Source organism: Spea bombifrons, chromosome 4 (genome assembly GCF_027358695.1).
Source record: "Spea bombifrons isolate aSpeBom1 chromosome 4, aSpeBom1.2.pri, whole genome shotgun sequence".
Classification (NCBI taxonomy): Eukaryota; Metazoa; Chordata; class Amphibia; order Anura; family Pelobatidae; genus Spea; species Spea bombifrons.
The window spans coordinates 85,492,426-85,636,604 of NC_071090.1; the positions used below are offsets into that span (position 1 = coordinate 85,492,426).

Genomic DNA, 144,179 nt, shown 5'->3' on the forward strand with positions numbered 1-144,179 from the left:
GGTGATTATTATTTTTACAATGAAATTTTGATATTAGGCAGCTGCCTAGCAATAGGGATTCATAAACAAGTGACAAAGCAGAGACACCGTGTGGCTAGAATCTGAATTTCCACTTCAGCTGCTACTAGATTCTATTAGACTTCCCATAACGCTGCAAATCCAAACAAGTTATTTATAGGACAGAGTTTTCATTAAAATACAACCAGAATGGATTTCTTTATCTTACAAATGTGATAATTATGAGTCCACGCAGATAAGTACAGTGAATAATAAAAGAATGGTTTCAGTTTGTCAGAGCATCTTCCTTTATACACACTAACTACTATAATTATACGATTATCTCCTGTGTTTTTTTTCCTTTGCTGTATTAGATGCTGGAGACCCAATGAAAGAAGAGCTTCACCCAGAGACTCCCTTTCAAACCCTGATAGTTCCTAGGTATGCACATCGCCACTGGGCTGTCTAGAATAACATTGACATTAGGCAGCATTTACACAATGGAGGGAGTCATTCTGTACTCCTATTATTGGTTTGTCATGTGTTTTAGATAAGGTTATTTATATTGAGCTTTGTATCTGTTGGGTTATATTGTGTACCTGGGGCTGGACTTGCCGTGTTGCCAGCCCTCTCCTGGTTAGGTGACCTATGTGCTGCTGTGCAATAGACTGGGAAATGATTCTCAGGTAAGAGTTAAGACTTTCCCCATATGCCAAGTTGCAGCACAAAGCAGAAATATTCCCCAAATACTTAAGAGTGTGTCATTGAAAGGCAGTGTCCCACACCTTCAGCCCAGAATCTAGTTATGAGTTGTGGTGACATATAATAATGTTGCTGCATTATTGTCAAGGGAACTAGACTTTGGGCTCTCTCACATCATCTTACCAAGGTATGTCTCTTTGGACATTTATTAAGATTACTTAGAGCTTCCACAGATTCACGACTGTTCAGAAAATTCCTCCCACATCTGTATGTGCTATCTGGTTCAAGTGATAGCACTTCTTCAGTGTCTGCCTTCAGGTACCCTAAGGAGTGTAGACGATCTCCTTAGATGAGCAGAGGTGTATTGACCACGGTCTTACAGACCCGCCAAAATTAAAGGACAACCTGACACAGGTGAGAAAAACCAAGAAACTCTGAATTAAGTACCACATGGCTGGAGTTATAAAATTGGAATGTAAACTACTACTAGCATATGCTTAGCTAATTGTAAATTGTTTAATAGTATTTAAAAAACGAATGTATTAGCATTAGTAGTATACAACAGTCTTCATGCATGTGATGGACACTAGCTCTGACTTTCAGGCCTCCCAGGTGGTGAGAGAGTTAATCTCGATCAAAATATTTATTTTATAACACACTTGTAATACGTGCCTCCACTTTCCCTCCCTTATATACTTTAGCCTGTTTCACCTTATCGCTAATAATGCTTGTCTGCTCCTACTTTTGCAGTTTATTTTTAGAATTCTTCTTGGAAAATTGTCGTGGAAAATACCCAAGCGTGCCAAGTTTCCACAAGATTTCAATGGAAGGTCAACTCCTGGCTGGACACAAAAATATTCCCATAATCTCAACATGTCTTGTATGACTTTTTGTTTGTTTTCCCCTCTTTCATAAAAGCTCACATGAATGGCCATATAATTTCATATATTGTTTTTAACAAGGTACATTTTTATATCTTTAATAATGAGACTGAGAATATTTGAATGTTTTCAGTAAACATGGGGAACACATTTCCTTTTGCACTAGCTCTAAAGAGCACTTCCTGTCACACACAGGAAAGGGTGTGGTACAGTGGGAAACTGTATTGTAACATCATTTGAGGTCCCACCTAGGTCTGACCAGCTGTGCTTTTATATTTGTGTTTGTTGCATAATCGCAGGGGAAAAACACAACACAAATATTTTTTATTGCTCAGATCTCACACAACATAACACAGATTTCTGGGATATTGTGTGCTCTTCTGTTCTATTTCTGCCTTGTTGTGGAAACAATCACTAGTGGCTGGCATAAGCAAGGCATAAAATATCTTTCCAGAAGTGTGTCGGACAAAATAAGTAATACTTCTAAATATATTATATATAGTTGTCAACATCTGAAAAAAAATTTGCAGCACAGCTATCAATTACTTACTTGAAGATTAACCACACCCACTGGTCCAAAGCTCCGCCCACTCGGCCCAACCTGCATAATATGCATAATTTAGCTCCTTATTATGGTGCAGATTATATCACACAAATATACTAAGATATTCAAACTAACAGAACCAGACAAAAGAATAAATAACAAGGTTATAATTAAAGACAGCAAGAAGTGGTTGAAATAAAAGCGGTGGAACACAGTTGGTCCTTTTGTCCTTGTTAAAATATCGGAAGAGTCACAGGTATAATTTATCTTTATTATGTCATAAGCAGTGGCAGTTGTAGAAATTCTGCTTTTGCTATGCAGGTCATGGTAAAGAGATCATTACCTGGAAGCGACTGCAGGTGGCATGAGAAACACACGAGAGTTATTAGTAGTTAAGAGTGAATGCTGTGCCACCAGGGCCCTTTAAGTTTACCTACAATGCGGTAAACATCTGGCTACTGATTAAAGCAATAAATACGGACAGCTAAATCCTCAAAGATGTCAATGCTAACCTAATAATTATCACTTAGAAGCTGCAATACATTTGCTTAGTGTACACTTGCAATCCATTTTCATTATTAGTTTTTTACCAACTGACAGCAACCCTGAGTAGTTGTACAGATAATGAGGTGAACTTAATGCTCCTGACTAAATTTTCTGTGCTCCAGAAATACCGATTATTCGTTCTTTCGTTAGGTCTGCACTGATTTATTGCTATGTTGTGTAACATATAACCTATTGGTTATTATTATTTTAGCAGCAACCCAGGAATCTGATTGTGTGTCGATTTATGCTCTTTAGGCTGTGCTCTATAAGAGGCCACTTAATGGACAGGTCAGTTCTCAAAATAAGTCTGGGAATTTAGCCAAATCAGATTAGAAACTTGTGTCTCTTCTAATGTATGTTTATTGAAGTCTATTATTCACAGTGTGTTTTATAGTTTCTTGTATATTGTCTACATTTGCATTAGTTATTACGACCGTTATTGCAAATTTCACTTTAGTAACATCATTGAATCGACAGACATGAACAGCTTAGAATGATTGGAAGGTCCGTTCAAAAACAAATCCGTTTTATATAGGAATTAATTAAACAGAGAAAACTAATGTCACTCAATAGAAATATGTAAGAAATGAAGTAAAACTGTAGTACATACATAAACCTAATATTAGAATGTTATTTAGTAAGTTCCAGGTCAACTTATTTAACAAAATTACAATTTTTTAAAAAAATAAAACAACAAAGTGTCCCTATGAAACAAATCCCTTGTTCATTCTCTAATCTATCTGGGTAAAAAAAAATAATCTGCTATCAACTAAGACATTGACAAAAGAAACTTTCATTTGGATTCAGTGGATTCCTTCTGTAGATCCGACATTGCCCAGTTCCTAATCACATATGCATACCTCCGAAGTGTCCCTCTTTAGACCCTAAATCCGCACTGTCCCTCTTTCCTATTATCTGTCACGAACCGAGGACACAGATAGATAAGGAGCCCAGGTGCAGGGGATACGAGGAGCTCTGTCTGTACCCCACGATGCATGACGGCCGGGGGTTGTTACAGACAGGCGCAGGAATGAACCACAGACAGAAGATCAGGTTTAAGAGCTGTATTGCATGTGATGGTACAACAATAATTGAACAAGGAATGTCACTTGGCAGGAAGCCCACTTGCGGGGCACACGGCAGATAAGCCCTCTTGCGGGGCACACGGCAGATAAGCCCTCTTGCGGGGCACACGGCAGATAAGCCCTCTTGCGGGGCACACGGCAGATAAGCCCTCTTGCGGGGCACACGGCAGATAAGCCCTCTTGCGGGGCACACGGCAGATAAGCCCTCTTGCGGGGCACACGGCAGATAAGCCCTCTTGCGGGGCACACGGCAGATAAGCCCTCTTGCGGGGCACACGGCAGATAAGCCCTCTTGCGGGGCACACGGCAGATAAGCCCTCTTGCGGGGCACACGGCAGATAAGCCCACTTGCGGGGCACACGGCAGATAAGCCCACTTGCGGGGGCACACGGCAGATAAGCCCACTTGCGGGGGCACACGGCAGATAAGCCCACTTGCGGGGCACACGGCAGATAAGCCCACTTGCGGGGCACACGGCAGATAAGCCCACTTGCGGGGCACACGGCAGATAAGCCCACTTGCGGAGCACACGGCAGATAAGCCCACTTGCGGGGCACACACGGCAGGAAGCCCTCTTGCAGGGCACACGGCACGACTAGAAGCCCTCTTGCGGGGCACACACGGCAGGAAGCCCTTTTGCAGGGCACACGGCACGACTAGAAGCCCTCTTGCGGGACACATGACTAGAAGCCCTCTTCCAGGGCACACGGCACGGCTAGAAGCCCTCTTCCAGGGCACACGGCAGGTTGCCCACTTGCAGGGCACACGGCAGGTTGCCCACTTGCAGGGCACTCAACCAGGGTAGTCCGCTAGTGGGCAGTCATCCTGGGAGTCGCGATGCAGGGCACTCCTCTTGGGAGTCCACTTAGTGGGGGCGCAGGCCGCAACTCAGGAACATGGCAGGTTGCCCACTTGCAGGGCACACGGCAGGTTGCCCACTTACAGGGTACTCGACTTTGGAGTCCACTTACTGGGGCGCTGGCCGCAACTCAGGAACACGGCAGGTACTGGAGCAAGGCAGGTACTGGAGCAAGGCAGGTACTGGAACACGGCAGGTACTGGAACACGGCAAGGTACTGGAACACGGCAAGGTACTGGAACACGGCAAGGTACTGGAACACGGCAAGGTACTGGAACACGGCAAGGTACTGGAACACGGCAAGGTACTGGAACACGGCAAGGTACTGGAACACGGCAAGGTACTGGAACACGGCAAGGTACTGGAGCAAGGCAGGGTACTGGAGCAAGGCAGGGTACTGGAGCAAGGCAGGGTACTGGAGCAAGGCAGGGTACTGGAGCAAGGCAGGGTACTGGAGCAAGGCAGGGTACTGGAGCAAGGCAGGGTACTGGAGCAAGGCAGGGTACTGGAGCACGGCAGGGTACTGGAACACGGCAGGGTACTGGAACACGGCAGGGTACTGGAACACGGCAGGGTACTGGAACAAATCAGGAACCAAACAGGTAGTCCTCAAACATTACAATGTCAAGGCCCAGACTGCAGGGCTGGGCAGGTTATAAAGGCTGACTTGATTAGGTAAGCAACTGCAGCTGGACCTGGTAATTGGCCTGAGTGGCAAGGGCGGCCACTAGTGGCTGGAAACATGAAAATGAATGGCAAGGTTTTGGATAAGTCCAGCTAGCGCATGGCGAAACGTGACATACCCCCACCGCAAGGAGCAGCCTCCGGATGCTTACGGACCTGTGGTCTCTTTGTGTCTGGGTCTTCGTGTTCACCACTAATTCCAGTACTGCAGGCATCCCCGCGGACTCCTTGTATTGGCCTTGACATTCTGTCACGAACCGAGGACACAGATAGATAAGGCAGCCAGTTGCAGTTACAATTTCTCTATACACTACAAAGGGCCACAAGCTCTCAGAGCTGAATAATAAGTAAGAATGTGCGGTCAGCATTATGACCAATGTCGTCCTGTCTTCTGAACCCTATACAAGCTAAATATCTATACCCAAACGAAACAGCAGGGGGAGAATGAGTTTTAGTGGATACTGTAAAAGTCCATATAGTGCATAGGTATGTGCAAAAACATGAACCCAATATATGATAGATAGATATATATATAAATATATATATATTATTATTTATTGTTTTATATAGTGTAATCATATTCCATACCACTGTACATAAAATAAGTTAATAAAATTGCCAGATAAGTATATTTTGTATAAAAATAATTGTTCTGGTATTATTTTACCGGCTCCCCTGCTGTTGAGGGTACACACAAATCAATTAGGTTAGTAAAAACCAGTGATGTCATGCCAGCTGGCTACTTTGTAAAATTTCCTGAATCGCATCTCAATTCCCTTCACTACTTTATGATCAAACACAAAAAATAACAATCTAGTTAGTTTTGGTTTAGTATTGTATGTGTGTATATTTACATAAATACAGTACTGTGCAAATGCTTAGGCAGGTGTAAAAACTGTAAAGTAAGAATACTTTCAAAGATAGACACGTTAATAGTTTGTTTTTATTATTTAACAAAATGCAAGGTAAGTTAGCAGAAGAACAATCTAAATCAAATCAATATTTGGTGTGCCTTTCCCTTCAAAACAGCATAATTTCTTCTAGGTACATTTGCACACAGTTTTTTAAGGAACCATAAAAGGTTCCAAACATCTTTGAACTAAGCACAGTCCTGTGTATTTAGGCAGCCTTGGTTGCTTCTCTCTCTTCATGTAACCCCAGACAGACTCAACGATGTTGAGATAAGGGCTCTGTGGAGGTCACACCATCACTTCCACCTTGTTCTTCTTTACGCCAAAGATGGTTCTTAATGACTTTGGCTGTGCTTTTGGGGTGGTTGTCATGCTGCAGAATAAATTTGGGGCCAATTAGATGCCTCCCTAATTGTATTGTATGATGGATAAGTATCTGCCTGAGCTTCTAAACCATGAGCTCCATTTGGAGAAATCCAGCCCCAAATTTGCAAGGAACCTCCACCATGCTTCACTGTTGCCTGCAAACACTCATTCTTATATCGTTCTCCATTCCTTCGATGAACAAACTGCCTTCTGTTACAGCCAAATATTAAAAATGTTGCCTAATCAGTCCAGAGCACCTGCTGCCATTTTTTTGCACCCCAGTTCCTGTGTTTTTGGGCGCAAGTAGACCACTTCTGACCAGTTGATCAGTGTACCCAGGTCCCACTGTTTTTTTGCCAGTGTGGAGCAAAAGGTACTGTTGGAGATCTTCAGATTGCAATGAGAATTAAGCATGATGTGTCTTTCATCTGCGGCACTAAGTTTCCTTGGCTGACCACAGCATCTATGGTCCTCAACATTGCCCGTTTCTCTGTGCTTCTTTCAAAGAGTTGGGACAGAACATCTGGAAACCCCCATCTGCATTGCAATTCCTGCCTGAGATAGACCTTACTGATACAGTATAACTACTTTGTGTCTTGTTGTTGTGCACTTAACTATATGGTTACAAAATCCCTTCGTGCCAATGTACCTAGAAGAATTGATGCTATTTTGAAGGCAAAGGGTGGTCACGTCAAATATTGATTTGATTTTTCTACTGATTACTCACTTTGCATTTTGTTAAATGATGAAAAATAACCATCAAATATTAGGAAATATGTATTTTAAGCAATGTATGCATTTAACCATTTGCTTTACGTTATTCTTATCTGTTTAAGAGATTTTAACGCAGTATTATCTGGCACTTGTGTTGTTGCCTGACAACCAGTGTGTGTTTCCTGTATCCGAGCTATACGTTGTGAATTCATTTACTGACAGGGGCCTGTGGATATTATTATTTAATCATTTTTTCCTTTATGTTCCAAAATAATAAAACATTAGAAGTTCCGGCCAAGATGAGCTTGACAGCACGTATGACATAATTTTTCTTTAAAAAAACACTCCCTCATAGTGAACATTTTAAAAAGAAACAATTTGACCAACCCTCACCCCACCCCAGAATTGATATGAAGACCTATGAAAGATTGTGAAATAGCTTCATGGCTAAGGGCACAAAAGAATACCTCTTTAATGACTCACTGAATTTCAACACTGACATTCTCCTCATGATACTCTAATCCTTCGCAAAGCCTCTGTATTTGTAATATGCTCGGTATGGTGCCAACAAAATAAACATAATCATAGGCTGCTTGGGTAGAGTAGTGGATTAATGGACTGGGATCCAAGCAGAGGTGTGAGAGTCTGGCATAGGAATTAGAAACATAGGAATCAATATCTGCGACATTTCCCTATCCACCATAGGATATTATATTTGTTTCTTTATTCGTGATAGCCTTATTCATTTAAAAAAGCATTCACAATTGTTCTAGCCTTTAGCTAGAAGGTTACTCCATGTGCTGCTGATATGGAGAAGGAGTTCTGTAACAAATGTTTGTATATTAAGTGGTTTTGGCTGAGTGATCACTTCTGATCTGTGGCTGGGCCCATGACTGCATTGTGAGAATATAAAGAAAGCAATTAAATATTGGGGCTACCATACCTACCAAGTGTCCTACTTTTCATGAGCCAATCCTGCAGGAAGTGGGGATCTTGGGCCAGTTGGAGAGATCATCTTGTCCTCTCTTGACTGGCCAGTGAGCTGTGAAAATCAATAGAGGTCTGTTGTGTCACAGACTTTTATTTGCCACGTGGCCTTATTGTGATGGTCTTATCTAGGGAGACCTACAGGCAGTGGTGTATTTAAAGAACATGCTCCCCTAGATCCGACCTAAGGCAGTACCCCACAGTGTTACCTTGCAGGCAGGGGGATCCTCCAAGGCCGTCCAACTGTATCTTTATTCTAACCTGTGTAGCGCTGGGATATGAAGTATTTACTCCTCCATCCTGTACCACCATGATGCCAACTTCCACATGTTGGTGGAGGGCTCAGAGTACACGTTCAACAGCAAAGGGTGGTATCTACAACCTCTAGATTGTAAACTTGCCAGCCGGGCCCTCTTTGCCTAATTTACCGGTTTGTCTTAGTCTGTTTACTCTAGTCATTAATATATGTATTGTAAGAAACACAGTGTCAGTTGTTGGCGCTATACAAATAATAATAATTATTAATAATAATAATAAAATAATCAACATGGAATGGAGGTACTAAGCACCAGCTGTACTGACAATAGTCCTGGTACATTAAATTTTATTTACCATGCCTTCATTTCTTTCTTAGATTAGTTATGCTTTAGCCCAGTGCAAGCACAGTTTCTTGTGCAAGTGAATGAATAATGAGTGTTAACGACTGGAAAGGTCTATTAGGTGCTGGTGTAAAGGTACTGTATGGCGGAGTATGTTTGTGTCTCAGATTCCTTGCTTATAGACGGTTACCTGTAGAACTATGCCAAGGAATGCCGCCAGCATCCTATGCATGAATGCCTCTAAAGTATCGCTGCAAATCACTCTGCAATTGAAAGTCACTGGACAAATAAAATTGTTATTATTACATTCTACGTTTGGCAGCATTACTGATAATGTCAGGTAATTCAATTAAACATTGTGCAGGAAGCAATGGAAATTGCCTACGTTGTTTAATAAATGACATTAAATTGGAGAGGCAGGACTATTCTTTTAATCTATGACAAAATCTCCTGGTAACTTTCAAAAGTTTCAGATTACATTACTCACGTAACTGTTATCAATTCTGGACAGTGGAAACTACCCAGAGTTTATACAATGTTATTTTTAGAAATACTGGCTTTTGTTCGTCATCACGGCCAGTTTTACTGCCAGGCGAGTCATGCAGCTGAAGACACCCCAGAAAATGCCCCCAATGTGTACAAGTAGGTCTGGTACAGGCAGATGTGCAATGGAAGCCGCCAATGTGTGGGTGATGTGCGGTATATCTACACCTACGTCGTCATTCTAAAAGTAAAAGACATGGAGCGTGCATGGGGAGTGTAAATGGGGCTTCTTGTCTGTGATGCCACTTGGTCAAGCCCTGGTTCTTGTGTATTAAGCTACCTATTTTTCAAAGGTTTGTGGGTCTTAAAAGTTTAGGGTCACTTAGTCATTTTCGTGGAAATCAATAGAATTTCTAGATGTAACATAATTGCAAAAGGGTTTTCTAATAATCAATTAGCCTTCTAAACTTTGATTAGCGAGCACAATGTGCCATTGGAACACAATTGAGTGATGCGAGTGATAAAGGGCCTCTGTGCACCTATGATGATATTCCATTAAAACGTTTCCAGCTACATTAATCATTTACAACATTAACAGTGTCTACACTGTATTTTTGATCCATTTTATGTTATTTTAATGGACAAAACCAGCGATTATTTCAAAAACAGGGAAATTTCCAAGTGACCCCAAACTTTTGAATGGTGGTGTACGTGTAAACCAGGTGGGGTCCTAGGCTCATCTGTAATTCAAAAATTGAAAAGATTAATTATTCTCATCCATCTCCAAGGGTGGCCCATAGACTACTTAATCTATTTATATGATAGCACCACCTCTGATGTGACCCACACCCTAATACAATATATCACACATCCATTTGGTGTAAAGGAAACAGCCTAATTTATTAACTTAATGTTGTTTATAATTATAATTTAATAACATTTCATAAAATCATCAACTTCCCCCTTTGCCCATGATTACATCACCTGAATAAAGGCAACCCAACTATATCATAAAGGTTCACCCATTTTGTAGAAGGCAACGGAAATTTCTTTCAGCATACCTTGCACAAAATACACGTGTACAACTCAGGTGGTGGTACATTCACGTATGTCTCATTGGGAGGCATTTTCATATTACTTTGTGTTGCTTTCACTTGCTACCAAGAAAAACAAGCATTAAGTTTTACTTAATTTACAGGTGGTTGTGGTCTCTGACCACAAAACTACATTGACCTCTCAATGGACTTCATATGCAGTAAAAAAGCACACACACAACCCTTACCATCAAACATCTCCTGCTTCCTTCGCGCTGATCTTAGGGGGAACCCCGTGGACACTGGGACACTACCCATTTGATCAAATAACGCTAAGACCAGGCCTTCTTCAGAATATCTGCATGTATATGCACTAGGAATGCACTTCCAATACAGTCTATCCTACACTATATGACCAAAAGTATGTGGACACCTGACCTTTACACCTGTATGAGCTTGCTGGACATCCCATTCCACCTCTTCCTTTGCAGCTAGAACCGTCTCCACTCTTAGGGAAGACTTTCCACAAGATTTCGGAGTGTTTCTGTGGGAATTGGTGCCCATTCAGCCAAAAGAGCGTTTGTGAGGTCTATTACAGAGGCTTTTATTATACCATTCGCTAACCCTTGTGGTAAGGCATAGTACTCTGTACATTGTAAACACATTTGTAGATTACAAGTCTTTTCTGTAAGTGCAATCATTTAAATAGTGCCATTTGTTGTTTTCACAGGTGCCATGTCTCATGCGCAGGGTCATCTTTCTTTGTGTACCCTAGCTGCAGGATTTCACGTTCTTTTGGCCACACTTTATTCTTTGTTTTACTGAATAAATCGAAGGGCCAGATGCACTGAAGCAGAGCCGGCCTTAGGCGTTGTGGCGCCCTGTGCGGACTACTCCTCTGGCGCCCCCCCTCACTACCCCCCCTCTCTGCCCCTTCAAACTACCCGCCCTCTCTGCCCCTTTAAACTACCCCCCCCTCAAACTACCCCTCCCCTCTACCCCTTCAAACTACCCCTCCCCTCTGCCCCTTCAAACTACCCCCCCCCTCTGCCCCTTCAAACTACCCCCCCCTCTGCCCCTTCAAACTACCCCCCCTCTGCCCCTTCAAAAAGAAAGGACAAGCCATGAGCATGGAGGCAGAGCTGTTGTCTGCTTGGCTGTGGTGCAAGCACCAATAAACTGAGCACCTCGAGGCATGTTTGAGGAGTTTATATAGTTTGTTAATTGGCAGGAAAATGAAGTAATTGGTTCCAGGTGTGAAGTATGAATGGGGATAATGTCAGCCTAATAAGCCTGAGGCTGTTAGACAGTTCAGCTAGGCCACTCACCTAAAGGTATAGCAGCCATTATCAGAATATGGACAGAGTGAGATCTGAGTCATGGGTGAACACGACACCTAGTCTAAATAACAGACATATTGGATATGCATAAAGATTGGTGGCTACACTCTCAAAAGGTGAGGGACTGAAGAAGATTTTCCAGTAGTACTCTGCAATATGTCTGTTTGCTCTCTTTTCTACATTGGTACCCTATTTGACCAAGAGTATGTAGACACCGGACCATTACACCTATATGAGCTTGTTGTACATCCCTTTCCAAAACCATGGCCATTATGTTTATAGTGATCTTCAGCTTGTGTGTGGTGGCTTGGTCATGGAAACCCATTTCATGAAGCTCCCGGCGCACAGCACTTGCTTCGAGCAGCAGTTCAGATCTCTGAAGTGAGTAATGCTACAGAGAACAGGGGATTTTTGCTTCAGCACTCGATGGCCCTGCTCTGTGATTGTGTACGTGGCCAGGGCCGGCCGAAGACTTAACGCCGCCTGGGGCGAAGTTTAAGTTTCGCCGACGCCATAATCTACGATCCCCCCCGGTACTTACCTTTAAACAGTCCTGCGGCGAGTCTCCCTGCTCTGCCACGGTGCCGGCTTGTAATGCTGAGCGCCGGAAATTGACGTCACTTCCGGCGCTCTGCATCACAAGCCGGCACCGGGACCGAACAGGGAGACTCGCCGCAGAGGAGAGAGAGAGAGGGGCGCCGAGCGGGTAAGCGAAAACCACTCGGTGCCCCTCTCTCTCTCCTCCGCTTCAAAAAAAAAACAAAAAAAAAGCGCTTGGGGCGGCAAAGTGCCGCCCCTTCTAAAGTGCCGCCTGGGGCAATTGCCCCAGTCTGCCCTATTATAGGGCCGGCCCTGTACGTGGCCTACCGCTTCCTTGCTGAGCTGCTATTACTCCTAGACTATTACACTTCAGGGCACAAATTTCACAATCTGACTTGTGGCAAAGTTGTCATCCTATGACTGTGGCACAATTTAAGTCACTGAGCTCTTCAGTACGACCCATCCTACTGCTAATTTTTCTTTATGGAGGTGGCTGTCTATGTGCTGGATAGCAATAGGTGTGGCTGAAACACCTAAATTAAATAATTAGGAGGGGTGGCCTTACTTTTAGTAATATTTTGTATTTGCATTTTCCTACCAATAAAATAAGTGTGGAAAAATAATAAGAAGTTATTTTTCACTGTGAAAATATTCTTGTGCAAGATATTCATTTATTCCTGCTTTTGCTTTGTGTTCATACGAAGCTCTACTCATATTAAATGCCACAATTACTCCTGTAAGTCAGAGGAAGCCCAGGCTTCTGGCCATGCCTTTATCCACATTCCCTGTTGGGAGGTATTAACCAGTATGTCTGTGATGTCCAAAATCCCCCTCCGCATACCAAGACATTTTGGACAAAGCCTTCTCAGAAGAGTGGAGGCTGTTAGAGCTACAAATTTGCCCATATGGTTTATATTTCTTTTGATCCCTTTATGCTTCTATTTTCTCTCAAACAGAAGCAACGTTAATGTGATAATTTTTTCTTGACTTTGTTCTATAGCTACAAATGCAACAGAGAGAAGACACCTACTGACAGGAGCAGAACTTGCAAAGGTGTTGATAGTTTTGCAGAACAGACGGGTGTGATAGTGGAAACAATAGCTCATCTACATGGTACAGAGAGATTTCACGCAACTTGAATGAAAGGAATTACTCTTTACAAGCAGAACGAAAATAAGAACATGAGCCAAAGAAATTCACTGCCAGGAAAGAAACATGTTTTACAGTCAGATAACGAAGGCAAAAAAATAAAGCAAAATCTCAATTAACAAATACCAGGCCTCCTGTGTACTATATGCCAGAAACTAATTTTGGCAGGAGGCTTAGAAAGGGTAAGCTTTGGCGAAGGTCTCCAGAAAGAAGTCAGATTTTAAAATGAAACATCTCATGGCATGACTTGTACAGGTGTATACAGACGGGCGAAGGCCGCTCATCAATATCATTAAAGGAGCAGAAGCAGGATCTCAGCCAGAGGTAAGGGAGAACTGAAAGAACGGAATGTCCTGTACGGAAAGAAGAATCTGAAAAAGGTCTAATAGAGATATGTAAATATGTGGCTGCTAGAATCATATGCAAAAAATCATTGTCCTGAATTCAATCTGCAATCCATAATTTGTGGGCTTGCCTACAGGTTGTCCACCATTCCTTCGGAAGGAGGGAACTCACCAATATTGAACTAACGCCATGATATCTGACCCCATTAGCTACTTCCTTGTGGCCTCATACTCAGTAGCCAACTATCTTTTATGACAATATGAGAGCCATCAATGCTGGAAATATGTACTGGGATAAGCATAGATCTCATGCTGTCTCATTGTAAGAGGATGGGCAAACATTAGTCTCATAGATCTCCCCGGGTCATACATGGCTTGTGATGGCATCCTTTAAGCAAATGCCTCCCTTTTAAAAGAAGTGTACATACTTAGAAGAGAAGGAAGGGGAAATCTGATTTATTTCTATATAAATAAACCCCACACCCCAGCACCTGCATTGTGATTCAATATTATTTTTTAACATCTTTTGCAGAAGGAGGATTTGGTGTAGCCATAAATCACCAACATTCTTACCATGAGTCAGCCTGGATGATGGATGTACCTGAGATTCAAGCTTCTTACAGTTATCTGCAATTAGTGTTGGCTTTAACATGCTGAGACAAAAACTTTACAAGATCCATCATCCAACCGACTGACCAGGTTCGCTGCCTTGGTGTCACACTTGATGGCTCTCTCCCTCATCCCTCACATCCAGCCCCTTACCAAATCCTGCTGCCTTCACCTGAAAAACATCTCCCGAATTCAGCCATTCCTCACACAAGAAACAACTAAATATGACTTCAATCCCTTGTGATCCCACCTGGATTATTTCAACTCCTTAGTAACTGGTCTCTCCTGCCTTTCACTGCTCCAATCCATTCTTAACACTGCAGTAAGAATAATCTTTCTCTGTCACCAATCACTCCATCAGGTTCCGTACACATCAGGGTTAAACTTGAACTTCTGACCCTGAACTACAGAACTCTTGACAACTTTGTACTAGAGCCCTGCACGGGACTGCTTTTTTAATCCCGCTCCCGCCCGTTCCCGCTGATTTTTTTGCCCAATCCTGGCCAGTCCCGCAATGTGGGTGTTCCACTCCCGTCCGCTCCCTCCACATTTGTAGCCAATCACGCCCACCTCCTTAGCTGAACTGCAGATTTCCCGCGCAGTCCCGCAAGGCTGCCCTCAAGTTGCTCCCTCACAGCGTCTCTTCTCTTGCTCCGCCCAGGAACAAGGCGGAGTCACGGGAAGTGACATCACATCACGTGACTCCGCTTTGTTCCTGGGCAAAGCAAAAGAAGAGACACTGTAAGGGAGCAGCGAGAAGGCAGCCTTGCGGGACTGCGCGGGATTACCGGGACCCGCAGGTACAGTGCCTGACCGCCCGCTACCGCCCGCTACCCCAGCAAGAATGCCCGCGCCTGCAAGTTTTTTGGCGGGACCCGCCTCCCAATGCAGTCCTCTACTCTGTACCCCCTTACACCTCTTCCCACCTATCCAAATACACCCCTAACCGCTGTCTCCGTTCCTCTTATGACTCGCATCTCTTCTACTGTCATTTATTCTTCTCACTCCCATATTCATGATTTCACCCTTCTCTGGATTCCCTTCCTTGTTCTATCATCCTTTCTCCCTCGTATATGACTTTCAAAAACTCCCCGAAATCACCTTTTTCAAGAAGCGTACAACCTTTCTTCCTAACACTCTCAGCCATCATCTTAATCAAACCATCTGAGGGACCAACAGCCTCTGCAGATCATCCTGACTTGACCAACTCATTCCTTTACAAGCAGTCCTCTCTCCACTCAACCACAGTGGTGGGATACAGAGCCGGCCTTAGGCGTTGTGGCGCCCTGTGCGGACTACTCCTCTGGCGCCCCCCCTCACTACCCCCCCTCTCTGCGCCCCCTCACTACCCCCCTTCTCTGCCCCTTCAAACTACCCGCCCTCTCTGCCCCTTTAAACTACCCCCCCTCAAACTACCCCTCCCCTCTACCCCTTCAAACTACCCCCCCCTCTGCCCCTTCAAACAACCCCCCCCTTTGCCCCTTCAAACTACCCCCCCCCTGCCTCTTCAAACTACCCCCCCTCTGCCCCTTCAAACTACCCCCCCCCCTCTGCCTCTTCAAACTACCCCCCCCCCCACTTACCTTGTTGCCGGAGTCCTGCGGTAAGAGCGGGAGGCATCCGTCTTCTCGCTCTGCCGGCATTTCATGTTGAGCGCCGGTATAGTCCGGCGCTCAACATGAGATGCTGGCACCGCGACGGAGTCACGGAGAGTAAGGGGCGCCGAGCGGTTGCCGAGAACTTCACGAGCAACCGCTCGGCGCCCCTGACCGAGACTTAGATTAAAGCATCGTTTTTTTTTTTTTAAACTTTATTTAACATCAATGATGTTAAATAAAGTTTTAAAAAAAACAAAAAAAAAACGATGCTTTAATCTAAGTCCTGGTCAGGCGCCCCTGGAACCATGGCGCCCTGTGCGGTCGCACAGGTCGCACACCCCTAAGGCCGGCCCTGGTGGGATATAAATAAATGTAATGTAATGTGTGATTTCATTATATTCTTGATTCTGGAGAGAGTTCAGAGGACGGCTACTAAAATGGCAAATGGTTTACAGGACAAATAATATCAGGTAGGGATCTCAATATGTACAGCTTGGAGGAAAGGTAAGGGTAGATGTAATAGAAATGCTAGAACAAGACGTCAAAATCTAAAACCAGAGGGTCAGAGGTTTAGACGTAATGCAAGGAAGTTTTACTTTACAGAGGATAGTAGATAAGTGGAACAGCCTCCCATCAGAAGTGGTAGAAGCTAATACAGTGAGGGAATGTAAACATGCATGAGGCCAGCATTAAGCTATCCTGAATCTAAGATAAGGAATAATTAAAGTCTGACTCTTTACATCAGCATGTAAAACTTCCTTAAACTGCACTAGAAGAGAATAACTTTAGTAACTTGCTATATTATTCCTGGTAATCAGAAGTCTCTTGGTGTGTATTGTAGAAATATATTGGCCAATATATGGCCCCTACATAGAGTGTGTTATAAAATATGCTCGGAAATTTCTGGTTCTACAAAAAGTTTCCTGGTATATAAATCCCAGTACCGTGGATTAACGCTGTTTCTGTGTACAGCACCCAGTATACTGTGGTCGGTCCCCTGGCAGGTATGAACTAGTCCCAATAGTAGCTACACCCATGGTGATTGCAAACAGGAAGCTAAGTGCACATGTACACAGGCAGCGATCCCATGTACACAGGCAGCGATCCCATGTACACAGCAATCATATGTACGCAGACAGGGATCGCATGTACACAGTGAGACATCACACGCCGTGCCGGTGTCATGCAGCATGAGGCAGCCCCGCGCCTCCTCCCTGCAACACTTGAAGACACCTCACGAAGGCGAGTGGATCAGACACGGGGTGTGGGAGGGCAGAGCCTCATTCCGTACATCTGGAATGTGACATCCGTGGAACCATCGCTGTGTTAAACTCCGGAGAAGCGTGCAGTGGGCAGGGAGGAACTGGAAGGCATGGGATAGAGGATGCCCACATCCTGATCACACTCACCCCTGTCCTCTGAGTGCATGACCATGGCTGTGCCAGCACCGACGCTTAATGCAGAACACGGATCGGTGGGGCACACTCTCCGTGGATTAATCACCTGTGGATCTTAAAGCCTTTGCGGATCTCCCCTTCTACTCCTGCCGGGTTCTCACAGATCTCACAGGCTCGCTGCTTGCTTCAATTTAACCTTTGCTCTGCCACGAGGGAGGAGGATGCTTCCTAGCTTCAGGTGAGTTGTGTGCAATACAGAAATATCCGCATCTATTATTTTATTTCAATCATGATTCCTCCACATGTTAAATATTCTCAGATTTCAGTTCCCAACATTTTTACAAATTACTCCATACCCCAGAAGTATACACCTGGAAAGTGTATTTTAACTGGGAATAATTGAAATATGATTTAGTTATTTTTGAAATACAAGATAACTATATATTGTTGCAGTTTGAATAAATATTTTTATTTATGAGGCCAAAAATGATGATACATCACGGATTGGTATTAGGACTGAGAAAGTAAAATGTGATGTGCGGGGTACATGTAGTTTTTTAAATTCCTGCAGAGATTGAGGCTTAACTTTTGAACCGCTTGCTACCCTTAACTGGCAACCACAGTTGAGCTACCTCAACCTCTTGTGATCTAGATGGCCACCCATGAATTAGACAATATGTAGGTTCATAATGCTTGTCCAGAAGAAACAGGTAAATGCACAGCCCTGACCTTTACTGCCAAGCAAGAACACCTGCAAGACCTTCCATGTACTCTGTACAGGTGAGTCCATAAAGTTATGCTCACCACCTGTGCCTCGATGAAATATGTGACCTCAAATCTATCTCTGGATCTTTCATTATAAAATTTGCTACAATGATTTCCTTTTTAGTGCCATATACATAAAAAACATATAAAATTTTGTAGAAATGGTGAAAGACGCTTTCAAAAGTATTTCCTAAATAGTTGAGACGCACTCGTTTGTTTTTGCAGAAGAGTCAGGAAGGTACCTGTGTCTATTAACTTCATGATCAGGTCTAGTAAGCTAAGGTCATGTAAGGATGCTTCTCTGCATGAAGCAATTACACGTTATCTGGGATGACAACCTGGTGACTTTTAGGGTCAACGTTTAAGAGAATCAGCCTTGCCATTCTCCTCCCAATGGAGAGCAGTCTTGTATGTTCTGCACATAGTTATTCTGAACACGGCACATTGGGAATGAATGAGAGATGTGACAGCTGCTCTTCTCTGTTCACTAGATGTCACGTGCCCTATCCTAGATATTTGCGGAGATTACTGGGTGTAGGGTGTCATTGCAAACGATGTAACGAGGCTGTTTGCCTGAAATGCTTAGCGACCATCCAAGTGGGCCATTGGTGAACACTCCACATGCCAAGCTGGAAACCTGCGTCAGAGAAAAAAGGAGATCAAACACCAAGGACAGGGCCACTTACATCTGGAGAGTACTTGGAGCGCTCTAGGTGCTAATGCAAGCACAGCAAAAACAATAGTGTGTACTTTCCAGCCTGTGTATGTCTGTTTCAATAAAAATGAAATGGCACTTAGATTACGCAAAATGACTTTGTTTATTCAGCAGCAATCTGGAGTATTTATGGGATTATTCGCATAATACAGGGGTCATGTAAGGAGTCCATCTGCAGTAGTATATGTTGATGTGGTTATTGTTCTTGTATTACCTTGATATGGAACATTATCAGGAAATAATTGGTACAGAGAACTCAGGTCACATTTAGTTAGATGGGACCTAGAAGAACTGTCTTAACCCCTTAATGGCAAATCCCATACATGTACAGGCTCAAAATGCATTGTTGGGTTTAGGGACTGCCCATTGTCATTAAGGGGTTAAAGGAATGGTGAATGGTGCGATGTAAGTCTTGTGCTTTGATAATTTAAGTGCAAAATCAATTTTCTTTCATTCATTCATTTCTTGTCCAACAATTTGCTCCTTTGGCTTAGAAATTGTATTGTTATTAGTACTACTACTAATAATATATAATATTGAATCTACGCATAATTAGCTTCCTTTGTGTGATCTGTGTTCCATATTCACGTTGGCACAAAAACCTCCTTTTGTTAAGACGCAATCACTCATAGGACTGGTGATGACTGATGTCAGTGCCTTTAGTACATGTTCTTTCCTTACCTAAAACTAATTTGTAACTAATGAAGTGAGACTTTGGAAATGTTTGCCTGCATTATGCTGGGGTTTGTGTCCAACTGGTATAACCAAAGCCAAGTTAATGAAAGGGTTGAAGCTGAGTTGACTGATGATCTCCATTCTTTTGCTCAACTTTAAGATTAATATTGCTAATGACTGAAATTTTTGTACTGACATTCAATTTGTACTGAGTAACCTAAACAAAATATTTATTATAACCACCCCACAGGAGGACTTCTAAACTTAGGAAACAGACCTAAAAGCATATGTGAAATCTGTGCTTCATGTATGTAAACTACATTGAGTCGTTAGGCTCTGGCTTTTGGGTATTTGGTTAACTTTTTCTTCTAAAGTTGCCTTTGCTCTAGCATTTTAGTTGTACCCATTAATGAGCCAACACCAGGCTGAACAAAATGTTGTCATATAAAGTAAACCTTGAAGACCTCAGATAACCTTTGCTTAGATGGAGAATGTCTAAAAAGCTTTTATGACTCTCTGCCCTTAGGCTGCAGCAAGCTGGGCTCCAGCCCCAGGATGTTTTGGTGCCTTTTAGGCACAGTAAAAGGGCATTAGTATCTTTCTGTGCCCTCATAAAGGGCAGCTAGTTACCTCCTTGATGACTATTGTCTCTGCATCTCTGAATGAAGTGGAGCTCTAAGGTATGATTATATGCCAACACTCAATGCAGAGATCATGACCATGACCATGAAGGAGATAGGGACAGTATATAGATTTCACTTGGAATCCTATCCCTTTTTTAGCGCAGAGGCGGTGTAGGGGATGGGTCGCCCAAACTTAAATAGTAGGGTCACCTAGGAGTGGCAATTCCTAAGACTTCTGGAGTACCATCAGGTCCTAAGCAGCGATCACTCCATGTCTGGACCCTTTACATGCCCTATTTGTGGCTTCTCTATGACTCTTTTTGCATTGCATGTTTAGCATAGGACTGCATATATTGAGGGTTGTGCGACACTTTGTATACTTGTGCCTCATCCTAACGATTCCAACCTATTTCTTTATTGGAGAACAAAAAAAGCAAAACAAAGTAGATGTGTTTAGCAAGAGGTGTTGTGTTATCTAGTATCATTATACCATCAGGAATATAAGATTGATTGGCTTCTTTATAAGACCACTTTTCAAACATTTCATGGTCAACTTGAATACACAGCACAAAGAATTTCCAGGTGAGCATTGGAACATAAAAACCAAAATACACAAGTTAACACAATCAAAAGCTATATATATATATATATTTATTTATTTATTTTAAATTATTATTATTATTATTTAAGTTTTTCCTTTTTTTTCCTCAGTTGTCATTGGAAATTTTAGGAAACCCGATTCTTTATTTGCCATTTATCTAGTTACCACCTGCTTGGAATGTAGACACTTAAGGATTCTTTGCCTTTTTCTCTTTGTTTACATAGCTTCATTAGGTGAAAGAACCTTCTCATAAGGAGGAGCGAGTGATTGATCTGTCTACAAAAAAATCTACTCTGGCATGTGTAATAGTTCTACAAATAAACCTCCCGTATAACATTCAAAATAGCAACTTTAATATTTGCTTAGTAAGCAGTACAAACAAGTGAAACATTATTTTAATTGAATATAACTGTTCGTTATGTAATGAGATTTGCTGAGCACAGAAAGAGAAATCCAACTACAAGAGATATTGTAGTAGTATAACATATAGTTAAATCAAGGAGATTTTTCCAGTGTCCTCACACTTTCAACTATGCATTACACAGGGCCAGCTCAGCCCTTCTTGTTGGGGAAACCTGCTAGTGTTGGCCCTTCATAATGAAGAATAAAATGAGGGTGTTGAAACCGCTCGTATTATTCCCTTTAGTGGATAAACCCAAAAGCAATATTGTGGGTTTCATAAGTAACGTGTTCACCTACTATAAGAGGATCTGAGTTTACTGTTTGGTGGGTGGTTTGGTGGGTAAGGTAGCGAGATAGCTGCCTTTCATTGAGGAGAAATCTGGACTTTTATTGTCCATATTGCTCCTGGATACTGCATCAGTGTTTTTTTTTGTGTTTTTTTTTTTTTTTACAATTACATGCGTTTAATTTCCATTTCATTATTAGTGTTACTCAGATATGTTAAACCCCTTATTTTCCATTGTTATTCACGTTGTGTTTCCATCCCCAGGTTGATATATCAGTGTGTGGCTACTGTGTGTGTCATCTTCTTCCTCCTGATTGTCCCATCTTTCAGCCAGGTACATTGACCTATTCCAGGATTTATTTATTTTTTTACCCACATGTTGGTTGTCCTCCTAAACATCCCCAATAATATATGAATTCTTCTTATTTACTATGTGATTTAACACAAAAATATTTAGCAAAACACCAAAAAATAAAAAAGTTGGAAGTCACATCCATATTTTTAATGATCGTTGTATTAAGGCATTCATATATCGACCTTCATGTGGCAGTGGCATAGTCTTCTGAACCGCACAGAACATTCTCTCCATGATTTCTAGGCACATAAAACCTCTTGCCCAAAAGGAAGATTCTAAGTTTAAGACACCTCTCCGATTATCACAGATGTTAAATATCTTAAATATGTTTCCTGTCTTTTTGTTGTGTGTGGTGATAATATTGCTTGTAATGCGGTGTACAAATCGTAGGATGGCTGTTATCATTTGGAACCCTGTGTATACAAAAACTTTACAAACAAAGCAGGGTCTGGTTTATTTCGAAGACACAGCTCCACCGGCTTCTTCCTATCAAACCGTGGACTCTGCGACTAATCCTGGTTTGTACTTTGAGAAGACTGGCGATGAACTATTTTGAAATCTGTGTCATGCTGAAAATAGCCTTCCATAGTTTTTTTTATATGCTGTGTTTATCATTCTTTAAATACCACGTGCGGATGATGCAAATGCTCTTTATCTTTAACTGCTCTGCCCTCATTCATTAGAGTAGAGTTTATGGAGGAGTTCAAAGTTCAGGGTTATTTCAATCTTCTCAAAGTCCACCATGCCCGGTGTACTGGAGCTAGGTGACTAAGGCGTAATTTCTGTGCGGTTTATGGGAGTGAAACTAACACCTAGTTGAGATTCCACCTTTTTCTATGTCGGCCCAAGGTATCAACTTAAACAAAATGCACCATTTTCTCTTGGGCTAATATATATATATATATATATATATACGGTGTATATATATATATATATATATACACAAACACGTGAACACCATTATCATCTATATTGTTTCTGTTTATAGGTTCCACATATTTCTCAGAAATAAAAACATACCAATAAACATGTTACACAGAATGACAAAATAAAGGAAAATTTGCAAATGAGCAAAGAGTAGTTAGGGGCATTTAAATTCTCCAGCTCCTATGAATTTATCAATAAAAATTAAAAAAAATCCCTCAGTCCTGCCTGTGACTTGAGATCTAGAGAGCAGGCTACGGTGCTGATGTGGAGGTCCTGGCTTATTACAGGAACCGGGCCTGAGTGCACACGCATATCCAGAGGCCTGACGTCGAACCCCCCCCCCCCAATAAAATACTATTAATAGAGGGAAAAGTTCATTAGACAATTGTTTACATAGTTTCAATAGCCATGAACGTAATTGACTTTTGTTGCATGGTTCACATAATGCAGCCGTCAAAAACCACCTTGGCATGTTATTGTTACCGGTATTCTATTCATGCAGTCCATGTTTTTTTGAGCTTTGCAAACAAGACACAGAGATATTTGTTATTTTACTTGGTAAAAGGCCATCTCTTTTCAGGTTGGCTGTCTTATGAAAATGTGATTTTTGAGTCAATATTCCAAGCTTATTTTGAAGACTCTGATTCTTTTACCAAACAATTCTGTCCACGTCCATCCGTGCCCTCGGGGCTAGATGCCCCACATATATTGTCATGAAAACAAAGCAAGTTAAACTGACCAGGAGCCAGATAAAAATCCTGTTTTCGTTGCCTATTGTCAGAATTCTGCATATTTTCCATTGCCTAAAGAAGCTGGTCTCCAGCTTTAAAACAACACATTGAGCAGCTACAGTTGCATGTTAACACAGCTCCGTTTTGTGCCTTTATTAGGTTCAGAGGAGTCCGTATTACAGAGGAGAGGTCAGCCTCTTTGGCCCTGAGCACAGTCCACCTCTGAGGTCCAGCAATGAGTGGAGTTCATGGCAAAGCTGGTCACCATGTTCCCGAACCTGTGCCGGGGGAGTAGCAGTACGCACCAGACATTGTCTCGTCAGGTAAAAGTATGGCATTCCTCCCATCTTCACAGATGTCCGGTCCTTTACAAGTAAAGGGAGCTGTTCTGAAAACTGAGGATAAGGAGCCGTGCAGATTATTGATTTACCTAAATATTTGTACAGTAATGCAATAAAATGTTTCCATAGGAATATGCATTTTTAATACTAATTTACTTCATGACAACCTCTAGGTCTATCTCTTTCAATCGAGATTGCCGTAGAGTAAGGTTGTTCTAAGGTTGTTCAATGATCTATACAGGTATGCATGGAGATGTATTTAGTGCAGATACAATGAATTGTGCAAAGGTCTTCTGTTTTTTGTACCAGTAATTCATTCAAAAGAGCTTCTGGCCCATGATCGGTCATTGTGGTATACTAGGACAACCTATAGTCCCTGTAATGCACATCAGGTACACTGTCACACCCATGTCAGCATCAGGGTGACCAGTCCAATAAAATAAGCAGCCAGTGCAGATATTTAGAGGTAACCCATGGAAGGAGCACAGAAACATTCCAGAGACACGAGAAATGATATCTTCCTACGTATGCGCTTAAAACCAGTTTCAAAGCACCCTGAGGCAACATCTGACACTTTATATAATACACTGAATCTGTGCTCTCCAAACTGGCCATAGCATTCAAATTGCCCTCAGTATCATAGAGACTAGGTTAGGATTCCATCATATCTGGAGCATATTGATGCAGCAGTCTAATTCGGGGCCACAACCCAATTGCAGTGATTATAATTTTATGGATACCATGCAGTTTTGTTACTTCACACATATTACACTTTGACATACAAATTAAGTATTCCCTAATAGACACATACTTGCTAAACACATTATTTATCATTTATTGATCTCCATATTGCCATATCACCCGACCTATGTGACCATGTGAAATACTATATGATTCGCAGTTTAGAAATTAATTAAATCTGCCAAATGTAAGCTTTGAAGCTTACTTTCAGCGTAAAATCTTTACTAAAGATTTACTTCTTGTAGGCATGTCTTCTCCTGTAGAAATTCTCTAAAAAGAATTTAAAAGTATGTAAAAAAAGGCTGTTGAAAATGTGTACTTTTTTTAAAGGAGTGATTTGGAATTATAATGTATGTGCAGTTTTAACATCTTTTTCATATTTGTCTGCATAGATCACACTCATGTCATTTACTTTTCTCGACCCTACAGGGATCCAACGAGCTTGCCCTGTCATGGGGACCAAAGACAATACCAAGTGTGTAACACAAAGGTAAGGATACCATCTAATGCCAAACTAGTGCTAAATCTATGCACAGTGGATCTGGGCTGAATATAAGAAGTTCAGATTAAAACGTATCTCATGAATATATTTATTTAATAAATGAACCGCTTCTTTCACAGGTCTGCCCCACAGAAGTGACCGACTTCAGGCATTTTCAGTGCTCTGCTTACAACCACAAGCCTTTAATGGGAAACTACTACAGATGGGTCCCCTTTCATTCAGGTAAACAGAACATCTTGCTTTGGCCCTTTTTGTAATGTCTTCTAGAATGACCAGCAAAACATTGCATACCATATACCTGGTCTATTAACTTTTCTAACATGTCTTGAAGTTGGTCATCTTGAAGTTTCTTGAAGCTTGGCGTCTAATTTGGGAGATTCAGCATCTACCAAATACAGTTGATAAACCATATTCCAATTTCTCCCTACCAGTATGATCCTACCCTTACCTTAGTCTTTAATCAGTGACACTGCTGGCACAGAGCTAGCCTACCTCACCATAAACTGTCCTCTCGTACTGTTCCTCCTTGACATGGTATATCCTTCATCCATATCGTATAACAAGCAACTCATTTCCCAACTTTTAAAACCCTCAAAAACATCACGTTCTCTTACAGTTCAGCAACTGTTTCCAACCACAATTTGACTTTGTTGAGTTATTATCTGATACACGATTCAATAGCTATTCCTGTGTGCACTATTCTAACTGGACCTCAAATATTTAAAGGTTCTCTAAAAACAAACAAAAATCTAGGCATGATTTACCACAGTGTTGCTAACAGTTAGACCGTATCATAAGCAAGTGATGAGTGTCCCATTTGATATGTTTTTTTTTTTGAAAGCCCAGTAGATGTATAAATATCCTCAAAATAGACCAGCACGTCACCTGCAAATGTACTGCTTACGAGCCAAATTGCCTCCAGAGATGTAATGTGCATCGCTTAACTTGTAACCCTTTAATATGATCCAGTATCTATGTTCCTCAAGGAGAAAAAGCTATGGCTTCTCCTCTTCATTCCATAAAAATGGGTTAGGCTTGTCATGTCCCAATTAACAAACAACATGGTGTATGTATTCTAGAATAAGCTTTATTCTAAAGGTTTAAAGTTACCAGACATCGTGTACTACAGTTTTAAAAACATATATTTGCTTAAGTGGAAAATTTGCTTAAATCTGAAAATACCACCGTTGTCAATCTCCTCCTCTGCCCCTTAATTGTGGTTACAACAACCAAGAAATGGTCATTTCAGTTCCCTGACTTGATGGTGAAAAACCAAGGGCGAACCACAGCAAGTTTCAAATGTGGAAGAGTTCGTCACTGGGCCTTCATGATTCACCAAGAAGGAGTTGAAGTTGCAGCTCTCCTGCAAACGTTGGCTTTATCAGATAAATCCCAATGACTTTGTGTGTGAGAAAAAGATCTGTATGCCATGTTTTTATATCAATGTCTGCACATTTTTGTTTCCTAATAAGGACAAAGCGACTGTGAGCTCAGCTGCTTGGCACAAGGGCAAAATTTCTATTATAATTTTGGCCGGGTTTTGGATGGAACATCGTGCAGAGAAGAACATGATGGCATCTGCATTAATGGCCAGTGCCTGGTAAGTGTGCCCACCCACGGTTGATGTGAAGAGAAAAACACTTTTATCTATTTAAAATCATCGGTATCATTGCATGTGAAAAAACGGAATGATTTATTTTTGAGTCCAGCATATGAATTTATTTAAATGTGTATTATCTTAAACCTATACACCTGTGATACCTGCTATATACAGCTAGAACTTACACAAGGGAGTCCAGGACGCCAGCCTACAAACATCATTGAGGCAAAAATAAAACATTCCATACAAAACATTACCATCCCTGGCTGGTCCTGTTGAAGGAAAACGTAAAAGGAATACGATCAGTCTTAAAATATTTTTTTTTCAAAAACTCATTGTTTGTAGTTCTGGTGACCTCTCCGTGTCATCTCTTCATCTCATGCGATACTTGTGTTGATGGATTTTCATTCCCAACAGAAAGTTGGCTGTGACCACATCTTAGGATCAGAAGAGAAGGCGGACATCTGTGGTGTTTGTGGAGGAAAAAACGTATCGTGCAGACATCACCACAATATCTACACTACAAAGTATCCCGCCTCTGGTAATCATCTTTGAATAGCTCATCAACTTACCATCTATGGGACGGGCTTTTGTTTTCTCTTATCCTTCCTCCTACTTTATTTCACAGAAAATCGGCCCTTACAAGCAATATTAGACAGACACAAACATTGATTTTGATGATTATCATCTAGAACCACTGGAAAAGAAGATGAGTAGGAACACAACTCATATGGTGGTTTATACTAGGAACTGTTTTCACTGTAGACTGTTTAAAATGTTCTAATACAAAACAATTTTATATTCACAAAAGCATGTGGACCTGCAGCTATAGTTTAGAATAGTCATCCCACTAGATGAGGACAACTCAATACAGTTTAAAATTGCAGGTATTATGAGTTTGCTCCAAAACAATTGAGGGCCACCAGTTGTGACCACTGCTGTTCAGCAGGAGAGAGAACCAGAAAATCGTTATGCTCAGTATATAGCCAGCTGAGGTTTTATCCAAGGATTATATTAATTAATATTGAGACAATTGTAGCTCTTATTCTCCAGGCTGTGAATTCGGACCTTATCAGCTTTGAACAGCTATGCCAGTGAATATACGGCTCACACAGATCGCTTCCTTTGGTGTTAAAGGACATTGCATGCTACATTTTCCCTGTGTTCAGTAACCCTCTGGATCAAAAGTCTTATCATTATGTGTAACCCAGCTGCAATCTGTAAAATATTTGTTGAACACATAGGTTAAGTATCAAATGACACATAATCCACTGATATCTCTTATTAACTGCTATTAATAGCATCATGCAGTAAGCTTGGGGTGAATACAACATTAAAAAATAAGACTGTTTCAAAGTCCAGTAGCGATCAATAGGGTAGTTTCTCTGGAAAGTGGTAATTGCAGCATAGATCAGAAGCAGGAGTAAATACAGGAGTGTGTGGGAGAGAGTGCTGGTTTCATCTCTGTCCCTTGTATTCCTCCCACTTGTGGACGTATGTCCCCTGCTTTCCATACAGTGATGAGAGTCCCAGTGACTAGGGCTTCTAGGGTAAGAACATCCGTTTTACAATCCCCTTACGTTATGTCAATGTGTTTCATAGAAAACCATTCTTATCTTCCTTTTTATGATGCAAAAACTCAAACCTTAACCAGTCCCTGGTCTCATTGTAGATTCAGGATAGCTTGGCCACCATGAAATCTACTACTTCTGCTGGGAGGCAGTGTGTGGGTGATGCCCTGGTTAGCCATGAATGTACTCCAGCGCATGGCTCCATGTCTACCTGTCTCTTCTCACATTCCAATTTCTGTTATTATGATGAACACTCCCTGCGAGGAACACACTGTGGTTTAATGTGTCAGCTTTCGAGTTACTTGTAAAGCCAGGGATTATAGTTATTATTCTAGTATGCCTGTGTTGATGGATGTCAAACACTTTTATATTTAGAGAGGAGGTGGTAGTCACGAAAAGGAACAGATGTAAAACTGAATATGGCTCATAGTTTCAATAAAAATGGCTTCTAGAAAATCGTTCATATTTTTCTGGAGGGGGTCGCTGTATTTGTATTATAACAACATATTCAGTGGGTAGCTGCTAAACATTTTATTATCTTTCCATGACAGTTTGAACCTCTGGTCGTAATCGTCTCAATTTGTCTTTGTGGGAAAACATTTTCTATGTCAAAATAAACCCATGCAAAGTGTAGTGGACGCAGTGCTCGTTATTGGAAACTGGGTTATACATTCATAGTCCGGGGTGTATACATGTATCATTGGCCAAGGATAGCACTGTCACAAGGTTTTTTAAAGTAACAATCATGCCATTTGTTGACAGGACTGTTCCTTTAATTGAACGATACAAACTTGAGAACAGGATATTTTACTTGGCCTGGCAGGCAGACGCAGGCAGGGCTCGGTCCAAGGGGAGAACGTCAGCACACACTCACCCCAATTACTTTGCATGCAGGAGCAGTTGTCCTTTCTATTTGAACAAAATGGGCTTCTCTGACCCTTTGAGTGTGCCATATTTATTCACACTAAAAACTATGAGCAAAGATTGTTCCCAGGACATACTCTAAAGTGAAAGAATTTGCCGGAAACATCCAGACATATGATTTAACAAATTACAGCATGGACTTATATTTCAAAGCAATAAAATAGAAGGACATTTAAGCCTTCCAGAAGATACACACCTCCGAATCTCAGATACAGCTATGCTATTTAGAGAAGTGTCTTATGGAATTCTCATTCATTTTTGGTTACTCTACAATCCATTTTCAGGGCTCTTTGGATACAACGAAGTGACCATGATCCCTGCAGGTGCTACACACATCAAAGTGACCGATAAGAGTAACAATTACCTGGGTAAGTAGAGGCCACTTGAAAGACCTGATTTCCAAGGGTATTTGCTCTAAGTTCACATTTCTCCAAATGCCACAAGCAATGTTTGGTGTTTATAAAAGCAAAACTGGTGCTTTCTGGGGTATAGTCCCATAGAACCCAATGAAATGCTTCTCCTAGCTATAAATTAAGCATTTTGTCCAAAACTCCACCTTCATTTCCTTAATTAACAAAGCTCCATTAACACGTAATATAATAATAATACATGGCAAGAGCCTTCTTTCAGAACTTTAACGTTAATATAATTCTGAGCTTTACCGGAACAATATGTTAGATTCTGAGAAGACACAGCAGGTACCCCACTCTAGGGGTTACAATGGAACCCCATACGGACTGCGTGCTGCATTAATTGCCACTTTAGGTTTAAATTTATAGTAGAATGAAAACATGTATTTTTGCAAGAACAGCGTGTTTGAAATCTCATGTTTCAAAAAATGAGCTGAGAGCTTTTGTGGTCTATGTCATGGAAAATAATTACCATAAAGCTCCTAGTAATCGGCATGATCTTGCGTATGTTCTGAGCTGTCTCATTAGTAGGGTATTTTTAAGCCCTCTGGCTTTTTCTAAACATATTCTTATCTGTCTATTGGACTCCGCATAAAGGCAGGTAATGTCTTGCCCAGGAATAAGAAACACAGACAAAAAACTACACCTTTGCCTCTACCCCTGTCAGCTCACCTCTTGGGAATGACATCCGACTTTATGGATTTCTAGGCGTTGAATGCAATGCATAGAAATGGGAGTGTTTTTAGACCATGGGTAACCTCAAGTGTCACTCATTAGGCATAAATCTCAGTCATTGCCTCATCATTGGCTCCACTCTGTACTGAAATGTTTCCATTAACACTGGGTTTTTATTCCATTCAAATGCATGGTTGCCAAGGGAGGGATAAAGAAGACTGGTTATGATGTAGACATGGTCCTTGAGACAATAGGTGTAGTGTTTATGAGGAGGCAACAATTAATGCTTAATAAGCAGAACACAGAATGACCATATACAATACTTCAACAAATGTATGCTAAAGTAAAAAAGGAGTTGAAGCTGAGTTGGATCATTTGGTTGACATTTCTTTGGGTTTTATTTGTTGGAGAATTGGATCAGCATGTGCACCGATACAGAACAATATATTTTTGTTTATCTCCCACACTCAGAGAACAGTGTTGCAACTTAAAATATCTTAAGAACACTTAAGGAATTTGTAACATTTGTCGGCGCTTTCTTGATGTTCTGTAAAAAAATGCAGCTTTCATTTGTTGTGTGAAAAGAAATCCAGTAGAGGAGCAATTGTTCTAGCAACCTTCAAACGAAATACTCGAAAAGAATGGATCAGCTGCTGACCGCGAATAAGCCAAAAACTAAAAAGTCCAAGAATAAATTGATGTTCCTCTGCTGTTTATGCAACTTCATTCTGGCTGATTAAAAATATAACTCCTTTGATGGTCCTTTACAGGGTATTTCATTATTATAAAGGCATCCTGTTGACGCCAGAATAAGGAAATAGACAGTTTTTGTAAAACAAGTTTCTGCAGAGGAACGAATACAGAATTTGGCACATTAGATTATTGTGAGGGAGGCTGTAAAAATCTAATGTATTCCTGTTATTACTTAGTGCTAATAAATAACCAAATAAATGCAATGACTGTAATCGTTTCTGATTAGCAACATTTGGCAACAGAAATTTTTAATGTGTTTTTATCTTTATAGTTCTATTGTTTTTCATTATGTCATCCACTATAGTGCAAAAGACTATTTACTACTGGGAAGGTAGCCTGAAATATATAATTATGTTTTTTTAAAAAAAACAAACTTGTCCACAAAAAAGTCTTCCTGGTTTTACTGACACATCATCCCCAAAAAATAAAGGTCTCCTGTGTAAATTCAGTATTACTCTGATGACCCTTTGGTTCTGGATATTGAGACGTATGGTGACATGGCCATACTGCTCTAGCGGGAGTGGGATAGTTTTCCAATCAAGTGACCTTAAATTTTTATGTTCTGTTTTACAGCTCTGAGAAACAGAAATTATCACTACATGATCAATGGAAATTGGGCCATTACCCATCCCGGAGATTACAATGTAGCTGGGACCAAGATTCAATACCGGCGGTCTGCTGACAACCAAGAAAGCTTTGAGGCAACAGGGCCTACAGATGAGGATCTGCATGTTATGGTTAGTATTTATTCTGCTAGCCTAATTATATATGTACACACACACACACATAGAAGTTGTGTGATAACGCAATGGTTAGTTATAAAGTATTTGTTGGGGATGTAGTGCATTGCGATATTACATGTGTTGTCAGCAAATATACCTTAGCAGACCTGTGACTTTATTATTTTCTTGAAGAAACTTTTTGGGATTACTTGCTTTATTGTATTATATGACATTTAAGTGTTTCTTGCAAAAATATGAATGAGGAAAATACCACATGGTTCAGGAATTATATTATTATTATTGTATATCCAATGAAAAGTACTTGGAATGCAGTTACTGATTCTACACTCACTTCTAAGTGTTAAATACAAAAAAATGCAGAAAAAATATGCATCTATGATATAAATGTTTTCTATTCCAGGTCCTTTTTACCGAGCAGAATTTGGGCATAGAATATGAATACTGGCTTCCTAAAGATTACTATATTCAACACCAAAGGGACCGAAGCTCGCTACAAGACCAGGTGGAAGTGTCTCTGTCACCTGTTCTGCCAATTACCACCCGGCCACCAACAACTACAAAACCAAGTGGTGAGTGAAAATATGATATTCCTAGATCTATGGGGCTTCAACTTCCACAAAGCAGTATTCCATTGGGAATGGTCTTCAAAAACATAAAGAGTGAAAAAAGGGAGCTCAGGAACCATAAGTGAACAGTCACTCGGCATCTGAGCAAAACTACATGGCAGGGATCTGCAGAGTTAAGATGCTCTTTTACTAACTGCTGTAATACCTCCAAAATTTAAAGGCCCAGGTATGGGTATACGAAAAAAAAATAATAATAAAATATATATATAAATTAAGGGTTAGATATATATATCTTTGGGTCATATGGTTTACAGTAAAAAACTGAAGTTTAATCAACAGACATGATTATCCATTGAGTCAAAGTGTGGAGGGTTGAAGATACGCTGCATGCTATAAACTTAGTGTCTGCAAGAACTTAATTGGATGGAAGGATTAGCAGGCTCTCCGTAAGAAACCCTTTTGAATTTACTGGCTTGTTTCCATGGACAAACTCCACTTTTGTAAACACTTACCTTTTGAGCCCCGAATGGCAGGATTATTTTATGGGCAGAATTCTCCCACACGCAGAATAATTGCCTCGGACTGTTTAAAATGTCCCTGCTGTCCCTGACTCGCTATCTTTTACATTGTATAAACATACGTACACTCCCACGGCGAGATGTAATTAAGGAGAACAGAAGACAGAACCCTGACACAAACAAAATGTTACCGTCTCTTTGAGCTCAGGGGTTAAAAGTCACTAATATTTACGTTTCTGTTTCCTGAAATGTGTTAGGGCATCATATCCTTTTATCAGTCGGCATGCTGCATGAGTGAAGGTTTTTTCCAACCCCTTTGAAGCTTAGAAATAGTGCATTTTTTACAAAAAAAGGATTTAACGTAAATCAGTCACATGAAATAAAAGGACAACAAAACCTTAAATTAATGAAAATGGGAATACAAAAAGCTATTTTTCTGAAAGAGGGTGAAATAACGTAAGGAAATCGATGGGATGAAACGGAGGAGATGAGAATACAGGATGAAAAAGCTTAGTTAATTTTGTCTGACCGGCCTTGGCCATGCATGTCTGGAACACTGGGCTCCTCAGTCATGGAATCATTTGGTAATTAGATTTTAGACTATTGTTTAAATTTACTCTTTTGTTTTGAAGGTATGGAATTGTATTTGCATACATGCGTGTAGCTTAGTACTATAGTGAGAGAAACAATGCTGTTATTTGGTTAATGCAGTGAGGGAATTTAAACAGGCATGCGAAATAAAGTTTGAGGTTTATACAAAAATTGGGCAGACTAGATGGGCCAAATGGCTCTTATGTGTTGTCAAGTTCTATGAAAATTATAGAATCGTTGGGTTGCAATAAAACCACGTAGTTGCATACAATAAATTAGAGTATTTTTAAACTCTAAGAAGTAATAAAATCTTATACACAGATACTTCGTGATAATAAACACCTTGATCGGAATAAGGCAGACTAAAAATGTGCTCTTTTATTACTCAAATATTAATATATTATTAATCACATTTGAAAATGGAAGTCTTTTGAGGATATGCTTGAATGTTGAACTCACGGTTAAATTACATTTTTCCTTTATAGCACAAAGACCAACAACACTGGCAAAACGTCCACATCAGGCCCGCCTCGAAAGGGAGAACATGGAGTCCAACCTCATTAAAGAATCAACAGCAGACAGTGAGCAAAATGACTTTTCTTTTAGGGGAAAATGATTGCCCTTGAACATTTACCAAAATATATAAAAATATTTGGTTACCATTAGAAAAGAGGGTTTTTCTATGTAGTTGATCAAACGTCTTGTTAAATGCTTGCTTGCTTACCCCAAGCCTTGGGATAGACAAAATAATCATATTTGGTTGGAATGAGGGAATAGGTTGTGGAAAAGGAATCCAGCACTAGTGCCCTTGGCCGGAAAAATGAAGAGAAGCTCTTGTTTCTGATGTATTATTTTTTGTTTTCACTATTACGTGAGACGTGTCTCCGAATGATACAGAGAAATCTGTCTCTCTGACCCCAAGATTTTGGCGTCTTCCCCGTACCCATAAATGTGCAGCAGCAGCAAAAATATCTGTGAAATGTCACCACTGCATTCCTTCTTTTAAAAAGTTTCTTCAAACCACTGGATTAATGATTAAACAAGTGGTCTTCGGTAAAGTTTGTGCAATGTGCAAATATCTTTATATGTATAATGAATAGAGCCAGATTTCCCATAAGGCAGGCTACTCTTTTAGGAAAAGCCACCTGCTTCAGAGCGTTGAAAGGTGGCCACTAGGGTGACCACATCGGCCATGTTTTCCAGTACTCATATAATCTTTACATATTGGTAACCAGCCCAGATAAAATGCTTATCGAAGGGAACCAATTAGTCAGATATACATCCCTCAAACTGCAGGGCAGCATTTTATCTGGGCTGGTCAGCAATCTGTAAAATGATATGTGTCCTGGAAAACATGGCCGATGTGGTCAGCCTAGACTGGCAACGTGGAAGCTACAATGGAGATCGGTGCTGTTGAATTGAATTTACAGCTTTTTGGATCAGTCCACAAAAGCAGGACAGTGGGGCTTCTACCCGTGATAGAAACTGGAGATCTGAACTCTCGGGGGAATGCTACTTTATAAGTGATTATGTGTAGCAGCAGCTTGAGTGACCAAATGATATTTCTAGTCTAATTTATTTCTACTATGCAGGCATTATCTGTCACCATATATAACGGACAACAAAATAGGCAAAAAGTACTGTTTGTAGCCCATCCCAGTTCTCCATTGATTTTGCACTATTCCGCATTCCTCTCCTTAAGTGAACTCCAAATCATACGTTCGCATCACATTGGGATGGGCTTTGAAGAGCGCTTCAGTTTGTACATTTTGATTACTTCTTTGGAGTGTCTGATCTTGCAGCTAACTATTTTTGGAGAATATTTTGTTCCACCTTAAACCAGTTTGGCTTTAAATAAGACAATCTACTGCCCCATACAGCCTCATCTACAATAAATGTTTTTCATATAAAATGTACTTGCCTTGTTAAAATGCTGCAATGCATCGCCCTCTCCATGATTCCCACCATGCTTAAAGCATGTGTATGTGTGAGACCTACAGGTAATCTCACGTGTGCCAGCACTGCGCTGACTGGAATATCCTCACGTGCACACTGATCAGCAGAAGATGCACATGATGGAACCCATCTCCTCCAAGACAAGAAGGTGCGGTGGGAAAGAAGACCAAATTCTGATAAGTTCATCCATGCATTTGGATGGAAAAATGGATGAAAAGTGACACCCCAGAACTATTAGAAATATGGCGTTTCCTTATTTCAGTCTTATTATTTTACAGAGATATGTGATTTACTTATAATCTATCAGTGCAATGGGGTGTAAAAGCAGTACCCGGTGTCCATAGTAGACATAGTAGGGCCTATGGAGCAAATATTTGAGGACTATTGTGGTACAGGAGGCTTGGTCGGCACAGCCCAGTTGCAATATGTTGCAGTACAGCATAATGTACATGACTGGATCTTAAAGAAAATGCTGAGAAATACCAGCTTGGCTGCTGCTCTATTTTAAGTAAAATAAAGGATGTGAAATATACTCTGCGGTAACTTTATCTGCCATACGTAGAAAATAAATATCTAATAATAAAAAAATAAAAAACTGAACCGTCTCCCTTCGCATACTCTTTTCATAGGAATGATTTAGTGCTAGACTCCATTTTTCTTTCATATTTTCTGCTTGAATGAGTGAAAATGTTACCTTTGATCTGTTAGCAGGATATCATTTCAGGAGTGGCAAAGCGAAGACGCGGAAAATTATCTGGAAAAAAAAGTCAGGATGTCAGTTATTTGGCAAAAACAGCCTGGCATTGAGCCAAGTGCAGACTTCAACAATTCGGTTCTGTGGTAGAGAGGAATTGGGTGTGTGTGATTCTTTGGACCTTGTTATTTGTTCAGATGGTATTGACGCAGACTGATACACAGGCTCAACATGTGGGATATAACAGATATATCAGTGTCACATTCTCTGGATGCACTTATGTTGGCTGCACAAAGCTTTTATGTTCACGAGATAATATCTCCCTCTGCCTTCCTTGTTTATTACATTGGAAGAATTTGTGGAGCCATTTGTGGAGTGAACAAGACACCACATTTTAACCAATATCTGCCCCTTGATTTGTCCTGTAAGGATACACCACATCATAGGGGCTTCTTGTGGTTGGCTTTCAAATCTCATTACTGAAGTACTGAGCTTCAAAAGTTCAAAGCAAAACCCTGAATTTTAGAACTTGCGTAAGGTGCCTGAAACTTATACAATCTGGGATCATCTCTGCTTGTTCCAGCAGGGCTGACATTAGGATTTCAAATACTCTACATGAACTATGCCTCCAGCAACCATTTCTACATGAACTTGCTTTCTAATGTAGGGAGGAACCCATGGCAGCGCCTCTACCAGCTAAGCTTCCTGGGCAGTCACCTGTCTAATGAGCACTCCGGTCCTGTTTTCATTTTAAATGCATATTGGAGTCCATTTCGGACACCAGAGCATTCTACTGAAAACAAATACAAGCAGGCATTCCTTAGTTATTGGGTTTCTTCTGTATCTAAACTCCTTCCCAGCTGCTTCTGCTGTGCATTAAGAAAATATAATTATCATTGTAGAGACCAGGCCTTCAAGACCTGAAGTGGGGATTTGGTTCAGGAGCACATGGAGGATTGGTCATCAAAGTTAGTAGGTTTCATTCAAGTAGAGGAACTCTAGTGTGGTGTTAATGTATTTCAGATCCAGTTCATGGTGGACACTCGGCACCTAGCTCGCCTCTCAGGCTGGCCTAGGGAAAAAGTGAATAAACGTATTAGGTCAACTGAGGCTTTGTGAATAATAAATAGTTTGGCTTATACGGCCTCACAATTCTCAGATCCCTGTATTATTTTAAACTGATAATTTAAATGTTGTAAGAAGTAAGACCAATCTTAAGGTGCTATTGGACAATATATTCCAGCGTATACGTATGCTGTGATTGTGGCTAACATTTTAAAATTAGTCATACTCCTACTATTAATACTAATATCAGATTACTGACATTTCTTAAGATGAGTCTTGAGTTACCATGCAGGTTGTAAGCTGTAGCACCTTTTTGAAATGAAATAAAACACATAATGAAACACATAAAACACAAAATTTCATTTTCTGTAGCTGCTTTGGAGATAGTGAAGCAGAACATCAAAGATGGCCATGATGCAGCTGTTCCATGGAATCATTCATGGAGGTTCAATGGAACACAGTTGTTGGGCTGAGTGTCCACTCATGCAACAGGCCCAGTATAAACCAGTATGAGAGTACCTAAAGGCATTCTTAATCCTCGTCTTAATATGGCAGCACCAAAATGGAACATCATGCCCAACATTTAGACTACCTATTCAGTAGTGTTTTAAATGGAATGTATGGCCAGTATTTATGTCTTACTTGTATTATTGGGCTCGAGATTCCTTTGGTTGAATTCTTATTTTACCATGCTTTTAAGTCTTGACTGTGATGTGTAGTTATTTTGGTCTTTGAAGAATGCCTTAGATTTCAGAAAATTCACAAGTTTTTTTACTGATGTCCAAAAATTGGCAATTATTAAGTATTTTCAATATATAGCGCAAGATGGAATCTGTCTTGAAAAACAAGATTGATAGGATATGTCCTTTTGAAGACATCTCGTTTCCTGTTCCTTATGAAAGATCCATGCAATTAGAGACTCTGATCTGACTCGCAGATAGCGTTAAGAATTCCGTATCCTATTGATGTCTATCTGGTATTTGAAGATAGCAGTTTTGTTTTTTAAATAAGTGTTGTCTCTATACATAAATTGTGTTGTCATGTGAACCTGAGTAAAAAAATGATTTATGGTGGTAACATGCAACAAATTAAAAATTTTAAACACAGCTGCATTTATGGATTATTTCAAACACTTGAAATGCAAATATCGTATACATTTTTTGCCATGCTATCATATCTATTTTTCCTGTCTGTTAACAAAACTATATTTAGTTGTAGAGTGAAAATGCATTCTGTTTCATTCATTTGAACTAAAAAAAGGAAACCTTTACAAATTGTTAATCTACCTAACCTTAGCAGAAAATTGGCGTTTAAAGGTACAGGAATGGCCGTTTCCCCCAGGCATTAAGGAGGTTGTGTTTGCCTCACCAATAGCTTTATTTACTTATACTACCCTTAAAAACACCACCTGTTTAATCCCCAGTGCCTTTGCCCCTAGTGACCGGGTAAAAGAACTCTGCCAGCTTTCATTTGGCATAATGGGCGCTTAGTCCAGTGGCATATTCAGGTTTAGGCCTACAGGTCCAGGGAGGAGACCACAAAACAAGGAGCCGGATTGCTCCCTGTATAAGGCTCCCTGTATCGCCACTACTCAAAGGGTCAGTTAAATAGGAAATTGCTGATCTCCCTAACTGGCCCGTTAACACGATGGAGTGCTGTGCTGAGTTAAAACAGTCTAAGCTCCAGTGTTACTTCATGCTTTGTCCATTTTACATAGCATGTAACATCCTGCTAATATTATGGTCAAGCCATGTGCCAAACACCTCTTCACTGTGAAATAGAAATTGCATGTTCTCGTTAAATCAGCGTAAGACTGTTGGAACATTGGTCTACCAAGAGGACCACTGTTTTGACTATCCTGACCAAATCAGACAGTTGGCAGCAATGCTTTTACCATCCATTGTGTTCAGAGGTTGGGTCACTTTTTCATAACTACGGCTCTGCTAATCTTTCTTAGATAGCTGATCCTTTATTAACATTGTTTTCCAGCGGTTCACCTTAGCAACCTCCAAAACAAACCCTTTTTCCAGGGTAGTCATTTTTTTCTGTTTTGACTGTAAAAGAATAAAGCTTGCAAGATATTTCCACTTGATAACAAAACACAATAAAAAAAGGATCAAGCATGTGAGCAATCACCAAATTCCATTTTTCTAATTGCAGATAAATGTGGAAAGTGCAGAAAAGTCAAAGGACGGCAAAACAAAATCAAGCAGTATTGTCAGAAGGACTTTGGTAAGTAATTCTGATTTCTCTTTTTTGCTCTGCCAGCAGAAGACCAAACAGTGTCTGGCTGCAGCATTAAAAGGCAGAATGTCCTAGAAACACCTGACATTTTCTGTGGCTTATTTTTTATTTGATTTCGTTTCATAGTTTTCCGAGGAAGAGTTTTGAACAAAAGGATTGTCGGAAGGGAAACATGTTACGATATCCAAGTGATAATGACATACAAGAACAATTTCCCTATCCTGAGCCGGGAGTACATCTGGGTCCCCAACACTTGTGATTGTCCAAATCTTCTGGAGAAAAGGGAATACATAATAATGGCGAGGAGGCATGTTAATTACGAACAGACACTAAACAGGATATTGCTGGAGACACATAGTTTTGTACGGCCTTACAGACCAAAGGAACACAAGCTGTTAAGGGATCTTGATCAAGAATGTGCCAAGTATGGATACCAAATAAATTCAAAGCAGAACCTCTAAGTCTTTCTAAGGGAGATGGTTGCATAAGGACGCCATAAATAACACTTTGCTTAACTACCTACTGTCTGCCCCACTTGGAACAGTTTGGTAAAGGAATGTGCCAGTGATGGTTCCAGGGATTAACCCTGCTAATGCCAGGTGAAATCATTCTTTGTTGACCAAGGCACCGGTTGCCCAATTGACAATAAGAGTTTCAGGATCACATTTTATTACAGAAGCGCAAAGAACCCTGAACTCTCTGAGAAGGCTCGTTCTTTAGAGGCACTGTCCCCTCTAACATTGTTACAATAACCAGTAGAGCGTTAAAACAGCCTACGCGTTTTAGTATTTTTTTTTAAATAGTTCAGCAGTTTTCCAAATGGTTATAAACACAGGTTCGCAATAACTTCTCCTGGCATTTCCCAGCATATACCTGACCCCCTCTTCCTAACTGTATCCTGATTTGTAACAGATGCTGGAATCATGAAAGCGGAGGGGGGGGTAAATAAGTGCCAAAATATAATTAGCGGCAATGGTATTTTGTTTTCTTAAACATATTTTATTAAGACTATCTTAAAAACTGCTGAATGGTTTAAAAATGTTGATGAAACAGAGAGGCTGTTTCTCATCCACTGATTGCCATGTTCTGGTTGATAGATAGAAGTATGATTGTTCTATAGAACACTGGTGCTTTCACTATTTCACCTCCTTAGTGAATAAAACCCCCATTGCTATTCTGCCTCTGCTCTCTCATCTCTTCACAGTATGTTTCATGGCTAGAATGGTTATTTTTTTTAAGCATTTGTATAAAATATATCAATCTATATTTATATTTAACAATGAAATCACAGAGGTACCTATACTGTGTGCATAATTTATTTTCACCAGCTTGCAAAATGAACTCTAAATTTATTACAAGAGTCACGCACAGGTGTGCAAGAGTTTCTATATTTATACAGGGTGGTATGTACATAAGGCGTGTAAGTTTTGGTATTTGTGCGAATGTCGATGTACAGATAATGTTTATGGAGCATTTAATAAAACATGTCAACAAACGAACGTGAAGATCTGTTCAATATATCCGAGTCATGGAAAAAAAAAATCCTGTTTTTCCTTTTTTTTTACCCTTTCTGAGGATTACTCATTGTGTGAAATGTTTCTGAAATGCTAATGTTACTTTTATTACACATCTGACTTTTAGTAGATAAAAACAGTTACAAGAAGTCTAGTCGCACTTGGCCAACGGCTTTGTGTAAGCCAGGATATTAAGAATAATTTGTAGTTGTTAATGTTTTGCAGACACGTTCTTTAATAAATTACGACAGAAATGCAAAATATCCATTATAACAAAAAGTGTAACATTATGTTCACAGACAAGACATGGGAATTAAGCTATAATGACCTTAAAGGACTGGTAGCGTAGGTTATGACAGCGTCAGGTGTCTTGCAGCCATGTGGATGGGGTAATAGCTCTACCATGTTTAGAACAACTAGATGAATATGGTTACATATTAATACCGTAGTTATTGTGCTAGACATGCAAAGATAACACTAAAGATCACTTTCAGGTCTCCCTGTCTGCCTTCAAAAGAAATGAAGCCAACTATATGTGCTTAAAAACTAGATTAAAATATTTTTGCCTTTTAGGGACATTTACATAGAAGAGTCCCTGCAGAGAAGTTTCCACTTGCAAAAAGTTAAATTAATTGAACAAAGGGATTAACCACAGTTGGAACATTATGAAATTAGCTACTGCATCAAGTGTTAGGTGAAATACATTTTATTTTGAGGGGGAAGCCCTTGCCATCGCGATTAACTGTATTGAATGTAACTATTTTGAAATCAATAGCATCCTTTTTTTTTGTGATATATTTTTTGCTATATTTTTAAGACTTACCTCGTTGCGTATGGTTGTGACACAAGATGTGGCTTTTGTCAGTGTACTCTGCCCCTCTACAGTGTAATAACAGCTGTATGATCTGTCCCAAAGTTTCAGGCTTTCATAATGAATGTGAAGATAATATTAGAGTTCGGAAGCTATACAAGGAACCTTTGTACACATCAGCAGCTCTCCTATACGGCTGAGATGTAAATATATATATTTGAGGCTACATGGTAATATTTAAATGCTTTCACACTGTTGGCAGCAGCCGGCTGGCACCCTGTCACTAGACACTAGTAATTTGCACTAATGATATGTTAAAAAGTTGCATGTGGTCGCCACTGCCTCACATAGTTATTATGATACAAAGCCTAGTGCACTGACAATCTAAGGGAAGGATTACGTAGTATCCCATATCCCCCTTATTTGCACTGCCAACCATCCCTCAAATTGGACATTCTCTCCCCTGTACTATGAAGAATGAGTTGGAGTAATTTTAATTTGGATCTAGCCTGACCTTGCCAGTCAAGGTAAATCCTTCGAAGGATTTACGCTTAAGGCTTTTGTGGGACACTTCAGGTAGCTTCATTGCAGTAATCTCATTATGTATAGACGAACGCAGAGGTATGCAGACTGCACAGCTTGGATGCAAAATTCTATTGTGTTGCCCGCAGGGCTTAGTCCCAAAATATGTTCTCTATAAAAGCTGTTTGGTATTTAGGGCTGCTAAAACAAAGCATTGGAAACACTAAAATAGTTAATAGTTGACACCATTCACAGTAATCTACGCTTAACAAGTACACAGGGCAGTCTTATACAAAATAACCTTTTGTAAGGAAGTGTCATTCAGTCCTGGGGGATTGACTGGCTTTTCCAAGGGTCAGCATAGGAATGTCAGTTCATTAGAGATTTTTTCTTAGCGCTGGCTTTCTGATGCTTAACCCGCCGAGCTTTGCAGTGGCCAGGAACACTGTGATCAGTAACGGTCCTTTCTGCACCAGCAGCTCCATATTGCACTGTTCACAGAGCTGGGTGTACTTTCGGGAACAATGACGGAATCAAAAGTAGTCCTTTGTAATGGTTGCTATAACTTCTTTCGCATCCTGGTAGTCCCTATTCCTGTAGACAAAAATCGTACGTAATAGTAATGTCCTTAGGGAACAGAGCCTCATGACAATGACCCTCTATAGCGTGTGCCTAAGTGGACTTACTGTAAACGTTCACTTCTACAAAATATATCAATCTGATGTAATGCTATTACACACACGTTAGTGCTATATGTATTTGATACTCTGCAGGCAGCCAGAACCAGCAGGAGATGTATTTAGAAGTACGTAGAGTCATCTATTGCAAAATGTCTCCCAAAGTGTGTATGCATCTTGCAACAACATTTCTGAATATGTAGCACCTCAATGTGCCATCAAAGTCTATTCAACATGGGGAGCACCACTGCCCCACCGCTTCATTTTCACCCGACAATTTTCTAAGCCAGTTCATGATAAAGTTATGGTTTTTACTGTTCCCAGTTCTTGCTCACGATTCTCTGGCAGTATTTCACTCCTAAACATTGTTGCCAGAGTGGAAGCTTATGGTAATGACATGTTACAGTCCGTGTGTTCGAGAAAATGCCATCACTTTGAAACAGTCACTCTTCTGAAAGCTCTTTTTCGCAGGATATGTTTTGGTGGACCGTTCCTGGGTGTCTGACTTGATCCAGCAAAACAAGCGGGTGCCAAAAGTATCCACAAATAAAGCAGGACGCAGGTCCAGCAAGATGCCACCTTAATATAGAATGTCGGCCAACTGCCATGGGTGAAGATTGTCTCCAGTGATGCATCTTCATAGCTTTAAAAGAACAGAAAATACAATGTGACACAAACATTACTTATAGTGATCCTTCAATATTACATATTTCATTTCCCAGCGCTCTTGTGTAAATTAACTACAAGGAGTGTACCCAAACAACAACAGGAAGCCTATGGCCATCTAAATGTTTCACATTTTGGTGTCTGAGGGGGTTATTTGATTCTACCTGGTGCTTTGAATGCATTAATAAGTATAGATTTGCTCATACTTGCTGAAATGTGCATAGCAAGTAAAAGACAGGTGAGAAAAGCGAATCCACCCTCCAGATAAATAATTAAACTGGGAGACAGCCAACTCATTTCACGCACTGTATTCTCCCTTTCATGCTGTGCTCTCAGGCAACTTTCAGTAGGTACAAGCTGCTTACGTGAGATACCTGTCCCTGCTCCACCTTAGGGAGGTAGAGAAAAAGTATTCTATCCAATATACATTTAGCTTACAGGAAACAAAACACTTATTAAAGTGAAAACCCGTCCTCTCGCTAAAGGGAGAGTTGTAGTTTAAACATTGGTGACCTTCATTTTCAATCCTTGGCTTCCGTATGCATTGTGAGAGCCCTATAGCAATTAAATCAATGAGAGTCCATTAAATTATGCATTGTGTGCTGCCTACCAATGCCCCTTCACAGTCACAACTCTCCAATCTGATCTCTGTAAGACTTATCTTGCAGCATCAGGGAAAAGCTTGATATCCGCACCCGTCCACGGCTAACAATGTCTAACTTGTTTTAGCAAAGGCTCCCTATTTTATGTCTATGCTTTATCCACAATGGTGTTTTTTACAGGACATAGAGCACCCCAGGCCACGTGTAGTCAAATAGGTCTGTTAAGTTTCTTCTGATTACCACTTCAATACACATTTTGACAGATGTGACATTTCTGAGTGACAAACTGCTTGTGTTGAATAACAGAAATAATATTTACTTGTCGTAAGGTCAGATCGCCGACCACCCTAGTCATGGTTAATAGAATAGCTTGTTTTGGTTAGTGTCTGCGCTAAGGGGGGGCATTACTGCTGCTTTTAACATTTTAATTCACTAGAAGCCACACACATTTTTGTATCACAGTTATGCTGTTACCACTAACAGGGCTGAAGCAAGTCATACGTAAGGAATGTTTCCTGGTAATTATACATAACAAAGAATTTAATACACCTAGAACACAGATATGTGTACAGACCTGATGCGTAAAATGGGACCACCAGGAGGCAAACGATTTCTCGCTGCTAGTGAATCATCTGGAACTCAATGGTTTAGTAATAGTATCTTTAAAGTGCACACATAATGCACCATAATGGTTCTGCTACCACCCTGAAAGCTGCCTCTACCCACATATCCTAGCCAAAAATATCTAGTATGATATAAAATATATCACTCCTGGTGACCTTCCAAACTAATGCACACATTCTTTTATACAACGGCGGTTATGCTGAAAACGTGATTCTGCCGCTATTGCCCCTTCTTTGTATCTGGCAAACATGTGTTTGCGTTTATTGTAATTTTTTTATTCTCACTCATTGTAATGCTGGTGCTCCACAAATAAAATATAATAATAATAATTACAGGGTTTCAGATGAGTTATACCACGGATATCCAAGGACACACTACTATGACTATGTGTGTATATGCACAGTGCATATATTCTGTTTATTATATGGATTACTGTGCCTTTAAAATTCCTGACATGACTAGAATTACATAAGCCCTAACAGCATGGCCATTACATACAAAGGGTGCGTTATTAACTATGCTAAACAAGAGTAGAGGGAGGCTCCTAGATTCTGGGTAGGGGTATTGTAAATCATAGGCGCTTATTAGTAAACAGAGCCCTAGCGCTGCAGAGAATACACATTAAGCACCTGGGAATGTTCAGAATGCGCACCTGAACCAGTTGGTGAGCGTCATCATCACGTAGAGCGAGGCGAGGACAAAAACAAAGTGGAAGAAGGAGTAGCTGTAAATAACACGCTCGTGCTCATCGTGGATCACAGTCTGCCCACCGCTGTTATCCTCATTTTCATCACAGCTCCGTTCCCCTGCCAGATCCGGTACAAACAGTGGTTAGCAGGTGTGCTTAGCTCCATTATCACCATGGGTTTTATAATAAACAAGACTTCCTAAAATTATATGATATTTCTGAAGAAAATCACATACCGGCATAGAGAATCAATGAACAAAAGTTCTTAGCTAATCTAAGCTAACATTACTTGGCCTGAAAACAGCTATTCTGATATATTCCACAAGCATGCTCAAAGATGTTGTTCATGAATTGCACTCTGGAGTTGAGGAGTGCATCGGGATGCGGGTACTGCGGGACCTGTCAAAAAACTTGCCGGTGCGGGCGTTTTTTGGGGAGTTGTGGGCGGGAGCGGGCAGTCAAATAATGTACCTGCGGGTCACAGTAATCCCGCGCACTCGTTGTATGAACGAGTATGCGTGATTAAGGGAATGAATGAGTATCTGTGAATGATTAGTATCTGTGAATGAGGGAATGAATGAGCATCTGTGAATGAGGGAATTCAATTCTTCACTATCTCTAAGCTGTTACAGAATGTTCGCCGGGAGTGGGCGGATTGGACACATATGTTGCGGGAGTGGAACACACGTTGCGGGAGCTGGCGGTAATGGTCAGAAAATCAGCGGCAGCGGGCGGGAGATACTCTTTTCTAGATCTGTCAATGTATTCATTACTCTGAATGTGTAATCACAGAAAAAAAAATGAACAAGCTTTTTTAATTACTATAGCAACGATCTATTAGTTCATGTGTCACATGACAAGCATTCCCTACAAAATGTATAAATGAGGTAACCTTTTAAATGATAAAATATTTATTTCTGGAAAGTGTCTGGGCCTTTGACGGTATTATAAATGGTGTGTCTAATGCTATACTCGATTATACATTTGTTAAACTAAGCAGAACAGAACATCGTTAAGCTCTCACCACATATATGAGATGGTCATTTATTACCATACATAATAACTAAAAACAAATCTAACTATTATGAATTATGTGTCTATGTGAGTAACACGGATATTTACATGATAGTCTCTCTTTAAATAGATACATCCTTATAGTTTCTCATAGGGTAGAGTAAGGACCAACCAGCTAGAACATCCGTTTTAAAGGCAGCTCCATTACATTACATATACTTAGAGTGCCGGCGGATTCCGTAACACTATTACAGTGGGGGGACACTAAAGATTAACAACAACATTAAAACTGACAATATGCAATTACACAATCGTTCTTAACGCAAACGCATGATCCCTCACCTCCTTCCTCGTCCTCTTCTGGACAACAGAAACAACAGGATGCTTTCTGTGATTAAAACAAATAATTATTGTTTTTCATGTTTTGCAACAAAAATGACTGACATTATGTAGGGTGAAGGACTGAAGCCAACTCTTGTCTCAACTGTCCTGAAGATAGGTCCTTGAGTAAAAAGACAAAAAATCCCAAGAGCTGCTTACAGTATTTCTGCACCACCCACACATACAACCAGGGGCGCTATCAGAAATCTGTGGCCCCCGGGTCCATACATACAGTGATTTTTCCAGACCAAATGAGATATCTACTCCATTAACATCCTGAGACACTCCTGCCTCATCACTCTGTGTACTTATACAGTTCATGGACATTATACTGAACAGACCACGCTGTATATGTAAAAGTACATAAATTACATTGGATATTAGAGACAGGCAGGTATCTGCTGTGCCTGTGGAGGGGGAAGGATGGGTCAAACAAAGTTTATTCTAAAATGCAATACAGTTATAGGTATTTCGGGTTGAGTTCTTCTCTATCTCAATACTGTATTTCAGGCTGATCTGAACTTCCCATGAACTTTAAAATATAAGTTATTGAGCGCATCTAATGCTCCTCTACCAGGAAGGAAATGCAGGCAAGGTAATTCTGCTTAAAAACTTTGTTGCATAAACTGTCCAAATCAGAATTATAACCAACAAGACGGACGGTAATTGTAGAAAGAAATGTTATATTCCACCGACCTGGAACTCATAGGTGTAGACCTTAATCATCCACATTGGACCAAACATTTCTGCAAGATAGGAGGCTTCATTACTGCAAAATAAATAAGTAAAAGCTCATTTTAGTCTTGTTTAGAAATGCACTAGAAATTTATGGCATAATCATTTTTTCAGCTAGATATCTTTCTCATGTTGTAAAATTCCTTTTTTTAATGGGCATTCAAACTGTGTGATTGGACATCTGCCCAAAGACCTGATCAACATCTGGTTGTAATAAAGCTATTTCCAGAGTAGAATAATTTTACGCCATCAGTTATTCCCACAACGTATATGACTTGCTTTCATTCTGTTACACATTATTGCTGACAGGCTTCGAGATGAACACAATGCTTCATTCCTTGTTTAATTCTTCATATATTTATGTGTACTGCAATTGTTTCTTCACGAAAAACACAGAATTAATACATTATAAGAATATTTTATATTTTATAAGAATATTTTAAGCTACTTATCTACTTAACTGGGAACACTTTCTTCTTAAAGAAGACAGAGGAATTGGTGTCATAAAAAGTGAAACTTGGGAAGTATAATATGACATCATAATTTCCTTATGCTAAGTCCGCTTGTGACTATATACAAATATTATACTCGTCTCCATTTCCTTGCTAGTAAAGTATAAAACGCAATTATAATTTACACCCTAAGCTAAAGGGAAATTGAAGTTTCCCAAAATAAGATAATATGGGGGCATTAAACTAGAGATTTTATGTATAATGTCTTAATTTTAGTGTGGAATGAGAAGCCTTATAATCTGATCTTCCTTTCTACAAGTTTCCAGTAAGTTGTACTACACTGACCGAAAAAACAATTATGAAATAACAGCTCGCTGTGGAATTTAAGAGGAGTAGATTAGATTTGAACCGGTTATAAATTTGGGAGTTGGCAGTGTAATGATTGCTGGCTTGAATATTTCTTATCTGGACAAGAGACCACTGAGGTCCTAAAAGTTTATGTTACACTACATCTATTTTTCTATGATTTGGGAGCAGGCAGGAGACGTCTTGGGGTGAACCCGATCCCCTTTTTAGCTGGCTACAGTAAATGGTTTGGTTGCATAACAATTTACAAATATTTACAGCGTGTAGACTTAGCACACGGCCATAAGTGGAAGGGCGGTGAAGAATAGAATGAGAGAGGGCAGCTGCCACTGGCCTCTGTGCTTTGAACGTCTAAATCTTTGGCTTAATTAAGACAAATACTTAGCATAGTCAGAGACTCAGCCATTCCACTAGCTTTCCATGCTGCTGTGTTTATGACCTTTTACTTCTTTCCACTCCAGGCTTAGTAGGATTTCATAACACTATGATTTGCAACAGCTGGCAAACAATGCTGTGGTGAATGAGATAATCGTACATATTTTTCATGCGTTCTCCGTGTTTAGGTTCCGTATTCCAAAACACAAAATCAATGCAATACTGAAGATCATACATTGGTTGCATTACAGAGATAATATAGGTCACCCATTTATAGGTTTCCCCATTTCATTTTCCGAGGGGGCACCAGCAGCTGCTTTATCTGTTTATATAGTAGTGTCAGCCCTGGTCTAAACATAGAATATTTTTGTAAACTTTTAGCAATAGTTATGCTGTGGTTCTATTGGCATGCATAACTAGAGAAAAAATAACTCTGCTATTAACCCCCCCCCTAGGATGTAGTAGTGCCATATACACACCTTACAACTCAAGCCTCCATATATCATAACATTTTATACCGCTAGATGCATTAGTTATGTTTCAGCTGGATAAGCTTCACCGTGTTCTGAGCACCTGATCACCGCTGTGGTTCAAGTCACCATAAAATATACCATAAGGGTTAGGCATAAAATGCAATATTATTGCAAAGAATGAAAATGGGTCTTATTATATCACCAACCAATGCAATGTTCTTGATAACTGGGCCACTCCATTGGTTGCTATGTTTAGATCACATTTCAAACTATATATCAGAATCACATTTTAAAAAAAACATTATTATAATCATCATACCCTATAAATGAGTTGCACATTTTTACAAAATTAAACAATTAAAAACAAGACTCTGTAATGGAGTGTGTGCTCATACGAGGGTACATCTACCTACCATGCGAACAAGACACACGCATACATAATGGCTGCTCCCATAATGGCTATAGATGCGTCTTCTGTTTGCAGTCCGTCTCGGCTGATGCTCGGATAGCAGACTATGAGATTTTCCCCTTTGTACTGTACTGCACCAAAAACCAAAAAAAAACAGAGCTGTCATAAATGCCCAGGTTGGCCAACAATAAGAAACAACAAATAAGAAACAACAAATAAGATGCAATAAAAGTATCAATGAGAAGGAAACTGGAAAATGTAGGGGAATTATTTAATAGGGTTAATTTCAGACTTCAAAAGTCATTAAAAGGACACTGTATCTGCGACATAAAATAATGTGTTTGGCCCATTATAGTGTGTAGTCGATATAAACTATAGTAAACTATAACTACAAGCTATAATGGGAAACCATTTCACCAGAAAGACTTGGTGAACATTTCCACTATAAAAATGCATAGGAAAGGTACATAGGAGGCTAGCAGTGGATCTGATCTCATTATTAAGAGGCATTTTCCTGTTCCCACATGCGAAGGTTGATGTGAGGACACAAAAAGGGAAACCTAAATAAACGTGGAATGAGGTTGACTGATAGGCTACATTCCCTGGAACACCTTTTGTTTTTCTTACAAGCAGGTTTTTCACTGACCTCTTTCTGGAGGACGGCTTGACAGGGCTGAAAAGGTGAGGTAGGTGACATAGCAGCTGATGATGGAGGCCTGAAGCAATCCGGAACGCGGCTGCTCTGAGGGACAAGAGATTGAGATTCTTCAACAGACGCGTAAATAGAACAGCTAATGAGATCCAGGTGTTTCCTCAACCTAATTTCCGCCATTGAATATTATGTCGGCAAATAGTTCTAGTAATAGAATAATGACAGTGCAGCATGTTTTATAACGGCTCTAGGGAATCGATCATGATTATTCTGTATAGCTTTACAGTGGACCTATCAATCGTCAGAAGATGATCCATCACTAACATAAGTGGTGAAATGTATTTTACTCTAATAAAGGAATGCTCTACTTATGTCCCCATTTTCTCAGAAACACACCATATTTGTGTAACATAATGATAAATCGTATGTTTGACACACTAAGACCATTCAGGACAAGAATGTTTGGCATATAAAAAACATGAAAGCAGATTCCTATGAACAATGAAATTACTGGTTTTATGGGGCTCATCTTATTTTATTTACTTTGCTGCCAGACAAAATCATCATAAATTAAGATGAATCACAGCGGACGTCTTTATGGAGACATAAGAATTTAATCTTTATACCGAACTGTAATTATATAAATAAAAAGATTAAGTAGCTCCCTCCCTAGTATCACTTCCTGGTAATAACTGCACACGCTGAATATATATATGATGTACAAAGAACTTCATTGCAAAGGTCCTGTGAAACAGTGATACCTAACACTATTTATAACAATTACTGGGATTATGATGAATATATATTGCCTATTTCAATTTGGAACCACCATGAGTCTTTGGTTCATGTTGATACATTGTTTTGGGCCAACATAGAAAAGAATTTAAATTTACATAGGTTTTCAGGACCTTAGAGGTCTCTTGTTCAGATGGAAACCTCAAGGTCCCAATGTTGGCCCAATAAAAGGTGTCAATTTCTATTAGAGAATGCATTTTATTCTTGGGCTAATATTTTTTATTTTTAATATAGATATTCTAGTTGGACACCTCTGATTATATGATATTAGGATATTAAGAGAATGATAAATTTGTTGTGATGTATCGGTTCCCATTCACTCTAAATGAAATGGCCAGTGGCTTATCCATCTAATGTATTGGTTGGTTTCTTTTACCAATTTCTATATTTCCTAAACTGCTTCACGTGTTGGGTGATTTCTTACAGCTATATAAATAAATGGTAATAATAAACCAGATATAATAATAATGCAGCATGTAGTCTTACTGAGCTGTACACATGGAGTCACGGAAATGAAGGACATGACTATGCACAAGATGATGTTCACGAAGATCAGGCCTTTGTTTAGCAGACATCCAGCTGGGTGAGTGAAGTAAGTATATAGGAAATAGAAGGCCACCGAGGCCATGGAATAAAAGAGCAAGGTGGTCACCAGAACAGCAATATACCATCTCTTGTCTTTAGATGCGCCCGTGAGCCTGGGAAAAAGGAGAGAAGTGTTTGAAGACCAATTACCCGGAATGAATAACCCAGACAGCGCACAGATTGTAATGTTCTTTATCGTAGACAAAAGCACTTCTGCATGTATAATTCTGCAGAGAAATACATACTTTGATGTGAAGGCACCACTGATGTATTCTTGGACAGTAAATATTAAGCGCTAGGCTCCAACCAAGCTCCTGATGAAGCCTCTGATGAGGTGACACAGATGTAAGATTGTAGATAAGATAGAGTTTTTGCTACAGTTTTAGATCCTTTGGGTCAAGTAGAACCAATCATTCCAGCAGTGATGGGAGAAAGTTACTTATTGCTACATGTTTTTTGGGGTCAGAGGAGAGTATAGGATTAAGGGGAGAGCCTTGGGAGCTAATTTAGGTTTCTCTGTATTTTTAACATACATTCTTTTATATAGTTTGGTGATCCATTGTTTGGTTCTTTTAATAGACCAATAGAATGTATGTTTTAGTCTTTGTGGAATATAAAGGCTTTTGTGATGTGACGTACATGACAGTATAAAGGGAATATGCTAACCTCGCTTGGTTTCTTTGATTTCAGTAAAATGTATTTTTCTCAAGCTGTAGATTTTCTGACAGGTAGAGACTGGCCCCTTGATGTATCAGCGAACGTTTTGAGTCACTTAGGCCTCAAACAAGGAGGAAGTGTTGACAGCATCTGTGTTGTCTCTTTTCCACTCATTACCCTTCCTATACGATTACTGATATTTCTGTCCTCAAGAAATGCTCAATATGTGTTAAGTGATATAGCATTCCCAATTTAATCATATCTCAGGAATTCTGACCTTGCAATTGCCGTTCGAAAAAAACCAAGAAATGCATTTCTAACAGCACCAGAAAAAAATGTGGCACAGTGTTTTAACCATTCAGATGGCTTATTCAAGTCTTTCGGTGCATTGTAAAGAAATTGCTAGAATATGTAATTTTGCAATTCTGAAAAGAAAAAAAAATGACTGCAGTCTTTTGCATCACAATATTGTAGCGGGATATTTCAATGTTTGCTGTGCAAAACATTAACAATTCTACAGAATGCATAATGTGGCATGTGCTTGGACCAGGTGTTGTGTGTACACAGACCTACCGGTAGAGCGTGCATCATCCTTATCTATCCAGTACATGTTACCTTGCAGCTGTCATGTTCATGATTGCCAACTGACCAACCCTGGACTGTCTACACTAATAACAAAATAGCTTGATCGTCACATTCCCTCAATCACCCATACTCGTTCTTACACCCTTCCCCACCCCCTTACCTGCACTGATTATCTCTCGGTGCTGCTCCCAGACTTCCGCAGGGGCCACTGCTTCCCTCTGCGTTGTTCGCACTCTGTGCGAGCAACTTCTATGGTACTGCACAGGGGAAGCTGTAACAGAGCAGGGTCATGTGATGTGATGTAAGTTCACGTGACTCCGCTGGGTTCCTGCTTCCCTGGGGGTACAAAAACACTGCTCTTACAGTGTGTGGGAGCAATGCACAGGTAAGCAGCAGGGCCCTTGGGATCCTGCGATCGTGGTTGCTATGGGGTTTTGCCCCGCACCTAAGACGGTCCTGGCGGTCGTGCGGACGCATTGGCTACTTCAGTGCGCAGCCGGCCCAGCCGGCCTGGGCCTATTTTCAGGTAGGGGCCTGGAGCTGCAGCTCCGTCAGCCCCTACATTAATCCGGCCCTGACAACAATGTATTATAGTATATGTACAGCGCTACAAAATATGATGATGCTATATAAAACAATAATAATATAAACACCCACTCCTTATTCAGGTCTTTAAGTCTTTTAAGAAGGGTCAAGTGTTTAGAGGTTCACTGGGGTTACTATTATTTATTGTTTTATAGCGCCATCATATTCTGCAACACTGTACAATGGGTACACAGGACAAGTAGTATATAACATAACAAACAGACATAAATAACAGACAGATTTATTCTTCCACAGGATTCTTCTTATCATTTAGGTTTACAAATATGAGCTGTACCAGAAATAATCGTTGTTAGGGAAGCAATTTACGGGGTCAATGGATTATTTGAATATTCAAGGTCTGTAAAAAGTCTTACCAGTTCTTGTTCCATGTATGAGCAAAAGCTGTTATGAGAATCAATTGGATGAGGACAAATGAGAAACCTCCACACATGCCGACATAGTGCCAAGCTGTAGGGACAAAAGCAGTGCAAGTTATAGGATGCAAGTACATTTTTTCAAAAAAGCATTTACTGTAAACTTTTGCCACTCCAAGATTTTACTGGACTATTGGAGTAAAGTTTTTCCAAGCACCACAACTGGTTTTATGAATGTAAAAAATGTAGCGCAAATCCTTACGATAATTAAATTAAAATTTATTTAAATTATGAGAGAAAATCCAATCTACAGTTTTAAATTTGTTGGTGTTTTTTCCCCTTTAATTGAATGGTTCATGAACAAGAATAAAAGGCCTTTGAAAGAGTATACCTCTTACATTTATACTTGCTTCACCCTGATTAGTGGATTAACTATTTGGAATACGCTGCCACCTAGTGGCAGAATTAGACAGTGGTAATTTGCACTAGATGGGGTTTCAACATAATCATAGCTGTGCTGTTAAATTGTAATTTTCTTTGGGGAAAATTTGTGAATAAAAAGATTGTTAAAATAAATAAATACATTCAAGTTGGGATGCAAAGTTTAGGAAGTATATTTCACGAGGATCTATCACTTTGAACATTGTTTGTTTTAATGGACTATCCATTTTAACCCGAGTGTTGAGGATCAAACAAAGGGGTAAGAGGAGAAAGGGGTTAAGGTTGTCACTGTTAATAGTCATGGATTTACAAGAAAAGGCAAAAGAGGGCTGAAGACTAAGAACATCTATATACGTAAATACATTGAAACTGACAGAGGCACTATAATATGTATGTTTTTTTGTAATACAGGTATTTAATCCTTCACTGTTCAGGAAAAGCATGGAACCAAATGGGACCAACAAAGCTCGACACAGATGTAAAAGATGTATGTGGTTTCTAAAGCCTCCAGATAACATTGAGTTATGATTTTTTCTAGCGTGGAAGACTTGCCCTATGGTATATAAACAATACATTTTCGCTGGCAACCAAATCCGTTTTTGGAAAGTAAAACTCTTGTGGTTTGTTTCAGACGCATGCTTGTAAAATAGGTAACAACTGCTTGCAGAGACTTGGCAGTCATCGTGGTGGCACAGGGCCCTATTGTAATTTGTAACCCTATATGTAGGCTTTTTCTAATACGGTTCCTATGATCCACCCCTGATGGATGCAGACTGACAGGTAATGCGTTCTCTTACCTCTTATAAATGACTCAGTGGGGAGGAAGAATGCTGCAACACACATTCCAACCAGAATCAGGAACTTTAAAAACCAGAACCTGAGAAAAGACCCAATTATTATGATCACATTCTTTAAAAAGAAAATATGAGATTCCTACAAATGAAAATTACTGTGAAAAAATATTTTTTTCCTTGTTTCATACAAACTAACCTAAGAAGACGGGATGTCGAAGTGTAGGATATAAATATAAAATGTATAACTTCTTTTATCTTTTTGTAGCTCCCAGGGAGAAGACTGAATGGGATCATGTAGTGGATCAGAGATGTAGGAGGTCCTTCCTATATGCTTATTGACACTTTTTTACTAATTTCCTTTCTTCCTTCTCTACCCAAAAGTGCAAAATGTCAAGTTATAATTTAAACATGGCATAGAAGGGTATTACTGAATGGAATGTAAAATAATCTTAAAGGTGGTAGTACTAATTAATTATGCCGTTACCCCAGCTGGGTGAAATAAGTCAATTCTCTTTGCAAAGATATACCTAATTCTAAAGGTCAGGGGTAAACGGCCAGCGCAGGTGTTTGATGTCCTGTGGGTAACCATGATTTCTAATCAGTACATCCTAAAACCGATAACATAACTATCCATCTCAGCATGCAAGCCGCCAGTTGATCTGTGGTTCCTACTATTGTAACTATAAATCAAGTCGGTTTTGGACCAAAGATAAATGACAGAGGTAAAACTGTTGGATGAAGAGATAAACAGATACAGAGATGTGACTTGTGTAACTCATCCTTGTGGGAAAATAATGAATAAAAATAAAAAAAAAATCCTATTAAATATATGTAAATCAATAACTGTGATGAATTTACCCATTGTGGACCATCGCCCTAAATTCCTGTGTAGATTTCACATTTACAAGGAAAACAGCCTGGATGAAATAGAAAGAAGCCGTCCCAAAGCAGACTCTGTACACAGCAGTGTACCCCACAAGAATATCACAATCTGCTCCTCCGGGAAGGTATTTGCATAGGAGTGAAAACCAAGGCACCTGTGTGTAACAAAAATATAATAATTACAGCTTGCCAATAGCGGTAAGCATCAATGTATGTATTTGACTGTCAATCTACTATTCCTGTGCATTCTTTTCTCTTCTAACCATATATGTCTATATTATTAGGAACTCGCAGATGGCCATTCCCAAGACATAACTAAAAAAAATGCTAATTAAAACTTAAGCATGTCGATTTCCTAAATCCATTTCTACGGAATGGTTCTGCTAGAAAAGACATGCATTGGTTTATGCATGACCAATGAGCTGCTTGCTGATGAGCATACCTGGGACTTCTCCAGGTTTGACCATGAGTCTCCAGGTTAAGCCCTGGTTCTCTGTGTCTCCGGCTCGTTTTCTTCCTCCTCTGAGCCGGGGAATAGTGACTGGCCATGCCCACACCCCACCCATGTTCTGCCAATAATCAGTGGTGATATGGGTATCTGAGTATGGGCTCCTGGAGCTCTTTGGGCCCTGGACAGTTGACCCTTTTGGGTATGGTAAAGACAGTCCTGCTTGCAGCAAGCATAACATCTTTTGGATAATATATTTAACTAAATGTTCAGGAATATTTACAGTAATATCTACCTATAATACCCTGAAACGTGTATACTAATATTATATCATCGTTATTGTAATTTCCACACTTACATTTTCCTTGACAGCTTCTGACACCTTTCTAGATAGCATGAGGCAACAGACTGTGGAGGCCATAATATGGAAGAGCGTGTAGAGAAGCCTGGTGCCTGTGGACACTTTAATGCTAGGAAAACATTGGCAGCAGAGAGAACACGGTGACGGCCCACAGCAGCAGCATATCTGCATGTCATAACAAACAAATAGTCATCACCTCATCTGTAACAGCTCATACTGGGCATACATTAATAATAAAGTAATCCGGCCGTATAGTAGGACAGAATCCCCAATATGTATGCTTACCCATATGGCAAGCACGGTATTAATTTAGGCACATGGTAATGGCTAGTTTAAGCCAAAGGTCACTTTTTGTTCAAAAATGAGAATGTTTTGAGCTTTTGTTAAAGGACGTAGACAGTTCTAATTATCTAACCACAATAACTTGGTATATTTCAGACCGAAACATAGTACTTTTCTAATATGTACTTATAAATGTAATAAGTGATGTGACTAACCTGGTAAGAGACAGAGTCCAGGAAATCTCTGCAAAGCCTGTTTCGCCTCAGGGCTTTCCGAACTTCCATCTCATCAATTAGCTTCATGATTAGCAATGAACTGAATGCAAGTGATTAAGAATTCAATGTGTGCTGAGCATGGGAAGCCATCTTCCACCGGGAAGATATGTCTCCAACGAAACCATCCCAAAACTGATATAACTCACTACTGCAAGTGTTCTTTTCATTGTTGAGCTGTGATACTGATCCACCCAGAAGTACAGCATTCAAAAGCCACGTCTGAAAACATTTTCTACAAAAATCATCCAAGAGACCAAATGTTCAAGATCTAAGCCCAAGGACAAATGTCAGATAGCAACCCCAACTTGTCAAGGATTTATATAGATAGATAGATAGATAGATAAATAAATAAATATTATTTGTATTGAAACATCACAGTAATAAAATCCATTTAGTTTTACGAAATAAACAAGAGATGTGTTTATGATCTTTGAATGATATCGGAGCGATATTCACTTTCCGTACGACTCACAGCAGACAGATGTTATCATTTTCAGTCTTGAGTTTAAATCCTAACTCAAGATGCATTGAAAGCCCAGAAATGAATGACGTTCCTTTCAGTCCATCGTGGTCCTGCTCGAAATTTGAAGTGCCAAGTTGTTGAATATCCATTGTGTAGAATTCCCTAATTGTCCCAGATCAGGTGGAAAGATGGTAAGAGTCTTGCCAGTCACCGAAACACTGGATTTCTTGGTCGCATTGTTATAGACACCATTGCTAGAGTTACATGATGTATGTTAACAACATGTATCCAGTTCGGTAGCGGGCAGAGATAACCCTCTGACTGTAGACTCAGCCAGTGTCAAGCCATCTGCACAGGTGGGGGAAGGGGCGTCCAAGGCTCAGCAATAAGAAGGGATTAGAGCAAAGCCAGTTAGCTACATTTAAAAAGGTGCACACAGGGAATGCACTTGCTTCGGCCCTTAATAATAATATTGGTAAACTACTGGTGTAGCCAAGTCAACTTTCTAAAAACGTAACAATTTAACGGCTCATTAAAAAAGTTTCTTGTGATGGGTACGAAAGTTAATAATAACTGCTAGTCGCGTTCAAAAATATAATAGAAAAGCATTTTTAAGCTGAGATTAATTAAAATGTCAGACTATTGCTAGCTCATCTCCTTTTCTTAATGGAACATTTCTAAAATCAAAAGAAGAGGGCAAGAAACCACTGGCGCGCGAGGAGACATAAACATATGTAATCTTATTAACTCTCCTTATAGGCAGGATAAGAAAGCAGCGTGCCGCTACAGTGACATCACGGAGAAGATATGAGGACACTGACAGAAGTCTAAAGAAGGTGAGAACAGATACGCAGGATGTAATCCGTCCATTAATGGAACGAGATTAACAGTGAACCTGTTAGATTAGCAAAGCGGCTACAATAAAACCCGGCAGGAAGCATCTCAACCCATATTGTTACGATGACGCTTCACGCAGCGAGCCAAGAAAGAATGCGTATGGACCACTCCAAGTGACCAGTGCTTTTAGCCATTAAAGCATTTATTTATTAAACTATTATTCCCCCTATTCCATGTTTAGTGTTTTCCGACACAAATTATATAGTGTTTTATTTAAGGAAATATATGGCTTTCTCTTAATACCACTTTTGTATGTATGGTCTGTCATTTATTATATGTAAAAAAACCTGTAAAATTATTTTTATTTGCACATGGTGATGAGACCACCATCAGCCTAAAACAGAAGTTGTATGGGAAGTTAAATGCTTTGTGTAGAGAAGCATTGAACTCTTAATTTATTAACAATTTAATGCAGGACAATAATTCCTATAATTCCAAAAATTCAATAACGCGACAACTATCACTCTTAAAAAACTTTTCAAAGGTTGTCCCTCCCATTCCATTTAGTTCGTTAACATCTCATAGTATTATGAGCAAAAAATATAAGAATAACGCTTTAGAGCACTGGGGCATCTACGTCCAACATGGATTTCTGTAGACACGCCATCACCAGACATGGAGTTTTTAGAGATACAAAGGTTTTTGTGCAAACTCTGTTACTTTTGGTGCTTATGAAATGTAGCCCCACACATGTTCAACCTTTTAACCCTCTTCATGAAAAAGGCTGGTTTTTTTTTAGTACCCCTTGTGACAATGGCTGTTTTAACATTTCTGGACTGCTCGTGTTTAGCTGTAATTTTCTTTGTTTCTTATTTACTGAACCCACATAAGTTATATATTTTTTCAGAACAAGAAGAGCTGTCTTTAGATACAATTTTTTTGATCGTTGATCGCCTCCATAAACTCTTCTAAACCAGGCGTCCATAGCCATAAGATATATGGTGGACGCTGATGTCCGGGGAGGGGCCGCATGGGGCGCCTGCTGCAGATTTCGGTGTTCATGAGTGTCTCAGCATCGAGGCATTACAGCAACACCGTTTGGGAGAAGAAAGCGGTCATAGATTGCTTTCTACACCCGTTTATATTCATGATGCGCCAGGCACGTCAATTGCCGTCAACTGGATGTTTTTCTGTGACATGCCTAGCGTCAAGGGGTTAATTACCATGTTGCAGATGTTTTTCAAATGGAACAAACTCGTTGCTACATAGTTACAAAGTATTATCTAGGGTATAATATTGTTTAATGAAACTGAGAGTTGGCTGCTGGTGCACCACATTAAATGATTTGTTTTTAGTTAAATTTAGCATGATAGATAAGTGGAACAGCCTCCCATCAGAAGTGGTAGAGGCTAATACAGTGAGGGAATTTAAACACGCATTGGATTGGCATAAAGCTATCATGGATGTAAAAGCTCTGTCTTTACAAAACGAAAAATAGGCAGACCAGATGAGCCAAATCTTATCAAAGTCTGTGTTTCGATATTCTTATTGTCAATAAGTCATGTTCATAACATAAAACTTATCGGAGTAACACAGTCTCCACTTTAACACAAAACACCGGTTCAGCGAGTTTATTTTGTGAACATTACCCATACCCACCGAACCCCACGAGGTATTAATTCACGGTATAATGTCGCAAGGTGTTGCTGGGCAGAGCTCTAAGTATTGCTTTTGCACAACAGCATAAATTGTGGTGTAGGACTAGTTTATGGGCGGGCGGCAGTCCCCCAGGACTCTACACACCGCTGACAACCACTATTACAGCCTTGTATACACCGTTCGTGAAAACAACGTCAACTACTCCGTCACACACCACGGCCTCAGGGGCGGATGTGACGCAAGCGAAGTGCGCGCTGCCGGAAGCGACGATCCAATCCTTAACCACGCACTCGTCTTCCTTTCCGGTTGGAAACATGGCTGCCGAAGGAGATGTTGAATTAGAATTGGAGACTGACGAAAACTGTACCGAGCGGCCGGCGGATAAACCGCGCAAACATGACAGCGGAGCGGCCGATCTGGAGAGGGTCACGGACTATGCGGAGGAGAAGGAGATTCAGAGCTCCAACCTGGAGACGGTGAGAGCAGCTCGCGGAGGGGAAAGGGATGTGGGCCTTTTGGACATGTACATCAGGGCAGTACCGGTACTGGGCGCCTATTATTATATATGTGAGCGCTATTTTATCGGCTATAAACCTGATACAGCAGTATGTAGGAGATGAGCTGCGGCAGCTAACAGGGGGAAGGGCGCCCTCAGTCACTCCGGGGGGCTGTCATAGCCTGGCACCTGCTATGTTTATTCGTGTGCTTTTAGTATCTCAGTAGTTACTGCGATTCCTCTTATTCTTGAATTTTACTTTTTATATGCATGAAGAGAATGATACCGATAGCTACAGCCATGTTGGGCCTTGTTAACTAAAGCAAGCGTTGTTTCAACTCCTTTACTTAACTATACATTATGAGGACCTATTACCAGTGAGTTTTGGCTGCAGGAGCAGCTTGGCTAGCCCTGTATAATGCATAGTTAAATTAGTGAGATTATACTATAACTCTACGGCTTCTCTTACCGCTTCCTTGTTCGCAATATCAAGGTGGCTCATCCCAAAAACAAAATGTTACTGCAATAAAAATATATCTCCACAAACCCCGAGTTTTCTTTATACATAGATACTAGTGTGTTTATAATAAATTCAGTAAACATAATTTCATTTTTTTTCTCATTCAGGCAATGTCTGTGATTGGAGACAGAAGATCCAGAGAGCAGAAAGCAAAACAAGAAAGGTGACTTTCTCCCGCTAATTAGTTCTCGTTAATGTACTGTCATTATTAAACATTTTCTTGCATATATCTATATCAATTGAAGCTGCTCTCCTGATCGACCACTTGTTTTTTTCCTTTTTTTCAGAGAAAGGGAGTTGGCCAAAGTCACAATTAAAAAAGAAGACGTGGAGCTTATTGTAAGTGTGCTTGGTTTTTATTATTTGTATAACTACAGTGCTAACAAATACTACTACCACCTTTAAATTACATGGGATCTTATATTTTTAACCCTCTTCAGTGCCCTTAGAATGTATCTGTACATCCTTAAAACGTGTGGCAAGAAGCCCATTAGGACGTACAGGTACGGGAGGGACGTCTCTCCTATTGGCAGCGTCTTGCTGGCTTCCTGTCCACCGATCGTATATAATGCCGCATGCCGCGAGCAACAGTACACTGTCATTCATTCAGGCATTCCCTTCTGGTAGATGTCACTGCTGATGCCGACTGAAAGTTCACTTGAGGACATGAGAGCCTCAGATGGGTCTATAGTTGCAGTTTTGAATATTGCCATTAATTATTTTTTTTTTTACAAGCAGTTGCAATTTTCTACTTTCCTACTAATGAAATATTGTCTTTTAAAAACATTTTTTGTTTTCTTCTTTAGATGAATGAGATGGAAATCCCTCGAACAACAGCAGAAAGAAGCCTTAGGGAACACATGGGAAATGTTGTTGATGCGCTGATTGCTCTCACTAACTAAACTTGGCAATTACTTATCGTCTTTCCATGTTCTGTTAATGGAGATTTGCAGAGTGAGCGGAGCACCCTCTTAACTGGTGTGCTGGGTAGCGGACTTTGCTTTAGGCTCGGTGGTTGGAGCATCTGTGCTGTTTTCTGTGTACTCTGGTACAGCGGAACATGCTGGGCTTTCATCTGGTGATATTTAAGCCAAATTGACCAAGTTGTAATTTATTTAGAATAAACACCATCTTTCTAGAAGTTTTGTGGTGATTGTGTTTTTGTCACATTTTAAAGGCATAATGACATTAGTGAATTTTTTAAATGAACTTTCTTGATAAGTACTTTAAGCTGCACTGTAATTCTGATTTAGGGTAGCAGATCCCGGAGGCAGCAGTCACAGCACCACAGATCACCCTCTTGGGACATCAGACCCCTCCAGTGTGTCACTGCTTAATAGGGCGCTAACTAGAGACATCTAAGATCTTCCCAATTTATGTTCCAGACCACTCGAACGGGTGCTGCACGCCTTAAGACCCCAATTTTATTGGAAATTAAAGGTTCAAACTTAACCTACATTTACCAGTTACCACTTTTTTTTTTCATTCAATGTCAGTTTTAGTAGTCTTAGAGTTTTCTCCATTACAGATGACACTAAACATCTTTCATACCCCTATAGCTGATATATTCACTAGCCTAGGGGATTGTAGATGAGTTAAATGTTTCCATGGGACGTCCATAGTAGAACGGCAAATAGAAGCCAGTTTGGGCTGGTGGGCATTAAAGGGAGGTCTACAACTGGACTAAAATAATTGGGAGAATTGCAGTTAAACAAACATGACAGATGCCAGAAAAGCTGTTATAGTTGGGATTTGCGGGGGCTAAATATACTCGTTCATGAAGGGCACTGTCGTTCTTTGTGTGTGCAGGGTTGTAAAATGTTAACTCACACTGAGCCATATTCCATTCCAAAAATTTAAAACAAATACTGCAAAAGCCTGTACTGTAGGGATAAGTGGGTTACAAACATTACATCATACCCTTGCTCAATGTCCACAGCAGCATGTTAACCCGGTATCCTTGGGAGCAAGCTAGTTGTAGTGAATAGTTTTCCATCAATTCAACCAACCTTTAGGCTAGGTTTCCACTTGGGTTTTTGTCCGGCGTTTTTTTCTTGATGAAAAACGCCAGGAAAACTGCCGCTGCATTTACCTGCGTTTTGGCGTTTTTTCTGCAGTTTTTTCTGGCGTTTTAGCCTTTCTGTGGAAATTGCTTTTTTTGACCTTAGGCAGTTTTTCCATCCTTTACAAGTTAGAAGTTTCACCCAGCTAAAAGGGATTAGGATAAATGGCAAGTATCTGCCCTCTCCTGATGTCATTTACTTGGTAGACCCTTTTGTCTCTTTTCTGTGGTTTGTACGGCATGCTTTATTCCGAATGTCTGCTCCTCTGGGAAGATTGGCCCCAAATGATGGTGCAAATTGTTTGCTGTTGCTTTTGGCACGCAGGATCCAGTCGCGTATGTTTGTGTGTAATGGCATGTTTGTTCCAAATGGTGTAAAATTCAATATGAACCAGTCCAGGACTTTGTTTTGTGTGAAACTGTTTGTTTTCAGCCTATTTCTCGTAGGACACACAGATACTGGGTCCATCCTCTGCATTGTAACTGTGGAAAAAACGCCAAGGCAATAAACCCAAATGGCTTTTTCATGGCGTTTTTTCTCTCCCATAGACTTCTATTGGAGGAAAAACGCCAAGATTTCTTGCAAAAAACGCCAGAGTGTCAACATGCTGCGATTTTGAAAAACTGCCACAGAGCCCAAAAAAGCAGAAAAACGCCAAAGAGGACTGAAAAAACGCCAAACAGAAAAACGCCAAGTGGAAATGGCATTTTGCGATTTCCTATTGAATTACAGCTAACATCTGGCTGCAGCCGTTTTTCACAAAAAAAAACGCCAGGTGGCGCTATTGGCGTTTTTATAGGCGTTTTTAGCAAAAAAAAACAAATGGAAACCTAGCCTTAGTGTTTACTGCAGTTTTTTGTCCATATAATTGATTACATGGCTTAAAACCACCTACCAATATTGCATTCTCTTATTCCCTCCATATGCACTCATGTGCGGTGCAGTTTGCTGTTGATACCGACACCACTGATGTTTCTTTACATTAGGTGACTTATGTGTTTAAAGGCCAATACTGGGGCATTTTTTTTTTTTTTTTTTTTTTTTTTAAGAAAAAGTGGGCTATGCCTAGTTTTTCTAAAATCTCACTGATGCATAGTGCCAGCAGACAGACTTCCTTTCTCCATTAAATCCTGCTTTAGTGAACAAAATTAAAACTAAATTAAAATAACAATTCTACACTAAAAAACACAGATGCAGTGGCTCTGAGAACAGTGGATGTAAACAGATAACTAGAAAACAAAATCAGATGTCTGATGGGTTAATAGTAATACAAATTAACAGACATCTGATTTTATTTAATAGTTTTCTGTTTAAAAATATTTTCTGAACACAGCAATCGGAGTTCTTACTGGATCAATAGTAATCCCTGTTTTTAATTTGCTAAAAAAAAGTCCCTTATAACCCATAAATCAAATGTATCATTCTAATTAAACAATTTTCCAAGAAGACTATGAACATCAATTACACAAACAATGGCTTTATTTACAGTTCTGTCTATATGTATTGTTAGCTGAAATGGTGCTTCATGTGTTCCAGTAAGTTTTCTATATAAGATGGTCACAATAAAAATAAGATCCCAGATGTCTTGTATTTATTCAAAGGGATCACAGAAAATGTTCCCGAATTTAATAAGGACAGATGAGACCTTGTCCTTGATAAATATTTACAGGTTGTCAATACAGTCCTAAGTATTCAAAAAAAAAAAAAAAAAAAAGCCTTCCTTCCTGATCCAGGATCAAGCCAAGTGCAATATTTTGGTCCATCATGTTTTCCTCTTCTTTGCAGAAGGCCTCTCAAACACATCTCTTACTCCTGCTGCCTTCTGTTTGAAGAATTTTGTGTTCTGGGCACTTTCCTGGCCCCAGGCAGAGTCAAAAGAGGTTGTGTCTTGATCAACCAAATGAGTGTATTTTGTTCGACCAGAACGACCAAAATTTTTAACCTGGAAAATTAAGGCAAAAAGGAAACAAACGTTTTTTTTGGAATATACAATGGGAAGTATCACAAGACCCAACCCTAAAGTATACTCCAGTGATCATGCGCACATTGTCCCTTTAACTTGTCATGGTATCCCACCATATAGATTTGCCCCAACTGGCAATGTTCCACCCAAGAGATGTGTTTGGCCAAACATATCTCCACGCATGCGATATACCTTCTGCGGGTGTGGGTCTGTTTCAGTTTCAATAGAACTTTTGTTCCCCCAACTGGCAGCGTCAAGCAGATAATCAGTGGCAAGAAATATTAGACTACAGGACAGGAGGGTAGCTGCAAGGCCCCAGCACCTACCTCAGATAAGTGCTTTTTATAGTTTTTGAAGAATGCATATTAAAGTAGTCAGAGTACTTAAGTATGCATTCTTCAATGGGGCTGTCAGTGACGGTAAACTGTCCATTTCACCTGTTCAGTTTCAAAAAGTGTGCCAAGTTGAACGAGAAAATTGTTCAGAGTGGTATTAACATAAAAACAAATGTGAACTGTACCTGCATGACTTTAGGTAGGATGGTTTTATTAAAGTGATCTTCCAAAGTTGGAGCACTGAAATCCCTTTTATATACATCCTGATCTTCGTCCTAGAGAAAATACACAGAATTAACTTACAGAAAAGATTGGATCAACAAGTAGGGAAAGAAAAATATAATCCAATGATTCTTACCAAAAAGAATGCACCTCTGTGATAGTATTTCTGGAGGAACTTGTATTTTCCTTTCAATGCCTTGTTAGTAATAATCTTGCCGTTGGCACGGAGCTCGGCTCTGCGTTCTTCATCAGTCATATTGCGCATACGTTCAATCTCTGCCTTCTCCTTCTCCACCCTTTTATGCAATCAAAAAGCAAAATGTTTACAATCACCCTGTGCTCCTTTTGGGAAGAGCATGCATTAAGAAAGCTTATTCTATGTAATGAATGAAAAGAGATCCAAAATAGGGAACATAAGTTTATGTGATTCATAATCACCTATTTATAATTACCTATTTACACCACAAGGAGGGAGGATTATACTATTATTCTATTATACAGTGTTTTCTAGTATGTAGGAAACAAAGTACCAATTTTACCATTTAATCTACAAACACTTACGCTTCTCTTTCCTCACGATCACGTTTGATGCGCTTTAATTCTCTCACTTTCCAGGCCTCATATTCCTCCTCATCATTCTCATCATCAGTGTTAAGAGCATCAAGCGCTGCCAAAGATCTCTTGTTCTCTTCAATCTCTTTCTTTGTCTCTTCTTCGACAATCTGCAAGCAAATGGTTGACAGGATGACCTTTTAAGAAAATGTCTCGGGCCAGGCATGCGTCATGTCCATGTATCTACTTACCTTTAATGTATATTTACGCCTTTCCTCTGCCATGCGTTTTGCTTCCACCTCCAACTCCTTCTGTTTTTGAGCTTCTGCCTCTCTCTCTTGTACAGTCACCCTGTCCTTCCTGCAATCAGAACAGAAATAATATATGCATTAATATTCCAAATACGTGAAAACAAACTTAGAAACTAAAAAAATACATTTACATCCATTGATAAATCCACTCTCTCTCTTACATCTCTCTAAACATCTTACTGTCCTTGTGCCTGCCACCATACGTTTACAGCTTGAGATGTTTATATGAACAAATTGCACAAACATATTACAGTAACATTCACAATTGTATTTTATGCTGTAACCGCAGCAAATGCTTTACTAGGAGCAACAATATATCAGGCATAAAGTTTATCTTTAAAGACCCATTAACCTATTGAAACAAAAAAACATTTTGGGCTCTGCTTTGTCCTTTGGCATATACTTGAGCCGATAAATCAAACAACGAGATGGAGTCTCAGATTTGCATTATGAAGGATCAAGGAGCCTTTCTTACAGGAGTTGGCCTTTGATTATACAGTTAATGCTGAGATATTGTAATAATATTCTCATTTTTCCATAATACTTTGACTCCACAGTGCAAGCCTCCTTTTAGTTCCTCATATGTTTTTCCATTTCCCATTACCAAACCTGACTGTGGTCGCAATGTGAAAAAGAATGCAATACATCTGCTGTATTCCGTGACATGCATTGTGGACAAGTGCATCCCATTCTCTGGCATGAGAATATATTATATTACACTTATTTACGTAGCGCCAGCAGATTCCGTAGCGCTGTTACAACAGAGTAAATTGAGTACTAACATGATGCCACTTACTTTCGGATGAACACAGGTTTGAGTCTTGGTTCCATTTCATCTTCACTATCTGTGTATTCTTCATACTCTGACTCAGACTCTGGTTCGTCTCCTGACTTTCCCTCATCTTCTAATTCCATCACTTCCATTTCCTCATTCTTTCTCTCCTGGGCTCTTTGACGCATCAAAACACGCCGCCGTTCAATTTCCTGATAAAAATACACACATATTTTGTCTACAAAACTGCAGATATTACCAAAAGAGATGTGTGCGCATAAAATAAATGTATAGAGAAAATAAGGGCAAAACTCCACTAACTATATTATTCCAGATTTTTTGTGTGTATATTCCCTCTATTGGGGGGAAAAAAATCTAATGATTACTTTTCAGTTCTATGTTAACAAAAAAGCGGGTGTTTCACTGCACATTTCTGTTCTGTTGCACTTAGTTTTCTTTCTATGGATACCTAAGTTACAGCTGTTTAGAGGGAACAGTCACAACATTTACCTACAGCAGCACAGGGCAGCGTGTTTTGGATTGCTTCAAGTATTGTAAGTAAACCCAAACTTTATGTTTTTGTGGATTGTAAAGTTTTATATCTGTACTAGCAGTTAGGCACAGCCATCTTTGGGTACGCCAAAACCTGCTTATACAAATACACTCTTCTATCTATGTAAGCCTGACCTCGTCATCAATCTCTTCCTCCTCCTCTTCACTGGTGTCTTCTCGGTCTGGATGCCAGGGCTCTCCTGGTTCAGACTCCGGCTCGCTTTCACCAACCACCTCAGGCTCCACAATCTTACGGTGTCTGGCCAACCTGTGGGGGAGAAAGCATTTAGAGTCTAAACAGGAGTGCATTATACTTCATCATTATGATTTACAGATCTTAACAATACACCACCACAAATCTATGGCTTAAAAGGGGTTTTAATAAGCAACACTGTCACCTCTCTTCGACATCCTCGTTCAATCGATTCTGTAAACGACGCAGACGTGGATCACTGGTGCTTTCTTCTGGTTGTTCCTCAACCTCAATATCCTGTTCCTTTCCCTTCTTGATAAACTGGAATTCCTCTTCTTCCTCATCGGAAGATTCCATCGGTGCATAGTCTGGTCTTTTACCAGAAACATATCGCTTTACTTTCACCTTTTCCATAGATATTTCACCTGAAAGAAACGGATAATTTTAGTTATACTCCATATCATCATATACATCAATACAAGAAGATTTTTCCTCCAAAGCCAATGCACTGTGTTTGCGTATATGTCGGGAAATGAGAATAACTACACTACCGGCTCTTTTACTCAGGTAATGAAATCCAGACTGTTGATTATATGAACTCAAATGTCTTTAATATAAACAGACCAAGTTTCTTACTGATTTTATGGGGAATACTAGGTTCTAAAGTCATAATCGAGTTGAAACGGATCACTTAACAGATGTTTCCTTTGGGATGGATCACCTTCTAATGCAACGTTATATCCCCTTACATTGAGACTTCAACCGGAATATCAGATTTTGCATACAAGCTTGGGACTAGTGCCATAGTACAAGTACAAAAGCGAGAGCCCCCCAAACAATACACCTAGAAACGTCAAGGACATTTGGGATATAGATTTTTAATAGAAACAGTTTGCAAAATAATACATATTTGTATGTTAATACGTTTCTGCTGGATCCATGACGTAACTCACGGCTACAAGCATGTTATGATTATGTAAATAGGCGTTTATAAATATCTCCGTATGCACAGGAATTCTAGGACTATTGCTTTGTTTAAAATAATCTATCAGATATACAGCTGCACACATCTTTAATTAGCCAGTTTTACTATTAGATCTCATATGGCATCATTACGGTTAATGAGGTGGCTTAATCAATAATAGCAATGACTACTGTATGACGCTATAAGGTTTGTTTTTTGTTTAGTCATTTAAATCGAGTCTCACTACTGATTCAATGTGGTTTGGATTTAGACACAATGACGATATATTTCGTGTTGGGTCCATCTCTCGGGACTGTTACAGGCGAACACTCAGATTACGGCCTACTCGCCAAGCAGATCCCTGCGCTAAATTACAGACAAAACCCCGTTTCGTGCTTTCACCTTTCTCATTTCTGATGGGCACGGCTCCGGCCGTGGACTGGATAGGGGGCTGCTTGTTCATCGCGTTGGAGGAAGCCATGGTACCGGTTTGCCGCTGGAACCGACACCAAACTCTGTAAGACACTAAGCTTCGGAGCCGTCGGAGGACTCGCTACCATAAACAACTCGGGAACAGTGCAACTCTATGGTAACTTCCTGGTGCGCGGCCTGATATTGCGCATGCGCACCACACTCCTCCCTTTTTGCTCGGGTCCTGAAAGAAGATGGTAAGAGAGATTTCATTCTCCGTTGTTTTCCGTTTAATCCGTTTGCATCCATTACCGGAAAGCCTCGGCTACTAACCCAGATATGATTCAGCGTTCCTGAGAGAGTGTCCCAATTCTCCGATGGTGTTATTAACAGCTGTAGTGGGGTTTTAGCGTCTGTTTGTGTGGATTTGAAAGAGGCCTGAGCGGGCTGTTTTCTGTGGGGCCTCTCGTTTCCACCAGGCCATGTTACTTAGGCGCCTTTCTAATTCCCGGTGTTTGTGTTAACCTCTGGCCCTGGGTCTAAACGTTAAAAGCCCGAATGCCTCATTCCGGCCGCTTTATTATGTTTTCGCCTTTCCCGTGTGTTGTCGAGTCGGTCAGGGTAGTCTGTAGGCCTGTGTCTCAGGCGTCCTGCATAACACTTGTGTGACATGCGATTATATTATCCGTCGTAGCGCAACGTGTTATAATATATATATCGTAATATGCGTTTGTTTGCTGTATAAAGTTAGCTGCTCAGCCAGGCTGTCAAAAGTTGACCAGAGTAATGTAATGATGGCCACTGGGAGGGCTACTAAACACAAGCCACAAGAGTACAAATAGCATTGTGTATTTCTTGCTGGTGTTATTAGCAGTTTAGTAATGTTCACCCCCATTTGTCGATTTAACTGCCATACATGCAGATAAGTATCTTTTTATAAGCTTTCCTTCAGAGGATCGATTTTCCCCCTAAAACCAGACACTGTCTGTGTGAGATTTGGTCGCTGACCCAGATGATAATAGCTATAGGCTGATCTGTATTAATGATACTTGCTTAATTATATAATAATCTTGGAATGTAATTTGTAGTAGTTTGTGCTAGTGCTCTCCATTCTTGGCTGCCATTTCTGTTTATAAATGTTTTTGGTTTTCTCTATAAGGCCAAGCGCACCAAGAAGGTCGGCATTGTCGGTAAATATGGGACCCGATATGGTGCTTCCCTAAGGAAGATGGTCAAGAAAATTGAGATCAGCCAACATGCCAAGTACACATGTTCCTTCTGTGGAAAGGTAAGACAATTTGTGTTACTTTTCTATACTACAAAGTTAAATGGCTTCATCGAACATCTAAACACATTTCCAGTAGTTTTGTGTTCTAAGTGCAAATCATCCATGTTGAGTATTATCCTTTGGTGTTTAAAGTGATTTTTGTTACAGACCAAAATGAAGAGAAAGGCTGTTGGAATCTGGCACTGTGGATCCTGCATGAAAATTGTCGCTGGAGGAGCCTGGACATACAAGTAAGAAGCTCAAAACATAAAAACATGTCATTTTAGTATGTCTGGGCATACTTATGAGGGTAGTTTGTGAAAAATTTGTGTATGTATGGTTACCTTCTATAGGCAGGACTTTTTTTTTGTTGCATTTTATGGTGACCCAGCTTGCTTTTTGTGGCGCTTCGTCGCGCCCTTCTCATGAGTGCATTGTTGGGAAAATCCTAGAGAGACTGCAACCTGTCGAGCCTGAGATTTTTTTCCCATCACAAAGCTGGTGCAGGTGACATGTTGCAAGGTAGAATCACTAGATGGGATTAAGTATACTTAAAAAGCAATATTTTAGAGGAAAACTACAGGTTTCCACCCTTTAGCGCTGCTGATTGAGCCTACCTTTGTGGACTAACTATCTTCACCCTGAATGTCAATCTGGCTGATGAGAGTTGTGGACCAGAAAGCTAATCTGCCTGTTTTCTAAATAGTTTTCTAATAGGGTTTGTTTAGGAGGTGAGTGTCATTTAGAAGGTGTGGGTAGCCTTTTATGTCTGTTCTCTGCAGGATAAGTTCTCTGTTGCGCATGAGTTCAGAGTGTTATGAGTTCATTTGCTATGCTGGCCACACTTTCATCATTACTGATGGCTTTGGTAGCAAGCAGCTTCTGCACAAATGAGTGATGAGCTAAGTCAGTAACTAGAATATGTGCAAGTGGGAGAAATGGCAACTACAGTCTATAATATACTTGGTATTAGTTTATTTACTCTAACATCTGCATGAATATGTGAACATGTGGCAGCCACTGTAGAGTATCTTTACTAATCAAATCTTCCAAAAAGAGGAATTTTGTTCAGAATAGACTAGTAGCATACCAGTAGGTCACAGGTGTATATATGGGTATTTTACACCATGAAAACTCACGCTTGTGTGTTTAAAACATTATTCTTACTGTATAGTGTTGGCATTTGTACAGATGCTAATGCCTTACAGTAACACATGCTAGCATTGTACTTGTGTACACGCACGACATACACTATATGCTCAGATACACTCATGCTAATGCCATACTGTAATATACACAACACCATACATGTTAACGCTAAACATGCACACTATTCAACATAAGCACACTGGCTTACACTATATACATAGAAAAATGCACTACAATAGACATACTGACCCTGGCACTATACGTTTACACACACCACTGAGGCCTGCTACACCGCTGCCCATCTCCTGCAGTGTGATTGCAGCACCTTATGCTTTCATGGGGGAGCCTATTGGAGTCTCCTAGTTAATGTTGCCTTTACCCCCTTGTCCTGCAAAACCCTGACTGCAGGAAGAGGTTTCTAGTTGCCGTAGTGACCTGGCGCCCTGGATTTGTCGAGCCCTGTTGTAGTTTGCTACTGATACTATTGCTGAATCTTGGTTTATCCTTTTTATTTTTGTAGAAATAATGGTTTTTATGCTGTTTAGAGTAATTATCTGAGAATAAAAAAAAAGCAAGCGCTTTTTGCTTGAAATGTTTTGTCTGGGAATCTCATTCTCTACGGTACACTCAGAAGTCAATTATATACTGTCCTAATTTACTGGAGTAGCAAACTGTAATTAGCCTGCGTTGCGAGACTGCACTTCTCATTTTGAAGCACTTTGTGAACACTGTTCGAAGAGATGCTGAAATCCAATTACGCATCCTCGGTTTATCTCATTCGGCCTCTTCTAAAGAGAACATAGATGTGATGTTTATTGGCTGTGACTCATCTGATATTTACTTCTGTTCCAGCACCACCTCTGCTGTCACCGTGAAATCCGCCATCAGAAGACTGAAGGAACTGAAAGACCAGTAAATGTAGCCTGTTTATTTTTCTGGACAATTCTTAATAAAGAATGTTCTTGTAAAAGTCAATCTTTTTTTGTGAACTTTGTCTTCTTCCTCATTGTACAAAGTTGTTTATCTGAATGTATCTTCCTGTTCTAATGGGCTCTGTAGACAAGCAAATAGTCTGTCGGCTTTTCCGCCTATACAAAGTTTAACATGCTTGTTTCCCTTCTGGTGTGTGATTAGATTATTGTAGTAAGGTAATACGTTGTGATAGGTTTCTTTTCTGAGGCATGGATATGTATCAGTGACGTTATTACATGCGCTCCAGATTTAAGTGTATGAGTTTGTTCCGACTGGTAAAGTGATGCAGAGTACTCTTAAAGCAAGTACAGAACAAAATTTCTAACTGTTGACTGCCACTGATTCCTGCTCGTGATTGCTGTTCCCACTTAATAGACCTGCATCAAGAACCTGCTGGTAGCTGTGTTTACCTGTGGCCCACAAATAACTGACTTTCCGTGGTGTCTGTAATATTACCGGAAGGGCTTAATGTTAACCTCATAAGTACAGATCCAAATAATGTGCTTATTTGGAGCAGCAAAAAAGTCAATAAGAACTGTCTCTCAATCTTGCAAGTTCTCTGAAATTTGCCTTAAGTTTTCAAGTCCACCTGGTAAAACTGATGCATTGCTAGCTCTTGTTTCAAGGGAACCTAGCATTTTATGATGAGTTATTAATTCATGTTTCAACACAGTTCACTAAGAACAGTCAACTTAGTCTTTAGTGAATAGAGCCCAGCATTACTGGCCCAAGCTAACACCTGAATCTAAAATATCCAAGTGCATCAACAAGCTTTCAAATATTTAAGCATTATGAGAAAATATATATTTTATACTAGTTCTAGTCCTTTTTTGTGTGCTGACCTATTAAAGCTGTTTATCTGGAGAAATGCCAATACTCTATTTTTTTCAAGCAGTTGGATATTGGCTATTTAGCCACACACGCTAAGGAACGTCCATGTAGGAAAGGACTTCATTAGCATTGCTCTAAGGGATCGGCCCAGTGTGGTAATGCAGATAAATTTACCCAAGCTATCCCGACTGATAACTACACGTGGAGATAAAGAAAGCTTATGAGAACATATGTGATAAAATACATTTTTCCCTTACCATGTTACTAACAATTTTAAAGCAAAAAGCATGCAGAGTGCTGTACACGGGCTTACCCTGGAGAATAGATGGGATTTAATAAGGTATGAAGAATGGTGCCAATAAAACCAGACTGAAGAGGTAAAATCTCTTTAAGACCAGAGGCTGATAAATCATGTGGTGTGCATGCTAATAAGGTAACATATGCTATGTATTTATTTGAATGGGAAAGTAATTTTAAAATCATGTATATGCTTGGAACATGAGGCGATAATGGCTGCTCCTGAAATAGACGCACTATATATATATATATTTTTTTTTATTTTTTTTTTTTCCTGTAAGTACACTTATTACAGGATACAAAATTGCCATAAGGATTAAGGGATCTCAGTATTGGAGGAAAGAAGCAAGAGGGGAGATGTAACAAACGGTTAAATACTTACAGGAATTTAACAAAGTACAGGAGCCGAGTTATGAGGCCATAATCCAAAACTAGAGAGTTAGATGTAATGTAAAGGTGTTTTACTTTACCAAGAGGTGTAGTTGAATAAAACAGTGGTAGGGGCTAAAACAGTGAGGGGATTTAAACATGCATGAAATACATAGCTATCCTGAATCTAAAACCAGACCGAGGACTGATTGAGGCTTAAGTCTTAACATCATTTAAATAGGCAAATTCAACGTTCTGTGCTTTGGGAAAAGTGACGGAGCTGCCTTGACACTGCAAGGTTACATTTCCCATCTGATTACAACTTATTAAGGTATAAACCCCAATATCAATTAAACCCCACTACTAAAACAAATACACTTAAAAATGTAGCTGCAGTGGCCTCGTCCCAGGTGTAACTTATTTGTCCGCCTTATCTCTAAGTGAGGAGTTAAGCTGGAGGGAAACTTCAACACCATCTCCCTCTGCAATCAACAGCCACCATCCTAATCAAGGCATCTAAATGAGCAACAACCTCTACAGATAATGCGCACCCCTTCAACTCATCCCTATCCAAGCAGTCCTCTCCTACTGTTTCACTTCCCCCTTAGCGACAGACTAGATTGTAAGCTCTCAAGAGCAGTTTGTTATTGTGTGTGTGACTAAATTATCCCACTGATTGTAGCAGCGCTACAGAATCTGCTGGCACTAAATAAATTAATGTAATAAATCCCCTATTCAGGGAAAGGGAAATTTAACTTGTAAATCTATCTCCGATTGCTAGGTGGAGCTATTGCTTTAAGATGGACAACCAGTTATATCACCCATTATTAAATCCCTGCGGATTTTCATTCTTTTTATACGCATATGTATTTATATGCACAATACAGACAGATAATACGGATTATATATATATATATATATATATATATATATATATCAGCCATAATATTATGACCACCTCCCCAATATTGTGTAGGTCCCCCTTTTGCCGCCAAAACAGCCCTGACCCGTCGAGGCATGGACTCCACTAGACCTCTGAAGGTGTGCTGTGGTATCTGCACCAAGTCATTAGCAGATCCTTTAGGTCCTGTAAGCTTCCAAGTGGGACTTCCATGGATGCATCCTGGTGCCATGTGTTCTCAAGGTACATGTAAGCAACGCACATGTTCCCAGCCATCCACATGATGTTAAAGAAAACATGATTCATCAGACCAGGCTGCCTTCTCCCATTGCTCTGTGATCCAGTTCTTATGCTTACGTACCCATTGTAGACGCTTTCGGCAGTGGACAGGGGTCAGCATGGGTATCCTGACTGGTCCACAGCTACACAACCCCATACACAACAAACTGCCTAATATATCACACCCACTGACAGGTGCCATAATAATAAGATTATCAGTGTGATTCACTTCACCTGTCAGTGGTCATAATGTTATGGCTGATCGGTGTAATATATATACACACACACATCACTATAAACTCAACGCACTCCTGGATTTGTAATAAGCAGCTAAATCAGAATAAAAATACTGGCAAATCTTTTAATATAGCCCTGTGTGTCTCTACAATGCATCCACTTTGTAGAGGGATCACCGTTATTCTCTGTGCACAGGGTGTGTGTCAATCCAGCCTTGTATATTCAATAAATTCAGATTTCCATACAGAGATCATGAATCCCAAAAACCAATAGTAACCCTAACCTCAAGCTTTCATCAGACTTTTTAAAGCCTCAATGCTCCCTTCTTCTAAAGTGTATATGTGAGTGTGTCTCTAGAAGTAAGTACTGAGTCAGAGTATGCTGTGGCATGATACTAGACATGGATATTTATTATAGCGAACACATTTATAATACCATAAATATAAGTGAACCCTATATGATTCCCCGAAGAAGACCTTATGTTATTATTAATTCTAAAGAGCATCAGGCAGGATTTGGAAGTGTAGTCTTAAAAGCGCTGGGCAGTGAGTAGCCTGTGGACAAAGAGAAGATGACGTGACCAAACTGAACGCTGCAGTTTACAGGCTGCCTGTTCAGATCAAAGTGTTGTAACGCATCCTGTGGAAAGATAATGGGATGTAGTTTCATCTATTGAGTCATAATCTCTTTCTTAGTAGCTTTGAACATTTTTGCTTGATTTGGTTGAGTTGACCTTGAGTTGACCTGGTCCTCAACCCTTAAAACATAGGCTTTGAGATCATTCATTTAATCAGCAATGGCAAGCTTTTAGCACAGGGTGTTTTTGGTACCCATAAGCGAACTACAGTTTTTGAATGGTGTCTTCTCCCAGCCTACCCTTAACAAAATCAATGCTACACCCCACTCAGTACTTGCTTTCTGTATCATTTGAAATTATTTGCAAACACTATACATAAAGCACCAATATTTTGTGTAGAATGATGAGGTGATGCAAACATTACTGAAATAATCCCCATCAAGCTGGCAAAGTACACACAGTATTGAAGGTACAGTTAAATGTCAAAGGAGCATTTTAAAATACCTTGTGAGTGACCCTGTCTCTTCTATGGTCCAACCATTGTCACTTGAAATAGCCAACCGTTGTCAGCAAAGTGCTTTCTGGCATTGGTGGGGCTTTGAGGCTCATTAGACCAGCACTGGAGCTGACTGGTGGTAAATTTATCGCTTTGTTGGAAAATAAATGGGGACTAGGCTACAGGTCCAAATGCATGGGGGTATTCTGCAGACCCCTATATGTCATGAACACCGTGTAAATTGTGAGGGACCTCTCAGCTATAATTTGCATTCATAATGGCTGGAGTGTACCTTTAATATGGTAGACTATATGGTACAAAGCTAGCATAGGAACCTGAAACAATAAAACCTCACAAGTTAAATAAAGATAGAGCATTTAATTTTATCGCGCTATTGCTCAGAAGTCCAGGGAACAGATGAGCGAGGTATTAAGACTGAACAGTTGCACTGCACATCCTTAGAGAAGTGACATGCTGGCACATTAAAAGCATTCACAGCTTGCAAATGAGCCTGCTTTTTACCGGGGCCAAACCAGCTAATGGATCTCCAGACTATTAGCAGAAGAAGTCATCTATGACCGTTTAAATACGAGGCCTGCCAGTGTGTATAAAATGAGCCTTTCAATGTGGGAGTGCAGATACCAAGGATTCTTGTACGAAGCATCCGACCTCAGAAGTACATCACAAAGAACTGTCACCTTTTTAAACACATTTTCTGCAATGTGCTGTCACTTAACTTGCTCCTGAAATGACTAACCATCGTTTTGCGAGAGGCATCAATTGACACTTGTCATTTTCTGATGCTAAGGAGAAGGTCTAAATTAGAGTGTTTTAAAGATATTTTTATGAAATGTTCTTAAAGGGGAACTCCAACCATTTTTTTGACTACAAATATTAGATTAAAAATACATTTTCAAAAAGTGTCCAGCTTTCCTTTTTAAAATTGTTTTTCTTTTTGCCTCCATATAAGCCGTTTGAATATGCCCTAGAAGTGTTAGCCCAGTCTACCCGACTACTTGCCTCATTGCCTGTGGTAAATAATAGAATAGCTCAGTATTAATCACCCAGACATACACTCTGTCTAGTAACAGTCTACAGGAAAAGGGTGGTGTCTGAACAGCGAAATACACCCAACATCAAACGACAGCCATATAGCAGCCTACAGGGGTAGAGCTCGCTGCACATAGGGGCAGAGCTAGCCCCAGACAGCCTTTACTGGAAGGGGAGTGGGCGTGGCCAAACACTGTTGCACTACCCAGAGCTAGAAGAAACTGACCCAGGGAAGAAGAGCTTTACCTGGAGACTGGGTCAAACCTGCAATAAGGGGCAGCATGACCCAGATGGCAGACGGGCCTCTACCCCAAACATTCCATCACCATGTATTCAGAGAACACTGCCTAACAGGTGCAACTACAGTAACTAGGTGGAACAACATCTTTAAAAGCTTCTGGTTACTATGAAAAATAGAAAATTCTTCAGATAACAGACAAGGCATGTATTGATGTGTCGTGGGAGACACAGGAACTGCTTGACTTTCTGTCACTGCAGAACACTCACCCCCTATTATGAAAAGGTCACTGGACACCCTCTGTCAATCTATATGTCATCTAACCTTAATATGTCATGAGAATGCCATTGATCTGTTTATTAAAGGCAAATCCCAAGTGAAAAGCAAGTTCCTGAGTTTTCTTTTCTGTAGCAGATCCCTAATGTAACAGGATTTTAGTCAGTCGCATATGTATTATATGCGACACTTTAAAGGATGTAAGTAGTATACATATAGATACCTTCCAGATTGTAAGCTTGTTTGAGCCCCACCAACCCTCCATTGTACAGAGCTACAGAATATGGCGCTATATAAATCAGTAAATAATAATAATACTTACAAATGTTGCAGTCTGATAATTTGCATAGTATTATTGCTAACGCAGTCCGGGAATATTAGTCTAGACCAGGGGTAGGAAATCTTTGGCTCTCCAGATGTTGTGAACTGCATTTCCCTTGATGCTTTGCCAGCAATATGACTGTAAGAGCATTATGGGAGATGTAGTCCACAACATCAGGAGAGCCAAAGATTGTCTACCCCTGGTCTAGACTAAAGAAAGCTTGCTGGTTAAGACTGACATATTATTACCCTTTTCATAAATGAACAAATTATATTAACACAAAATAGGCATAACTAAAGCTGTAGTGTTTACTGCCATCAGACCTTTGGTTCAGTCCATTACCACTCTTCTAATTGGACCTCAATGGTCTGATACAGGACCAGACTGGCAAACCAGGCATATGTCCAGTGGGCCAGTAGCCAGTGACACCTCTGCAGTCACTGGTGTGGGAGATTCGCTCCACTGGCTTGATACACACGACTGCACCCTGAAACAGTATAGGAACATATAGCGTGGCCCCATATATGTCGTTTATCGAGTGCTGGCCTTAAAGTGCCAAGGCCAATGTTAATTCTCATTTAGCCCCAGGTCTAGTATATACATAACTAATCTACTTGTAAAATACGGGCCTAGCAAATACCTTTCCATTGTGCTGATCTATTTCCTCATAAATTAAGTTAAGGCAGATCTCCCACAGAGCACGGGAGCAGCCTGGGGCTCCAGACATTGGCCCGAGTTATAAGTAGGATAGCAATAGTTACACAGTCAAAAGATATTAATGATGGAGATTTCTGCAGAAGGTAAGAGCACTGCGCATAATGCAATGCTGTACTTAGTAGCAGGACACTTCTATAAATGAATGCCACAGATATAGACTAAACTCCTGTTTAAGCTCTCCGCAGGTGACTGGAAATCATTTCTCTGGAGCATCGGCACAGCAAGTGCCCAAAGTCTTAGTTAAAGCAATAACTCGGTTTCTATGCAGGTTCTGGAAATTCTTTGTGTCTCTGAAACTGAAGCCTGCGCATAAACTCTTTGTTCAGAACTTCCAGTACGTTTCAACGTACCGAGTAGGGCTGCAACTAACGATTATTTTCATAATCGATTAGTCGGCCGATTATTTTTTCGATTAATCGATTTATCGGGTTAAAAAAAACAATATGCAAATTTTTCTAGATTTAAAATAAAAACTTAATAATTTACAATGGCATTTCACGATTTGCCTTCTTATTTTACTGACATAATAATTAAAGCTATATTTTAACAAGAACCCACAAAATACCAAAAAACGCTTTACTAGTAAATATTCATGTAAACTATTTTTGCCCAGTTATGCACATCTCACCCCCAGCGTGCCTCTCTGTCCCAGAAATGCCTTATACCCCCTATATGCTACTCTGCCCCTATATATATGCCTTATACCCTCCTATATGTCAGAGATGCCACTGTGCCCCCTTATACCGCCTATATGCCAAAAATGCCAGAGTGGCATATAGAGGGTTAAAAGGCGTATCATGGGGCACAGTGGCATTTAGAGGGTATAAGGCATTTCTGGGGCAGAGTGGCAAGCCTGGGGGCAGATGTGCATAACTGGGGGGGCAGGTTGAAAAAAAGGAAATAAAAACAAAATATTTTTCTCAATCATAGCTTTTATTAACAAACAATTGTTCACATAGTTTACATGAATTAACATTTACTGGTAAAACTTTTTCCCTATAGGGTCGTCTTATATTCAGGCTTTTTCTTTTTTTCATAAATTAATATTCAGATTTTGGGGGGTCGTCTTATAATCGAGCAAATACGGTACTATTTAAAGATGACAATTACATTAACACACGTTAAGAGAGATTGGGGTTTCATGACAGAGGATGTTTATTCATATCATATCAGCTACTTAAATCCATCAGCATCGCTCTTATGTGTGATGTCACATCACCGCAGCCGCCTTCATGTCGATGAATCCCGAGACGGGTATGACATCATCAGCGATGGTTTCTTCCATTCTCCTTTTAATAGCGTCGGGTTCTTCGGGTCACGTAAGTCCATTGGAGAACCAGAGTGTTCCTGGCGTTTTTTACCGCCTCCTCCTCTTCTTTAGAGAAATACTCTGACAGCTCCGTTATATAGTTGATGAGCCGATATATTTTGATTTCTCTGTGTAAGTCTGTGATGTCCGGACGGTTCATAAGTTCTATGAGGAAGCCGATCTGCGCAGGGCCTCACTCAGCAGATGACGGTGAGGCAGGAGATTTGTGGACTGGAGCACAAGGAACCGCGCAAGCTCCGAATGCTGCTCTACCAGACTCTTAAAGATGGATTTCAGATGCATGTCGTCCCCTCGGGCCATGTTTTGCCCCTGTAGTAGTGTCTGCAGGTCCCCGCAGCCCACAATCGGCAAGCAGTAGTAGAGACAGACAATGAAGGAAACTTTTTAGATCGGCCAGCCCTTCCAGATGTGTAAAGATATTGTATCAGCGGAGGGGATATAAGAGATTGAGCCGGGACCCTACAGAGGAATCGCTGCTAGGATTGAAGGAGCTCCTACTGGATGTTTATCAGCCGCATATTCCTGCCGAAGGGGAGCGGCTTTTCTATAATAATAATCCCATTATTTCATATTTTTTAATTAATTAGGAATACATCAATTTAATATTTAATTTATTTAATATGATTTTGCTGGTAAAACACCCAGAATTCTTTGATCTAAAATATAAACTTTATATCGATTGCTTCATCTTTCTTTCTGCTACCTTAGTCCTCCCCAGTAGTGTATGACACGTGCGGCCCATAGAATCCCCCTCAGTAGTCTGCTGGCGTTCCCGGCGGTCACTATATGGATACGTTTTTGTTACTTACTGTCCGATCATTCCATGCATGCATTATTAACCCTTTCATTTCTGTACATGCTGATTCCATGCACAGTCTCTACTATTACAGGCAGGCAGGTATAGGGTGTATCTGTAGGTATAGCGGGATTCCTATACCCGGATGTATACATACTCTCTCCCTAGCCTCCTTTTTAACCCTTTGTCTGCACATATCCTGTGGCTAATAGCATATTCTGGAACTATATATCACGGATGTGATTCTGATTTCTTTACCCCCTGATTTTCTAGAGGACTATAGTAATGGTTGTTGAGTCTTGTTCCTTTAGCCATTCTAAATTAAAACTACTTTAAATCCAACCAATGAAAATCATTTATTTGACTGTATCGCCCAATGGCCGGTCCAGACCTGCTTGGAGGGTCTTTTCTGGTGGTTGTTGCGCACCAAGAAAACAGCTTCCATTTAATAAATATCACTTTTTATTATTATTTTACATCTCTGCTTTCTTTTATGTTCCTGCTTTTTGCTCATTTCCATGTTAGATTGTACAAGAGTTAATTAACCAAAGAAAAGCCAACAAACCGTGTCCCGAGTTCAGAGGGGGTCTGTGACTTTCGGGATATCTCTTTTAGGGGATTTATATATGTACATTACATTTATTTATATCGTGCTAAGAACCTCCTTAAAAGTAAAACACATCACACGTCATTATATTTCAGACAAAGAATGTTTATTAATGTCTGATACATCGGCTTCTGCATATAGTTCATTTTTTGCTGTTGATCCAAAAGAAGGCAAAAAAACCCCAGTTTGGCTCTTTCCAATTTTGCACTAACCAGGGAAAAAAAATCCTTCTTGACTGTAAAATGTGATGTCACATCACCGCAGCCGCCTTCATGCCAATGAATACCGAGATGGGTATGACATCATCAGCGATGGTTTTCTCTGTTCTCCTTTTAATAGCGTCGGGTTCTTCGGGTCGCGTAAGTCCATTGGAGAACCAGAGTGTTCCTGGCGTTTTTTACCGCCTCCTCCTCTTCTTTAGAGAAATACTCTGACAGCTCCGTTATATAGTTGATGAGCCGATATATTTTGATTTCTCTGTGTAAGTCTATGATGTCCGGACGGTTCATAAATTCTACGAGGAAGCCGATCTGCGCAGTGGCCTCACTCAGCAGATGACGGTGAGGTAGGAGATTTGTGGACTGGAGCACAAGGAACCGCGCCAGCTCCGAATGCTGCTCTACCAGAGTCTTAAAGATGGATTTCAGCTGCACGTCGTCCCCTTGGGCGATGTTTTGCCCCTGTAGTAGTGTCTGCAGGTCCCCGCAGCCCACAATCGGCAAGCAGTAGTAGAGACAGAACATGCTTGCTGAGACAATCTCAACATCTTTAGACTGAAGCTTCAGCAGTAGAGATGCCAAGCAGGTCTTGAACGATTTGACCACTGATTCTGTGACGTTATCTTGACATTTCCGGGCGAGCTCTCCAAGCAGGAGCATAGAGTTCATCTGAATGCTCTGCTTTCTATTGTCTAGGAACCGGCGACAAAAAGCAATCATTTCGTTAAAGTGCTCGCCCATTTCACGTCTGGTCAGGAGCCTCACAAACTTTTCCGCCGCTTTCAGAGATTCTTTAGCGACGGTTATGTTAACTGGAATGTCACACATGCTATCCAGAAACAGTCTAAGGACTGGACGCTTGTATTTTTGGATTAGTTTGTGAGCCCCAACGGCAGCATTCCCAAGAGCACGCATGGAGAGGGAGCAGATGACAGGATCGGGGTCGATGGAATTCCTCATCATGGCTTTAATGACCATTTTAGTTGTCTTCTTGTCCATTACTCCTGGGTAATAAAGGAGCTCTGAAAAGAAGGCAGTGCTGGTCCCGAGATGCATCTGGTGGGACGTCTCCAATAGTGGCAGGAGACCACGGATGACTTCTCCAATGTGTCCAGATCCTGAGGAAACCATGTATTTACCTAACGCTATCACTCCAGCTGGGTGCGTTTGTTCGTCCTTCATCAGCTCAAACCACTCCACTGTCTTCACATCTGTAAAATCCTTATGTCTCTTGAAGATGGTCTTGATGATGTTCACGGCCATGCCACATGAACTGTTCTCTCCAACGTCTGTTCTCCCAATCCTTCTCATAGTGCTGCTAATCAGCCTGATCAGCGCACACAGAAGCTGGGGGAGAATGTCAGCGTCAACAGATGTCTCATCCAGAGCGTTCAGGAGTTCATAGATCGCTGACGTGGCCATGACAGAGACGAGATATCCGTGGTTAGGAGCGACAGCCAAGTCATCATAAAGTTCCTGGTCAACTTCTTTGTTTATCTGCTGAAGAAGGACGCGAAGAACTCTGTTGGCTGTTGGTGGGTTTTTGGCCACGGATCTCCATAAAACATGTCTTACCCCAAAACAGGACAGAGGGTTTTGAAGTATAACCTCAGTGACATCTTCTGGGTGGAGGATGGAGAAGGAGGATATCACCCGACACAGTGAAAGGATCACCTCCTCCTGATTAGTGTCACTGGGTTCTGTGCACGGAATGTCCATTGTTATTTCACCTTGTAAAGTCCGCTGCAATTCTAGATTGCGCTAAAGGTGAAATGTGTAGGAATCCCGACTTGCACGATGTCTGATAAAAAGTCTTTGTAAATCTCTCTGAGAATTTGCTAAACAGCAAGAGTCACCTGCAAGCACCGAGTCGTGTCTGCAAATGACACCCTGACTGGCTGCGCATCCTTTAGATAAGCTAGGCTGCATTATGACATCACTGCCTTTGTGACATCACTGCCTCTATGACATCACTGCCAGAAGCTTGCTTTCACAAACATATCAGATTCGTCCTGAACAGCAAGCTGATGAATGCACCAATCACTACTTATTAATGTCATTACAGCTCAGTACAGGCTAGAAATGTACGGCAGAAAAGTTTTTTACATATAAATAAATCCCATACGTCTGCTCATTCTGCCCAAGAGGACATGTAATAGGGCAGGAGAGTGGGAAAGGGGCGTGGTGTTTATGTAAATTGCGTATGGAAAGGCGAAGGGGAGAGAGAAAGGGGGTGTGGTTATTATGTAAATTGAGTATGGAAAGGGGAAGGAGAAAGGGGTGTGGTTAGTATGTAAATTGAGTATGGAAAGGGCCAGGACACAACATTTTGCTGCTAATTATTCAAACAACCATAATATATAGTGAAAAATAAATAATTATTAAAAATACTCACAAAGGCACAAATAAAGAGACTGATGAGCTCTTGTGGAGTCCGGTTACCCTCAGGCAGAAAATGATGATGGTGATGGTCGATATAACCCTCTACCAGAGTTGCAAAAACAAACCCCTCTTCTCCCGGGAGACGGATCCACTTCAGCCCACTCCTTAATCCTCAGTTACAGTTGCTTCTGTATACGCAGGGTTCCAGTGTAAGGGACCTGATTGGTGGGTATTAGAGTGATCGGATCACTGCGATAGCCAATCACTAGCCGCGTCCTATTGCTCTCCCCCTTCCTCTCCTCTGTGGAGCAGAGAAAGAGACAGACCCCAGATACATTGAATCAGCCAGAGATTCCCAACCAAATCAGGCTTTTAACCCCTTCCTGAATAAATGAATAAGCATGTCGCAGAGATCCTGGTGAAAGCTCTGGTGTTTAGAGCTCATACATGGAAAATATACTTGGTGGTGGAGGGGCTAAAGGCAGTTATTTCGCTGTTATTCTTTCGTTACCGTTTGTCTGGAGAAGGCGATGGGTGCAGTGGCCCCCTGCGGCCCCTGTATTTTAGGATTATACTGAGGTTTTTGGGTTCTCTGCATTTTGGTTTTGGGTTTTTTTTCGTCATCATCTAAAGAAGCCCCCTCTTCATCTTTTTTTATTTCTGTGATGAGCTTCGCGTGTGGTGCTGTGGCTCTGTTGGATAAAGTGTCCTTCTAGAAAACAGGAGATCCTGAGTTCAAATCTCAGTTGTGCCTTGTTATGTTTTGTGCTTAACAGAAAGGGTAGTAGGTACATGGAATGAAATCATAGTGGAGGCGTGCACAAAACATGTGAGAAAACTGTGATAAAGAATTTGTAATTTTAGACCAGTTTAGACAGTTTATTGTGGTGAACGGGCAGATTCTTAGGGTTTTTACCCCAGTCTTGAGGTATCGGGTGAACGGGCAGATTCTTGGGGTTTTTGGCCCAGTCTTGAGGTATGGGGGGGTTTAATGATATCTGAGCATCCTCACTGGTTCTTTTCTCTCTGTTATATCACAGCTGGAATCCCTGCTTGAATACAGGTGACTTTATTCACAATATTAGGTTAGGGTTTCAATAAGGTCCATCAGAGAATCATTTGGCTGCCACCATTAGTGAGTCTCTATAGCGGAAGAGACTAATAAAGGGTTAATGTTCGGGGGCTTTAAGGTGAGATCGTTTGGAAAGTTTCGGGGTACGGCTCTCCTGAGTTCATGTGAGGAGATCATGAAAGCCTTTCAGTGGGTGTGAAAGCCTGAATTTAACCCTTCGTGGGTCATCATAATGTGTTTAGCTCTGGGGTTGTCGCCCCTCTTTTCTTGATCTGCTATTTCCGCAATGCTCTGCTATGAGTACATGCGCACCACCATTTGTGCTTCCACCTGGCAAAATACAACCTCCGCAAATTCATTGTCTGAACGTTAAATGATTGGTTCGTTAACTTTGGGCAGGATGAGTTATATCTGCTCCAGGTGGGATCATTTCCAGGTGATTGTGATTATTTGCCCCAGGTGGGGCAGAGGCAGGTGATTCAGAAAGTTACCCTTTACCTTGGTCGTAGGCATGATTGCTAGCTGGCCTGCTGTTGATGCTACCCTGGAAAGGTGGACCTGGGGTAACTGGTTTGGTGGAGCAAACCCTTGTAGTAAAAGGTCCGTCTCTCCTGATGCCCCTCTCTTCTAGGTGCTCTGAATGTTTGCTGGGTATGGGGGTATCAGAGGGTTCCACAGCCCTGAAAGTCTCCATATTGTGTATAGGAACAGGGCAGATTTATAAACTTGTAACTGTAACGGCCTCTTTAGTACTGTGCTGTATATTAAACTGTGTTGCAAAATCCTGGGGGGGGGGTCCACAAACAGTCTGGTGGGGTCTCTGCAAGCTGTGATTCATAAACAATGTTCTACTTCTGTCTTTAGTTGGGTAGCTGCGATAGGCCTTTTGGGTAAGCACTGGGGCAGTTGGTTCGTGTGGTACTCGCACGTCATATGCTACTAATATAACAGTGTTTGATGGTAAGCCTTTGAGTCTGTGCAGCATGTGGGTCGCGTGGTGGTGGGGGGACTTCATGTGTAGCGAATGGCTCTTTATAAGTAAACTCTATATTGTAAAATCCTTGCAGATGACCCCTGTCCAAATCCTTCTGTGAACTCTCACAGCCAAATCCTTCTGTGAAGGGTTACAGCCCAAAATCCTTCAGCCCAAATCCTTCTGTGAACTCTCATCAGTTCCGACTCTGCTGTGATGCCCATCCAATGCTACTACCCCAGGTAGGTCCACTTCAAGTCCTGTTGTGCATGGTTTATATACGGTAAATCTTTTCTTCTGAAGCTCAAGAAGACGTTCTTTATGTGCCTATCACCCCTGCAGACACGGGAATGTGAGCAGCAACGCCATCAAGCCAACGTGGATGCCCTTCAGCTCCACCGTATCTGCAGAGGAACGTCTGTCCTTCTCCTTGCAGCTGATGAATGGTAATTGGGGTGGTTAGTCTGGGTTAGGGGGTGTAGCTGAGACCCCACTAACCCCTCTGGTCTCTGTATTCTCAGAGCTGGTCTGCCCCAAAATCCTCTACAGTCTTCAAGCTGGGTGAAGTATTCCACATTGAGGCTTCTGTCGCTGTTGGGAACCACGTGCCTATGAGGATCTTCGTGGACAGCTGCGTGGCCACGTTATCCCCTGATGACTCCTCCGGTCCCCGTTATGACATCATTGGTTACTATGGGTAGGTCACACTACATGCCCAGGTGTTTCTATGGCTGCAGGTAAATCCATGTAACCCAGTTCTGCTTGGCAGGTGTTGGATGGCAGAGAGGAGGATTCATCCTCCGCCTTCAGGTCCCTGAGACCCCGTCCAGACACACTGCAGTTCATGGTGGATGCTTTCAGGTTTACTGGGACTGATGCCTCTGTGGTGAGTATCTCTGGCAGTTTGATCTCCTGGGTCTATACCTCCTTTAGGTGTCTCTAATGTCCTTCTTCTGAATCTAGATCTACATCACCTGTAACCTGAGAGATGCTGCAGAAAACCAGGTCCCAGACCCACTAAACAAGACCTGTTCCTACAGCAAATCCACCAACAGGTGAGTGTGGTAATGCTGTGTAGCCTGTAATATGAATGGCACAACAACAAATCCCCGTATATTCTAAATTGATTCAGCCCTTCCCTGTCAAGCTTTCAGAAAATAATTGTCTTAATTGGTTGTTGGTCTCATCGTAGAGTCGGGAGCTGTACACATGTTACATGCGTGTTTAAAGATACTCTTCATCTATCTAGAATTGTAATGCGGCATTAAAGCCCATCATTGTATATAACATTCAATCGAGTCGAGATTTCAGTCTACCAAAGTCTTGTGTCCATTGACTCCTGGCTTGTCTATTTGCTGGTCAGACTCTTCCTTAAGGTTCTGGTCTTGGTCTGTTAATGACTCCCGTGTTGTCTCCTCAGCTGGTCGGCTCTTGAAGGCTCCAATGATATCTGCGGATGCTGTGACACTCGTACCTGTACCCCTGGTGCACCACCTCTGGGATTTCCAGTTCTATTGAGACACGGGAGGCTGCATCTGGTGAGTGCAGAATCTGTACTACAACCCCATCAGCTACTCCGCGAAACCTTTTATTATCCAGTCCTCATTTCAATGCCATGACAGTAGTAGTGGTTCTGCAGGCTGCGTCCCAACTAGAGGAAGACGGCAGAGAAGGACTTGATGGTTTTTTGTTTTTTTTTTGCTTTCTGGGGTTTGGCTGTCCTCTTCTCCCACACGAGTATTTTAAAATCACACAGAAGTCTTTGGTTAGGTCCCACTGATCTATTGGGGTCAGACTTGCTTGGACTTTCCAGCTCTACCCATCAATTATGCGTTTTGGTCTTATATTGCATTTCCTACAGGACCTCATCCAGAGCCAGACCACAAACTGGCCGCCCTGGGGCCCCTACTGATCATTGGAGGAGACCGTGGCCAGGTTCTGGCTGTGACTCGGGAAGCTGGTCGGATGGAGCTGTGGGTGTTGGTGGCAGTCGTGTCACTGAGTCTTGTCGCCCTCGCTCTCTTTGTTGTGTTTGTGAAGTTCTTTGTTTATAAACGATGTTACCAGGAAACTGAACAGAAATAAAACCCCTCAAACGATCACGCTCTAATGTTCTAGATGTTGAATGTCTCCTTGTCCAAACCTATAGCTGCCACCATAGTGTCTCCTAGATCGCAAAGAGCATTGGCTTGGGCCTTTGGCGTTTTAGACAATGTTTTAAGTGATCTCTGTAGAAAAAATAAAATAAAAACTAAGCCGCTTACAGGCAGTTATGGTTAATGGGGTGTTTAGGGTTAATTTAGGGGCAGTTGTGGTTGATGGGGGTTTTCAGGATTAATTTAAGGGGCAGTTACGGGTAAAGGTGGGAGGGGGGGTGCAAACTAAGGGGAATCTAAAGCCTGGGGGCAGTGAAGATTAATGCACGGTGTTGGTGATGTTTTCTGAATGATTCTCTGACTGACTCCCTGCCTTCGGTGACATCACCAAAGTAGGCAAACAGGAGCGTTCATTGAGTGTAATGAAAGGGGCGGGGGCCAATCATGGGCGTGACTGCAGGGAGGGACTGGGAAGCCATAACGGCTGTGAGGCTCACTGAATCGGGGCTCAGATAACAGAGCGAGCAGTCATAGAATGATATGTCATATACCGCGGCTGTAATAATACTCCCACTACCCATATACCACGGCTGTAATAATAATACTCCGACTACCCTCTTGTATTCTTTAACGACGGACCCCCTGCGTTGCGCCGTCTCGGAACAGAGATAAATAACGTTTGTTGCCAAACAGATTTAATTGGTCTGCTGACAATCGCTTCGTTCTCGCTCTGATATGGGATTCGGGGAATGAGATGGTTTAGTGAAATGGGATACATAATGGCAGCGCTGGGAATCTGTTCTCCCAGAGGAGTTCAGCGCACAAGCGTTATAATTATGGTTTCTGTCCTTTACCGTTAATTAGTAATTCGGAGTATGGTTTCAGAGTTTTTCTTCCAAAACCTTAGAGTTACAGGAATCCGTGTAAATGAGGACACTAAAATGAGGATTTTTGTCAGCACCAACTAATCAGGGACGTTGTTACTGCCAAAAGGCCCCCTCGTTTAAATGGTTTCATACAAATTCTGCCAAAGGGTCTACCACCGGAGGTAACAATGTCCGGCTGGACCTCGAGACCACCACAAGAGTGTGTGTGTTTGTGTGTGTGTGTGTGTGACAGGTACAGATAAAGTGATCACGTGACAGTAAAAACTCTACCAAATAGATACAAAGTTTATTGGTAACGTTCCAGTCATTAATATTCCGAGAAGATATATACATTTACCAAACATAAATACCACAGATCAGATGCAGTTGTTGTGTGGGAGACGTAGGCAGCGTTATAATAAATATATACATCGTCGTGCATAGTGATTGGAGGACGCTGCGAGCGGAGGAGGGGACTCCGCCTCTAAATTGTGTGCGGAAAGTTGAGGGCAGCTCATGCGCTGGGTGTGTTTTAAAAGGCAGATCCCACGTGTGTATGGGGTTAGCGTGTGTAGCTGTGGCCGGTACAGGATGCTGCGCGTGGGGTTAGCGTGTGTAGCTGTGGCAGGTACAGGATGCTGCGCGTGGGGTTAGCATGTGTAGCTGTGGCAGGTACAGGATGCTGCGCGTGGGGTTAGCGTGTGTAGCTGTGGCCCTTACAGGACGCTGCGCGTGGGGTTAGCGTGTGTAGCTGTGGCAGGTACAGGACGCTGCGCGTGGGGTTAGCGTGTGTAGCTGTGGCCCTTACAGGACGCTGCGCGTGGGGTTAGCGTGTGTAGCTGTGGCCCTTACAGGACGCTGCGCGTGGGGTTAGCGTGTGTAGCTGTGGCCCTTACAGGACGCTGCGCGTGGGGTTAGCGTGTGTAGCTGTGGCCCTTACAGGACGCTGCGCGTGGGGTTAGCGTGTGTAGCTGTGGCCCTTACAGGACGCTGCGCGTGGGGTTAGCGTGTGTAGCTGTGGCCGGTACGGGACGCTGCGCGTGGGGTTAGCGTGTGTAGCTGTGGCCGGTACGGGACGCTGCGCGTGGGGTTAGCGTGTGTAGCTGTGGCCGGTACGGGACGCTGCGCGTGGGGTTAGCGTGTGTAGCTGTGGCCGGTATGGGACGCTGCGCGTGGGGTTAGCGTGTGTAGCTGTAATCGGTACGGGACGCTGCGCGTGGGGTTAGCGTGTGTAGCTGTAATCGGTACGGGACGCTGCGCGTGGGGTTAGCGTGTGTAGCTGTAATCGGTACGGGACGCTGCGCGTGGGGTTAGCGTGTGTAGCTGTAATCGGTACGGGACGCTGCGCGTGGGGTTAGCGTGTGTAGCTGTAATCGGTACGGGACGCTGCGCGTGGGGTTAGCGTGTGTAGCTGTGAGCGGTATGAGACGCTGTGCGTGGGGTTAGCTTGTGTAGCTGTGATCGGTACGGGACGCTGTGCACACGCTGCTAGGATTAAGGCGTCAGACTATGTTACATGCATAGAGGTGGGTTCGTTATGCGTGTACAGCCTGTATTAGTGCTGAGCATGCGCATGCATAGTTGGTATACAATGCTTGTGGGAACACGTATGTACGTACAGTTGGTGTCAGTGCAGGATGACCTATGTTGTATGTGGAGGGAAAGCTGACACGCTTAGCTTTGCGACTACGTTTTGCGTGATGTTCTGGCGGAGCACGCCACCAGAACGCTGTCCCCGTCCCAGAATTAAGTCCAGACATCCGGATCACCCCCTCTTTGCTGTTCAGGGGGGCAGGAGGTTCTCCGAACACAGAAAATGCAGGGGGAACTCCACCAAATGACCTCTGACCCCGACTAGCAGCTCACGCGATCCGTGACAGCCATACTGGGAACGGCGCTGTACTCTCTGAGGGTCCGGTGGGTCTGAACAGCGTTGGTGGGAAGACAGCGGAATATCTGGGGGGGACAAAAAGGGAGACGCGTAAAGGGACACCGGAACCGTCACGGGGCTTTTCAGAGTGATTTTCAGAGTAACTATGTTATGTCTGCGCTCCCCAACCAACCCATTAATTGCCCCAGAGAGCTGATGGCCCAACAGGGTGGTCTGCCCCGCGTGATACAGAACGGGGGCTGTCAGTCTAGACAAGACCATCCGCTGCTATATTTTATTCCAAAAAGTATCATTTCAGAAGAGCGTTCTAACGTCCAGCACAGGATGTCAGACTCACCGGTTTGTACTCACTGGACTCCAGCCAGCACACAGACGGTTATTTAATACCCCTGAATGAAGGCCGTCCGACCCTGAGGACCCTCGAGAAGGTGGCCCCCCACCCAGAATATGTAACGTTCTCGGTTTATGAATAGCACAGCCTTTGCCTTCTCATTACGACGGGAAGAAAGACAAGCCCTACGAGACTCCTACACCCCCCGTTCGTCGGCCCTCAGGGCCCACCTGCGAGCGCTCACCTGATCGTACAGCGTTGTGTTAGTGACGGCCGTCTGGTTCCAAACGTCGTTAAAGAAGTGATCACTAATAGTGATGGGAAGTCCGGATCATTAAAGTGAATCGGATCATTTCGATTCGTTCACTGAAATGATCCGATTCAAGATCCGAATCTTCGGATCACTCAGTGTGCCTGCACGGAGTTACTGTTTTCCAGTAACTCCGTGCAGGCACACTAACGATTGGCCCCGCCCCTTTCATTATGAATCCTCCCCCCTGCCTCCAGTGATGTCAATGAAGGCAGAGAGTCGTTCAAAGATTCGGATCTTACAGGGATCCGAATCACTGTAAGATCCGGATCACTGTAAGATCCGGATCATTGTAAGATCTGGATCATTGTAAGATCCGGATCTTTGAACGACTCTCTGCCTTCATTGGCATTCTAATCATTCAGAGAATCACCATACTGTTATAAATAATACATTAATAATCACTGCCCCCAGGATTTACATTCCCATTTACCTGCAACTGCATCTTAAGCTAACTTTATTAAATTAATTAAATTAACCCTCACCATTAAATTAACCCTAAACACCCCATCAACCATGACTGCCCCTAAAATTAACCCTTAACACCCCATCAACCATGACTGCCCCTAAAATTAACCCTTAACACCCCATTAACCATAACTGCCCCCAAATTAACCCTAAACACCCCATTAACCATAACTGCCCCCAAATTAACCCTAAACACCCCATTAACCATAACTGCCCCCAAATTAACCCTAAACACCTCATTAAGCATAACTGCCCCTAAATTAACACTAAAGACCCCATTAAGCATAACTGCCCCCAAATTAACCCTAAACACCTCATTAAGCATAACTGCCCCTAAATTAACACTAAAGAACCCATTAAGCATAACTGCCCCCAAATTAACCCTAAACACCTCATTAAGCATAACTGCCCCTAAATTAACACTAAAGACCCCATTAAGCATAACTGCCCCTAAATTATCCCTAAACACCCCATTAAGCATAACTGCCCCTAAATTAACACTAAAGACCCCATCAACCATACCAATTTATTAGGTAATTTATCTGGAGGACATGCAATTAATTTAGGGGCAGTTATGGTTAATGGAGTATTTAGGGTTAATTTCAGGGGCCGTTATGGTTAATGGGGTCTTTAGGGTTAATTTCAGGGGCCGTTATGGTTAATGGGATCTTTACGGTTAATTTCAGGGGCAGTTATGGTTGATGGGGTATAAGGGTTAATTTTATGCTGATGACTGAGGGTTAATTTAATTAATTTAATAAAGTTAACTGTAGGTGCAGTTATAGGTAAAGGGGGGCAAACTCAGGGGAATCTAAATCCTGGGGGCAGTGTGAACATTATTAATGTATTTATTTATAAAAGTATGGTATCAGTAATATTCTCTGAATGATTCGAATCTCTGTAAAATTCGGATCCTTGTAAGATCCGCATCCCTGTAAGATTCGAATCATTCGACTCTTCGGTTCATTCGACTCTTCGGATCATTCGACTCTTCGGATCATTCAACTCTTTGAACGACTCTCTGACTCTATGAGTCATCGTTCCTGTGTGAATTAATGAGCTGTAACCTGACCCCAGAGTCTGTGTCTGAGTGCTCTGCAGATGACTCACAGCTCTAGGATCAGGTTACAGCTGCATGATTCACAGACTGAACCGCTACAAATGAATCGTTCAGTCTAGTGAACCGATTCATCCGGATCACTAAAAAGAACCGGATCAAATGAACCATTCGTTCATGATCCGGACATCACTAATCACTAATCGGGTCCGAGACATGCACGCGTGGGGGGGTCAGGGCGCCAAGAGAGTGCTGATAGAGACACAGAGACGGCGAGTGAGGAGAAGGTCGCACGGCCGCCGTCTGCCGCCGACTATCCCGAGACTCACGTGAAGCAGTCCTTGCTCAGGCCGAGTGTGAACTTCCCGGCTTGGTACGGCTGCTCGTCCATCAGCGACGCGACCAGCTCTGTATCCTCCACGATCACCGCCAGCTCGCTGTCACGTTTTCCCAGCATGCTCCTGATGTTGATATTCGCCGAACCTTCAGGGGAAACAAAATAGAAGATTATACCTATATACAGGAGCGGGGGCCCTTATACGGGGGAAGGTTAAATCTATATACAGGACCGGGGGCCCTTATACGGGGGAAGGTTATATCTACAAACAGGTGCGGGGGCCCTTATACAGGGGAAGGTTATATCTGTATACAGGCACTGGAGCCCTTATATGGGGGAAGGTTATATCTATATACAGGAGCAGGGGCCCTTATACAGGGGAAGGTTATATCTATATACAGGCGCGGGAGCCCTTAGGGGAAGGTTATATCAATATACTGGCACTGGAGCCCTTATACGGGGGAAGGTTATATCTATTTACAGGCGCGGGGCCCTTATACAGGGGAAGGTTATAGCTATATACAGGCGCGGGGCCCTTATACAGGGGAAGGTTATATCTATATACAGGCGTGGGGGCCCTTATACAGGGGAAGGTTATATCTATATACAGGCACTGGAGCCCTTATACGGGGGAAGGTCATATCTATATACATGCACGGGGCCCTTATACAGGGGAAGGTTATCAAGGTTATCACCCCATGCTGGAGACTTTTAGCCCCTTACATTGATGTCTCAGTGAAAACCCTGCAGCTGCCGGGAACCAAGTGATGGCCCATGACTGAAAGCTAAAAATTCTTTATTAAAATAGCATAGCATGACAGTAGCATAGAGCAGAAAATAATACTCTTCAAACCTCCATATGATCTTTATCAAGCCTGGCGGTGACAATTTTCTACCCAGGCATTTTTTGATTACAGCAATTTTACTGGCTAGATATAGATTTAGCCAGAATTTACTCCTGCGTGGATTTAAATAGGTGGAAAATAATAACCAATAATTCTGCCAGGAAAAGCCTGCCACAGCAGGACAGGACTGTGCTTCTGGGAGAAAACCAGAGGCAAAAATGTACTGAAATTAAACAATTATGGCAATTTTCATAAACAATGTATACAATTACTTAAATATGAGCAACTCCTAAAACTACATACAGCTGGATTTATGTCTATTACCGTTTGAGTGTCCTCTTGAGAGGGTCAATTAATACATATATAAGCATGAGTACATATAATGACTATATATTCTTGGAAATAAAAGGCCAAAATACACGGGGGTTTATAATTTCTGTCAAGGTGATGGAAATTCGTACTTGCAACAAATTATAACAATAGTTACTAAAATATAAATGCCCATTAATATGCAGGTTAGACGCAGACTAAATGGTCTCCATGCACAAATATCTCTCTTAAGGTGACCAAAAGCCCTCAGTTAATTTCCCATCACCTTTTCTAGAAGCTTAGATTGCAGCAATAGCAGCAGAGGAGTACACAAAATGCACCCCACATTGTAGACCTTGAGGAGATTGTCTATATCTGAAAAATATCCAGCTAAAAACAAATAAAATGCGGTATGACGGGTTGGCTCTGTATAAGTCCACTTTGAGTTACTACCATAAATGTCCCCACTTGTTCATTGTACATTTTGAGACTGGTGTCAAAAGCACCAATTTTATGAGTCTTATATATTATAACCGCAGTGTGGAATAGGAATGGGTCAGTTCCAGACTGTGTGACCCTCACAATATGCCCCTCCACTTCCATCCGGCGGTTTTTGGATTATCAGCACCAAGACCACCGTTCCCAATCTAACCTTTTTAAAATGCATTTCGATCTGTACATCTGCCTACTTAAGGTTCTGACCCTGAGATTGAGTGAAAGACCCTGTGATTCTGGGCCAAGCCCTAAAAGTTACCAGGTATGCTCCTAATCCTTGATATTCAAAGGATAAAGACTAGTCTTCTGATGAGTACATTTTATTTTGTTTCTATATAGCTCTGAGTTGCAAGGCCCTGCATGCCGTGAATCACACTTACTAAGGGCAACACAAAATGGGATAAGCATTGAAGCGGTCATGCCCAAAAGGTCTCATCAGCTACCAGCTAATGGGTTTTCTCCCTATGCACTCTAACCTGATCAACGCTTTAAAAGCCATGCTGAAAAGCACGCATCAGCTTAAAAATATCCATGTTTAAATTTGTAGAACAAAAATAGTGATGTCCTGTGGGTGCTTATTGACAAGCAGTTACCCAGAATGCTTGTTCTACATGCAATAAGAGGTTATACCATGGATAAATCTGGGCTTTTTTCCCCTTTTAGACAAAATCTGCTAATATTTAATAATCCTTAGTACTTTGCCATGCATAATTCTAGTTTCACTATGAATGAGCAGTGAGATATAATATTCTGTTATAAACCTGAAACAGCAAACATTAAAAGTCTTGGATCCCTGGGTAATACATAATACCATAAAATACCTAAGCAATTAATATACTTGTTGGCCTGCCAGCCCTGCTATGGAGGGGACATCAGTAGGGGGTAGCAGGTGAGTGACTGATTCACAGTGCATACACAAGGCATTCAGAAGCCCTAGAGTCTGTCAACGCGATGTGAAGATAGAGCAGATACAGTGTGCAAGATAACTGTGAACATTATGGGCTATATTTACATAGGAAGATGAGCAATCAGCATGTCTGGGAACTCTCAGGGTTTTACCCTGAGTCTCAGGTATTTTCTTTTCTCCAGTATCAGGGTCTGAGGGTAAAGGGGCAGATTCTCAGGGTCACACAGTCTGGAGATGACTCCTTCCTATTCTACACTGCTGTGATCATCTCGTATCATATCCCAGTTGGTGCTTTTGTAACCAGTACGTTATGGTTGATATTCCTGTTTAAATGCATGTGACTTAATTAAGTGTATCTCTAAATGATGACAAGTCAAGGTTACCACAAGGACCAGTATTAGAGCCATTTGGGTAACACATTTGGTGAGTCAGTACATACAATGTTCAAGATGGGCTATTAAAGGATTAACATTTCTAGAGTCTCAGAGTCAGTTTATTTAGAAAGTTCCCAGGTATGGCAATCAGTGTTTGATCCAATAATTCCAAGTTGCCCCAGAATTGCTCCAATTTCCATTTGATAGATGAGGCCCTACTTCAAACATACACACTCACTGCCTGCTCTCACCAGGCCATAGCACCAACTGCTCTGACCAACAAGCTCAATATCCAACCTAAAGAAGACCATGACATCTTAAGAGAGCCCACAGAGCCTCTCCAGGGAGAAGAGTCTCTTCAAGGGAACTGCATGTTTCATTTAATAATGCAATTTTGCACAAAAAAGGAAGGGACAATCATTTTTCTCCCATAAAAAAAACACTATTTAAATCATGGGAACAAAATCTGAGTGTGGGAAAGGATATAAGGAAAAGTTCACATAACCTCTTACGGTTTCCCCTTAATTTATATGAAAATATTTAACCCCTTTTCAATTTTAATTAGAATTACATGCATATATTGAAATCAAAATTACATTTTAGTCATTGCTTTAAACAAAAATGACAAAAACCTGACAGAAGATATATTATTCATTTATTTAAACAGTTATTACCAGAAAAACAAACTCTTTTATTGTTTAATTACAAGAAGTGAAATCTAAAATGTTGTGCTTCTCTACAGTAGTTTTAGCAAAAATGCATAAATCTCCTTAATGAAAAAATTGTAAATTAATTTTTTTTTGTTTTTAATAACATATATTGCTGGCATCGTTTTACCGGATATTACTTTTAACCTGGTTAAGTAACATAAAATATAATTCCCCTTTTAATTAAAAGTTAATAAGAAGCTTTATCTATTAAACGAAAAGCTTATAGCGCAACCTTTAACTCCTTTGAACATCGGCGTTTAATATTTTATGAAGATTTGTCTTATTTATGCAGTTACGCTACAAATCAGTTTGCTTTTCCTCTCTGTGTACAGACTGCAAAGCCTTATCTTTCCTGCGGAGAGAACTGGGGTGATATTATTTAGCAGAGATAAGGGATTTCATGTGGGAGATGAAAGAGGCTGCAGCTCATAGATAACACAGCTCAGAGCGGCTCAGCGCACTGACTTCATATAGACTTCATGACACAGCTGCTGCCTTTGAGATTGAAGGAGGAAAGTGACTAGTTCCAATATGATAAATATACCCAGAGGCTTTTTGTATACTAGCTTCCAGCTGTTGGTACCTTATATTATTAGATGTATAGATATGAAGGTGATAGATACTAATACAGACTGATATCAATAAGAAGATGCTGTCAACAACCTGGTGGGGCAATTCATGATGTCACATGTATTAATGTGGTTGCTTGATATCGGATAGATCAACCAAACTGATCTTTGCATTATGATAGAGCTGCTTTTCAGTCCCATCCAGGCCCTGGTTGCTTTTCACTATTTAATTTGTTTCTAAGTGCTGGTTTTAGATGGTATGGTTAGAAGCATGGCTTGGAGACATGGCTTTATCAAGACGTTGCTAACTATTTATGTTGGTAGTTATACTGGAGCGGTCACAGCACGTCGTGGGGTAGGTGCTCGGTGCCGCTGAATGCCTCGCTATTGAGGCATTTCAGTGACGCCATTGAACTCTTTTAAAATGGGCGTCCACCGCCATACAGTGTATGGCGGACGTTGACGCCCCGGGGAGGGACCAGACATGGAGAAGGAAAATGATGTATTTTATTCATGTAATTTATCTTGTAAACGCATATCTCCTGTTTATATACACACTATTGTGGCTGTTAGGGCTGCAGAACACCATGATAGACTCATTCTCAGTGTCTATCAAGCAAAAATCCACAGCTTCATTGCTGTAAATAACATTGTTGGAATTCGCATTCCATTATATTGGTTTCTGTGATTCGAAGTTGGCTTTGCACCAGAATTTATTTTTCCATTATGTCTGGGATGTGGTCGGAAACATAGTTTGCCTTGAACCAGGCAAGCTTTACGGCCAATCCTGGGACACAAAGGGACTGATAGATCTCTTTTTGTGTCAATAGAGGTTGACGCTTTGATGGTGATGTTTTTTGTTTCTTTTTTAGAAACATGCTCTGCTCTGTTGGCTACTATTCAGACAACTGAATGTATTCCCATGTCTGTAATGGTTCTTAGGTTGTTGTTGTAGAAATCTATACAGCACGTCTTACTGAAACGTATTTCTTGCTTTTAGGAATTAAACACACAAAGTGGAGAGAGAAAGATGCAGAAAATTGAGCTATGGAAACAAAAAAGAAACCAAATTAATTGTTAAAATTATCTAAAAAATGATTCTGGCGCAAATGAACAAATCTTTGGCTACCATGGTCGTAAAACACTGCTCTTTAAAAATCGTCCATGTCACTAAAATTGTAAAAACATATATTGCATTAATAATTTAACTGTTGCCCTATGATCAGGGACAAATGTATGTACCAAGTACCCCAAGGTGAAACTACTCATACTTAAAAAATGCTTAGTTCCATCATGCTTATCCGCAGAGCCGGCCTTAAGTGTTCTGGCGCCCTGTGCGGACTACTCCTCTGGCGCACCCCCCATCCCAAAAAAAAGAAAGGAAAAAATCTCCCCCCTCTGCCCCTTCTCACTGCCTCCCCCCCTCTGCCCCTTCTCACTGCCGTCCCCCCTCTGCCCCTTCTCACTGCCTCCCCTCCCTGCCCTTTATCACTATCTATCCCCCCTGCCCCTTATCACTATATCTACCCCCTATCCTCACTTACCTTGTTGCCGGAGTCCTGCGGTGGGAGCGGGAGGCGTCCGTCTTCCCGCTCTTCCGCGGTGCACGCTTCACAGCTGAGCGCCAGAATAATTCTGGCACTCAGCACGAAACGACGGAGTCATGAAGAGTGAGGGGCACCGAGCGGTTGCTGAAAACTTCACGAGCAACCGCTCGGCGCCCCTGCCCGGGACTTAAATGAAAACACCGGGTTTTTTTTGTTTAACTTTATTTAACATGGAGGATGTTAAATAAAGTTACAAAAAAAACAAACGATGTTATAATTTAAGTCCCGGGCGGCGCCCCTGTTGCCATGGCGCCTTGTGCGGCCACACAGGTTGCACACCCCTAAGGCCGGCCCTGCTTATCCGCATAGTTTTCAAATCCATAGTTTGTAAAGGAGTGACCGCAAATATGTTGTCCTCTGTGCTGAACTAAAACAAAATATTATATCTACTATGATATGCTAACTGCATTGGGTCTAGAATATCATATCTGGACACTGCAACTGTCAGTTCATAATATTCTTTTTGTTGAAATAGTATATATTATTTCCTATTTTATCCCTTAAAACTAAATGCACCCAGCTGTTTACTTTCATGGGACTCTCCCTCACATATATCCTTACATCCGTGCAGATCCGTACATTTTCCCACTTCTCACATAATAAAAATGCCAACAACACGTGAGATTCATTTAATTCATTGCATTTTTTCAAACATCACATCCTCCTACAAAGATATACATTATGACAATCTATTTTATTTTACAGAAATAATCTGTAGAATTCATCTGTGATATACATATATTAACGCCACATTATATGCTATATATGTCATAGGCGCTAAAATATATTTAACAGTAATTAATGTCCAGAAATGGCTTCAAATTGCAGGGGAGCATCATATATAGAACATATGTCTTACACACATTCTTATTTCCTATGCTACCTTATATTGAACAAACTCTAAATTCTTACAAAATACTGAGAATGTGGAAAATGAGTTCTGTGCATGCTTAGCAAATAAAATACCAATATTGTATGTGGAAACTATACTATGCTAGGTTGGATAATGTAACTTTCTTTTTACTTTGTTTCTCACCCTATAATAGATAAGAAGCAGCAATGTATTCTGGCCTAGGGTGATTAGACCTAGGCTAGCAGGTCCAGAAGGGTGAGAGTCCTCCCCCCCACACCGCTAAACTAGGGGGCAGATTGCCCTCTTGGGCGACCAGGCTCCCTGATGAGGACAATATGTCCCCTGGTGTGTCGCTGTTTAATGGGGCATTACAAGGGAGACCAGCGATCTCCTATGCCATAGAGGTTGTGATGAGTCAGCATAGCCTTCATAGACTGCTTTAAAAGTCACGTGGGAATGAGATATGATGTCATGTGCTGACGATCAACAGTGAAGGCGGCGGACATAGAAGGGGTGGCTTCACTGGGTCAGGCTTAGGGCAGAGTCTGAGGCAAAGAAACATTCATCCCTTCTATTCTACCTTTTTCATTCTAGAAGAACCCCAAACCTTTATTCAGTCTTTGGTCTTGTCCTATGATGAAGCCATATGTCTATTCCAGTCAATACCAGTGCTAGGCATATTTGTTCACATAACAACTTTTATGGACAAGAATAACGAATATTGAGCTCGGGCTGAATGTATAACCTATGCAGTTATCTTTAATAAAACCATAGCTGTTATGTTAATATGGTATCAGTATTTCTGATAACTCCTGGAGAGGGCAACCTTTCCTTTAAGCCAAATGTAGGTATTTTTTAATAAATCACCTGAGTCAATTTGCCTTTATTTCAGGGAAATTTGATGAGGTATGTAAACCTTTGATTTATGGCACAAATTACAGGTTATCTGATGTTATCACTTTTACAAGAAAGATTAAAATCAGTCCCCTTGTAAAGAGGATGTGGTCACACGGGAAATTGGACCAAAGTGTTATGTCTCACTCTGCACCCACTCAATCATTTTAGTTGTATACGAAACACGTTGATAAGTGCGAAGGGCGTAATCATAAAGGAAATGTGACAGCTATGTGCTAGGAGAAATTTCCCATTGGGTTTACAGATTGATGCAATTTAAAAAGATTAAAAGTTAACTCATTGTTTGGAAACAGATATCAATGTGGGACCAGGACTTTCCACATCCCGCACAAGGTTCATAACAGTCATGTGGTAAAGATGTGAAGGGTCTACATTTAGAGTTCAAATTAAATTAAATTACTATTAACAGCAACCTAGGATTAACAATGCTGTATTCACCCCCAAAGTCACGGTACCAGGAAGCCTTGGGCACCTGAAGGGGGGGCACCAAGGTGCTGATGTGATGCTAAAACTCACTGTCTATTGCACAGGTATGGACTGGCCATCTGGCTCACCTGGCACATGCCTGTTGTGTCTGTGGTAGACAGGGCCACATACTTACTGGTATGAGCCAGATCTGGTCCTGCAGAGTGTGGCCTCCAGCTACGTTAGAATGCCAAGACCACAAAGTCATTCCCAGTCCAGCTCTATTATTGAATGCTGCAGACTAAGCCATTGTATAGGTGGTGAGTTTTCAGCACTAGGCCAACAATCATTCACATTGAAAGCTTCCCAATGTCTTCCTCCTCACCTGTCATCAGACTGCAATATTTCCCTCCCTCCACTGTCTCTTGAGCAGGAATGCATGCCGGCATAGGCCGACCAGGGGGCGTGATCTCGATCTCCCCAACAGACCTAATTACGTTATGGAGGCTCAGCACAACCTCCATAGACTTTATTATAAGGCTCTGCACGTTTTTAAGATACAGCATGCAGGGATATGACAGTATATCTTGGCGTTCCATTTCTTAAAGGTGGACACGAGTTGGAGATGACTGGCGGACCCAAAGGTAAATACACCACTGGAAAAGTGCCAGGGTGGAGGTTGTTGGGAAAGATACTGGAGCTGTGAGAAGGCAAGGTCAGGCAGTAGAGAAAATAGAAGGTTGGTTTGTTGTTTTATATATTTGTTCTACATCTTTTTTTACACTTCCAAAAGTACCGTATTTGCTCGATTATAAGAAGACCCCCCAAATCTGAATATTAATTCAGGAAAAAAAGAAAAAGCCTGAATATAAGACGGCCCTATAGGAAAAAAGTTTTACCAGTAAATGTTAATTCATGTAAACTATTTTTTTTAATAAAAGCTATGATTGAGAAAAATATTTTGGTTTTATTTCCTTCTATTTTCCAACCTGCCCCCCGCCCAGTTATGCACATCTGCCCCAGAAATGCCTTATACCCCCTATATGCCACTGTGCCCCATGATATGCCTTTTTACCCTCTAAATGCCACTGTGCCCCATGATATGCCTTTTAACCCTATATGCCACTGTGCCCCATGATATGCCTTTTGACCCCCCTATGTGCCACTGTGCCCCATGATATGCCTTTTGACCCCCCTATGTGCCACTCTGCCTCCAGAAATGCCTTATACCCCTATATGCCACTCTGGCATTAAGGGAGTTAAAAGGCATATTATGGGGCAGAGTGGCATATAGGGAGGTTTAAGGCACTTCAGGAGGCAGAGTGGCGTATAGAGAGTTAAAAAGGCATTTCTGGAGACAGAGTGGCATTACACACTGCCTCCAGATATGCCTTATGCCCCCCATTTAACACTCCCTCCCCCTCCCTCCTCCAAACTTACCGGTGCTTCTGACTCCCCTGCCATGTAGTCGGGGCAGCGTGTAGAGCTCTACGCGATTCGCGTAGACAACTTACGCTGCAACCGGAAGGAGGTGTGGCTAGCAGCGGGGGTTGTCTGCGTCCATCGCAAATACGGTACTAGCGCTAAGACCCCCTTGAAATGAACTGCATATATTATCTATCTATCTATTCTACTATAGCAAAGAATAGAAAAAAAATGTGATTGTGACTGGCTAAAAGTGGCTGTATAATGCATATGACTAGCTCTTCATCTGTTTGCATTCATAGTGGTTTTTGTGCCATAATGGTTTTTAGGATACATCAACACCATCATAATGGAGTCATGACTTTAAGAAAGTGACAATTGCAGTGTTCCCTCTCCCTTTTTCACACTTTTTCACACTTATCATGAAGGCGAGTGTAATAGAACATTGGGTCTTTTGGGGGCCCTAAACATTGACATTAAATAGCAGAGGCATGCTATAAACCATCACATGTTGATAAATGTCAAAGAATTATATTGCAGGTAAGAGCAGCTTTTAAATCTGGAAAATTGTATGAATTGGGGATTTCTAAAGTTTCTGGACAGGGGTAGAGAATCCTAAAAGGTTTATTGCTAATGACTCAAAATTATTGCAAACAATTAGTAACAAGGCTTTGATGGACTGTGCATTTTTCACACAAAGGCAAAATGCTTTTAGGCTGGCTAATAAGAGAATGTTTGGATTCAATCTAGCAAATTATGGATATTTTGGTTAAAAATCATGGCCATATAGCTAATAACATGCTAATGCTGAATCAATTAAATGACATTATTTTATTAAGAGAGGTTTGATCAACTTAGGAATGCTATCCTGTTTGTCGGTGAATAGACAGAACGTTACAGAAAAGGGGATAAAAGATAGAAAGTGATATATATCTATACCAGGCAGTGTATACCTATTGAGATTTATTAGCCAATTATTGAAATAGCAATGTAAAAAAGGCAGCATATGTCTGAATTTACCAGACATGCATATTGCATGAACCCAAACAAATAGATCTAAATGTGTATAAGCTAGCAACACAAGAATCTACAAGTCTGCAATTTCTCTCAGGAAACTAACAGCTATTGCCTAAATTCTGCTTGATGGCTTGTAGGCGTTCTAGTCCGACAGGTGTGTGGTGGGTGTTGTAAACAACCTAGTGATGTGTATATAATAAACTATACCACTTTTTGGATGAAATACCGCTCCTGTCATTAGTTTCAACCCCTTTACCAGTTAACAGTTGAGGATGCATGGGTTTTGCTGCATAAAGACAATTCATTGATGTTATGGTGATGTCGTATCTGATATCAAACATGTGACAACACAACATCTCATTGAGGGTGTACTGGGACCATGCCCTTCTCTATAGATACTGCAAATAACTTTTTTGTATTTATTTTTTTGGTGCTGATCTAAAGAATATATAACATGGGTGGCTGTCGATTTATGTAATGAGGATGGGCGATCGTATTGGTAGCTGCCAGACCCTTTTGGGTACATTGGTGCCTGCGTTATTAGTGTAACGCACAAAAGAATACAATAGAAAACTAGTTTGATGTGAAACAAATTTATACACCGTAACACAATGTTATTAACAAACAGTCTTAATACATAAAATAAGGATGCGAAAACATCTGAACAACCAGAACGAATGGGTTAAGTGGGTAATCATTATACATCTCCTACAAGAAGGAGCGCATCACCTAAACAATCAATGGGGACAGGATTACAATCACCATCACTGTAGTGCCTACAGTCTCCAATTTTGTCACAATCACTTAACACCACATTTATGTTGAAAATAATTGTTTTGTAATATTTAAAGCATAAAAAGTAGATGCCAACTTACCAGACGTGGAACATACTTTGGTTTTAAGTCATTAATCATTAATAACTATATTAATTAAAGAAGCAGAAATTTTCATAGAGACTATTTTAGTTGCCTATTCCTTAAAGTGGTGGTATAAATCTGAATACATTTACTTTCATATAAACATTGTAGGTAAAAATAAAAAGTATTATTATTATATGCTAGCAAACTGTCCAACAAAGCCTGGAGACCAAGGCACACGGGATTTTTGCCCTATAGCTGGCACCTAGGCATGAGGTCACACATGGTCATATAGTCAGACAACACTAGACATTCCTGGCCATTTAAGCTACATTACCTGTTTCGTTAAACACTAAGGGTTAACAAGACCGCTGGTTTGGAATAAGCTGTTCCTTCCTGCCATTTCACAGAGACATCTACCTTGTTGCTTAGTAATATAAATGGGTTATGAGCAGATACTAAAATTAAGCAACCAATTTTCCCCTGCTTTCAGTACAGTTAATATGGGAAGTAGCGCTCATCTGACAGTTTTATTAAAGGGAGTTTCTTGAATTTGTGCCACATTAATTTTCTATTCAAACAGATGGCTCAGGATATCATTACATTTTTTAAGAGAATTCTGCCCCTTGGTATTAATGTAGCATTATGTATTACAGTAACACATGCAACCAAATAGTTTACATAGACAGCAGTGCAGCTGGAAATTATTGATTTTCCTGTAACTTCTGTTTTCTGTAAGGCAAATTACCCCAAGTATAGCTACACATTGTCTATATGATTGCTGTTTTCTTGAGAAATGTAGTTTCGAGAACTTAGGCTTGAGTTACCATGAAGTCTCATATCATGTATCATGATATATAAATTAAATACATCATTATTATTCTTTTATAAGTAAAAGGCACTGAACTAGAGGACTGCACTGGGAGGCGGGTCCCGCGGGTCCCGCGGGACCCGCCAAAAAACGTGCGGGCGCGGGCGGTCTTGCTGGGGCTGCGGGCGGGAGCGGGCGGTCAGGCACTGTACCTGCGGGTCCCGGTAATCCCGCGCAGTCCCGCAAGGCTGCCTTCTTGCTGCTCCCTTACAGTGTCTCCTATCTTGCTCCGCCCATGAACAAGGCGGAGTCACGTGATGTGACGTCACTTCCTGTGACCCCGCCTTGTTCCTGGGCGGAGCAAGAGAAGAGACGCCGTGAGGGAACAACTCGAGGGCAGCCGCGCGGGACTGCGCGGGAAATCAGGTAAGGAGGCGGGCATGATTGGCCACAAATGTGGCGGGAGCGGGCGGGATTGGCCACAAAAGTGGCGGGAGCGGGCGGGAGCGGAACACCCACATTGCGGGAGCGGGCGGGAGCGGGATTAAAAACCGCGGGAGCGGGCAGGAGCGGGATTAAAAAAGTAGTCCCGCGCAGGGCTCTACACTGAACAGCCAAACTACAATTACACAGCTATGTATTTAAACAAACAGTCATACTTACACTGCTTGTAGGAAATATCAGAATGACTGACAGACAACATCAATACAGTAGTAATGCTGGGCTATACTAACTGCTCATCCAGACAACAGAAGTAGCTAAAACTATTATTATATTAAATATCACTATAAATGTAGCCCTCCTGGCAGATTCAAATGTTTTTTTGTTCTTTGTTTTTACACTTTTTTATCTGCATAATGAAAAATAAGTCACCGATATTTACACTTATCAGATGTCACTGGACTGTCATGTATGTATTAGAAACGATAATATGGTTTTAAAAGATTCTGATATTCTAGGATATGTCGTTACATCATGGATCGAGATGATGGGCTGGGGCCAAGTGTCCCAAATCACTACTGAGAACCACTGGCAGCACCACCAAAAATGGAATTCACATTGCATTATGATGTGAGAACAGCTCTTTCTCCTTCCCCATTTTCCAGATTTGTTACTGGACCCTTATGCTCCTGTATCAAATATTCTTCTCCATAATATAGTATGAATTTGGTTTGAGGTTTTCACGCTCCCTTTGTAAATGAATTAATGCATGTTGCGATAAGGTATAACTTGTACTGATAATACAAGTTCCTCTGTAACATGACTCACTGAGTAGAAGAATAAAACCCTAAAATCTGAGAAAGAAAAGAAAGGTTGACAGCAGGAGCGTTCCCAGATGTGCTCATCACCCAGTGCAACAAGCGCTTTACGCCGGCAAAAACTAAGCAGCAATATGGGGCGCCTTGCTACAAAGAGGCAAATGTCTCTTTTTTCCACATTCTTAATCCACCCCTACATAAACGCCAAACTATATGGAAAAGATAAAGCTTTTATGTGTGCTTGGGAGACACATTGCGCAACAGATGCTATTGCCAGTGGTTAATTAAGTCAATATACACACTTGCTTCACAAATTAATTTCACTTCGCTCAAAAGTCTGCATAATTTATTGTACCACACTATACTCGGATGTAACTGCACAACTCATTATTGTGATATGTTAAATATATTAAGCAAGCTTTTCATTGAACGTAGATCTACTCTGTGCATATTTTGCTTAATTCAGAAAGCTATCCAACCACTACTACTGCATCCAGTGCTCAGGGCTAATACTGGGTTCTGCAGGGTTGTTAATCTCCTCTTCTCTTTTCATTATATACATTTCCCCTTCTCTTTCATACCCATGTTCAACATAAATATTCTTCATTTTCACCTTTTATGCATATACTGTTTTTGCACATTGACATTGAGGAGTGTAAACGACCCACACTGCAGACCATCCTCATAGCAATCATATAAAAACTTCCCATCTCCCCAAACAAACAAGACCCTTATGAATAATGACACAACAAATGTATATAATATATTTTATGTAGTTCTTTTGGATAATGGCCGAAGCGTTCACAATTTAACTGTTGGATTAATTATTAACAGATCATAAACATACATATAATATGTATATTAACAAACATGTCCCTCGGAACCCCAAAACCTTACCATCAAAGACCCATACCACCAGCCGCAAAACACCAGCTCGATGGTGTCCCCGTATGGCCCAGGAACGCCCCCACAATAACAGCATCTCAAGGAAGCTCCTGTCTAAATAAGTTCCTTAGTACCACAAACACCACGATCACCAAGGATCCATCATTAAGATAGACCACCGCTGTGACGGAGAATTAAGCCTCCCGCACCAAACTAAATAAAGGGTGCTGCCCCTCTGTTTAGGCTGTACACCTTTTCGGGGCTGCTCTTTCTACTCTCTGCCCCCCTGTCTGCTGTATCTCTTATCCCATTCTCTTTTCCCCATACATGTACAGAGTGCAAAACATTTTGCAGAATAAAAAAAATGGAAATCAATTAAGCTCTCACAAGACCCTCACACAATAAGCTCTTATTGGCAAGTGATCACAATTACGTTTCCCCTGATAGGTTACTCATTTTTTGTGCTTTTAAATCATAGACGTACCTCGTCACAAACAGCAAGTTTCTTGGAGCATGAAGTGAAATGTAAAGTCTGTTGAAACCCCTCTTAGATATTTAGGCCTGTGTTATAGCTCTTGCAAGCATACAGTGATGTGAAGAAGAAGAAGGTAAGTACAACCTCTTTGGATTCCATGGTTTTACATGCCAGGACATAATAACAAAATAAAGAAGCAGAGGCTCAGCACTCAAATGGTTAGTTGAGTTTATTTCACACAGGCAACGTTTCGACACGCAGGTCTTTCTCAAGCCTTTATTTTGTGTAGGACATAATAACAATCATCTATTCCTTAGCAGGTCTAAACATTAGGTAAATACAACTTCAGATGAACAACAACACAAGTGCTACAAACATAATTAATTGAATTTATTAATATAAACTTTATATAACACTTCCAAAACAGAACTGAAAAAATAAATAAGTCCCAATAAGATTATTCTAGGTAGACATATCTTCAAGGTATTGTGTGTTAAAACAATACTATCATTATACATGGTATCCCAAGCTGTCTTAGGTGATCTGAGATTGGTTTTTCCAGTCCATATTGCATCATTCGCGATGTGGCTGCGTGAGTGTAGAGGAAGGTGTTAGGTCAGACAAAGCAAGAGCTCTGTCGTGTTTGGAGAGTGTCCAAAGACACTAACTGTTCACAGTCTGGAGAAGAGATAACATCTCCCAGCATCAAAATGGGCTTTTTGTTTAAACAGCTCTATTCCCTTTCAGAATAAAAATGAGGATTTCTCCTTTCAGTGATTCTTGACCACATATAACCATCTGCCATTGATTATGTGCATCAATCACCATGTTGTGTCTTCAATTAATGTAAATTAGTTCAATTTTGTGTCATTTACCTGCTGCACATCTAATATAGCAATGTTTTGTTACATATAAAGTTTAAGGACACAGGCAATTCAGGAAATCATCTAAAATTATGAAATGTTATGATTTACCCATGTCTATACTGCATATATACAGTATTTAGACGGCTGATGAGGTTACCAAGTTTAATCAAAGGTGTAGGAAATCTCACATTTTTACTTGACTTTCTCAGTATTTTCAAGTTCCAAGAACATACAGTCATGAAGAAATTTCTGAGCAAAATTGTGCTTAATTTGTTTCTTTGCTTTCATCTACAACTAGGGATATCTTGGCAAAACTCAACTTAAGGACCCTCTTCAACCTTACTATGTGACCATAGTATTGGCCATACCAGGTCTACAGGAGGGGTATTCCTTGTACCCACTGAACATACTGAACATATTCAATTTGCCAAGTGATCACCGTTTATTGTCATCTTGCAAGTTCAAACTCTTTGTACATACTTTAAACCAAACAAACCTATTTTTTTTTTAATTAATCGCTCCCCTTTCCTATAACCCTGAACATCAATTTTCCACCTTAAACACCCTTCTTGGTCAGAATTGACACCATCAGGGATAACATCCTCCCCCATGGTGTTAAACATATGGTACCTCAACCTCCCTTAAACTACCATCCAGTTTCCTTTCTCTCGTTAGCATCCAAACTGCTAGAACAACTAATTTATAATCAATTAACTAATTTCCTCTCTTCAAACTCTATGCTTGACCATCTACAATCTGGTTTCCATCCACAGCATTTAACAAAGACTTCACACACTAAAACTACTAATGATCTCCATGTAGCTAAAACAAGAGGCCACTTCTCACTACTTATTCTCTTGGACCTCTCTACAGACTTTGATACAGTTGACCACCCTTCCACCTACAAACCCTCCATGCTCATGGCCTCCATGACACAGTTCTTTCCTGGTTTAAATCCTACTTCTCTGATCATACCGTGTCTCATTCACTGGAACTTGCTCCTCTCCTCTTAGGACTCTGTTCTTGGTCCTCTACTATTCTCCATCTACACCTCTTCCCAACTGTTATCTTCTTTTGGCTTTCAGTGCCAACTATATGCAGACAACGCCCTTATCTATATTGCCTCTCCCGACTTTTCATCCTCTCTTCTAACTCGCCCCACCGATTGTCTTTCTTGAATTGCTTCATGGATGGGGTCCCATTACCTAAAGCTCAACATCTCCAACACCGAGTTTATTGTTATCCCGCCATCCGCTCTATCCACAATTCCTGACATCTCTATTACTTCTGACAACTCCACTATCCAACCGACAGACCAAGTTCCCTGCCTGATATATACAGTTGTTGCAGACCAACCTAATTGAAACCCCAAAATAAACCTGCCATGTTTACATACTGTGATACTTCTTAGTTAGCAAACTAAGATCTATATTATCAACTACTTAAATACACTGTGAAAAGAAATCATCCCAACTCTACTTTTATAAGTAGTGATTATAGCTGTTGGCTCACCTGGGGTCTGCATCGGCTTGTGCCACACATGCGGCTGAAATACCCACATTAGACGTAGACATGCAGCCCAAGAGAAGCTCTTTAAGGCCTGGCTTTAAGGCACCCCCTGCAAAACCCTTACAGTGATCTTCAAAACAGCACAATATTATAGACATCAACAGAAGATCGGGGGGGTCGGGTACTAAATGATCATGTTGGAAAATTTGAGAAAATATTAGGGGGGGGGATCTCATGATAAGAAGTAATTTACCATATTTTTTTTTTCATTTTGTGCACATTTATCTGTATATGCAAGACTTAATGAAATCCGTTTGCTTAGGGTCCACCAATAATGATGCCATTGTTCATTTCTTCATTTATTATAATGCATTGTTTTACATATTTAATATCTCTGTCATGATTATATGTTTCATTTAGAGGCTTTATTATTTTCTGTGTCCCTTTGGTTATTAATTAATGATGTTAAAAATTGTTTTTGTTCTTGCGTTTGATAAATGAGATTAATAAACACATCTAGGATGGGCAATAAGTAATGTCAAATCGCTCTTTCTTGGTTTGAAAATGTGTAAAAAAGCTTGTGGTGACCTAAATGTCAACCACATTATCCATTCATACTATTCGTATAAATAATGCTTTATGGGTTGGGGAACCTAAAATATTAGCTTGTTAATGTCTTTGTCAGTGTGAAGTTGGGAATTCACTACAGTTCATGTAGTTGATGTGGTTTTGACAATATTAAAAAAGGTGTTTGTGGTTTTTTTTGGGCAGAATCGCCTTCTTCTCGCTTACTTTTCTAAGCATATTTTTTATATTTCACACATTACATTTTAACCAAATTCTTAGCTTTCTGTGATTTTCCCTTATGAAAGAAAATATAATGTTAACCACATGCAAAACAGCTACGTCAGTCTACTTTAGGTGCCCTAAAAAATATTAAAAAATATCCCCCGCATTACTAGAGCAGTATATACATGTAATTCACAGAAGTGGGGCCTAAAACGAGCACATCTCTGTGAACTGTATACTGCTTTGGGCCATAGAAGGCTTCCCCCACTGTGAAATAGCCTGAGTACCTGGAGTTTAATCTGCCAGTTTGTAATACATTGTGTGACATCCTCCAAAATTATTATTGCTGCATTTTATTATTAAAGGGCTATTGAATTTCATAGAACTATTGCAATGGGGGGGTCACTAAATGATCACTATAGCCCTGTTTTCATGTTAAATTCATATTGGAATCCATTTTTTTTTCATTACAAAACTATTGCATTTTGTTTTCTTTAGCTAGTGCAGATAGATTTTTATAGATTTTTATATTACTATTATATAATTATAATATATAATTATTATATTACTATTATCAATTACCATAGAGCTTGGTTTCAGAAGGGGCTAGCACACAGCTTGTGATGTTACAGAAAGGCTTTTGAATCCTACGGGGGCCGGATTCAGAAGGTGATTAGCACACGGCTTGTGATGTTACAGAAAGGCTTTTGAATCCTACAGGGGCCGGATTCAGAAGGTGACTAGCACACGGCTTGTGATGTTACAGAAAGGCTTTTGAATCCTACAGGGGCCGGTTTCAGAAGGGGCTAGCACACAGCTTGGGAAGAGAACAAAGAATTTGGGACTTCTGTTGTGCTGAACTCTACTAAAAGCAAGTGGCATGTTGAACACATGCTCAGTAGAATTCATATTGTAGTCAATAGGAGCAGCAGCCAATCATATGAAGGCTATCAGAACACTGATGTTTTGCAAACATACATGTGATTGGGTGCTACTTCAGTGACTTAAGTGGAAATACTGCTGAGCATATGCAGGAAGTTTAAATACTACCTGTAAGTACCAAGTAGACCTTAATGAGACAGAATTCTAGTTTTCCAACATCAGTAACTAAAAGATTGCATGCTCCAATTTACATGCAGTAAAATGCACTGGGGTCCCTGTGCCCTGCATTAAAATATAATAAAATGACATTTTTGGGACTAGACTGTGCCTTTAACAGTACAGGGATGTGGAAATTTTTTAAAAAAATACGGTCAATAAACAGGGCTGCGTAAGGCTTGGACATTGCACTGGATATGAAATTACATCATATGCGGCGCGGCCACACGGGGAAGAGGCTTCAGGATATCCATGCCGACAGGGGCGTAACTAGGAACCATGGGGCCCTGGTGTGAAAAATTGCCCCTGCCTTCCCAACTTCAACAGCTGGTCTGTGCCATCATTGCCCCCCACGCACACGCACAGGTACACATGCATGCTCACACATACACACAGAACCACACATGCATGCTCAAACATACACACAGAACTACACATGCATGATCAAACATACACAACTACACCTACACATGCATGATCAAACATACACAACTACACCTACACATGCATGCTCACATACACGCACACACCCACAGAACTAGACATACATGCTCACACCCACACACAAGTACACATCCATAAATATATTATATGGACCATATGGATATATGTGTGTATATATATATATATATATATATATATATATATATAGCCGTTTCCGGTGTGCTGATGCTCACTTGGCCAGTCATAGGGAAGATGATCGATCTCTCCAACCTGCCCACTTACACTACAAAGGCTGCGCCGACTCATCACAGCCTCCATAGACTGCATTAAAAGGCGCTGCTTGCCTTTAAGACACAAAGTCATATCCTGGCACTCCTTAAAGGCTGGAAGCAGCTATAACTCAGGATAGTCAGATGTTTTTTGTTCATATTAATTGACTAATTAAAGAAGATGGGAGGGGATTCTTTTCTTGCCTTCACTGTTTCTTTATTATATACCTATTGAAAATTCATCATGCATAATCTGTGTGTGTTTGGAGCAATTTCAGTATTATATATGCATATATATTAGAAATTATATAAATTATATAAGGCCACTAAGTCAAATGAAACCTCCAGCCACACCTCAATGCACATTCTGTGTCTATACCACACTATACCATTAACCACACTCTATCTATAAGAAACATTTTCCTCTTTGGGCATTTGAAATGTTGGAAGGCATGCATACATCCACAGTTTTAATTTCCCACAGGCTTCTGATCGTCCCCATGATTATAAATATTTAGATTCGAGACCAGAAATGAGGATATATAACATTCAGCAAATGACATTTTATCTTTCTTTGTTACAATATAGATTCTAAAGATATAAAATGCACTGCTAAAATTGCTTTGGTTGGCACAACAGATATTTAAGAAATGTCTATAGATCTTTTTTAGGAAAATTGATATACATGGCTATACCAGTTTGTTGGACAGGACAACAGCTGCCCAGACTGAGACGCAATTATCTTTTTGAGTCAGACAAGAATCGTGTTTCTTGCTCCAGAGGATTGATTAAAATTGGTTTCAGTATAGATTTTGTTTGACTACTTTTAGTCTAACAGGAAAATAATCCGACAGACTGTTTAATGTTTTCGTTCCCATCACGATGTGAATATTTACCGAGTATGACTTATGTTACAGGTGCTCTAAGGTGAATACTTGAGTCATATTTCCTGTGTGTGTGTTTTCCATCCATATTACCCCAATGAGACAACCAGTTTTCCGAGTCAAAGGCAAAGCAAATATACTCGGAATGAGATCTTCATCATGCTTGAACAGGCACAAAACTACATCATGCTGTATCCCCGTAAAACCAAACCACATTTCATATAACCTAGTTTGATTAGTACTATTTGGTCTTGACACATCAAGGCAACTGAGACGTTGGTGTATCTTTATAAGCAAAAACAGCAGATTTTGCTTAAGTACAGTTCTAACTAATTGAAAGTAAAGTTCCGGATTACCCACATGTATAAACATGGTTAATGAACTGGTATACCCATCAAAATTTGAATGTACATTAAGAATAGCACATAGCAGTAGATTTTAGGGTGCAATCAAAATTTAGTCCAGCTGCTTTGGGTTCTTGATTATATATATATATATATATATATATATATATTAATTTTGAGACAGTCATCAATTAAACAGTTCTCAGGGCTATCTTTATACATAACTCCTTTCCTCCCGTCTCACCGTCTCAACTGTATCTGAGTGTAGGTAGACTCCTCCGCTAACATTAAATCCACCTGTACCGAAGGCATTATCAGATGTCATATCTCATTGCTTTCCATCAGAAGGTGATCACCAGGCTGAGTAGAAGTGTTAGTAGAAAGGTCTGTTGGTTGTATAGATCTCCAGCTGTAGCTGTTTAGGGTAGTAAGGGACAGCTGCAATGAACCCCTCAAGGTAAGCTTGGGTGCGGGGCAGTTGCCCCCTTTGCCCTGCGATGTTGTGCTGATGTTGCTGCCATGGCAACACTACATTCTATAGTGGTGCAATAGCGTTTGTGTAAAGGCCAAATGTGCTACTCACTAATACAAGTACCTGTACGATACAAGAATGCACATTTTTCAAAATAACATATTCTTACACATAAACACTGCTTCTAACGCACTTATTCTAACACACATGCACATTCATGCTTACACATACATTTACACATTCACACTCATGTTAACACACACTCCCTCTAACACACACACTTACACCCTCATGCTAATGGACACACTTATGCCTACACATACACACTTCCACTCTAACATACATACATACTTAAGTTGTTCACCTCACCCCTTACCTTCCCAGATATTTCATCAACTTTTTTCAACTTCTTCTTCATTTCAGCAGCAGCCACATTTTCACTGCGGGTTCATGTAACAGCATGTTACGTGACCTTACCATGTTCCTGCCTCAGCAGGTGAGCCAGTCAATTGTACACCTGCAACCCTGGATGGACGGCGTCAAGACCGGCCCTAGGGCAGACGGCCCACCAATAGGCCAGTCTGGACCTGGCTATAGCACCCCACTCTTAACTACGGAATGCCCTATGAATGACATTTAGGATACTTTGCAGACGTGATTGGTTTGTTTTACGTACTTTAGTGCTTTATGACTCCTAAAAACCTACCACTAATCCTCCCTACCTTTTTCCATTTCCTATTTTCCATTCTGTTTCCATATGTTATACAAGCTGAATAGGGCATTTTACATTTTAAAATAAAATACTTCAGTACTTCATATAATCTGAAAGTTAAGTCACATTAAAAAACTAAGTTAAATCTTTGTGTGTTCCCAGGGGTTTGATTAATGAGAATGAGTAACTTTTTACTCGAGAAGAGAATCTCCTCTCCCTCCTCCCTCTTCCTTCCTTTTCTGCAATTCAGAGATTGCTGTAGGATATTCAGGCAGATTGTATTTATTTATTATCTACAGCACAATGTATTCTGCACAATATGTTTAAACAAATCAATTTATATGCATTTGACATTTAAAATGCAGTTATCTAGGTAGGACCTGGAATTAGGCATAACATTTCTTAACTCTTTCCTGAGACAACATAGTGATTTTATATTACTTGATTGATCAAGGGGAAAACAAGTGACGTAACATGTTATTGTGTTGGTGTTAACCTACAATTAGATAGTCTAGACAAACTGATTGGTCTAAAGGTACATTAAAACGTGTGACACATATTCCTAAAAAGGTTATATCGCTGTCATGTATTTTTGAAATCAGTTTGTAATGATTTTTTCATCATTTAAAGATAGGGCCCCAAGATTTTTACCATGTTTCCCTAATATATATATATATATGTATATATATATATATATATATATATATATATATATATATGACCTGAGATGTGACTCCAGTCTGTGTTCGTGTGCTGTCTGTGACATTATATTGCAGAGTCGTTACTGTTCAGTGTGAATTGAAGAAGCACAATGTCTTGAAGGCACAACCAAGTAGATCATTGTAGCCATACTTACTAACTCTCGAGGTTTGAATGCAGGTGACTAAATTAAAGGTATCTTTATATCTTTAAGTCAAAGTTTCCATGAGGACCACTTTAGTAACACATTTGGCGACTATATATATTTCAAGAAGACTGTTTAAGAACATTTAATGCAGTACTGAATAAAAGTTATTTTGAAAAGAAGTTTAATGAATACATTTGTAGAAGTAACAATTATTTATTTTTGTTCTAATGAGAGATTGTTTTTTTACTGAATTTCTCTGTCAGTTTACTATCTAGAAAAACCTTTCTTCTTCTTTTTATTATTATTATTTATCTCACAGAAAAAAATATATAATACTAGGTAACATACAAACAAAAGTATTGAGATACTAATGTTTGGGGTAGCCGTATTAGTCCAGTGTATACGAATGCAAAAAAACAGAATGTTGCAGAATCTTGTAATACCTTTTTTATTGGACTAACAGTATTTAAAATAATAGACGAGCTTTCGGGAGTCCTCCCTTTGTCAAGTCAAAAGCATTTCTGACCAAGCAAGTGAAAAACACAGTTTAAAACAGTTTAAAACTGACCAGTACATGTTCTGATACAGGGTTAAAACAGGGGTTAAAATAACAAGATAGAGAATTTGCAGACAAAAAACTAAGAGGGTCGTAAATAGTAAATAGTGGCATATACTGCACAGATAAGGCTGGGGGGGGAGCAGGGGTGAGCATGTAGGAGAGAGAGGGAGAAGGAAAAAAAAAAAAAAAGGCACAGGTTATAGGAAGTTTTGATAATGAGCTAAGAAGCTCAAATCCACATTAAGTCCTCTGTTTTTACAATCATAAAAATGTATCATTTTGGCTTCAAATGTCTTTCTTTCTTGGGTGTTTTTGAAATGACCTCTCAGTGTTTTGATTTTGAGGTCATGTATGGAGTGACCGGTTTGGGTAAAGTGGTGCCCAACTGGGGTGCAAAAGTTTTCTTCATCATGATGGTTGATGGAGTATCTGTGCAGATTCATCCTTTTATTAAGTTGCTGGCAGGTTTCACCGATGTAACACCCTATTGTACATTTGGTGCATTGAATCATGTATACAACATTCTGTGAAGTGCATGAGTATGATCCTTTAATATTGTATGTCTTGTTGTTGTGGGTGGCTGTGTTGCTGGTACAGATGTGTTGACAAAGTTTGCATCTAGCTTTGTTGCATGGTTTGCTTCCATTATCTGTGTGTGTTGTTTCAGTATGTAGTTTGCTACTCACCAGCTTTTGTTTGAGATTCGCTGGTTGTCTGAAGGCCAAGATGGGGGGTTCAGGGAAAATTTCTTTTAACACCTCATCCTCTGCTAGCATTGGTTGCAGATCCTTGATGATTTTTCGGATTTCTTCTAGGGCAGGATTGTATGTGGCTACCAAAGGTATGCGTGAGGATGTTTGTTTGTCTCTGTATTGCAACAGGTGTTCACGTGGGGTTTGTAGCGCAGAGTTAATTTTCTTATTGATTATCCTGGGTTTGTATCCCTTTTGTTTGAGTGTCTCAGACAGTGTTTTAAGATGCATGTCTCTGTCATCAGTGTTGGAGCAGATGCGGTGGTACCTGGTGGCTTGGCTATGGATGATGCCTTGCTTTGTGTGGGATGGATGGAAGCTGGATTTGTGCAGGTAGTTGGATCGGTCTGTGGGTTTTCTGTACAGGGATGTATGTAGTGTGTCCTTGTTTATTGTGACAGTTGTATCCAAGAAGTTTACACTTTCTGTGGAAAAGTCCATTTTGAGTTTGATAGATGGGTGAAATGTATTGAATGCGTTATGGAACTTTTTGAGGTTTTCTTTTCCGTCCGTCCAGACAATGAAAATATCATCAATGTAGCGATAATATTTGTAGGGTTTGTGAAGTTGTGTTTCCAAGAATCGTTGTTCCAGGTCCGCCATGAATAGATTGGCATATTGTGGTGCCATTCTCGTCCCCATGGCAGTGCCCATGGTTTGCAGATATATATTGTTGTTAAAACTGAAGTAGTTGTGTGTGAGGATGAATTCTATGAGTTTGGTAATGGTTTGAGGACTGTATTTCTGGTTATGAGTATGTTTTGAGAGGAACAGAGAGCAGGCTTCAATTCCATCTTCGTGTGGGATGTTGGTATATAGCGATTCCACATCCATGGTTACAAGTATGGAATTGGCAGGTAAGTTTGTAATTTGACTGAGTTTGTTAAGGAAGTCAGTGGTGTCTTGTATGAAGCTATTAGTGTTTTTAACTCAGTCAAATTACAAACTTACCTGCCAATTCCATACTTGTAACCATGGATGTGGAATCGCTATATACCAACATCCCACACGAAGATGGAATTGAAGCCTGCTCTCTGTTCCTCTCAAAACATACTCATAACCAGAAATACAGTCCTCAAACCATTACCAAACTCATAGAATTCATCCTCACACACAACTACTTCAGTTTTAACAACAATATATATCTGCAAACCATGGGCACTGCCATGGGGACGAGAATGGCACCACAATATGCCAATCTATTCATGGCGGACCTGGAACAACGATTCTTGGAAACACAACTTCACAAACCCTACAAATATTATCGCTACATTGATGATATTTTCATTGTCTGGACGGACGGAAAAGAAAACCTCAAAAAGTTCCATAACGCATTCAATACATTTCACCCATCTATCAAACTCAAAATGGACTTTTCCACAGAAAGTGTAAACTTCTTGGATACAACTGTCACAATAAACAAGGACACACTACATACATCCCTGTACAGAAAACCCACAGACCGATCCAACTACCTGCACAAATCCAGCTTCCATCCATCCCACACAAAGCAAGGCATCATCCATAGCCAAGCCACCAGGTACCACCGCATCTGCTCCAACACTGATGACAGAGACATGCATCTTAAAACACTGTCTGAGACACTCAAACAAAAGGGATACAAACCCAGGATAATCAATAAGAAAATTAACTCTGCGCTACAAACCCCACGTGAACACCTGTTGCAATACAGAGACAAACAAACATCCTCACGCATACCTTTGGTAGCCACATACAATCCTGCCCTAGAAGAAATCCGAAAAATCATCAAGGATCTGCAACCAATGCTAGCAGAGGATGAGGTGTTAAAAGAAATTTTCCCTGAACCCCCCATCTTGGCCTTCAGACAACCAGCAAATCTCAAACAAAAGCTGGTGAGTAGCAAACTACATACTGAAACAACACACACAGATAATGGAAGCAAACCATGCAACAAAGCTAGATGCAAACTTTGTCAACACATCTGTACCAGCAACACAGCCACCCACAACAACAAGACATACAATATTAAAGGATCATACTCATGCACTTCACAGAATGTTGTATACATGATTCAATGCACCAAATGTACAATAGGGTGTTACATCGGTGAAACCTGCCAGCAACTTAATAAAAGGATGAATCTGCACAGATACTCCATCAACCATCATGATGAAGAAAACTTTTGCACCCCAGTTGGGCACCACTTTACCCAAACCGGTCACTCCATACATGACCTCAAAATCAAAACACTGAGAGGTCATTTCAAAAACACCCAAGAAAGAAAGACATTTGAAGCCAAAATGATACATTTTTATGATTGTAAAAACAGAGGACTTAATGTGGATTTGAGCTTCTTAGCTCATTATCAAAACTTCCTATAACCTGTGCCTTTTTTTTTTTTTTTCCTTCTCCCTCTCTCTCCTACATGCTCACCCCTGCTCCCCCCCCAGCCTTATCTGTGCAGTATATGCCACTATTTACTATTTACGACCCTCTTAGTTTTTTGTCTGCAAATTCTCTATCTTGTTATTTTAACCCCTGTTTTAACCCTGTATCAGAACATGTACTGGTCAGTTTTAAACTGTTTTAAACTGTGTTTTTCACTTGCTTGGTCAGAAATGCTTTTGACTTGACAAAGGGAGGACTCCCGAAAGCTCGTCTATTATTTTAAATACTGTTAGTCCAATAAAAAAGGTATTACAAGATTCTGCAACATTCTGTTTTTTTGCATTCGAGATACTAATGAAAATACACTTCACACTCCACTCATTAAACACACAAATTAAAAGCCCACGCATGTATTACTTACCCGCTAACCTGTCAGATGGAATTAATTATCTGATTGAAGACAAACAGCTGAAATGAACAAGGATCATAAATTAATCTGTCCCTATTTGCATGCACTATAAATTTAAATTTTTTGTCCTATAGGGACATCTGGATACGGCGGACTCAGATGGCTTATTTACAGTGCTTAAACATTTAGCGCATAATCGATGCACACACGCTTTTAAAGAAATGCAGCATTTTCTCACTGTTCAGCCCCACACAGGGAAGTCTTTTCCACAAGGCAAAATGGCCTACTGGTATAATGAAGAAGTACAGTGGGGAAAAAGAGAAAGGAGTTTTCAGGTGCTCCACTTGTTGTACAGGAAAAAAATGTTCTTTCGATGCCAAGCATGAGATAAAGAGTGCATTTTTTAATGTAGGGAATTCTGCCCACAGCACAATTTGTACTAAAAATGGTGTTGGTCTTCACAGCTGATTAGTGGAGACCTGTATGCCTCAAGCGTATCTGCTAAGACAACCAGAAACATGGCTGAACTCCTTTCACTGCTCCTGCAGTGAGGAAACAATGGTTATCATTAAAACCTGCTCTTTGCTATTTCATATAACTGCTTAATTCTGATCCATCTCTGTCACATCATGGGCATTAATATAGAGTTGGCCCCACCTGTATGGCTATAACAGCTTCTACTCTTCTGGGAAGGCTTTCCACAAGATTTTGGAGCGTATCTGTGGGAATTTGTGCCTATTCAGCCAAAATAGTATTTGTTAGGTCAGGCACTGATGTTTGATGAGAAGGTCTAGCTCATAGTCGACATCCAGTTCATCTCCAAAAGCCTCAAATCATGTCTTTATGGACCTTGATTTGTGTACTGTCATGCTGGAACAGGAAAGGACCTTCCCCAAACTGGTGCCACAAACATGAAAGCATACACTTGTGTAATATCTCATTTTATGCAGTAGCATTAACATTATCCTTCACTGGATCTAAGAGGTCCTAGCCCAATCCCCGAAAAACAGCCCCAGACCATTATCCCTCTACCACCAAATTTTACAGTAGGCGCAGTGCATTCTAGTAGGTAGTATTCCGCCCAGAATCATCTGAATTCCATATAGTGAAGCATGCTTCACTACTCCAGAAAACATGTTCCCACTTCTCCAGAGTTCAGTTATATCAGTATACAGTATATAGTGGGAAGGAAAAATAAAAAAAAACAATGTGCGTGGCCTACCGCTTCATTGCTGAGCTGCTGTTACCCCTGGACACTTCCACTTCACAATAATAGCATTTACAATGGACTGGGAAGATCTAGCAGGGCGGAAATTTCATGAACTGACTTGTTGCAAAGGTGGCATCTTATGACAGTGTCACATTGAAAGTCACTGAACGACCCATTCTACTGCCAATGTTTGTCTATGGAGATGACTGCCTATGTGCTGGATTTCCTACACCTGTTACCAAATTTCACCTTTTTCTAGGGACACTTATAGAATGCATCTTTTACAGCCCCCAGAAAAAAGGAATCTTATGGTCGCCACATAAAACTTCAGCTGGATTGCTTAGAGCGATGGAATTCTAGTTTCTGTTGGCCATCTACTCTCTATGTTTAGTAAATGTTCTCCCGAATGTTGTAACAGATGGCAAGAAAAGCTGCTTGTGGCATTTAACCTTCTTTCATGTCATATCATATGACCCCAACTTGAAAGTAATCAGTAGTTAGAAGCTTGAGTTATCCACCACTCATTTGCCCATCAAGGAATCAGTCACTACTTCCAGATTGTACTTCTTATCGTAGGAATGAACTGCATGGTTATAACTTAACATTCCTTGTACTTCTCACCATTAATAAAGCATCGAACTCTCTGACCTACTTCTTCTTCCGTTCAACTTTATCCACATGTGAAACCTCTACTCATTTTAAAGGCTAGGGAGTTCTGTCTTTTGTTAGAATCGAAATCCCTTCCCTAAATCTTCCCAGCACCCAAATTCCTCTGTCCTTTTTTCCTTGGAATCCAGGCCAGTTTTCATAGGTTTTCTATATTTAGGTGACAACCTTATATGTTTTTGCCACTCTAGAAATAATTGTGTAAATAAAATACATCCACTTAATTCTGAATGGATTACTCAGTTAAATAGGGATCAACAGGTCTCAGTTACAAAACTTCTTGATAAAGCCGTGTTCCCTAGACGCACCTCTATTCATACCATTAAACAAAAGCACCCCTCCTTGGGCTTTGACATGTTTGGAGGCATGGTTTGAAAAAGTAGGGATTGAGAGTAACAGATGCCATCGCGACCATGCCCTGCTGTCACGCGACAACGTTTGACGTTCCTATGCACACTGAAGCACCCCCACGTTCCCATCAATGTAATTATCTGCATGGCACTGTCATGTTCAATCAGTACGTACACCCATTGCTTGCTGTTAATTGTTGCATATGTCACACGCCAGACTCACTGCCAAGGCAACAGCCCTTTCCTATTACCGCAGCCTGCTGCTTTTAAAGTTGGCTGTTTTGTGCTACTCATTACTGTACATTCTTAGTCGCAGAAAAAGAGGATGAGTGATATGATGCGTTTTCTGTTTCATTTTTCTGTTAAACTTCATAGAAAGATGTAGCTCATTAATTTATTAATAGACTGTACTCAATCACTAGGAAGAAGGAATTGCATGCCAATGGCAGCTGCATCATAACACTGTTGTATACTGTATATGCTGAAAACCAATGAAAAAAGGTTTTGTACCGTGTTAGCCGTTGAGAAAACAGGAGAAAAGTATAGATAAAATGATACCAATAAATTGTATCATTTTAACTATACTTTTCTCCTGAAAACCAATGAAGGAGTTGGCATGGGGGCAGTGGGGTAACTACTCTTAGGGCTGCTCTGATTTAAAGATTTTGTCCCACTACCAAAGCCATGCTGTATGTTTAAATCACAATTCCACATGCAGCCACCATGACGGTTGCAATGTCAACATGTTCATTAAATATTAAAGAGGCATGGTAATAAATGCCACAGTGTTATTGAACCCAGTGGCAATTTATTATAAGGTAAAGAAACAGTAATAAAGTATATGAAGCAGCGTAACAAATTTGTTATGTGATCTTGATGACTGGTCAGGGTCGCTGAGAGTACTGAGATAGGCATAGAATCAGCGTAACATTCTCTGCGTGGTGGGCAAACTGCTTGCCACTCACCAGTAACCCAGCCAATGGTGAGACTTGCACTTGCTAGTGCCACCCGAATTAGCTGTACCCAAACACCCCTATCCTGAACCTATGAATCTGTATTTTAATGAATTTCAATGCAGTCAAAAAGGGTGCAACATTTTTCTTGGCACCCCAGGTGGGTATGGCTATTTTGCTTACTCCTATTCTTAAAAAACATAACCCTTCTAACTACACCCATTTTCTATGGCAACCACTCCACCTCTTTGGACCCGTGACTTCACCAAGTAAAATGTCACTTACTTTCCAGAGTGTCAGCTTTACAAGAAACAGCTTGCCAGTGCGATGATTTGCCTTCAAACAACTTACCAGTGCCATCTTTGCACACCTTACCAGTGCCGATCAAGTGAACAATGCTTTCAACAACAATGATTTTGTTGTCCTGGACAGTAGATTAAAAAAATGCGCGAGGTAAGCAAGCATTATTGCTCAGCCTCTGCTTGTTCAGGACATCATGTGATGGCATCATAAACATGACTCACCCTCCTGCGTTGATGGTGGAGCCTGGAGGATTTATATACAAAAAAGCAGCTGCCTGGCACATGCTCTTTCGGGGTGGCAGGAGACTTTATGGTTGCTAGCTCATCTAGAGTGATGTGTCGGCACAGACCAGCCGCTGACAGAGCCGGCCTTAAGTGCTCAGGGCCCTTTGTGGGTGACCCCCATGGGCTCCCCGTCATTACCCCAGAGACCCTTCGTCCCCTATTTCACTGAGCTACACTTCTCTTTTCCTTCCCCACCAACAAAAACGCATGGGAACATAGCAGGTATAGATCAACTGAATAAGACGTACAAACCTTATATATTTACTCTGTACCTGCAAATACAACACATGGAAACATAGCATTGTGGGTATAGAGCAACTGAAATCCAGTGCACACACAGGACCTGCCCCAGCAACCAGAATGCACTCATAGGACCTGCCCCAGCAACCAGATTGCACACAGACACAGACCTTGCCCAGATTGCATCCACAGGATTTACCCAGCACCCAGATTACACCCACAGGATTTGCCCCAGGAACCAGATTACATACAGACACAGGAGTTGCGCCCACAGTGATCTCCTCTCAGAGTGTCATGTCTTCTCTGGTATGTCTATACTTATTAGGCCCAAGACAGTAACAGTAAGGCATAGACTGTCAGAATACATACACATACTCTACCCTCTCATCTTTCTCATTATCTCTAACATTTCTTCTCTCTTCTTACTCATTACTCCCTTCCTAATATATCTCCCCTTTCCTCGTCTTTTCTTTTTCACATTATCTCCCCTTATCTCCATCTGTCCCCTTTCTTTCTCCTCCTCATTATGTTCCCATTATACCTTTCTCTTTATCTCTCAATTTTCTTACCATCGCACCCCTTTCTCGCTATTTATCTCTATCCTTTCTCACGATCAATCTCTCCTCTTTCTCGTGTTGATCTACCTGCTTTGGAAGTCACTGGGCATATGTACAAATGTATAAATAGCAATTTTGGAGAAAAGTTTGGAATAGTGATTTAATAAAGAAAAAACAATACAATGGTCCAATCATTGGTTGCTATGGTATCGCTATTTATACAAAACCCTTACACTGAGTGACCACATTAGACATTTTTTTGAGGACATATATACATTTCACATGTTACTGACCAGCACATGTGTGCCCTGCAAAGTCTGGGATGTATAAATTCACAGAAGGGAACCAAATACTCAGTTATAAATTCCATACACTTCAATGCAATACAAGAACTAATATAATAAAAAACTGAATTCTAAGTACTGAATGCTATCCAAACAAGCATGACAAATTGTTTGCTATTGAACAGTTTAAAATATTTTAACAAAACCTAGATCTTTTATGTTATATTAAAAAAACACACTTTTTATACATGACAGGTCGCTTTACAAGGTATATATAGACCACTGTGACAATAAACAATTCTGTTTGTAATCCTTATTCTCATTCTAATCTGCAAAGCCATTTATTGGCTTAATCTCAAAGCATCTCCCATTGTGTACGTACATACCAGTTAGTGTAATAGAGAATGTTAGAAGCTGATTTCAAATGGCTGCAATTAAATTTTATGCTGCAAGTTATCCCTTATAACTAAACTATAATTAAACATTATGCTGCAGTGCATCACTATTTCCTACTCCTCAAGTACCCTGGCAGCCTTGGTCATTGTGCTATTCATGTTCACGCACAAATGCTGTAATTACTGGCTAAGTCAATTAGACTAATTCACCTATGCTTAGGAAGGAATCTACTTTAAATATAGTTAGGTATGGGGTAGTTGAGGACAGAGTAAACTGTAACATCATCAGCGATAGGCAGCAACTGGTAGTTTGTTACTTTGCTGCTAAGTGGAACGGATATGATACTCATAGAGAAGATCAGCACACTTAAAGCCTAGTTCTTCACCTCAACAGACCTCTTTCCAAAGAGGTTGAGCACCTAGGTTGTTGTACTACTGATGTGAGCCAACATTGAATTAACTAAGAACTGTTATAAATTTTGGTTATAAATTAGTGCTGGCCCATATTGGTGACCATTCTCAATAGACACTGATGCATTTACTGCATTCAGATGAGCACAGCCATTCTATAACTACTGGAGTAAAAAATATTAGACTTCTGTTTTGTTTAACCCCTCCCCCAGCTGCCTCGAAGGAAAAGCAGGAAGCATTCTTTTGTGCAATTCTTACACATGCTCAGTAGCACTCCCATTCTAGCCAATGGGAGCTGAGCTTCCATTTAAATAAAATGGAATAGGAGGAGCCGACCACCTTATGAGGTGTCGTTTATCAAAGATCTACTACTAGAGCTTGCCATATCGAGCTCAGTCACAGCCTCAGAGGACAAACCATAAGATTTTTAAAAACACAGGGTGCTTAATGTGGTCTATTTAATCTAAATTGGTTATGAATCTAGAGAGTAACTTTAAACTACATTCTCATATACAACGCATCTCTTTACATTAGTGATTGTACCACATCTGCGCAGAATCGAGACCACTTAGTCCTCTTAGCAACACAACTTGGTGTAAATTATACTTCATTTCATTAATGACTTTACTCTGTCAAATCCAATTAAGGTACTTTACACAACAAACGCGGGGCCTAATCATCAATTATTTTAATTTCTCATGTAATTAGCAAATGTCAGAAAATCTACATTTTAGTTTTAATTTGCCTTACTGGAATACAAAGATGAAACCAGAATAATTGATTCGTTACAATACAGAGTGTGGGCAGCTTGTGAAGATGGGGATAGCAGAGGACTTTATATGTTACAGAGAAACCCTGTGTAGTGATGAAGAGCCTGCGGGGGACAATAAACTTCATTTTAAAAAGGGCAGCTGTGTGTGTTAATCTGAATGTCAGGAACCTGACACAATATCGCCTGTAATATTGCCAGCAAGGTTATTAAAATATAGACTGTGTCTAGGTAACACATCAAAGGAACAACCTTAAGACTTTGTTCTGAACTTTCAGATGACGTTCGCAACATGGGAGCTGAAGTGCAAGAATCTAATTTATTCACAAGCTGTTGGGTACACGAGATACATCTGGATCTCTCAATCATTGATCTGCAGTATAAGAAGAATTAAAGAGGACTCACAATGCAATCTCACCTTTTTGTATTCAATGTTTAGGTATTAAAAATCAGGAAAAGCAGATCAAGAGATATACACTTGACTCGTTTCTCACCTTAGTGCTTATTGATAGCCAAGGCGTGAAACGCGTCAAGTGTATTGTTGATCTTCAGATTTACCAAGGCTATGGTACTTTAATAAATCTACTGCTCATTGATATTGTGTTGCCATATTTTATTGATCTACTTTGTTTTTGGGATACACGTGTCACTACTGTTTCCTTGATCACATAAATAATGAAATAGTAAGAGAAGCATACCTAATGAAAGACAATGCCATGGCATAAAGGAATTCCTCTAGTATTGGGGCGCTTTGGAATGGAGGGCTATCTATAAAAAAGCCTCCCAGACACAGGCTTATTTTTTACTTTCTTTTTACCTTGATGAAGACCCAAGGGTCGAGACGTAGAGTGGCATGTTATTTTGTACAATGTCATAAATAATTTATTGCTGCATTTGTATGTTTCCCTGATCTTATCACCGCACAAATACATTTGTGTACATATACAATGTGATGAAAGCAGAGCCTATATGCATTATTTTAGATTACAAGCTGGTTTGTTTCTGTAAATCCAAATTGTTATTGTTCCCGGCTTTGCCCTCTTTATGCATTGTACTGCCCTGGAGGACATAATGGAGTCCTTAGTTGTCGTTGATACCTTTTATTGGGCCAATAAGGAAAAAAGATGTAAAGTTACACACACTTTTGGGACCTCAGAGGTTTCTTTTTTCACAAGTAAGTGTAATAGTGCTTTACAAAATAATACATTACATACAGTGAATAAGGTTCTGTGTGCAGTTCAAATCAGCTTATTGTCTTTGGCTCCCCAAACTGTCCATCATCTTCATATTCCTAGATCCCATCATCTATGCATTCAATGCAGTCTCGTACTCACTTGGTAGAATGAAGCAGCTACTATATCGGGGTTGATGAAATATGGCAGTCCATTAGCTGGCATCTTGCAAGAGCTCACCATTATTTCATTGAACTGCACCAAGCAGACAAAGTTTTAAAGGGTTTTGGTTATTGCAGCAAAAGGCATTAACTGATTAACAAACAGTTATTTAATCAGCTGCTGACACTCAGTAAAGAGACCATGCTTCAGAGGGTCATCTCCAGAGCTACAGATCGGCTTCCTTTTGCTTAGTGCCAAATAGGGGAAACATTGCCATTAATAGATGCCTTACACATGTTAAAATATTAATTATATGGCTTGTAAGTGCTATGTCTTAAACTATTTATTTTGGTAAATAGCCTTAGTTGTAAAATGCAGCTGGTGAATAATCATCACCTTGTTTTAGTGACATTTACCTTTCCTTGCAAACAGGTTATACCGTGATCACCTACAAATAGCAAGTGGTATTTTATACATAAGTTTAAATAACAATGGGTTTTCCTAAAACATCTTTCTTCTTTTATCAATATGTATCATCAGTTTGAAAACTAGACTTGTGCATTTGTCTTCGGCGAACATGAAAACGAACACGAAGAGTGCGTTTTCGTGTTCGTTCCGACGACATGAAGAAGAGAAGACAGCTAGCGGTAAAACGTAGACGAAGACACACACACGAAAAATCTTCGTGATCGTCTTCGTCTTCGTCTGGTTGATGCCAGAGGAAGACCCTGCAGGTGACCAATAGGCTCACTCGCACAGCCTTTTTAACTCCTGACAGCGAACCTACGGATTTCCATAGGTTAATGGGCCATGCAAGCGACCAATAGGCTCACTCGCACGGCCCCTTAACTCCTTAAGGTGCAACAAGTTACGGCACCAGGATTTTAAAAGTCTAAAAAGTTTTAAAAGACTTTTAAAATCCTAATGCAGCAACTTGTCCGGCAGAGACCACTGGTCTCCCTGTTCTATCAGTTAAATGTCCGTACAAGCGACTTTATTGGTCGTTCGTACGGACTTTTAACAGCAGTAGTCTCTCCCGGCCAAGTTACACCACCAGGATTTTAAAAGTCTGTACGAGCGACCGCTGGTCCCTGTTCTATCAGTTAAATGTCCGTACAAACAACTTTATTGGTTGATGGCAGACGAGCCCCCTGCTGGCGACCAATAGAGTTGCTCATACGGACATTTAAACTCCTGGCGCCAGAGCTGCTGCGGTACGCGTTAACCTCATATTAACCCCTCATAAAAAATGAAGAAAAAACGAACACGAAGAATGTCCACGAATACTTGCCAGAAGAGAAGACAGGAACGGGCGAATATTCGCAGAATGCAAAGTTTTCTTTCTGCCGAAGACGAGCACAAAGACGAACACGAAGAGCCTCCTGGTGCCCAAGTCTATTGAAAACCTATTTAGGGCTGGGATGTTTTGCAGAATTACCAAGGTAGGTGCCAATTTAAGTAGAGTACATCGTCATATTGGGTGATGAGGCACACCAGCGCACCATTTCTCCTTGGGCGAGTTGGGAAGGTCAGAGATCTCCCTTGTTACCAGCCCTTATACACTAAGGAGCACAGTGCCTTACCTGCTCAGCCTCCAAGGTGACCCCTGCATATGCAGTGCGCCAGGATATGACGTTGGGGCGCTGCCCTGGGTCAGGTCTAGATTTGGGACCTTTACAGGCTTTACTGGGACAGAGTGCATTGCTTGAAGTTGGACTCTCATACTGCCCCAGGACCTAGACTGTGGTGCCAATGGTGCATTCTAAGTGATTGGTACCATGGTAGAAGAAGCTGCTCTCTGGCAAACTACAGAAACAGCAGAATGTGTAATTTATTTATTTTTTTGAATATTTTTTCTTAAATTGACTATTTGAACAAATAGGGTGTTCAGGGCTAACATTTGTATGGGTATATTATCAGCACTTAAAAGAATCCTTCGACATGTACCATTTGGATCACTGTGGCAGTGATAATTACAGGTTGAGTGGACAACATCTGCCCTAGCGTAAAGCTGTCAAAGAATACGCCCTGTCTGGCCAGATGTGAAGGGACTAACATGTTATAATAGGAAACAAAAAGCTACTATTATAGCTACTGTAATTACATCTACCAGAAAGGCTGACCTTTTTTAGCTAATTGAATCCTTGTGGTCACAAATGTGCTTAGCCCAGTCTTTTCATTCCAACAAGCTTTGTTATCATCATATTGCACAGCACACTTCAGATGGAGACAAAACAAGCTTTAGAGTTGCTACCATTCCATGATTTAGGACCTCCCGATGAAAGACTATCTTACTTAAATAATATCCAGTACTATAAGGAGTCAGGAGAAACCCTTTGTTTGGGGGAACGTGACTGGGAGTCAGGAGCACTAATTACATTTCTTTTGACTGGCTTTATGCCCAGCGGATAGCTACTTATGCAACTGAGTAAATTACAATTACTTTCTGTACCCGTTCCATGCAGTGTTGCACATCCATTATTGTTTTGCTTATCCCACAAAGAAATGTAGTGTTTGTATTGATTGTGTTCTTTGACCTGCAGTGGACAGGGTTTGATCAGTAGTGATGTGTCCTGCTCCCGTGGGCAGTGTTGATGATGGGACAGTTGCAGGGCTCCTCTGATCTCCCCTCACTTGCCTAGAGTGCAGTAAAAGGAGGCGGTGTGACATCAGCATGGGGCAGATCCCCAGGCACCAAAAGGCCTAGTTTTGGCTCTGGCCTTTTGCCACAAGCCCCAATACAGATGTGCCGATTTGGGCTCCTGAAATGTTAGGCGGTAATGTTACTGCATAGGGACTCATCAGATGGGTAATCAGACATGGCACCTCTCTGACCAAGACTTTTACATGCCCTGGGCTCTTCTTTATATCATGGTGGATAATGAGATCTCTGGAAATTACCAGATTCATCAATCAGACAAATGCCAAATTTAAAAGACAAAAAATATATTTTCTGCAGTGCTGAGTGAACCTATGACATTTTCACTAACATTTTCATGTGCGTACGTGAGCCCTGCAGACACGCACATAGCTGATAAAGCACTTGGCAGGATAAAAATCATACATTTAAATGACATTTTGTTTTCAAGTTACAATCTATATACGTGGCTGCAGTCCCCTGGAGAACTGTTTATTGCTTGTAACAACTGGAGCTTGTGGCGTAGCTCGAGAGTTTGCAGGTGAGCTTTAATCATGATAAAACAAAATGTTTATTACAACAAAAATGATAAGTATTGAGGATATTTGTAAAAAGCACACTGGATTCTTGCCTTTTTAGCGAGATTTCCACACGTGTAGGAATAGCTTGAAAGGGTACTAATTAAAATACACAAGACACTTCCTCACAAATGTTTTATTTGATCTAATCTGTCCTGGAAAGAAAATGTTATTGGTATTATTTATTTAAAATATTTTACAGTACTGTTAAAAAGTATATTGTCCTCCTATAGCTCTCTTCAAAATGTTTATTGGTCCTCCTTGCAGAAATCTAATTGACCCCTAGGACAATTACCCCCTGCCACCTGAAAGTGTGTTGTAACTTCCTATGGTGGTTGACATTAGGTTTCTAGTGCAATCCTAACTGAGGGATTAAGGAAAAATCTACAGGTAGTGCCCTGGCTAGTCTTTCCTTATATTTCGGCAATGTTCCACTTTTTCAAGGTAGTGAGGATCATGGGCCAGTTGGATTCTCTAATCCCCTTTGACATCCCGGGGCAAATGACCTCCTTGTGATGTTCTGAAGTTAAGTGCCCTGAGAAGGCTCTTCAGGTAAGGTGGGTGGTGGCCATGCCCCTGTCCACAGACTCCTCTATAGCTGGGGCCATCCACTTCTGGCATGAGCCCCTCACGGCTTCTTGCCCCACAGCACGATATGGCCACCCGAAAGGTTGGTGGAGTATGTAGATGTAATGTTAGGGCTGGAATTTTAAACTTAAAAAAATAATAATTGATACCTTTAATTTAAACATTGTATTATATGACATCCAGTGCTGTTTGAACGTAAATCATGTGTTTTTGTCCATAATGGGGTTGCTGCTGGCCGACAGGGTGCTAGTTTTATATATTTTGCTGTGGCCATAGCCCAGATTGCCTGTGTGATTATATTTTATGGAGTCTTTACCAGGGTATATAGTAGACTAAGCAAGTCATCTGATACACAAATCAAAGTTTATCTTATGCCATTTCTACTGTTCCTATAATACAAAGTAACAGATTGTCTTGAGTACCATTTTGTGCAAGCCACAAGAAAGGTTTGCTCATCTGCCAATAACATCTGATATAAACATTGGTTTCTATCCTATTGCTGGATGATAGCCAGGACCATAATGGGGCTTATACATTAAACTAAATGTTTAACCTGTCTTACATACAAGCCTTTCATATCACTTGTGTTTTATAAATTGCATGTAATTTATTTTTGAATATAGTATCTATGGATTTCTTGCCTTCAATCCAAATTCAGCCCTACATGCATTGCTGTGAAAAGGTATTTGTCACTTCCTGGGTTCTTCTAGTTTTGCTTATTTGTTACATTTAAATGTTTCAGATCATCCAACTAATTTTAATATAAGACAAAGACAATGTGAGTAAACACAAAATGCATCTCTAAAATGATCATTTCATTTATTGAGAGTAAAGAGTTAATCAAATATATATCATCCATGTAAAAAAAGTAATTGCCCCCTAAACCTAATAACTGGTTATGCCACTCTTGGCGACAACAACTGCAATCAAACATCTGCGCTAGCTGGCAATGAGTCTTTTACATCGCTGTGGAGAAAGTTTGGGCACTCTTCTTGGCAGAATTGTTTTCACTCAGCCACATTGGAGGGTTTTTGAGCTTGGGGACTTTGACTAACATAACAAAACTAGTACTTCTATAGTGCCTTTCTCCCAGTGGGACTCAAAGCGCTTTTAAAGCATACTCTTGGAATTTACCGAATCGGTAGCTGAATAATAGATGTTATCATTACCCAATCAATGGTACTCATTTATTGACATCGGAAAGATGAAGGGCTAGGCCACTCCATGACCTTTATTTTGTTTCTTTTGAGCAATTCAGAAGTGGACTTGCTTGTGTGTTTTGAATCATTGTCCTGCTGCATAACCTATTTTTGCTTGAGCTTCAGCATATGTGAGACAAGTGTTTGCGTTCTTTTTGGTCGCTTTGCAACTCTCCTTTAGATTCCACTTTTGCACAATCTTTCTTATTGTGGTATCTGAACACTGACCTTAACTGAGGCAAGTGAGGCCTGCAGTTTTTTCATGTTCGTCTGGGTTCTTTTGTCACCTCCTGGATAAGTCGTTGATGAGCTCTTAGGGGAAATCGGGTAGGCCGACCACTCCTTGGAAGGTTCACCACTGTTCCAAGTTTTCTTATGATAACGGCTGTCGCTGTGGTTCACTGGAGTTACGGATCCTAAGGAATGGCTTTGTAACCCTTTCCAGGCTGATAGATATCAATGACATCTGTTCTTGAATTTCTTTAGATTGTGCTGCTTTTTTGAGATGTTTTCGCCTACTTCACTTTGCAAGATAGATTCTATTTTATTGATGTTTAGATTCACCAAGGCTGGCAGTGTGTCTAGTGAAAATGAATCCAATTACCAATGAAATTTGGTCAATTGGTTATTTAGTAGGGGACAATATTTTTCTTGCAGGGCTAGGTTTAGATAGCTTTTTTCCTTCTATACATAAGACCATCATTTAAAAACTGCATTTTGTGTTTTATCAGGTTATCTTTGTCTAGTTAAAATTAGCTTGCTGATCTGAAACATTTAAGTGTGACAAATATGCTAAAATAAAATAAATCGGGAAGGGGGCAAATACTTTTTAAAAGGCAGCCCATAGATGGTGAACGTGACTTGAGATGGTATTAAAAGCAGAGACATTGTTGGAATCATAAAGATCTGACACCCAGTAAAACAAGCACTATGTACCTTTACAGACAAACACCATACAAACACCACTGTGTTAGATATTGCCAATTGCTCTAAACTCTGGGATTGCATCCCATTATTCCCCCCAACTACCTAGTTATAAGAAACTAGAAACATCAACATTGTTTATATAACAAAGTCTAATGTACTAAGACACGGGGATTTAAGATACAGTGCGTTTCTAACAATGAATCTACCTTCATATTCAGGATTCTCAGAAGCGGGAACGTTCTTTGTGCTTCAGTTTGATAGACAGTGATTTGCTAAACAGATGTTCACAATAATGATTATCTTAGACATTTCTCAGTAATGCATTTTATTTGAATAAAGTTAAAAAAATATATTGCAATAAAGTAAATGTGTAAAGAAAATCTGTTTTTTTTCCAATGAATGTCTGTGAATTGTCACTCACTGTGATCCTCATAGGTATCCAATGAGTTAAAAGCTGGAAAGTGACCTCTGTACTATGTTTAAGTATGGGATTAGAGCACTGCTTATGTCTTGCTGCGGTAACTAAGCATGACCCATGCTGTTCTTCTATCCTTTATGACCTTAAAGCATGAAGAAAGGTCATGTGCTTCCCATTACTTGTACTCTTTTCTGATCATATCTCTTATTGAATGCACTAGTGATTGTGCTAATGTCTCCCAACTTTATCAATTACAGATTTTCAAAGGATGGATCCTAATGAAACAAAGAAACATAGAATTTCACAGCAGATTTAAAACTCTTTAGCCCATCTAGTCTGACATTTGTTTTCTGATATGAGACTCGTGTCTTAATCAGTCCTCGATCTTGTCTTAGATTCAGGATAACTTTATGGCTATGCCATGCATATTTAAATTCGCTTACTGTATTAACCTCAGCCACTCCCGATGGGAGGCTGCTCCATTTATCTGCCACCCTCTCAATAAAATAAAACTTCCTTACATTGCATCTAAACCTCTGACCCTCTAGTTTTACACTATGACCTCTTGTTCTAAGATTTCTCCCCTTTTGTTCCCTCCTGTACTTTGTTAAATCCCCTTAAGTATTTAAATGTCTCTATCACATCTTCTTTCCTCTACGCTATACATATTGAGTTACCTGATTTTTTATCCTGCAAACCATTGACTATTTTAATAGCTCTCCTCTGAACTCTCTGCAATATGTCAATATCTTTCTGGAGATGGGGTCTGAGCAGACATCTGTAAAGTGGCACCTCCTTTTCCTGCTACTAATGCCTCTCAGTTTGCAACCCAGCACCCTGCTTACTCTTTGTGACCCTTACGTGCATTGTTTGCTTACCCTTAAGTCCCATAAATTCCCTCATTCCCAGAGCAATGGAAGAAGATGGCCTGGTCTGATGAATCACGTTTTCTTTTACATCACATGGATGGCCGGGTGCGTGTGCGTCGCTTACCTGGAGAACACATGCAACCAGGATGTATCTATGGAGACCCCACCTCGCAACTTACACGACTTAAGGGATCCGCTGCTAACGTCTTGGTGCAGATACCACAGCACACCTTCAGAGGTCTAGTGGAGTCCATGCCTCGACGGGTCAGGGCTGTTTTGGAGGCAAAAGGGGGACCTACACAATATTAGGCAGGTGGTCATAATGTTATGGCTGATCAGTGTATAGTTGTACTGTACTGTAACTTTACAACACAGGAAGCTTTGCAGATCCATACTCTACATTTAGCTGGTTTACTAGGAAGCAGAAGGCAACAGGGATCCTTTATATCCATAATCTAATTGCTGAGTTTTAGTAGGGTTATGTGTTCATCCTTATAGGAACAAGGCATGCGGTTCCACAACATCAGGCTGTTATGACCATTTTTTCATTGATCAGCTAGTCATAGCAGTGTCTATGCCATCCTAGAAGCATTACAATATAAAAAAGTGCTGCATGACTTACAACTTGTCCTGACGTTCATTCACTAAGCCTGGTTGGTCTGGATATCCTAGTCCATTTTTTCTGTGACTTGAGAACGAAACCCAGAAGCACCATGCTAATGTAATTTACATCAATACCTCAGGCAGACTAAGGTTCCAGCTTCTTTACATAGTGTTTTAAAGCAGAAATATTTTGTAGACTCCTATGCATATCGATTAAAAGCATCTGATCTGGATTAATTTGATGAAGGCACATACACTTTTTCCGGCAATGCACAGGTTAACTTGCTTTGACGAGCACATTGCTTTTGCCCTGAAATGTGGAATAAACATACCCCAATCTTACTGCTGTGAAAAATAATCTAACGTTAACCTTTCATTCTTGCATGGGGAGAACCTGAATGTGCCGAAACACAAAATTTCCAACAATCCATGGCATTAATCCATTTAAAACAGCAAGAACACCAATGTAAAAGTCACATTTTGTTTTTTCCCCTTTTATTTCCATTCAGCTCTTTGCACATAAAACCTGACCTTTTCCTATTTGCATGCTATAATTTGTAATAATACAGTATAGGGAACAACAGTTTCTATTTTTTGATGAATACAGCAAAGGTCTACACTAAGGGCAACTCGTATAATAATGACAAATATAATAATAATAATTACTATATTGTGCCATATAGAGTTATACATGTTTTTTTATCTTAAGCCCTGATGACCTCAGCTGTGAAAAAAACAAAAAAAATGCCAGGTGCCAAATTATGCCAATGCAGCTTCATATAATTAGATGACCGGCATCAAGACTGGCCCCAGGGAAGGCGGTCAACCGGGAAATCTTCCGGTATCCCGGCAAGCCAGTCCGGCCCTAGGTGTGGTGAACATGTGAATACCAAAGGTTGTTCTTGCCTGCCATATGTTCTTTGGGACACTATATTTACTTACCCCCTGTGATGAACGTCTTCAGCACTTCCCTGGTCTCTGTGACTGAACCACCCCTACTGTAAATGACAGCATCAAGTTATATGTCATTTGAGCATTCTCCTAAACTTTTCTTTATGTTAGTCAAAATGGTTACATTATTTATTCCTTAGTTATGTTCTGTTTGCAGATCGTACAGCACTGCACAACCTGGAAAAATAGAATTTGAAGGCAGATAAGAATCCGGCCATAAAGACTGAAACCTTAATCGGTTTGTGGTATGGCGGTGCTGTATAAATCAATAAAAGAATCCTCCATGCACAACTTTGGGATCCTAGAACTCATAGTCTTCTCTGGGGAAGGTACATCAGACGTGGCTTAATCTGTTAACTACACAATAAAATACAATGTGGTGCGTTTCCCCCTTACACTCAAAGGGTTAAGTCTCAGCTGAGCAAGGCACTACTGAACCTCTCATCACTTAATCCTTAAATATATGTATGGGTATACACGCAAACAGTCAGTAATTGAACGATCAAACCAATAAAGTACAGCATGAAGTGCTTTATATGGCGGTATTATGCATGTGAACAGCGCTAAATTGTTTTGGAGTAATAAGCAAAAACAATAACAGTTAGAAACAAGAACAAGTACTGTTTTTCTTTTTATTCCCGCAGACAGATTGACGGCTTGTAAGTCACTGTTGCTGGTTTTAGAGAGACTGCTACAATAAGCACAAATACAGAATAACACAGTGATTTGCAAGTCCCCGGCACAGAGAAAGTTGCATAATGGGATCACTAATGCAAGGTAACTGGCTTAAAGTTGTTGTTCCAAATAAATTCATGTTTGCAGGTTCAGAAAGTAATGCTGATTGGAGTAACAACAGTGATAGCCAAGATTTTTTTACAGCAGAAAAAATGAGAAGGCTAGATGGGCCGAATAAACCCAGAAGCGTGTTATGTTTTTAGCTTAAGCAGCGCACGGCTGGGCATATCCAGCTAGGATGGAAGATATCAATCTGATGAAGTTGTATAAAAAAAGTAACTATCACCCCCCAACATAAGTTAAGGAATGACCACCCTGCATGTGAAATTTGATAAAAGACTTGTAAAGCAGGCATACAGGAAAGTACAAAATTCCCCCTTTATGATAGAGGTTCACAATCTGAGTGTACAAAAATAGAGTACATACAGGGACTTATAGCAACAACAGAAAAATAAAAATTCAAAGCCCACAAAACATCTCGTTAAAACTACATGGTAAGGATACTAAAAATACAAATATGACGTTTAAAGCAATCAATGACCATACCTCATTACGTTAGGAAAAAAAAAAAAGTTAATGCGAACACTAGAAACTTTTGCAAGTCAATTCCAAGATATTGGATATCATGAGAAGAAGCCAGCAATTATGCTCTATAACAGGATTTGAAAGGTGAAGCGTGATTAATCTCATAGTTCATGAGGTGTGAATCAATGTGGTTCATGTACTATAAATGGTATGTACCATTGGGTCTTTGTTCTCATGTAACTAAGAATCCTTTCTTAACACAGTCACAAAGAGGATGAAATATGATACTCATATGTGTCTAAATTATAGGTGTGATTTTCTGGAGAACATACGCACGTCATATTTTCTAGGTAAACTAATAATGTGACTTCACTGCCCTTCAATGCCAAGTTCCGGATTAACTCCTTGTCAGACCTGGGTTATTCTTTTAAACAGGCAGCCTATCTCTTGCCAATTTTTGGTTGACATAAGCAACATTTCATTTCCAGGACATGCATCATTTTACTGACCACAACATATACTGCTGGGCTGCTGACCTTGAAATCCAGGGTAGCGCATGGGAATTCACCAGATGTTACCGGGAGTCTCTGGGTAATGCACTGCTTCCCAGGATTTCTGGGTCACTTTCCGTTTCTGCTGGGGGGGGAGTGGTGCTTGGCCACACCCACTCTCTGGACCATTTCCTGTCACACTCCCAGTTCATTTAAGGCTATCCAGGGCTATGCCCGCCCCTTGTGCAGCTAGCTCCACCCACACATGGTTCTACTGTCACAGAAGAGGGGCAGCGGCAGGTGGCCTATCTTGGGAGGTTCCCAGGTATGTTTATAGGTATTAGTCAGTAACATGTAAAATTAAAATGTGTCCCAGAAAAAATGGCCCCTATGGCATCCCTAGTTGACATAGAAGGGAACCCACAGATGAATAACAACAGTTTTCAAGTATATGGGCATTTGTCAAGCTCAAATTTTTAATCTGTCAAACTAAGAAAGGGAAGGTCATTTCCCTTCTCAAGGTTTTTCAAAGATTCTAACATTTCATACATTTTTTTTATCACAATGACATGTATGAAAAGAGTTATCTAACTTTAACAATTGTTTTAGGTTCAGCATAATCTTATAGCCAAGTTTCTAACTTCATTGACAACATAGGTGTTAAGTTTGAAATATAATATAATATACACTTAAACACTTAGCAGTTTGGCTCTGTATATATATCTCAATTTGTATTCTTCTTGAAATGGTCTCAGGTCATTCTTGAGACAGATGACTCTGGGGAGGTGATGAGGGTACACTGGACTATTATTCTGCAATTTATGGTATTTTTAGTTTTCCAGGAAGCAAAAGAATGTATAAAAGGAAGTTGCCTCGTCTCTTATGAGGGTAGTAATGTTGTTTTTTCCTCACCACCCCCTTGTATACTTTCCCAGCAGCTCAGATGAATAAGACATACAGTGCGCTACAGTTGTGTGTGGAATAGGGAAAGATTGTTACAAATAAAAAGCAATTCATCCTAGCATCTCGAAGCACCAAAATCTGAATACCATAAATTCGTCATTGACTTCAATGTTGCATTATTTATTCCACAGTAAATGTTTAATATAAAGGGACACATACTGATATAAATTCCAAACAGTTGTGCTCTCTACAAGCACTCAAGATGGATAATCCACAGATGAAGGGTAATTAATTATTTGGTTCTGCTCTTCTTGAGGGCCATGTTGTACGTTCCCACCCAAGAAGAACACGCTTTCCATTGTCTGGCAGGGGTGGGACCATGGATGGAGAGATTACCTAAGAAGAGATTCATTAAATCTCATCAACAAACCCTGTAAGCAAGGAGTAGGGTGAAAAACATGGGAAGTTAACAATATTATACGAGTTCACGTGTTTGCAATAAATATTCATGAAATCATCGTAATAACAAAAACATGCTTTGATTAGCATTATCTGGTATCATTACATAAATACAAGCATGTCTTAAATTATGCAGTGCTGTACAAATTAAGTAGAGCAGTTAACACATACATAATAATAATACATGAATACATACAGACGCATCCGGTGTTGGCGATTATATATTTGTAGATGTAGTTAGCCTACTTTACTGTACTTTGGGGATATAGTTTATTGTTAAAACGAGTGTATGTAGAATATTTTGTATTTTTAAAGCCAATTACTTATGATTCTTATCAATGAAAAATACATGGTTTTGTTTATGCGCCACCTTGATGTTATGGGTGGTCTGAATTGCAAAGGCATGTGGCAACGAAACTGGAGCAGATTGTACCTTAAAAATTTAAATAAAAAACATATGCTTCTAATCAATGCTTCTCAAAACACAAGCAATTATCAATCAAAGGAAAGATTTGACCCTGTCTGTTACATGACGTTAATCCTACTGGCAGATTATGGGGCAAATTAGTCTGACATCGGATCTGTTTCATGAGTTAAGCCTAAGAGTAAATCGAGTACAGAGTAAAAAGTACACAAGGGGATCGCATGGCAGAATAGTAGACGTAGTACAAACAAATATGGAAGCTTAAAGGTGCCCTAGATCCCTTTGAAACTAGTTTGATCAACTTATAGTATTGATAGTTCCACCACTTTCATTTATGGCCTGCATATATGTATTTTAACCTAGTAGGTTCAACCTAGTAGGAAGTGCGAGACATGCATAGAGACTTAGATGTAAACTAACTTTGGTTTAAATTATTTAACAGATTTTTCTTAATTCTGTAAAATTAAGCATACGGCATGAAAAATGCAATATCCAGGTCTTTATCCCTCAAGTATAGGAACTGGGGGTGAGGATAACGAGTCTATAGCTCCCTACCCACTAGCTAGGTATTGAACAGAGAGTGGGATGTTAGTGTCAGCATTTCTCAAGAGAGTCATGACACCTACTAGAGGAACTCTAAGAGATATAATCTGTGCGAGTGACATGCTACATGCTATCCTCCTGAATATCAACACAAAGGCCATCCCTATAACCTGACAGTCTAACTTTTGCCTGCGAGGCAGAGAATTACAATATCACAGGAAGCACTCCTAGAACTAAGGGCATGATCTTTTAAGATGATGCATCCTATGTATTTTACTTTAGCAAATATAGCTGTCTGAGGTTAAGTACCAGATAATCTAATCTGGTATAGCCATTATTTGAGAATCAGTAGTATGTGCCGTCTCTTGAGTCGAGGTCCTGAATGTTGCTTTGTGTTGAGGATATTTTAGGGCCAAGGAACAAGGAACTGGACCAGTGCTATTGGCTTGCCACATCCTAACAATGTGTTATTGGTATAATAGCCAGTAAGGCACCTTCAAATTAAAATTTGTGAAACTGTGAATGACTGAAAGTGATATCGCAGGGCAATTTCCTGTAATGCAAATGCATGGAACTAAGCGATTTAGATTTACCTTGATACCCAAAAGCCACATTAAATGGAAACTTTTCACTTAAAATGTTAATTATCTTGCATTCTCGGAAGCCCTGGACTCATATCGAGAATTACCACGTGTTCGATTTACAGCCTAGATAACTGATAGGCTCTTGATAAAGTATTTAAGTTCAATTCAATTCAAAAATACAATTTTAAAAGTCAGTAATAAAGTACGCATACCGTGGTTAGCACTTTTTCAGTGCCTTACAATACTAAATCAGGGGTGTATTTAATTAATGCTTAACTATACAGTAAATACCGGTAGTATTTCCTGATGGAGTTTCCATTGTACAGCTCGAAAAATTGCTCAATTAACGAACAATCATCCTCAATTATGCTAAAGAAGACCACGACATTTGATTACAGGGAGACAATAAAATACATTCACGCCAAGCTTCCTGAAATTTACACTTAAAATGAATTAGAGCAATGTGGATGATTTATTTCAAAAGTGTCTTAGCACCGACTGATCTTAATCCAAAATACTTGAAACTCTTGCTCTATTACTGTAATTTTTTGGTGTGTAATTACGTCTGGGTACAGCATGCCTTGACAATCCAGAGCAAAAAATAGAATGCCCTTTTACCAAGAATCAAAGAGTTCTATACTAGCTGTGTAGATATCTACAGATGATAATGGATCTTCTTGTGGTCTTCTGTGACAGGATGGCCTTTTCATGGCGTGTGAAAGGCATGCATTGAATCCACCCATCATATATACATGGACAACATCCTGCTAATTTATAACAAATTAGAAACTATTTACTTTGATGTTCACGTTCTTCCTCTGAAGCCTTAAAGCTAAAAACAGTTGTCTTTTATTGGTTTTATCACATGAAGCGGAACAGTCACTCACATGCATAGAAATGATATAAGCTATACAGAAAAAATCACCATATTTATCCTCCGCTAAGAACGTTGCCAACATAATGTCTGCTTGCCAAAGCACTCTTCTTACATGGACTGTCTTTTGTATGGATTGTATGACTTTGGAATGACCACAGTTTGCTCTTGTGTGTTCGTGGTGAAGTCCCAGGTGAAAAATATTTTTCTTCTTGAGCATAAAATATAGTGCTGTATATTGTAATGTATGTTAGTATTGACAAAGACCTAGATTTTCTCATTTTGTTTCAATGCAGTTCCATTATTTGCGGTCTTGGAGGCTACATTTGTTATCAGTCATGTCATAGTCCGGATAACTTTCCCTGCACAGACACTACATTGAGCTGATTCTTTATGGTAATGCTAATGAAGTCCATTCCTTCCTTGACTTTAATTATTCAGAGTGTCAGGCTTGGTGATTAGAATGAGATATTCTATTGTTTAACACAAGGCAGTATGATAAGGAGTCGATGTGTTTGTCTAGTAAATCAGGCCGAGATAGCAGAGCTAGAGTACATACATTTCGAATATGCAGCTCTCTGGAAACATTATATTCGGCAAAAGCTAGAACTGTTTAAAGGGACACTCCAGCCATCGTATCCACTGCAATGCGTATGATATGTTATATGGTATATATTTG

At 40.5% G+C, this 144,179-nt stretch overlaps 6 protein-coding genes across 6 annotated transcripts; 4 read left to right on the plus strand and 2 right to left on the minus strand.

Moving 5' to 3' along the window:
* The first annotated feature begins 17,145 nt into the window (after positions 1–17,145).
* LOC128490979 (ADAMTS-like protein 5) lies at positions 17,146–39,988 on the plus strand. The gene is made up of 13 exons (XM_053463137.1): positions 17,146–17,607; positions 21,701–21,770; positions 23,609–23,772; positions 24,961–25,021; positions 25,153–25,255; positions 26,506–26,633; positions 27,051–27,174; positions 29,413–29,496; positions 31,540–31,703; positions 32,110–32,278; positions 33,870–33,965; positions 39,260–39,331; positions 39,470–39,988. Exons 1-13 carry the CDS (start codon positions 17,591–17,593, stop codon positions 39,802–39,804), a joined length of 1,587 nt encoding a protein of 528 aa, XP_053319112.1. The 5' UTR covers positions 17,146–17,590; the 3' UTR covers positions 39,805–39,988.
* A 2,085-nt stretch (positions 39,989–42,073) lies between these two features.
* Positions 42,074–57,395, minus strand: SERINC4 (serine incorporator 4). Its single transcript, XM_053463767.1, has 12 exons — positions 57,309–57,395; positions 56,809–56,976; positions 55,979–56,157; positions 55,124–55,203; positions 53,886–53,979; positions 51,586–51,797; positions 50,293–50,394; positions 49,657–49,783; positions 47,539–47,611; positions 46,804–46,849; positions 45,412–45,565; positions 42,074–43,510 (listed from the first exon to the last, which is right to left on the minus strand). Exons 1-12 carry the CDS (start codon positions 57,393–57,395, stop codon positions 43,297–43,299), a joined length of 1,536 nt encoding a protein of 511 aa, XP_053319742.1. The 3' UTR covers positions 42,074–43,296.
* A 3,185-nt stretch (positions 57,396–60,580) lies between these two features.
* On the plus strand, positions 60,581–62,484 carry HYPK (huntingtin interacting protein K). Its single transcript, XM_053465703.1, has 4 exons — positions 60,581–60,803; positions 61,451–61,506; positions 61,631–61,682; positions 62,150–62,484. The coding sequence occupies exons 1-4, from the start codon at positions 60,642–60,644 to the stop codon at positions 62,243–62,245; spliced, it is 366 nt and encodes a 121-aa protein (XP_053321678.1). The 5' UTR covers positions 60,581–60,641; the 3' UTR covers positions 62,246–62,484.
* Positions 62,485–64,867: 2,383 nt separating this feature from the next.
* On the minus strand, positions 64,868–69,854 carry MFAP1 (microfibril associated protein 1). Its single transcript, XM_053462101.1, has 9 exons — positions 69,673–69,854; positions 68,512–68,731; positions 68,249–68,381; positions 67,586–67,773; positions 66,730–66,838; positions 66,488–66,648; positions 66,063–66,222; positions 65,890–65,979; positions 64,868–65,348 (listed from the first exon to the last, which is right to left on the minus strand). The coding sequence occupies exons 1-9, from the start codon at positions 69,749–69,751 to the stop codon at positions 65,169–65,171; spliced, it is 1,320 nt and encodes a 439-aa protein (XP_053318076.1). The 5' UTR covers positions 69,752–69,854; the 3' UTR covers positions 64,868–65,168.
* A 7-nt stretch (positions 69,855–69,861) lies between these two features.
* On the plus strand, positions 69,862–73,072 carry RPL37A (ribosomal protein L37a). Its single transcript, XM_053462102.1, has 4 exons — positions 69,862–69,938; positions 70,841–70,969; positions 71,117–71,199; positions 72,950–73,072. Exons 1-4 carry the CDS (start codon positions 69,936–69,938, stop codon positions 73,011–73,013), a joined length of 279 nt encoding a protein of 92 aa, XP_053318077.1. The 5' UTR covers positions 69,862–69,935; the 3' UTR covers positions 73,014–73,072.
* Positions 73,073–87,253: 14,181 nt separating this feature from the next.
* LOC128491447 (zona pellucida sperm-binding protein 3-like) lies at positions 87,254–89,129 on the plus strand. The gene is given in 8 exon segments (XM_053463768.1): positions 87,254–87,279; positions 87,380–87,499; positions 87,561–87,738; positions 87,807–87,923; positions 88,001–88,092; positions 88,458–88,522; positions 88,609–88,701; positions 88,917–89,129. Coding segments are annotated over 8 exon segments (897 nt in total). The 3' UTR covers positions 89,123–89,129.
* The last annotated feature ends 55,050 nt before the right edge of the window (positions 89,130–144,179 follow it).

Bases quoted from the DNA above. Each gene is read 5' to 3' on its own strand.
- RPL37A (XM_053462102.1), top strand. The intron at 70,970-71,116 runs GTAAGACAATTT...TTTTTGTTACAG, and splicing joins CATGTTCCTTCTGTGGAAAG to ACCAAAATGAAGAGAAAGGC. The intron at 71,200-72,949 runs GTAAGAAGCTCA...CTTCTGTTCCAG, and splicing joins GGAGGAGCCTGGACATACAA to CACCACCTCTGCTGTCACCG.
- MFAP1 (XM_053462101.1), bottom strand. From the start codon at position 69,751: ATGGCTTCCTCCAACGCGATGAACAAGCAGCCCCCTATCCAGTCCACG. The intron at 68,732-69,672 runs GTGAAAGCACGA...CGTTTCTTTCAG, and splicing joins GCCCATCAGAAATGAGAAAG to GTGAAATATCTATGGAAAAG. The intron at 66,839-67,585 runs GTAAGTGGCATC...TTCTGATTGCAG, and splicing joins AAACCTGTGTTCATCCGAAA to GAAGGACAGGGTGACTGTAC.
- LOC128490979 (XM_053463137.1), top strand. The intron at 29,497-31,539 runs GTAAGTAGAGGC...TCTGTTTTACAG, and splicing joins TAAGAGTAACAATTACCTGG to CTCTGAGAAACAGAAATTAT. The intron at 33,966-39,259 runs GTGAGCAAAATG...TTCTAATTGCAG, and splicing joins TAAAGAATCAACAGCAGACA to ATAAATGTGGAAAGTGCAGA.
- HYPK (XM_053465703.1), top strand. From the start codon at position 60,642: ATGGCTGCCGAAGGAGATGTTGAATTAGAATTGGAGACTGACGAAAAC. The intron at 60,804-61,450 runs GTGAGAGCAGCT...TTTCTCATTCAG, and splicing joins AGAGCTCCAACCTGGAGACG to GCAATGTCTGTGATTGGAGA. The intron at 61,683-62,149 runs GTAAGTGTGCTT...TTTCTTCTTTAG, and splicing joins AAGAAGACGTGGAGCTTATT to ATGAATGAGATGGAAATCCC.
- SERINC4 (XM_053463767.1), bottom strand. From the start codon at position 57,395: ATGAAGCTAATTGATGAGATGGAAGTTCGGAAAGCCCTGAGGCGAAAC. The intron at 55,204-55,978 runs GTAAATTCATCA...GTCTTTTCTCAG, and splicing joins AGGGCGATGGTCCACAATGG to GTTCTGGTTTTTAAAGTTCC. The intron at 51,798-53,885 runs GTAAGACTTTTT...CCTTTTTCCCAG, and splicing joins CATACATGGAACAAGAACTG to GCTCACGGGCGCATCTAAAG.